This window comes from Thamnophis sirtalis, unplaced genomic scaffold (assembly GCF_051295495.1).
Source record: "Thamnophis sirtalis isolate CommonGarterSnake01/CBP01778 unplaced genomic scaffold, rThaSir2_p1.2 scaffold_9, whole genome shotgun sequence".
NCBI classification, from domain to species: domain Eukaryota; kingdom Metazoa; phylum Chordata; class Lepidosauria; order Squamata; family Natricidae; genus Thamnophis; species Thamnophis sirtalis.
The window spans coordinates 30,197,394-30,306,372 of NW_028261389.1; the positions used below are offsets into that span (position 1 = coordinate 30,197,394).

General features: G+C 39.2%; 1 protein-coding gene and 1 long non-coding RNA gene across 3 annotated transcripts; one reads left to right on the forward strand and one right to left on the reverse strand.

The window, feature by feature from the left end:
* Nucleotides 1-24,391: 24,391 nt before the first annotated feature.
* On the reverse strand, nt 24,392-63,271 carry PDGFB (platelet derived growth factor subunit B). The gene is made up of 7 exons (XM_014060905.2): nt 62,315-63,271; nt 42,120-42,216; nt 39,060-39,149; nt 38,322-38,527; nt 30,853-30,988; nt 30,538-30,705; nt 24,392-27,808 (listed from the first exon to the last, which is right to left on the reverse strand). The coding sequence occupies exons 1-6, from the start codon at nt 62,402-62,404 to the stop codon at nt 30,569-30,571; spliced, it is 756 nt and encodes a 251-aa protein (XP_013916380.1). The 5' UTR covers nt 62,405-63,271; the 3' UTR covers nt 24,392-27,808; nt 30,538-30,568.
* LOC106544590 (uncharacterized) lies at nt 59,879-71,434 on the forward strand. Of its 2 annotated transcripts, XR_001313243.2 has the most exons (4): nt 59,879-60,349; nt 66,291-66,443; nt 69,596-69,998; nt 70,891-71,434. It is a non-coding gene; the product is annotated as an uncharacterized LOC106544590 (long non-coding RNA). The 2 variants fall into 2 exon arrangements; XR_015697720.1 differs by lacking the exon at nt 66,291-66,443 and having other exon boundaries at nt 59,884-60,349.
* Nucleotides 71,435-108,979: the final 37,545 nt, after the last annotated feature.

Sequence of the window (108,979 nt, forward strand, 5' to 3'; positions counted from 1 at the left end):
AATGCTGATGCATTGTATCAGTATGTGTTTATCTGTGTGTGTATGTATGTATGTATTTATCTGTTGTTGTCTCCCTATTTAGCATGCCAAAAACACAGCAAAAATTCTACTATTTCTTTTCCAGTTTTGATCCAAAGTGACGTTTTATGCCTAGATTATAAGGTACCTAATACTCTTAGATAATGATTAAAGAAAGCTGCAATTTGGGGGGATAACATTTTTGTAAATACTGCATTGCGACATAAAATAAACGGGTGTCAAGGGACTTGGATGGTTTAAAGCTGCTGGTTGTTGCTAGGCAACAGCATTCTGTTCAGAGGCTGATGGATTGATCAATTTCCTTAGTGATAGTGTTGCAAAGCTAAGAATGTGTTTGATGGAATAGGTGATCATTTATTAGCAGTTAGAACCTTGTTTGTAAATAAACAATTTCAAATATCAGTACTTTGCTTTAGAGAGCATTTCTCTTAAACAGGCTGGTATTCCTCAACCTTGAGAAAGCTGCCTCAAGCCTGACTAAAGAATTCTGGGAATTGAAGTCTACGCATCTTCAAGTAGCTCAGGGTTGAGAAATAGAATAGGCAACATGGCGCCCTCCACCCCCACCCCACCAATACATGCAACCAAGAATGCTTCCTCCCGGTACTAACTACAGTTTGAACAGGTCAGGAAGGTTGACCACAGAGATTTATATTGGCTCATCACAATTCTGCTGGGCCATATTAATAAGAACGCTTCCAACTCTGTTAAAAGTGTGGATGTAAAGGTGTTAATGCAGCTATAGAAAATGAAGCTACTTTTCACCATAAACCAAAAGCAAACAATAATAACCCCTCCATTCCTTTTGGAATGGACAAATTACAATTTTAAAAACAGAAGTGATATTTTCTGTGGTTATATTCTGGATCTTCCTCTTTTAGATAAGTCTTGCTTCCTTGCTCCCCATCTGTGATTTTAGTAACTTTTGGAATGAAAGGCAGTTTCCTGAACACTTACTATTTTTAAAATATGTAGAGAACTAAAAAGTGAAGAAGAATTAAATTGTGTATTCACCAGTGGCAGGCCTCTGTATTTGTAGAGAGGAGGATATGTAACATAAAGAAAAAGAAGGATTTTAAACAGTCATGTAGGAACAGGATTTATAATGAACTGAAAATATGATTTTAGAAATTGCCACTCAGAAAATGTTCATGATGTTTTAAGAGCACTTCTTAATGGCATAGGGCTTTGATGCTGAATAATTGCTAGGTCTCTTATCATCAAAATGCAATCCAAGATGATGCTGAAAATATATTAAAAAATCAAAAGTCCTGAATTACAGTAGGGCCCATCAATTCTAAAAAGTGTGCAGATTATCCTAGATTTTATCTTAATTCCTCTCCTGTATTAGTTATTTTGGGAAGAAGAAATTTTATAGTATTGTTTTTTAACTTTGGCAATTTTAAGATATGTGAACTTCAACTCCCAGAATTCTCCAGCCAACTTGTTGTATATTGAATTCTGGAAATTGAAATTTATACATCTTGAAATTGCTATGGATGGGAAGCACTCTGGTCTGGATGGCATAGGTGAGGGTTCCAGACTGGCTTTCTCTCAGGAGAATGAAGCAGATCTAAAGATGATTCCAACATTTACCCAGGTGTGTGCGTGTGTGTATGTGTGTGTGTTTGTATGTATGTGTAGGTAGGTAGGTATGGAAATTGGAGTTGGGTCCTTGTCCAAGATGCCAAGAAGTGTGCCTTATCCCATTTTCATTTTTTGATTTTTTTTGCACTAAATTGTAAGTCTTCATTGTTTGCTCTACTTTAATAGGCTCTTTTTAACCTTCTATATCTGAGAAACACTTTTCAATCTCCAGATTGAACGAATAATGCTTAAGATCACTGCAGACATTGTGTGTCTCAATGTATATTTGCAATGCTTGCAAAACTTGTGTGGGTTCTATGAAACTTTTTCTGAATGTAGATCAGGGGTGGGTTTCATCTGGTACAGACCGGTATGGGCGTACTGGTTGGTGCAATTTAGTGTGCCTTAGCGTACCAGTTCTTCTGGAGGCCCCCGACAAGCCCACGTGGCGTGCGCTGCCCTCTTCTCTCTGATAGCTGCCTAGTTTCCAATGAAGTTGGTAGGAAATCCACGCAGAGGGAGGAAATCTCATGGATTCCCCATCCCCTTCATTGGAAATGAGACGGCTGTGAGAGGAGAGAGCAGCACACGCCCGTGGGCTTGTCCAATGAATCCTCCCCTCCTGTTCCTTCTTCTGCTGTTTGAACAAGCCATGCGGGGTGCACTCCCTTGTCTTTCACAGCCACCTCATTTCCAATTGGGGCGGGGATCCATGGAGAGGGAGGGAAAAGATGGATTTCTCCCCCCCAATTCGAAACGCAGAGGCTGTCAAAGACAAGGAAGTACGCCTCGCGTGGCTTGTTCAAACAGCAGAAGAAGGAACAGGAGGGGAGTTCCACGCAGGGCTTTTCAAACAGCCAAACTCCCATCCTGTTCCTCAGGCAGGCCAGATCAGGAGCACACAACAGTCTGTTGCTCCTCCTGGTGGCGCTGCTGTTGGTGCGACTCTCATGAGGGGAAGAGAAAATAATAATAAAATGCTCCGTGGCAGTGGGACCAGACCGCCATGGAGCAACCCACCCCTCTGCCCCGCCCGGCAGAGCTTTTTTCCTGCCTCAGCTCAGCTCTTCTTCATTCCTTCTTTCCCTCAGTACCCACCAAAGCGCTGCCCCCCTCGGCCCTCCTCACTGCCGCTGCGCCCCCTTTGCATGCCCAGCCACCATCGTGAGAGGGAGCGAATGATGGTGTAAAGCGGCTGGCGGCAGCTGCTTCTCCTGCTCCTGAGCTGGCTGTGGGTCGCACTGCTTGGTGGGCAGTGCCCCGACTCCGCAGCCGCACCGCCTCAGTAGCAGCACCTCCCACCTGCAGAATCGAGGCGGGGAAGAAGATCAAGAGATATGAAGCCACAGACTCCCCCCCTTTCTCCCACCTCACAGCTCGCCTCCTTGAGTAGAACCAGGGAACACACAGGGTGAGTGGAGTTTGCAACCAACTTTAAAGTGAATGGGGCTGTTTGTGACTAAATGAGACAGAGAACATAGAGGGATGCAAGGGAACATGGAGGTAATCTAGTCCAACCCCTTCCCAAGGCATGAGTCCTTCCTTCTCTTTGAGAGCTGTCAGTGGCAGACATGAGGGAAATGTGTGTGTATGAGAGAGAGAGAGAGAAAAAGAAAGAATGAGAAAGAGAAAGAAGGAAAGAGAAAGAAAGTTGGAGAGAGAGACAAGGAAGGAAGAGAAAGAAAGAAAACAAGTGGGGGAGAGAGAGATAGGAAGGAAGGAAGGGAGGGAGGGAGGGAGGGAACATGATCACAATTGAGCCCAAAATTTTGGTTGCTAAGCAAGAGCGTTGTTAAGTGAGTTTCACCACATTTTCCAACTTGGCCATGCCCACCCGGTCACACAACTGCCAAGCCACTCCCACCCAGTCACATGACCACCAAGCCACTCCCACAAAACAGGCCACATCTACAGAATAGGTTCTAAAAAATTTTGAAATTCGCCACTGATGTAGATAACTATCCTCCCTCTGTTTAATTTTTTTTTCAAGACTTTCCTTTTCTTCTATGAGATTTAAGAATGTGTTTTCCTCTGTTATCAGTTTGGTTTTGGGCTATGGGGCGAGAGGAATAATTCTGAAACACCCTATGTTTTTCCTTTGTGTAATTTTACACAATTTTTTTGATCACTTTATCCAACCACAATTCTGAAAGAAAATGTCAGAAGGTACTAAGTTGATTTTGTCATGCTACTAGAATAGTCCGTGGCATTTTGATGATTTGAGGAAGGAAAGAAAAAAGATTCCACATATAGAAATGGATGAGACTCATGACTGAACTTTAGTTTATCATCTTCAAACACATATAACAGAATAACGGAAGACGCCTTGGAGGTCTTCTAGCCCAACCCACTGCTCAAATGGGAAATCCTATATCATTTCAGGCAAATGGTTGTCCAATCTCTTCTTCAAAACCTCCTGTGTCGGAGCACCTACAACCTCTGAAGGCAAGTCATTCCGATGATTAATGGAGCCTAGCACTAGTTGAATTACCTACAAAGCCCGATTTTTAAACAGAAAGGGACATGGTAGAAGTCAAGAAAAACAACTGACAGTACTCCTTTTTCCTGTATACTATCTTCAAAGGCATCTGAAAAATTGAACCCAATCTGAGAAGTCAGAATAAATGGGACTTAGTTTTGGTTTCCCCAAAAACCTATTCAATGCAACCCCATTTATATCAAGGGCAAGGCAGAATTAAGAAACTTAAAACATGCCTTTATAATTCCATCAAGGCTCATTTCCTGGGTTTAATGTCTATATACATTCTGATTTGCTAGCCACTTCATTGATGGAACATTGTTTTTCTATGGATGGTCTCCCCAAACAGATTGATTTTCATTATGTCACCCATTCACATCCACATTTTAGAAAACTGGGAGTAAATGCCAAGGGAAGAGGCAAAAGAAAAGAAGGAACACCACCGATATTTTACTTATGAAAAAGTAACAGGAGGATGATCTTTCTCAATCAGTTTATCACTGCCCTGTTTATCACTGTGATAGCTGGGCTACAAAAACCTGAACATCCATTAGATTAGATACTGAAAACTCCAACTCTGCCAATTAGTGGTTCACCAAACATTTGCAACTCAGCTATGAAAATGTTCTGAAATGTATTCAAGGAAATTACAACAAACTTAGCTAAGATGCTTGTACTGACTTTACTTTGAATTCTGTGCTTTCCCTTGTTTTCCAGTGAACTCTCTGGTACCTGTCGGGGATATTTTAAATTATCTCCCCTCCTGATTTGTAATAAGGTGGTCCAGCAGTTATCATGTAAGGTAACTGCATCACTCTGCCTAATGGTATAACCAGCCTTTTATTAGGGAGATCCTCCTTTTTCCTCTTCTGTGTTTTTATGTAAACATTTCCTGAAAAAGGAACAACAACAACAACAATCCAACAACCTCAGATGCTTATTTGGAGTTTGGGGTTGATGGGTTGTTGTTTTTTTCCTTTTTCAGGAAATGTTTACATAAAAACACCAAAGAGGAAAAAGATAGATGAATTCACTAATAAAAAAACAATTTTGCAATCAAATGATTGAAGTTCTTCAAGTTTTAGCTACTTTTTTTTAATCTCAAAGGGGCAAGATTAATTTAGGTGATGCTGGAAAAGACAATTTCTGTAACTTATCTTAGTGAGGACATAAAGTGGAAGAAAAGCCTGATGTCATGATCAATAGATGGCAATGATGTTGTATGAAATCATAGACCAGTGTTTCCAAACTCTTCAATTCACGGACCCCTTCATAAATCTTCAAATTTCTCATCAATTGTCAAACATTTCTTTATTATATGAAAATAATTTAATAAATACTATTTAACCATTACTACTGCTATTACTACTAATAATAATAATAATGAAAACTCAAGGTCATTATTGACCCCATGAATAGTCCCATCAATACTTTGGGGTTGATGTTGACCACTTTGGGAAACCCTACTATAAACCAGATGGTACTGATATGGTACTAAAGATAAGAAAATAAATAAACATTATTATATATTTGTTATAGTTTTATGCTATGAACAAGGACATCCATGGGGATCGGAAAAAATCAAGATGGCAGCTGCAATTGCACAAAGATCTACCTCTTTTTGCATGTATTACCTGTCTAGAAAACAAGCAATCCTCACATTTTATCCTGTGGAATTCTGTGGGGTAAATTAGGTAGTGAGATAGTGACTAATCTAGAGTCATTCAAGGAGCTTTGATCATAATTCCTATAGACTCCCTAGACCGGATGTTTCCTTATATGGTATGTCTGATTTCTCTGGGTTTCCTCTTTCTCCTGAACTATTTTTTCCCTCTTTCTCTGTGTCACGAATGGTCTTCATGGTGCTAAAATTAAATATTAGCTAGTACACTTATGCAATGACAATGTTGCAATCTTCACTGATTTAATTATTTGCTTTTCTGCAATATATAAAGACAATAGCACACAGAAACTGCTTAGGTTGAAATTTCTTCTTTCAATTCTGCAATCGCTTTCTCGTATTGATTCAGTCCTAAACAAATAGAAACAATCCGGAGTGAGGAGGTGGTACTATGGTAGAGTTTCACAGGAAGAAGAATATTCTGAATGGAGAAGAGAAACAGCAAAGGAATCCCATCAGGTTCACAGTCAGGGAATTTTCTTTGTAGATCTTTTGCCCTTATGACAATGTCTGATAGCATTCATATTTATTCCCCCCCCCCCCCCGGACTTAAGATGTAAGACAATTACCGTATATACTCGAGTATAGGTCGACCCGAATATAAGCCGAGGCACCTAATTTTACCACAAAAAACTGGAAAAGTTATTGACTCGAGTATAAGCCTAGGGTGGGAAATGCAGCAGCTGCCGGTAAATTTCAAAAATAAAAATAGATACCAATAATGTTTTTGAATATTTATTTCAAAGAAAAACAGTAAACTAGTGGTGTATTCAATGAAATACTTCACTCACCTCATGATGCTGATGTCCCGCTGTGATGATGATGTCCCGTGCAGCCGCGGGAGCGATGTCCCGCCTCCTATGACACACGGCACAGTGATTCCTATCATTGGATCACTGTACCAGAGGAGGTGGGACATCGCTATGTGGCTGCTTGCCATAACAAGGAGGAGGTGGGACATCGTTGCAGAGCGGCAGGAGGGGGAGGAAGGGGAATCGTAAGACAGCCCTGCATTACATTAGAACGTGAGGAGGGGGGATGGTGCGGTGCGCGCTGCGCGGCAAACTGACACAGAGGGAGGGGAAACTCACAGGGGCACTGGGCCATTCACGAGTGTCACCCAGCGGCATGGCCCCGCCCCTTTTTCTTCTCCATTTCGGGCAAATTTTTCACTGACTCGAGTATAAGCCGAGGCGGCTTTTTTCAGCCCAAAAAGTGGGCTGAAAAACTAGGCTTATACTCGAGTATATACAGTAAGTTTGGGAATTTGTTAGGGGAAAAACTTCCACAATAAAGATTCACCACAACAAGAACAAGTATAAAGACAAAAGCAATCTTCCACAAATCAGAATTGATTTCTGATAACTACATGGAAACCTTTATGCTATTTTCTTTGCACTTTTCTTTACAGAGGTCATTTGCCATTAGTTTCTTCTGAAACATTATTTCAATGTCCTAGCCTACAGCAGTTGTTTATGTAACAAACCACAATAGTATCAAAAAGACACTATGGGTATTCTGATGTCATTGTGCAAATGCTGCAATTATGCATTGGGTCCGATGGTTTGATGCTAAGGCTTAAATCATAGCAGTTGTATGTTGATGTCACTAGACACATATCATTTGTCCCATACTTGCCTCCACCGTGGATGCCCATGTACAGTTTGGTTTTTTTTCCTCCTGGTTTCCCATGTAAATAGCAAACAAGTCTAACCCAATATGGCTTTGTTGAGAGTAGCCAAAGTTAGCTAAATGTTACTCTATAACTTGAGCAAAAGCTTCAGTGCTGTTGACACGGCACTCCCCATGCTGTTGCAGTGCTCTCTGAAAACCCATGACTCTTTCTTAATGACGCACAGGGTGGAGAAATTGGTAGAATATTGGATGATTTCATTTGATCTGATTCTTTATTTTTTTAGTAAGAGCAGTAATAAAAATCATATCAATTTAACTAAAGCAGCTGAACGGGGAAAAAAAACTGATATTCCAGAACAGATATACATGAATTACTAGGACTACTAAAAATGTCATAGTTTTCAGTGACTGCAGGAAGTTTAGCCAATTATCCTTTATACCAGGGGTGTCAAATTCAAGGCCTGGGGGCTGTATCCGGACAGCAGGGTACTGAGATCTGGCCCATGGGCCCCCCTGGAAACAGCAAAGGACCGGGCTGCAGTGCTTCTGACAGAGAAAATGAGCTCCATTTTTTGGCTGCCACAGGCTCCAGCAACCTTCTGCCAGTGAAAATGGAGCTTGGGAGGACCGCCTCTCGAGCTCCATGTTTACCAGTAGAGGGTTGCTGGAGGTTGTGGCAGCCAAAAAATGGAGCTCAGAAACCCATTTTTGCTGGCAGAGCGCTTGGGCCACCACAAATGCCCCCAACAGGAGTGATGTAGAGCTCACCACACCCATCCTGGCCACACCCACCCTGGCCACACCCAACCCGGCTCCTTGAGGTCAAACACAACCCTGATGCGATCCTCAATGAAATCGAGTTTGACACTCCTGCTTTATAATTTTGCATAGATAAAAGTCAGTATGGAGAAACTGTAGTAATGCAACATAGCAAGGAATTTCTACTCAGGCCTTACATTCAATGGAAAAGATGTGATACCGAGTGGCTGGCTTTCTCTCCAGCTCAACTTTGCATTACACTGTCAAGTCTTTCGAGTCTTGGTCCTGCTGTGGGATGCCTCTAGTACAATTGTGACTCTTTGCTTCTCAACCAACAGCCACTTTCTATCTCTTCCAGAGAAATAGCTAGGCAAAAGAATGCAGTGCCAGCTCCAATTGTGTGTGATAATTTCTAGCAATGGCTTCTAGCCATTATACGGATATTTTCAAATGATAAAATGAAATGAAGTACCTTAAAAGCACAATATAAATTTTATCACAATAAAAATGTAGCTGCAAGTATAAAATCAATCCAATTGCTTGTACTGTTATAATACAAAGTTGATCTGATAAAAAAGAGTGAATTAAGAGCTAAAAGCAGCTGAGAAATAAAATGATTCTTTGTTCTCCACCTGCAAAATATATTAAATTTAAAACCCCATCGAAGTCCCAGTCATTATTTAAATGTGTTTTCAACTTTAAATTGATGATTCCAACAATTTGGGACCACATGGAAAAGAAAAACTATAGTGAATAGAAAAGGGGGCTACACAGTATAGGATTAATGTTAATGTTACATTATCTGACAATAGAGCCACTTTTCCCAGCCTTGAATCTAGGCTGAGGTTGCACAATTAATATGTGGAAATAAAAGTTCCTGCCTTTCAGGTTTGAAAGGGGAAGACTCCATGGTGCCTATTTGTTCTTTTTGTGATGCATTCATCACTTTTTGGGTGAAAAATGAAGTTACACACAAAATGTACTGTAATCCCCCGTGGAATTAACAGCGGGAAGGGAGAAAAATAAGAGAGAAGCATTGTCAAGGAAAAAATAGCTAAATCCCTTTGGTTGCTCCTTTCTCTTTCTTGGAGTACAGTTAAAAAGTACATAATTGGACTATTGTACTATTCTTACCCTTCATAGCTGAGCCAAGGAAAGGTTTTCTGTGCCAGAATTGAAGATGGCCAATTTCAACCTCTGAAAAAGACTGGCTTTATTATTTATCTGTGACATCCCCGTCAGGATGTTTTGGTGAAATTTTTGTAACAAGATATTTCAAGGTGCAGTTCTTGAGTATCATGGCTCTGTCACATACAAAATTAATTATTGAAGTGTGTGCATTATTAATTTGAGCATCAATGTTTTTCAACCTTGGCAAGTTTAATAGGGTGGACTTCAACTCCCAGAATCCCCAACCAGTGCCAATATCATTACTGTGCTGCTTCTTCACTTCCATAGAGTACCATAAGAATATCATGGCATTTTTAGAGATACCAGATACAGTATGACATATGAACATCTTTTCAATGGCTGTTCTACCAACTGCTAGTCTGAAGAATATTTCTTTATTGGTTGTTCTTTTTTTGTTTATGGTTAATCTTAAAATGCAGATTCTGTCCATCAGTACCTTCATTGTCAGTCCTAAGGTTGGTTGTTCTATTCTTGCCATTAGTTTGGTCTTCTTTATATTTAATTTAAGTCCCATTCTTCTCACTGTGCTCCTTGACCTTAACTTCCAGATTCCTGCGTTTTGGCTAACAATATATTGTCACCAGCATAGAGCAGGGTATTGATGTTTCTTCCTTCAGTTTTATACTCACACCAGTGGTGGGTTCCAGATGGTACGGCCCAGTACTGCCGTACCAGTAGTAGCCGGGAGCAGCAGCCACCATACCCATACAGTGGCTCGTAGGCCCACCTCCCCGCTCGCGGTCCATACCTGTTTATAACTCAACCAGCCAATTGCGCATGCGCGAACAGCATGTGGTGCCTGTGTGACCTCCTCCGAGCAGCTGGGTGTCGCAGGGGCAGTGGCGTGCACATGCACGACTAGGATGCCTAATCTGCACGACTAGGACACCCGGATCCATGCGCAGCATACTGGTAGTCACGGGGAGTGGAACCCACCACTGACTCACACTCACCTTGTTCCAATCTAGCTCCTTCTAATATATATTGAGCATTTAGGTAGCATAAATAAGGAAAGAGTATGGAGCCTTGTTTCATTCCTTTGCTAACCTGAAGCTAGTCTGTTTCACTATGTTCACCCATACTGTGGTTTCCTGACCTGTATATAAGTTTCTCATAATGACAATATAACGTTCTGGGACTCCAAAATTGCAAATTAGGATATCTAAGTGCTAATTTTGACTAATTTGAATTATGGCAAGTCTTCTTTGATACATCCATTTTGTCTTTCATACATCCTGTACATTTAAAATCAATAAATCTTAACCTGGGAGTAGCAATGAGAACTATGCCAAAAGATTCATTAATCTGGAAGGCATGCTCATACGTTGTAATTCACCATTGTTACAAACATTGCTTTAGGCTTTGCAGTTCATAGTTTATTTAGGTTAAAATGTTTTGCCTGTGGCTATCAAGTTTATGGGACATCAGGGATCCCTTCTCTTCCGTTCCTCCTCCTCACCAGACAGAGGGTTTTTGTTGTTTTATTCTTTATTTTCTTGATTAATGGAAAAATCTGTACATGTAATGTGGAAGGGAGGTATTCTTTCTTTCTCTTCTCATTAATTGGTAAAACAAACACTTTCCATTATAACAAGGAAACACACTCTTTCCATGTAAATCGTACTCCATCTAGCTTTAAAGAAACAACTCATACTTTTCCACCACTCCGTTCTATTTTCTCTTAGAAATTATCTGACAGACTGTTGTAATGATGCAGTTCATGGGGCATCCTTTTTGTGTGGTTGATTGTTCGTGGCCTGAATCGAGCCACCCTTGTTGTCATTGAGCGTTCCATGTACATTCCCAGATAGTCTCAATCTAAACGTTGCATTTTACTTCTGAGATAAATACAGAGAGAAGTCCTCTAGCAATTTCAAAGGTGTTATGTTAAAGCAGCCAATAAAATACAATTTCCTTGATGCATTTTCCGTGTCTTTTCTTGCTTAGCATATTCTGGGTTGTTAGTCTTTTCTTTCCTTTATTTTATTCTCCATTGTTTGTGGCCAAGAAGCTATAGCAGCTTTCCCCAATCTGGTGACTTCTGGATATTTTGAACTAAAAGCACCATCAGTTCCAGTTAGCATGTGAATTAGAGTAGTAGCATTGTGATCCAAAACATCTGGAAGGGACCAGGATAGAGAAGTGTGGATTATGGAACATCTTGGTCCCTGGAGTGAGGTTGGCTCCAACTCTCCTGACTTTCCACAAGAGCTTAAAGACTTGTCTCTGCCAGTTGGGTTAGGGCTCCAATAGGATTGCTTCACGTTGTGAGTTATTGACAGATAAATAACAGACCCCCCTCTCTGCTCATCTTACTCCCTCCTTCTCTGTCTTTTAGTTAGGGTTGAGGGTTAGAGTTGAATATTTTAATAATATTTTGTTCATATTGTGTATAGGTTTTGTATCATCTTATCCTTTTAATATTGTAAGTCACCCAGAGTAATTGTGGGGTTAGATGGACAGCCAATAAATGAATGAATGAATGAATGAATGAATGAATGAATGAATGAATGAATGATACAATACTACTAAAATGGGCAGAAATTCATATCTCTGCTTTACTGCAGTTTATAAAGTACTGAACAACTGCTGTGGGGCTATGATGTTTCATCATCCAGGGCTCCAATATTGCTCTTTTGCATACATGATGGGTTTGCCAATGACATGCTTATCTTTTGCAAAGATTGAAGATATTACATGCTATTGAGATGGTAGATAGTGCTGGTAAGAAGCCAGAGGTTGTGTTATGCATTGGTACTAATGGCATGAAAGAAATTAATCAGCCAATCTTAAAAAGACAAACTTAGGTTGATGTATAGAAGATTAAGATCTATAGAATATTAATATTCAGACTGTCGAGGGGACGTTCTCATAAATGCTCCTTGTGCAGAGATAATTAGGCAGAGTGAGCAGCCTCATTGCATGAATCAGTTGATGATGGCAGGAGGATTACTTAGATTGGTGAAGCACTGGATACTTTTCTAGCCTAACAATAAAATGGATAGGCTGCACTTTAACCTGGAAAGTGCATTAGAGCAACCAACTTTTAATTGATTACAATGAAAAAAGCCAATAGACTGTAAAACACATCTCATTGGAAAAATCACTCCTGAAAGATGAAGGTGAAAGGGACAGTGTCAATCGAGGAAATGATATACACCAGGGGTGTCAAACTCAAATTCATTGAGGACTGTATTAGAATTGTGTTTTACTTGGGGGGAGGGGAGCGGCAGAGTGGGCGTGGCCAGGGTGGGCATGGCCAGTTCAACGTCACTCCTTTTGGGGGTGCCTATGGTGGCCTAAGCACTCTGCCAGCCAAAACAGGTTCCTGAGCTCCGTTTTCAGCTGCCACAACTGGCAGAGGGTTGCAGGAAGCCATGGCAGCTGAAAACGGAGCTCAGGAGGTCATTTTCACTGGCAGAAGCACTGCAGGCCAGTCCCTTGCTGGTTCCAAGGTGATCCCATGGGCCAGATCTAAGTACCCCATGGGCCCCCGAGCCTTTAGTTTGACACCCCTGATATACACAGTTGTGATAGACACACCCCAGATATATACTTATCCCTTTTTTGTGCATGTCTTTGTCTAAGCCACACACACACACAAAAAGGGGAAGTTTGCATAGGTACTTGTACGCAAACTGCTCTAAGCCAAGGTGGGAATGTAGAAACACTAGATGGTAGACAGAAATATAGATATAAGCATGAGAGAAACCTGGTGAAATGGATATTAACAATGGGATATAGTTTGCTCTGGATATAAAATCTCCTGAAGAGGCAAGAAAGGGCATGCTGGGGGCACACAGAGTCTCATAAACCAGGACTTAGAAGTGGATAAATTGTTTCACTGAATCACTGCAGACATCCACATTAATCCCTTAAAGCAAGTTAACATGGTATTACCAAGTTGCTAAAGTTAGATTACAAGTGGAAAATAAAATTATAACATGACCTAAAAACAATAATAACAGTAATGGGCCAATTCATTGCCCTCAAATAGGATGGGATAATGCATGTTCTGGACATGACTTCTTAAAAAACTTTAACATGAAATCACTGATAAAAAATATGCAATTTCTAACCTGCCCTTGGGCAAGGACCAGGAAAGTAGCCAGTTTAACCTATAATTTAAAAAAATGGACTTGGAAGGATAAACTTTATCTCATTAACTTTCTAGAATGTTTTGAGGGCATCAGCAGGCATATCAACAGAGGTGACCCTTTAGATAATTGTATATTTGGATTTTCAAAATTATTTTGAGAATATAGGTCCTCACCAAAGGTTTCTAACCAAATCCATCTGTCCTGTGATAAGAAACTAGGTATTCTTGGAGGAGGAGCCAACGTCGCAACGAGATGGACATGCAGTCTCGATGCTCTGAGACTGCAGCCAATACTTTTGCCTCTGGGTTGTCCAATCGGACCTAAACTGTCCCGAAGAGACGGTGAACAGGAAGAATATGTCTTGCTGACCTGAGAAGCAAGAGAAGTTCTTCAAGCCGCCGACAAAAAATCCAGCCAAAGCTGACAAAGTCAGGGCAGCTCCAAAATGGAAGGATATAGAAAGAAAAAGTGTTTCCAGTTGGTGAGGAACTTTTACTGTTTTAAAAAGAGACTTCCTATAAAAACTTAAAATTAATCTAAATTGGAGAATAGAAAAATCAAGCGGCGGAATTAAATTTGGAATGGTTTTGGACAGTGGTTATCTTACTTTTTAAATGCTATCTTCATGCAAGCCTTTTGAAACAGATGGATTAAGTTTTCTTCTACTACTTTTTCTTTTATTGTTCTCTGTAATCTATGGTCTAAAGTTTCCTCTTTCACTGCTGTGGGTATTTTTCTAATTCATTTAAAGATTGGACTCTTTTTTTCTAACTTGAAATACAAAAAAGATACAAAAAGAAATTAGATTTTTAACAGTATTACTGCTGCTCAGAGGCTGGGAGGATTTGTTGATTGGAGTATGTGTATTGAAAATGGAACAGTTCTTTTTTCTCCACGGATTCTTTTGACTTGGCACTACAAGGTTTTACTGCCTGGCTACAGAGAGTGATAAGAAGGGAAGCACACAGATGTCCCTTTGAAGTATATTTCTAATCAGAGAAAAGTGAAAACAACTTTCTTTGGGTATCTATGCTTTAATTTTATTAACCTTCCAAGCTAGAACAACTGTGTTTGTTAGAATGGCACAATTTCAAAAGAAAATAGAAGTCTCAAGTTTGCAAAAGATACTTTCAGAAATACAGAAATTATAAAATACATATGAAAGAATAGAGAAAAAACTGGAATACAGAGCACATAATAAAATATGATGAAAAAATTGGGGATGTCTATCAAATGCAAAACAGGGTGGTTGAAACTCAAATAATCAAAGTAGAAAATGAATATAAAGAGATTAAACCTGCTGATATTTATGGTGATTGTTTTGTCTCTGAAAATGGAAAGAATGGAACACTGGAAGAGGAATTAAATGGAGAGGAAATCTATTCCAGAGGGCAAGATACAGAAGAATAAAAAACTAAAGAATCTATGGATTTAAAGAGAGAAAATCTATTAGCAAAAGCATTGATAACACTGCTGACAATCAAAAATAAGCTGAATGAGGAAACAGAAAGAGGGCATCAAGATTATATGAGAGATCATATAATAAGCAAGGAGTTGCTCAGAGAAGTCTATACAAAGCTGACCAAAAAGATGATTAGAGGACTGGCACCACAAATGGCAGAAGATATGAGACTGTTTTGCTATTGGAAAGATACAGGTTGATAGATAGAAGAATATAATTTAAAAGTAGTTAAACTTAGTGAAATTTATTGATAATAGATATAGCTTAAATAAATAACTGTTACTAATGTATACAATGTGTAGTGTTATGATGAGTATAATTGGATATGAATATTGAATGGTACCCATGTAAGGAAGATTATCCCTTTGGATTATACATAAAGGATAATAATAATAATAATAATACAACTAATTTAGATACAATTAAAGTTTTGATTATTAGGGGGGAAATGTTATGATACAGGATATAGTCAAATAAAGGAGGGATAAGAATAACGTATATATAGATATGGATATAACATAAGGAAATTGGATGTAAACTTTAAACAGTGATTTGGAAAGGAGGATTAGAAAACTTTGTTATTAAATATTATGGATGTTTAGCTAGAATAGGACATAAGGATTTAGTGTTAGTGGAGGATTTTAGAAATAGTAATTGAAAGGCCAGTATGTGGTTATGTATTAAATTTTGGTATATTTTATGATGAAGGACGCTTAAGCAATTATAGTCAAATGAAAATGGAGATATGATGATGGTGACATGTATAAATATTTGATTTAAAATACTTAAGTTAATATGAATTATGTTTGTTGACTGTGGAAGAGATGCACGAAAGTCTTTTTGTAACCAACTGATACACTTTCTATAGCATGTAAAGAAGGATGTTTTATTTGTTTCAAATTAAAAATTAAAAAAATATTAAAAAAAGAAACTAGGTATTCTTGTAGATTGGAGACAGGTTTAAACAGGAGGTAGAAATAAATAGGCCATTCTATATTGATAAGATATGCATTGTAAGGTCCTACAGGGATCATACTAAGGTTGTATATAAATGACCTGGTATTAGGATTGAGCAGTGAAGATAATACTAAATAGTTCTAAGTGGTAAAGTCAGGAAGGATTATGAGGAGTTCCAAAAGAATATGATCAAACTATGTGAGTCCATTTCAAAATGGGAAATAGAATTCTGACTAAAGAATTATAGAGTTGAAATAAAAAATACATTCACATTTTATTCTATATATTAATGAAAACTGACAAGGAGCCAGTAGGAGTCATAGTGGACAGCTTGATAAAAATGTAAGACAAATGTAAATAAAAAAGAGGGGATGGAAAATTCATGCTTGGAGTCATTAGGAAAAGAAGGGGAGATAGAATGATCTATACAGGTAGTCCTTATTTAATGATAAGTCTTTATTTAGCAACAACAACTCAGTCATTAAGGAAATAGTTGCTTCAGCTTTCCTTTGCTTTACAAGTTGTGAAGGTCACCCTGGGCTACCAATTCCTACAGCCAGGAAATTCCTTGTGAATCCTGCTCTGAACCTACTTTCCTGTAGTTATTCCATGGATTTGGTTCTACATCCAATCTCTCTTCTATGTGCTAACCCTTCAGATATCTGAAGCTGCTATTTTATCTTTCCTCACCCATATCTTTTGTAGGACAGTATGGATGGTTTTAAAAGGAAGAGATTTGCAGATCAGGCCATCAGCAGCTAATAATATTGATGGCTGTTCGCTACTCTCCAAGTCATTAAAGCATCCTTTTAAGTACAGTTCATTGGGAAATAAAAATGGAAAAAGAATGCAGTCTAGGATTGAGAGCAGTCTGAATAAATTCAGTTGACTTCTCTGAGAGACAGAAAGCAGAGCTAAAAGGACCTGTACCCTGATCCAGGGAGCTCTTTTGATGTTTGTATATCAGACCGGTGTATTCTTGAATCAAACAGGGTTAAATGAACCATAGTTTAGCATAAAGGTGTCCAACAGAAGCCTTAAAGCCATGCAGCCTTCAAAAGCCTTGAATGGAATAGCTGCAGAGATCACCAACTTGAACTCTAAAAGGTGAGGGAAATGACCCAATGTATGATTGGAGAATAATCATATTAATAATCACATTATCTAAATTAAGTTTCAAGTAAACATAAATGTCAGTGAAAGCAAATCTTTTCATTTTTGCTTTGACTAAATTCTGTCTGAAAAGAGTTAAGCAGCCCTGGCTTGGCATGATACAATAGCTTTTTCTACATCTATCTGTTTAGCCATTTATATATTCCATAATCCTCTAGAGTGTTTTTTTTTCTTTTTTAGAAAACAAAAGGCCATGAACTTGAAAGAAAATGTTTTGATTCTTGTGGAAATGGGAAAAGTTCAATAATAAACAATGCATTATTTTTTTCTTTGGAATTGAGCATTATCTTTGGTATTTCCCCTACAAATCAGGAAATGTATCAGTACATACCCCACCCCACATGTACATATTGCAACATCACATTGGCATAGTAAAAACAGCTCTGAGATTCTCAGGAATTGAACTGCTTTTTCAAATAATAGTTTCCAGGTAGAGATTGAACAGGTAAACTAAGCTGGCAAAAGTTATTTCAATGCCTGGTGTTGAATAAATTGGACTGACTAATTTAGAATATTATACCCTGGAAAAAAATCATGGATTTGTAAATAATACATTATTTGCACATTATTACTAATGGGCTATAAACATTTTATGTTGTTTTAATTAGATGAGATGACTGCCCCTTTTCAAAGTAAACTATGTAAGAAATAAAATACCAGGGCTATCTACAAGTATGGTCAAAGATGTTAGAATGGCAGCTTTGATCTTATGATTGTGGCAGCCATCTTGATTTTGTTTACTCCACAGTCCCTATTAGATATCCTTAAAAGTTGCCCTATGTACTTCTATGTTCTGTTTCTTTATTAGTGATCTGCAGATATATGAAAACTCCACAAGCAGGATGCCCTGCCCATATTGAAATGATTCAACTACTTTGGCACCATTCAGATTTCAACAGTGAAGACATTGCTGCTCTTCGGGCTCAAAATGTAAATGCAGAATTAGTATTTCATCTTGAAATGGCCCATTTCTCTATGACTTTAGACAAACTTCCTCAAGACCAACAAACATTTGAAATTAAATAAGAATTTACTATCAGTGCTCTAGTAACCTTTGGGCTACGAGGTGTCTATGCTTAATCGATTCCAAATTCTTATTTGGAAGATAAATAAGGGGGCCACCATCATACAGCATACAATCCCAAGATCTGCTGAACTAAAGTTACTGCAGTGGTGGGTTTCAAAAAATTTTGGAACCTCTTCTGTAGGTGTGGCCTGCTTTCCAGGTCCACTGGTGGAACCTTTTCTAACCGGTTTGGTAGATTTGACGAACCGGTTCTATCGAACCAGTGTGAACCGGTAGGAACCCACCTCTGAGTTACTGCCACTCTTTATTTATTTCTGGAGATGTCAGAAGAAGTACAGCTTCTACTAGAGTGGCCTATCTTCTTATTGGTTCCTGAGATATACAGTGTTTAAAAATATAAACTATCACTTATTTCTTGGAATGGTTTTATATACCATACACTAAACTAAAAACAAACTGCACTATAGCTTAATATTATGTGTGAATCGTGGTCTTATGCTGAGAGTTTGGGCAGAGCAAAAAATGGGGTAGCAACAAAGCAATAAAGAAAGCTGACATAAGGCTGACCAGAAAAAAAATTACAATTCATCTCCATGTGTCAAGCCATTGATAGGTCTTTGGACAAAGACTTCAAAAGCCTTAACACTGGACTAAATTCAGGATGAATCTGGACAAACAAAAGAATAGAAGTATCGTGACTCAGAACTATCTGGCTGCTTATAATGTAACTGTTTGCCAACAGGCAGTCTGATCTAGACAAAAGAAGTCATTGTGACTCTGCTGTGAACTTTATGGCAAGGTTTCTCAATTCTGTTATTTTTCTCACTAGAGCTCTGGATTGGTCATTCAAAAACGTCTTGAGTGTGATGACTCTAGTAATCCACTGGGACTTTCCTGTCTATCCATCAGGTGGGTGGGGATGGGGGTAGAGAGAGGCGTATATCTTTCCTAATTCACTGAAGGGGAGCCATATTAATCTATGGCAGAAAAGTCAGAAGGATCCTGAAAGTACCATTTCCAATTAACATATTTGAGTAAAAAGAATATGCAGCTCTCTTCCTCAGATGCAGAAAGCCACTAGATTGATAATATTGCATTCAAATTTCAGCTAACTAGCAAGATAATGTTTAAGGTTGGCTCTTCCATTTTGCCAACTCTGCTAATATTCTGTTTTCCTAACGGATTTTATTAACAATCTCTGTAATGGAGAGATCACTGATACAATCTGCTAGTAAACTTTTGAATTAAAGGGATCATCAGGACACACAATCATTGTTATTTTAACTTCAGTTCCTCCTTTCAGAGGAATTTAATATCTGCACAGCTCATACATTTATCAGGTATTTGAGTGTGCATCATTTCAGATGCAAAGCAATCTACACATACAGTAGCTTTCCTCGCAAGGAGCAAGTGTCTTTTAATTTCAGGGCTGCAGTCATCAACTGCAGTGGTCTTCGAGCCCAAGAAAATAAAATATATCACTGCTTCCATTTCTTCCACTTCTATTTGCCAGGAAGTGATGGGACTAGATGTCATGATTTTAATTTTTCTAATGTTTAATATTTTTTTAATAATCAAGCCAACTTTTGCACTCTCATCATCAAGAGGCTCCTTAGTTCCTCTTCACTTTCTGCCATTAGAGTGGCATTGTCTGCCTATCTTAAGTTGTTGGCATTTCTCCTGGCAATCTTAATTCCAGTTTGTGATTCATTCATCCTGGCATTTCAGTGATGTTCTCTGAATATAAGTTAAATAAGCCCAGTGACAATATGCAGCCTTTTTGTACATTGCCACTTTTCACAGAAGATTAGGCATTAGAGATTGTGAGTGAAATCTCTGAGAACTTACATTGACAGATTTCTCCTCCCATTTCACACAAGGTGAGCACCTTTTTGCCTCGGAGAAATTAGTGGAAGCTGGGCCATGTAGATCTTTAAAGATAATCACCAGCATTTTGAACAGGATCTGGAACAAACCGAAAACCAATGCAGGCAGTCTAGTCTTAGTGTGTAGGTATTAAATATGCTATCCTTGATTAGCAAGTCCATTTTGGACCAGTTAAAGTTTTCAAGCCTCAAGTGCCTGGGAATATCCAATGTCATTGTCTGGTATGGACTGTAATTAATAATAATTATTAATAATGTTTTATAAATAATAATTAATGCTGTAGTGGTTAAGGCATCAGACTAGAAACTGGGAGACCTTGACTTCTAATTCCGCCTTAGGCACAAAGCCAGTTGGATGACTTTGGGTCTATTAGTGTCACTCAATCTTAGGAATGAAACAATGGCAAAACACTTCTGAAAAAACTTGCCAAAAAATTTCAGGTCATTTTGAACAAGTGTATCTCATAAAGTTAATTTCTAGAATGACTTTCTGGACAAATTCCAGAAAAATAGCCATATTAGCGAGTTCGCATACGGTATATATTCATCATTTAGTACATGATGAGTCAATGTTAGCTGTTTCCACTTAAAAGTTTTAGGCTGGATCCAGACCAGGTTAGTTGCTCTTTATTTCATTGAAATCTGTAAAACAAATTAGCCATGGCTAAGTCATACTGAGTTTATAAGAATATAATTCAATGATAACTTAATCATGACTCAATTAATTATGTTTTAGGTTTATGAAAACATTTAATATGTGATGCCATTCCTCATAAATCATGCATCACTTGATATTGGGATCACATTAAAGGAATGGACTTACTCTGTATCACAGCAGGTATTTTGCAGAGCTGAGTTTCCATCCTTAGTTCTGGAGTGTTGTCTAACCAGTTCATTGAAACTGGATCTATTTTTTTCTGCTTATTCTGGGATTCTTTCTGAAGCTTGTCACAGGGTATCCTGGGGACTGGGACTGGGCAGTCACTGTGCATTCACTCTGAGCAGGCTGTTGGTTGTGCCTCCTGTATTTTTTTTCTTGCAGGTGGGGTGGGAGCTTGTGATGGGAGGCCAGGGCAAGGTGCAGCTTAGAATAACATTTTTATAAAATTGCAAAAGTGTATCCACTTCCCCTATATTGAAGTGTGAATGACAAAAAGTAATTGCTTGCAAATAAGGAGAAGAGAAAATGGGTCTGGATTGACTTTGTTTAATGAGATGTATGTGCACTCTTCAACAAAATGTTGCATTTCATTTCCAAACAAGGGTGGGTTTTTTTTTTTTTTTTTAAGAAGAAGACCTGCAGCCAGTTGCTGGAACTGGTTGTTGCCTAGTTCAGAAACACCCCTGCTTGGTGCTTCATGGAACTTCTGACCAAGCCAGTATTGACACTATGAGGTGTTTTCAGGTGTTTAAGATCTTATCGTTGATCAAAGGAAAAATGTGTATGGGAATTATGTTGTCTCAAACATCTAGACAGAATCTGATGAGCCAGGTAAACTAATGACTGGCTTAAGTAATAAAGCAGCTTCATATCATGACATATAACTTGAGTTCTTTTTTTACAACAAAAGAAGAAAGGACACAGCTGGTAGTTCTACTGTAGCAAATCACTGCAAACTTCCCCATTTCATTTAATATGAGTCATTTTAGGCAATACATGTATTTGGAGGTCAGATTGCTTGAAGTACAACAGACCAAAAAACAAACACCCCCCCCCCCACTACAAACGAACAGGTTTTGTAAAAAGAAAATTATTTCCACCTTCATGTGCAAAACCAAATGTCCATTTCAAAAGATCTTATTAAAACTTCAGATTTATTTTTCAATCTCAGCCCAATACTGAAAACCCAATGTTGGGTAACGGAAGAGGAAATAGGATCCAGTAGTGAAGCTTTTTAGAAAAAGACTCCAGTTGCACTCACAGAGCAGGGTCTTAACCAGCACAATCAATACCTATTGATACGCTAATTGCATTGTGGCATTGGATGGCATACAGATGCCAATACATGGAACTACATCCTTTACCTAGCAGAAAGAGACACAACATGGGCTTCTGAACTCAGGTGAGCTGATTGTCTAGACCAGGGGTGGGTTGCTGCTGGGATTACTGCCAGTTCGGTGCATGCAAAAATAAGACAGAGCATTTTTTGGTTGAAATTTGAAGTTGCCAAGTGCGTCACCATTCTGACACATAGTTAAGGTCTTTTTGAAGGGTAGCAGCATTGTTGGTTTAACATTTAAGAATAGTGTACTAAAACTGATTTGGCTTCATCATATTTAAACTTAATTAAAATGTGTAATATATAATTATTCTCTAGCTATGTATTTCAGAATTTTATCTTACGAACTCAGTGGATTTGTCCATGGCTAATTTGTTTTACAGATTTCTACACAAACAAAGAGCAACTACAAAGGATCCTTGGTGCTCTCTGAGGTTGGTTGTTTTCTTGCAGTTATTACATTGTCCAAACTAGGTAACATCATCAGTGCTAGACTAAGCTAGCTCTGATGATGTTACCTGGTTTGGATAATGAACCGTCTGCAAGAAAACAACAAAGCTCAGAGAACGTCAACCAGTGGTGGGTTCCTACCTGTTTGAACTGGTAGTAGCTTGGCGGCCTGGGTTGCTGGAACCAGCAGCAACCCAGACCTGCCACACCACCAAACCGGTTCTCCCAGAGGTGCCATAGGCAGCGCCATCTTGTTTTTTGGTTCTGCGCATATGCAGAGCAATTTTAGTTGTACTATGTGTGCGCATGGTACCCTCCTGAGTAAACTGGAAGTAGTCTCTGCTGGAACCTACCACTGTCGTCAACCCTGATGTACAAATATTCTCCTTTAAAGAGCAACTTGGTTTGGATCCAGCCTAATATGAATACATATATGTGAATACCCCCAACATGCGTACCTTTCTGGAATTTTTCCAGCAAGGCATTTTGGAAATCAAAGTTATGCCATAGAATTGTTCAAAATGATCTAACCTTCTGCATGGATAGATCCATCAGTCATACAATGGTTAATTAAACCAATGGCTTGTGCATATTGAAGCATTTTTATAAGAAGTCACTATTACCATAGGTTAAATAGATACACTGTGAGCTCTGCAACATTATAATTCATGCTTTGACTAAATCATCCCTACCTCACTTAGTACAGCACTCTTTTCCTATGTTGGCTTCACCAACAGCAATTTCCAAATGCCACTGGTGTGATGGTGACATAACAGTCGTGTGCTCAGTCTTTCTGGAGAAGACAGAGGAGTATTTCTTATAGATTTTTTCGTGACCCGTCAAAAGCGCGGACGGCAAAAGCGCGATCGACAAAATCGCGCCTTTGACGTCATCACAGCGCGACGAAAAAGATCGAAAAATTCAAATAAAAATTAATAACAATTAAATTAAAGCAAGCCGATTCACATAAAGGTAAGGGTTAGGGTTAGGGTTAGGGTTAGGGTAAGGGTAAGGGTTCGGGTTAGCTTTAGAGCGTTAGCGTTAGCGTTAGGGTTAGGATAAGGGTTAGCGTTACGTTTTTCGTTACTTTAACGGTTAGGTTTAGGGTTACGTTTAGGGTTAGGTTAAGAGTTAGGGTTAGGGTTAGGTTTAGGGTTAGGTTTGGGGGGGTTAGGGGAAGGTTTTAGCTTTATTTTTACATTTTTTCGATCTTTTTCGTCGCGCTGTGATGACGTCACAGCGCGCTTTTGTCGAGCGCGATTTTGTCCTACGCGCTTTTGTGGTGGAACCGATTTTTTTTCCCATTCAGTAAATTCAATTTGGGAATGAAGCAAATATGAAATACTGCACTTTCTGTGATATGTAAGCATTTGGAAATCAGAAACCTATGATACTAAGACCTGCATTTCCATGCTCCTTTTGGCATTTGTCAATGATGCAGAAAGAATTCTATCAGTTACAGAATTCCAACAGTTTTGCTGTTGGTGGTAAACATTCATTTCTGGAGATGATGGAGTGATCCTAGTGATTTGGATGATAAAGTGTTTTCACCAGAATGACAAAAGTTGGACGGTGGAATTCTCTTTATTTCAGCTATCAGATTGCTGTTTAGCAGTACCTTGTGAGAATATCTTCAGGGCATGATTTAAAAAAAAACACCTCAAAATGGTGGCCACAATGGTACAATTCAAGCTCAATCTATTTCAAGACAATAGCTGTGACATGAATAAAAAGTGGATAGAACTTCAGTTGTACCATTACAACTACTATTTTGATCCCCCCCCCCCGCACTCCTTATGGACACCCCTGCATTTTGAATGCAGAACACTTATGAAAGACTAGCAATAAACAATAATGTTCAATAACTTCTAAATGTAAAATATATTTTGGCTTCTAAGACTTTTCACTTTTTCTTCAACCTGCATAGTGGAATAGAATACCAATGAAACATAAAACCATTAAGACTTTGGGTTTTAAGATTTTTTAAAAACAATTTTAAATACAGTACAGAGTATAAATTAATTGTACATAAAATGAGGGATGATGAAAGATCTCTCCCACCTTACAAATAAAAGTATGCAAAAAAACCCACCAAAAACAAATGGCCTTTGAAAACAAAGTGAAATAGGACTGAATAGCAAGTATTTTAATGTCAGAAATAAACCATTGAGTATAAAGTGAGTAGACAGGAAATGCGTATTTCCAAACTGTTTTGAGCAGATTTTTCATACATCTTGGTGCCATGGAATTACATCAAGAGACCACAGCTAAGTATTAATGCTTTTTTTTTTCTTAGCCAGTATAATCTGGCTAAAAACAAGTAGTTTATTTATTAATGAGCACAAATCTCAGTCTTATCAGGTGTTAGAGAACCATGGATGTTCTCATATGAGAAAAACTGGGCTGAAGCAAGATGTGTCATAAAAATTTATCTAGGGCACCCAAGTATCAATAGCATCACTCAAATGAAAGTCAAGGAGATTATTAAGCCCCATTCTCTTTGGACAACAAAATCTGAAATTGGAGGTAAAGTATGTATTCCAACTAATTTACTATTCTGCTTCCATAGGGAGATGGATTGAAAGAGCCGAGGTGGTGCAGTGGTTAGGGTGCAGGCCACTTCAGTTGACTGTTATCTACAGTTCAGCGGTTCTAATCTCACCGGCTCAAGGTTGACTCAGCCTTCCATCCTTCCGAGGTGGGTGAAATGAGGACCCAGACTGTGGGGGCAATATGCTGACTCTGTAAACCGCTTAGAGAGGGCTGAAAGCCCTATGAAGCGGTATATAAGTCTAACTGCTATTGCTATTGCTATAAGTGGAACAAGAAAGGAAAAGGTGCATTTTAAGAATCCTTCATTAAACATGGGAACATGACAGAAAACAGTTTTCTCTCATTAGAGCTCTAGTTACTCCATGTGTCTGTAGTAACTATTACTTAGTTTGTCCAATTTTAGCATCTTTCCTTTTGTCTCAACTGGAATAAAATAGATTGTTTTTCAATTTACACATCATACAACATTATCAGGTGGGTGGTTGCATTTGGCTTTAACGTGTTGCACTGTAATCTATAAACCATGGCTAATAGCTCAGAGCTAGGAACAACCCCAAATGTGGCTTACCCAAAAAATGTAGAATTACCACCTGAGCTGCAAAAATCTGCGTTGGATAGCAGTAAAGACAAATGACAGAACTCTGTTCTACCATTTAATGATCATCTGGAATTTTGCAGTACCAGGACTGTTAACTCTAACCAACCATGGTTTGCATAGCTCATTTAACATGTTTTAAAGATTACAAAAGGCCTTATTTCTTGTCTTGATGCCTCCTTACCAAGAGATTTTCACGGTTTTAGCTATTGAGACAAGATTCTCTTAACAAAGATATTTGTATTACTGCTGGATTCTGTCACGTATTCAGTCACTGAGGATAAAACTAGAATGTTTTCAGTTAAAACTTAAGCACATTTTTCCCTCATGAGGCAGCCAATAATATAGAAATTATAGAGTTAGACCTTAAATGCCCAAACCTTGTTCAAACTCTACCCATCTATGACCTCAGCAATTTTCTTTTTGTCTTTCCTCTTTTATAACAACACAGTAAATGACCAGGGCTAAAATGTAATTGGAAAGGGGATGTTCCACATTCACATATCTCTTTCTTTTTTGTTCGGTATTCTATCAGCAAAGGTCCATAGGCAATTAAACGTCTTTCTTTCTTTCTTTCTTTCTTTCTTTCTTTCTTTCTTTCTTTCTTTCTTTCTTTTTCTTTCTTTCTTTCTCTTTCTTTTCTTTTCTTTCTTTTTGATAAAGTGAATAACTTTTATTGTTTTTACTCACTGATTCCTGGAAGGAAGGCTACTGTCTTGACAGAAGACACAGTGAATTTTGCATTTAGTGACAGGGAACAACTTATTTATCACCTTTTCAAATAGAGTAAATCCCAAGCTGGAGACCCAAAGAGAGATAAGTCTGCCATGTCCATCAGATATTACTAATTGGACTGGGATGGGGCCAGCAGCACTTTGTGTAATGATATTCAGCACCACTTAACTTTTATATATTCAATACATTGTGCAGCATTGTATGGCTTTTCTAAGATTTTACACAGCTTGGTTTTTATAATTTGGAAGATATTAACCTGAGATTAGTGCTGTAAGACTTGGGGTGTCCAGGATTGGGGTAGGGTCAAGATGGCAAGGGCAACTGCCATCTTTATTTTTTTAAAACTTCTGACTCTTTACCCAACTCCACCTACGCCCCTGTATAAGACTGCATGTGGGCCAAAATGACTGCTAGAGGAAAAAATGACCTACAAATGAAGGCTGATGCTATATACCTGTATTTTAACAATTATTGGTTGAAATAGCTGCTATTTACCTGGAGTAGCAAGAGTTTTTATGGTCCTAAGCAGAGACCTCTTTACCTCCACTGGCACTTGAGATCATTTATTGAGATGCTGATGCTGATTGCCTGTGTATACTGCTTAATCTTAAAACAACATGCTGGAAACATTGCTGTGGCCCTGTTTACTAAAAAGCAATGCTTTATTCTAGCAACTACGGAGGCAGTGGTTGCAAAAATAGCCCAACAGTGGTGCTAGAAGCCCCAATTTGTCCATGAGTCGCAACTCTTACTTTCCCCGATGTAAATTTATTAGCAGAAACATCTCTAAACTCAATTGACAGGAGGAGCCAAGTCTTTCTTAACATCACTTTCAGAAATTACTTCTTTGACCCATGAGGAAGCTTTGAATGGGGATGGGTAAGATGGACTCCCAACATAATTGCTCCCAGCCTGTTTCCAAAAAGGGTCAGGAATGGGTATTTAGTATTGATTGCTTCAGTTCCCCAAGGCATGGTATGAAAAATGAAATATACACGAAGACATTAAACGTATCAGTGGAAACATGACAGTAAAAGTCCTTAGTGCATCTGCTGTCACGGTTTGCCATACTGACTCTCTTGACATGCCCACTGCCACAGTAAACAACCTGAGTCCAGTTAAGTCCAAGATGGGGCAAAGAAAAAAAAAAGGAAAAAATAACCTTGTTATATTCCTGTTTTCCTCAAACCCACCACTTGCAAAATGCATTTGAGCCACAAGTCTTGCAACATTTCGATAGCATTTGTTGCAGCAAAAAGCACATTGTCCATGCCCATTGCTGTCGTTTTGCTCTTTATTTCCTCTCTCCTTTTTTTTCTTCTTCAAGAGGTGGACATAATGCCACTATGAACTTAAATGGCAAACTTTGGTGAGAAAACATTCAGCGAATGAGGAATTGGGAAGCACCGTTGGCCGTCCAAAAGGGCATTGAGGCAGATGGACGGAGAGAAACTTTTGATAACCCCATGGGGGCTATACAGCAAATATATTAAATAAACCTGGAAGAAAAGGAAAGAAAAAAAAGGAGGATTAGCATTCCATTCCAAAAAAGTAAGTCATCTGCTTATGGTGCCTAAATGTGGTTGGTTGTGGTTTTCTTATACCACTTCACATTTTCATATCCAGAAGATTTCTTCCCTTGACAGCTAAATTTGAGGATTGCTTCCATAAAAAACAGTCACTAAGTGGGCGGCATGTAAATTTAATAAATCCATAAAAAGTTCCCATAAAATTCAGTGTAACTGTGCTGGATCAGACCACAACATTTTGTGCCCAACATTCTGCCATAATAATAGAAGGTGTGGTAGCTTAGTGGTAAAGACGCTTGCCTCCCACTTGGAAGGTTGAGAGCTCAATCCTAGGTAGCGACAGAAGTTTCCCTCGCAGGGCACAAAGAGAAAATACCTGCTGCATATTCTGTGTAGGTATCAGGAAGGGCACCTGACCAGTAAATGCTCAACTCCATCTAGTCACCCTAACTCTACCCTGAATTAAGGGATTACTTAAGGGTCACAAAAAATAAAAAGAATTATATCATAATACCATCAGATGTCTACCAGGACATGATTGTGGGGACACTCTATAGAAATTCATTCTGAATTTCACAAAATCTAATAATCCTTCAAGAACATCCTAACAATGTTGATGCCTATTTGTAGCATTCTGATTTTCCTAAATTGTCTTGTCATTTTTTCAGTTATGATTTATGACAGGATAATTTTGAGTTTTTTAAAAATAGCACTTTTTAAAGTTAACGGTTTTGTTTTGTTTGATCTTTGCAACTTTCTCATGAATTATATATGAATTTCTTGATTGGGCAGGATGGGCTTTAATAACTGGCTTCATTTCATATCGCTGTCCACAAATAAAGCTTGACACAGTAATGGAAGGTTCTTTACCATTCTGAAAATATTACAAATCACATTGCACAGCATGTTTGTTGAATGGCAGTAATTGAATATTGAAGAAATTTGATCATGTCAGGGGCACTGCTGGGCAATTGATTGGCTGTTTTGAGTCTCCTGAACTTAAAACACATATGGAACAAAAGTTGGCATTTTAACAGTACATCATTTTGAGTGTCTTGGGTGATTTGATTTACTGTTGTTTCTCAGGTTGTGATTAGCTTATTTTATCCATTTCTTTTTCCTAGTAAAAGCATAGGAAGCATTCATGTTTCTACTGCAATAGGCGGATGCTTGACAGGGTGAGACGAAAGCAACAATTGAAAATGTGGACAGGCAGAACATAGTTTGCAGTTGCAAGCTGCCAGCCAGACAGGTAAGTTACAACATAAAAATGTTACTGTCAGGCCTGTACGGGGAATTTAGAGTATCTGTGGATGGTTGAATTAAATTGTGTTCACCTTTATTTTGCAGAGAGGCTAGCTATGCAAAGGTGTCTTTGCAAGCACATGCTACTGTGCTTCATATACAAGTGTTGATAATATATTTAAAGTTTTGTACCTGCAAAGAGCACTAATATAAACTTGGCTTGGTTGGGCTGTTAAGCTTTCATGTGCACACATGCTTTATATGCATGCTGTATATTTTTGTGTTGGATTCTTGAGCTTTAGTGTTTTTATTGTTGCTGTAATTTTAATATAATTTTTGCAGTAAATATTTTTGCAGCAGCTTCCATCCTCATTTGCAAACAAACAAATCAAGGAGTTCATTTTGCTGAGGTTATATCTGGCAATGAGGCACAAAAGAAAAAATACATGCCAAATCTACTGATCGGTTTTACAAAATAGCTGGTATAAAGATTATAATCTCAATTAAATTTGCAGTAGCTAATTGCAAAGTTAAATTCACATTATTTGCTTTAATAATTTCAAAAACATTTCAAAACTCATCTTTTTGGTTAATTTTCCTGCAACTTAGCTAGACAGAAGGCGACACAATAGATTGTCCTCCTAGTCTTGTGGATCTGGGATAAGAAACACTATTAATGGGGCTTTTTCTAAATTCACAGTGTTTCTTATATTCCTATAAACAGAATATTTTATTTGTTTTAATTTTAGTTCAGCTGGAACACAGCCAACTGTTTCAACAGACTGTTTGAAATTGGACTGTTTTGTCTCAAACTCATAATAAACATACATATTTTTGCACTCCCCAAATAAAATAAGGAATTTGGTCATCTGAATTCCTTCTCCAGCCAACTGTGAAAAAACAATGCTTCAGTAATTCAAATGGATTTACTGTGAAAATAACCTTGTCTAAAGAGGCTCCCAAAATACAGCAACCAAATAGGACAGGTTCAAACTCCAATGTACAGTTAAGACTGCAGAAATAATAATTGCAAACACCCTGCCTTCCATAGAAGACTTGTATATTGTGTGGGTTAGAAGGAGGGCTGAGTGTAAACTGTTTTAACTCCTCCCTTCAGGATGCCATTATAGGCCATTGTATGCCAAACAGCTAGGCAGAGGGACAGTTTCCCCCCTCATGCCATCACTCTGCTGAACACTCTGCTAATTCTTACAGTGCCATCTAATGTCCCTGTATACTTACCTATGTAGTATGGCTGTATTTATGCTTCTCATTATCTACTCCCCCTCTTATTGGTATTATTATTATTATGGTGATTATTACTATTCTATTCCTTTGCATAGGCATTGAGTGTTTCTATACTGGAGATAAATTCCTTGCGTGTCTAATCACATTTGGCCAAATAAAGCTCAGTTCAGTTCAATTCAATGAGTTATTATCTTTGGTGCATTTACCTGACATTTGTACTTCTGCCTGCCAGCATTTTTATGCTGGGAAAATTTCTTTCAGTGCTTTTTTATCATGTACGTGTTTGAACTTTCGATGCTTCCTCTTTTGTGGCAGCAACCTGTGTGCTCTTGCCCTTGCTGGAGGAGAAGTTACAGCACTTACTGGGGGCTCACCTGCCAAAAAAAGAGGGTGCATAATAAACATCAGTATAAAAGAGCTCATTGTCACTGACAAACATATTTCTAAGGAATTCTTTCTACTTATTATTTCAGACTTCATATTGTACCCAATTCTCATAAAGCATAAATTCCACTACTCACCTCTGTGCTCATGTGAATTTTCCCGACTGGGAAGCCTGGGTGATACTGGCTCACATCGGCATGCCAGGTGGTCTTCTAAGGCTACAATTGCTTTATTAAAGACTGGCTTCTTTTCAGCAACTTCAATCTTATTTACCTATCAAAAAGAGAGTAAGAACAAACTCTGTGATACATAGCACTGTGAATTCATCTCAATTCAGCCAGTATTATTAAAGATTTTGCTTGTACATTTTAAAACGTTTTCATCGCCTTGCGATAAAGCCCAGATGCAGCATGATTTATCCCAGTCAAAATAGCATCTTAGATTATTCCGTTCGCATATGCTAACGAAGGACTGAAGGTAAAGTCCAAACTGGGAAAATTGGAACATTTCACTCAAACGATCAAATTCCCCTGCTTAGAATATCAAATTATTTCACTAAAACAAATTGTAAAAATGCATCATGAAAGGCAGTGCTGGCTCCTATACATTGCTGAAGGTAATTCCTCTTAACTGATCCTGTAATAATCTATATGGATCTGAAAAAGACCAAGAAGTTACTGGACTTCTTCTTGCAAGAAATTGTCATCCATTTACTTGCCTGTCACCTCCTGCCACCTTGGCCAAACTGCAAGTCGCTGTCACAAGTGTAACAGCAAATTTCTTATCAGAAGATAAAGAAAGGAAAACTCCACAGCAAACTACTCTAGCTAATGGCTGCTGTTTTTCTTAGCATTTGTTCCATAGCATTGCAGGGTCTAGCTGCATTTACACTACACTTGTGTAGCTCTTACAGAAAAGCATTCAGTGCGTGATACAATAAGGTTTCTTCTTTATCAGAAAGCCTGTCATATTGATTAGGGCCAATAAGGAGTAATTGGCCCAAGTGTCATCCAGTTGGCTTCTATACTTAGGGCCTGGATCTTCTCATTCCTAGTCTAGTACTTCAACTACCATACAACAAGGGATCTCCGAATTGCCTCACATAAGAGTAAGAGGGCTATATCTGCAGTGTGACTGTGGGCTAAAGAAATACTTTCAGAAGAGGAAAGATGCAATTCTACTAAAGTCTGTTTTAAATGTGGCATGTGGCTATTGTTTGCACAGCACTCTTAACGAAGGCATATTTAGTCCTATGTGCCCTGGAAACCAAGTACCTAATCAATTCAAGAAGAAGGATCACTTTAAGCCCCAAACTTGGAGTCAGTCACTATTCAAAGCATGTTTTTGGATAAGATAGTGTCACACGAATTCAGAAGGCCAAAAACATCTATACCATAACATCTATACCAATTCTCCAATGAAATGAGACCAAAGCACACAATTCTGAAAAAGCAACATGCTGCATTATAACATTCACTGGCAAGATCTGAAAGTCACAAAACATACTTTTAAAACAGTGAATGTCTGCAGCATCCAAACTGCTTGTGTGGCTAATAGGGAAGCAGCCATGAATGTAATGAAGTTTGGCCAACATTCTCCTGGCATAATGGGATGAAAGAAGTGGATGGGATTCCTGTTCCTCCAGATGGCAATCCTTGAATGATGTTGTGTGACTGACTGGTGCCCATCTAAGAATAAGGAACCACAATTGCGTCTATATGGTTAACATTTTATGCAAATGCAGCCATAAAATGTGAGTATGATCTTCCCAGGAACCTAACAGTGACCGAATATCCCCTCGGTTTAACTTTCTTAAAAAGCCAAATTCTACAATAGCACACAAATTGCTTAGTAGACACTGTTTCTGAATAAAAAAAAATACAGGCCTTTCTATTTTCAAAGAAAGCATTTCAGAATCACATTCACAGAATATCCTAGGGACTCTTTGTTTTTTTCCACAACACTACCACATCCCTATCATTCCACCCAACTTCATTCTCTTCTGCTTCATAAAATTTTATGGAGAAAGGAATTTCCCATTTAGAAATGGTGTAACATTTTCCTTCCTTTGTGCATTGTTGTATGAAAAAATCCAAAGAATTTGTTCTCATACAGATGTCAAGCAAGGCATTTGTATTTTAAAAGGCTTCATCCAGGAAGAAGCATAAAAATCCATATTGACTGGAAACTGAACAGCACCAGAAGAGGTAATTTGCAAGATCCCTATTTACAATACATCCAGAGAAGATAACTTAGAAGAGCAACTGGGAATATGATATTTGTTAAGTGCACTAGCACAATAAAAAATCAAGCTGTTTGTTTGTGTGCATGCTGGTATGTTCATTTCTGCCGGTTCTATCACTGGACTACTGGATTTTATTATTGTATTACATATTAAAAGATAATATGTTGGACTGAGTACTCTTCCTTCTTCAGAAAATTTAAAATAAAGCCATTGATTGCTGTCTTTGCAATCTTTATAAACAAAGGAGATCTTAACATGGCTTTTTTAAAACAGGCATTTATAGGACAGATTATATATGAAATATATGATCCAAAATGATGGCAATATTTGATACAAGCACCATGCAGGAAACAAACTCTTGAATAGTATGATAAATAACTAAATCCTTATTAACCTTAAACTCTGAAAATATTTATTGAATCAATTCCTGGTATGTACATGACTTCCATTTCAACTTGCCTAAAGTCCCAAAAGTTCAAAGTTCAACTTTGAACCAAAAGTTTCCAGGGACATTAAAACAGTATCCCTGAACCCATTCATCATCACAGGTGTCACACCATTCTTCTTTTTCCCTCAAACTTGACAATCATATTAATTTTTATGCTCCACTTTTATTATTTGTCCATAATATGCAACTTTCTGCTTGCTAATCATTATCAGTAGCAAATAGTTTTTCTTTTCATAACCTTTCTGTCACCTATGGTACTCTTAATGACTGCTTGCAGACTCATAATTCAAATACAACTACCTTCTTTCCACGTCATTTTCTCAGTGTTCACCTTTCACAGTGGTACAATATTTGACTTTCATAGCACTGGGGGGGAAAAACCTGTTCCTATATCTGTTGACATAAAAAAAAATCCCCTAAACCTTTATGAACTTGCCTGAGTTTGTCTTTGCTTTCCTTCTTAAGATTAATTTATTTTTCTCTTGTATACTATCCATCTTTACCTATTCTTCACTCAAAAAATCCAGACCTATTTACCATATCCGTATTCTACCATACCTAAGCTTCCTTAGGTTTAACTTTAGTCCAAATCACTATTTTCACTTTCCTAATGAGTTCTTCTGCTGTTGTTTAAAGAGCTCAAATTCTTCATTCAGTTTCCAATTTTTACAATGTTTACTGTCATTTCTCCCAATCCCTCTAATAATATACTTGTTGTGCAAGTTTAATAAATAAGGAATTAATATACACCCATTTCCTCCACCTTTCTGAACTACTCTATTTTTCCAAATTCAGTTTTTATAATAGCTTCATTGTGAAATTTATTCAAAAGAATGGCATTCTGACATGTCCAGTAGTTTTAAAATGTCCCATTGATATGATCTACAAAACAAAACAAAAAAATCTTGCTGTAGTCAAGGAATAAATCTTTCTTAAACTTTGGACATTGGCTTTCTTTAATATAGATATGTACATTTACGTTTCCAAACTCTACATCTCACAAACATGCCCATTATTTATTGACTATAAATGCAACTCTTTTTCCCCTGAGCCTTTAAGCAGTTCAACGGGCATTTCATTTACATCTAATGCTTTTCTGTTCGACAGTGTTCTGGTGCTTTGCATCTTACATTTTCATGGAGTTGTTTCCTAAATATATTATCTCCCTACAAATATCTTTTTCATCTCATAATCACATTGGTAAAGAGTTTAATTAATTTCTCAAGCAATTTTAGTCTCATTTATTTCAATTCGATCCCTTGCATAATTACTCTTGGATATTCCTATAACCTTGATTTTTTTCTGAGTTCTCTTATTTTCTTAAAAGTACCACTCATCTATTTTTTCTTGTTATTTTCCTCTTTGGGTTGACATTTTTGATTGATATATATTTCCTTGTCCTCACTTGCTTGATGTTGGAAGTTTGTGATTAGTTGTTGTACTTCCTTCTTGTTGCCCAAGGTTTCATAATGTCTGCCTGTTAAGATAACTTGTTCTGGAAGCCATTCGGATTCTTGACATTTTGAAAATCTTTTTTCTATATAAATGTTTGTGACTCTTATTTCTTCTCAGTTCTTTTTGCTATAAGTTAATCATTACACTGATCTTAAGTTCTAATTGTACCAGGTCATATCCTGTTGGCATAAATGCTCTCTTTAATTTCCAAGGGTTAACTCATATATTTGACACAATAATTCATTATTGGTTCTTCAACGTGCACCTGGAATTTCTGGCTGACTGGATTGTACTTTCCCATCTTCTGTTTCCTATACGTAGCCAATCTGATTGCAGTTTTCTGATGCTGCCCAGGTGTACTGTTTCAGTTCTATTGTTTTAAACAGGTGTTGGCAAATGAACACAGAATTGTATTTGCAAAAACAATATTAACCTATCTTCTGCATAATTTTGACCATACATTGCATTATGCTATCTTTTTGTTCTTTGAATTTTATCTTATTCTTTTGAAGGTCTCATCAAGTCCACCCAAACAAGATTCTTTTGGCAAGGAGAAGCAGCTTGCAATTCTGATTCTGCACAGAATCAGAATCATTGTGGACAGAGAAGACCGATGGTTTGAAAGAGGGGTCAAAGAGCCCATTTACAATAAGATCGAACAGTCTTTCTCAACAGAAGGGGAGGGATATGACAATACCTACTCCCTGTTTACAATACAGTCCTTTTAGCAACTCCAAGAAAGTCCCACACCTATTTGCACTATTCAGGTGATCCTGAGGGCACAGATAAACCTCCAAGTGGCCTCAACAACCTCAGAAAGAGTGCTAACAACGAGATGACTGCAAGGAATATAAATCTTTCCATCTTCCTCCATTCAGTCAGAACGAAGAAGCTTCTTGGATGAGAAGTGAAATATCTTCAAGGTAAAACAAAATCCAGTTGCTTTTTGAAAAAGCTTGTTTGGGACAATCATGACCTGGATAGCTGAGAATCTCCATAGACATTTCACTTGCAACCATCCCTGCCTGCTTCCCCATTGATTTTCTGGGGAAGCCAGCAGAGAAAATTGCAAATAGTGATGACATGATTGCAGGATGCTAGGCAATCAGACGTAAGTGTGAACAGGTTGCTAAACACTCAGATCATGATCACGTAACTGTAGGGGTGGGATGTGATGTTTTGAAATGGGCAAAAGTGCTATATGGGGCATAAACACCATTCCAATACTATTGCAATTCTGGACCATCTATAAATGAATGGCCATAAATTGAGGATTAGCTGTACTATCTGTTACTTGTCTATCAGCAGCTGCAAATCTTACAAATTTTCCATTCATTTCTCCATGTTTGGAACATAAATATGATTTGTCTATTTTTTTTAATGCTACGTGATTTGCCATTGTGTCCTACGGTTGCTTTTAAAGATCCTTTTGCTGGATGAATTGATTTCCTACATACCTGCAGATGATCTAAACCGTCTATGGATTATATTTAAGTTTCCCTTCCACATTTGACCATAAAACAAGAGAGAAACTCTACCAGAATTCATGTTCCTGCCAGCACTGTTCTTGGAATTATTAGAGCTACTTAGCCATCTCAAAGCAGTAATTCCTGAAATAGTAATGCATCTACTACAAAGAAAAGAAAATAATCTACTCTAAAATCAGGTACGATCAAAGCAGAACAACATGTAGATTCCCCATTTGATAAGGCAAACACATCAAGTCTTGAAATAATGTAGATGCAAATTAAGCAATTCAAGACACTATTTATAAAGATAACTGTACAATAAAGATATGTAGGTCTAGTGGTTTGTTTCTTTTTGACTCAGCATGTTATAGAAACCCAACCAACAATATTATTTCATAAATTATGGAAAAAGAAGCTATTCCTTACCAGAGTGTGAACCCAACTGCAAACAATTCTATGCATATATACTGAGAAATTCTATTGTGTCAAGGTAGAACAGTTATACTATACTGTAAATAGGTATATGCATATATATATATATATATCTTTGAGACAACTGTTTATGACAGGATTAAATTTTGCACTAATGGTGATCTTTTGATTAAATATGAGGAAGCAAAGGCTGTCAAAGAACATTATTACAAAAATAAATATTTTGCTATAATTTGTGTACCTTATTTTATTTTATGTTATTTTATGTTACTTTACTATTTAAATTCATTGTCCATTCAACTCCAGTAGGCATAAATTATGACGGATATACCTGTTGTGACAAAATGCAAACTAAAACATTTTTGCTATATTCATATAACCAAATCCCTAATTCATAATGAGATTCTTTAAGTACTATTAGAGCACTTTCAGGTACAAAGCTGTTTCTATGGAGGAAGGATTGATCTGCATGATCAGCTTGACCCTACTGTCCATTTCTTGAAGGCAGCAACACACAGTGTCATCCTCTACCTGTACATAGGCCATCAGGAGGACAACTTCTACCTACCCAGATACTAACATGGAGACTGGTGTGAAGTGGCTTAGAGACCTGTTGTCAACAGTGGGAGAAAATGACTGAAAATGAGTGACGTAAAACAGATCCCTTGGAGTTCAGGATGGTGGGGGTAATTGGGGCTTGACAGAATGATGTTGCCATGGCTGGCTGAGCTGTAGTGCTTGAGGCTTGAGGATTTCTCAGTGGAGATGGGAGCTAGACCAAAACTCGAGACCTGGGAGAAGTGGCAGTTGGCTAAGATTGCTGAGGGCCCCAGGCCTTTACTGCAGCCCCTGTGCAGTGCTGCTGACAGTGAGTGCCACTATGCAGGGTGACCAAAAGGGCATAGATCATGGGGTAGACAGGTGGATTGAGGAAACTGCAACACCCCTGCAGTCATAAGTGCTGAGGACCGGGTAGACAGCGAAGGCTTCCCAGGTCGTGGCAACTCTGTGCCATGTTGGTGAGTTGGGTGGATGGCTAAGATATTCTGGGTTGCGGAAACTTTGCACTGGGTTGGTAGTCTAGGTGGGCTGCTGAGGTTTTCTGGGCAGCTGCAGCTTTGTGCTGCAGTGCAGTACCCTTCAATTTGCATGAAGCCTATACTGGGCCTCCCCCAACTGTCTGAGGAACCCCTGCACTCCTTACTTAGGACTTTGATTGTTTCATGACTGGCAATTCTTGCTTAACAACCACAACTAAAAATATCAAGATAGTGGATGTTGAGTGAAGCGATTCCATGACATCTCGCTTAACAACCATTTTGCAACAACTGAGATTCCAACACCCGTTCTGGTTGTAAGTTTAGCACTGCCTCTATCTTATTCAAGAAACATTCATAACCATTAAAGCCAAAGTTGTTCCAACACGAGAAGATAATTTAGGCATGGTGCAAAAAATGTCAGATAGGTTTATTGTACTTAATAAACTTTAAAATAAGATAAAGTAAGATTCAAAGAAGATTGAAAAACTGGGAGAGAAGAACAGAGATATCTGTATACCTGGATATGTCGCACCCGAACCTGTGTGGGACGACATTGCATCGCTCGGGTATTGCAACAGCCTGTGCACCGTTGCACTTCTACACAGGGTGGCCACACAAGAAAATTGGCATTTGTTGAATCCACCATGCTCCGGGAGATTTCAAAGACTTCAGAGCGTGTCTTGCACTCAGCAATTACTGCTGGCTCAATAGGTTCTGCTCCACCTAAAAAAATTGAGAACAAAAATTCCTGATGAAATCAACTTTAAAACTCATCACTGTTTTCCTTACTGTGTGCTTTACTGTGTCTCATTTTATTCAGTTTGGGGGCATTTCTGCTATATATTTTGAAGTTGTTAGAGGAGTCTTTGTAAGTTTTCTATTGGGCAGAAGGTGAAAATATTTCACCAAATATATATCTTAGTTATTTACCAATTATCTTACATATCCCTCCATTATAACCAAATTTATTATTCTGTTCCCTTAAAAAAAAACTATTTTAATTAGTTGATTGGTTAAAGGGTTATGATCTTCTATTTGCAGAATCTAAGATTCTTTTAAATGCATGTAATTAACCAATATTCTGATGTCTGAAATGGCAGAAAAACAGGTTTTAAAAAATTGAAACTGTAAAGAAGACTTTATTTGGTTTGGTAGAAGATAGGGTTGTTTTATATGTGCTAAAACATAAGTATTTCTGGACTAAATCTAATCCCATACTTGTTGAAATATAGTAGCCAGCATGTCTACAGCTTACCTAAACTTCGTCTTCCACGGGACAAAGGAACAAGATTTTCACCAGCATGCATCTGGGTAAAATTCATGTATGAACTAGAGGTATCTTCATCTGCAAAAAGAGAAAAAAAACCCAATGTCATTAAATAAATTAATATATAGGTTGCATCACTACAGCAAATACTGCACAAAATAATAAAGAATGAAATGACTGATTGCAATTTAGCAAAATACTATAATTATCCCTATTAAGAAGGCCAAGAAGTATTACAGGCAATATGGTGCTAGAATAATAAACTCAATAAAATTCTATAATCTCTAACTCTACCTACCTTCTTAATTCTTCTCAAGATATATTATATAAAATAAAATATATAATGATTATTCAGCATAGGTATTTTGAAATAAGAAGGTGAAAATGTACAGGTATTTTCCCCTGTAAGAAGGAATGATAAGTGATAAGCAATGATATACCTGGAGACTGCAGAGAAAATGCAGTAATGCATTCCAATATGACCCAAAATGTATTTCTAAGCAAGGAGAAAAATAAGAATGTATGTTTTGGATTTTTGTTTTTCAGCTACAAAATGAGACTATAATTCTGTAGTAGAAGCCAAATTCTGGCAATCTGAAATTGTGGCAGTGAACCTCAAAATCTGCAGTTCTTATCATATCCCTTAATAGCCACAGTGGAAACTATTTGACAGTTTATTTCAAGTTCAGATAATGTGGTGCTTAATACCACAAGACCATTTCAATTGAAGTTGGTAATAAATAGCACAGCAAATTAATTTGATATAAATTTTACAATATATTTCTCTACATTCTGTGTTTATTTCCTGATATCCTCAGGTTACATCATATTTCCTATTACATTATATTTATTTTATACCCAATAAATCATTTTAATAATAACATTTTTCTTTAGATTATCAACATCTGCCTGTAATAAAGTGTTGCTTGCATTGGGCATGTTTTAGTTATTTTTTATTTTTAAAAAAACACACAGAAAATTGTAAATATTAATAAAACCAAATAGTAAAATAAGCTATTTGACTGATTTCAGTTGCCTTTGAACAAATCCAGCTATTTATTCATCTGTTCAGGTCTGTACTTTGACAAATTAGTAGAGACACTTCAAGATCTCAGGCTTTTGTAATTTTATCCTTCCAAAGTGAAGATGTAGGTAAGTATAATGGTTCTGTCCCTCCTACGGAGGATGTATTCAGTTTTAGCCAATTGGGTCTTCTGGGGGGGATGGGTAAAAGATAAAGTTGCCAGCTTTCTTTATAAACATTCTCTAACATTTTCCCATAGGAAATGCTGAACAAAGCAATTCCCATCACATCAGCCAGAGCTTCCTTGGAGTCAACAAACCCCTCCAGATTCCAAAGTCAATGGCAGTATTTGAAGATAGTTCTTACACAGTTGCAGGCTTTTCATTTATGAACTACTTAGAGTAAAGCAGGACAGATTTTATTTCTGGGAAATAATTCTGAATGTAAGAAATAAGTAATAGAAAGCCTATAAGAAAAAAGAACGAAGGCAAAGTTCCTACAAGCAGCTGACTGAGTTCTGTGTTTAAGGCTAAAAGAAATAAAGCCTCAGGTTTTCTAGATAAGATTCTGCAGAAATCAAGACTCGATATATTGGAGATTGAGTGCCCGGCTATATAAAATTTGATTCTATAATATTCTAAAAGGCTTTTACTCCCAGATTCATTGTTCCTAAACCCCCCCCCCCCAAAAAAAAAACCAACTCCCAAAAGAAAGAGCAAGATGAATCATGACATCAAAGCTTTATCACTAATCCATGCCACTGAATTTAATTGGATCTTCCCATCTTCTTCCAACCATCCCCCATTTTCTGGAATTTTATCAGGGCAGGGTGGGGGCTGTATTTTTGCAAAGGTTAAACAGACAAGGGAAAAAATAGCCATGCTGTTGACTTGAAACAAATCATCTATTGAAAAACAGAGATCTCCCGTTAACCTCACCCTTCCCCCAAGGGTGTCTTTCCAGATAGGGCAGTAAAGCTACTGCTGACCAGGGCAACAGGCCCAGCTGTGGAAAAGCCAGTGCTGCTAATTTTGGAAGGCACCCTATTGTATGGCTTGTGTAGCCGGGACAGGCGGGTGGAGAAGCCAAGCAACTTTAAGGGAAACAATAGCAGAGCACAGCTGGTGCCCTCCCTCTTTTTTCCCTCCTCCCCTTACAGGCATTTTGAAAGGGAGCGGGAATGCTTTTGAGAACGTGCCAGTGGTCCAACTGGCATCGGAAACAAAGACAGGAAATTCTGTTCCCCCGTAGATAGTGTCTCGGCAAAGATTACAAAGCTACCAATAGACAAACATAAGAGAGAAGGCAGGGGGTGGGGAGGGGACAGGCGGGAGCAGAGGTTGGATCAGAATGGAATCTGTGAAGAAAATGTTTATAAATACATTCCAGGGCCAACCCAATGGCCATGACGCGTGCTCACATTCCTGCACATGCCAAAGCCTATTCAATCTGGTCTGTGTGACCTCAATTCTGAGACAGGGATCCCCAACTCTCTCTCCAGCCTTGTCCAGTCACCACTGTAAAACAAAACATGAACTCTCCTCTCATTACCTGATGTCATTCCTTTTTTCTTTTATATAGATTGAAAATCAAAAGCCAGGGAAATGAATAATGGATGACTGATGTCTGATTTCAAGCACAGAAGATTATAACACCACAGTCTCATTTTTCCCCCCAAACACCAGGAATCATTACAGACTGATTAGAAAATAATAAACATTATTAAAACCTATTTGCAAGTAATGTGCCCCTGTTACATTATGAACTGCATGTTAAACTCTGTTCAAGCCAAACACTAAAATATGCTATAGAATTATTCTATGGGTGAACTGCCATGTATCATTTGGAGGCGGGGGGGAGGAGCTTCTTAACCCAGATGCAACCTATGGTTTTATTTTGTGTAACCTGAATCTAGAAAACACATAGCTCACAATGGCAGTTCTCAGGTGGTATACAAATGCATTTGCTTTACTGTTATATCTGTTGAGATTTATTAAAGAGGAACATTTGGTGTGGAAATTTACCTACGGATTCTATCTGCAGGACCTGCTGGAGGTCTCTGATGGAGCGCACCGAGCTGTCACGCAGTAATTCATATATTTCTTCAGGAATGGGGTCTCCCTGCCAAGCCAAAAAGAAAAAAAAAGTTATGTTAAATAGCTCTCTTGTGACAGTTTTATACCGATTTCATACATTTCTCACGGAGTAAATTTTTATGCATACACACTTTTCCAACCTGGTATCTTCCAGGTATGTTAGAATTGTAGTTACAAGATTCCAAAACTTTATAGTCTCATTGCACCTGGAAAGAAATATTTGATTAAGAAAGGCTGAATTAGCTGAAAAAGAGAAAATGACAAGGAGAAATGTGCATATACAGTATTTTAAAGTGCAAACATTAGGAATAGTGTGTTCACCATCCATGTAATAATCATTCACATTTTCTCCTTAAGAAAAAGAAGTGTATCTTTGGAGACCTTTACTGTCATACATCCAAGGATTCTGAATATTCCATTAATCAGCTAATCTTGAGATTGTTCCAAACAGCCGCTATCTGTAAATGGTTATTATAGTATAATCTTATGCATGTTTATATAGGTCTACCTATATTTATTGGAGTTTATTCCCCTGTTTAATACTGCAGCCTTATGACGTCTCTGATATTAAAACCAATAAATAGTTTTTAATCTGCAGTGCAACTTGATGTTTGCATTAAACTGTTGAGATTATGCACTGTTAAAATTAAAACAAGCTTTTTTTTGCATTTGGAAGGAAAAGCCCAAACAAAAGCAATACCTATTACATTAAACTATGTTGCTTCTATCTAAAATGCTATCATATACATTTTATCAAACACTGGACTGTAATGTCAACAAAGCTGGATACTCCTTTAATTAAGGAGCAAATTATGTATGGGAAACTCAGCGTAATTTGTTTAAAAGAAAAGCAATTTTAAGACAGAGCAATGGAGAGTACAGGATTTTACTGCTGGAGCATTGCATTTTCTCCCAAAAAATTTCTTCATTAATGTTTTTGCCAAAATCCTATTAAATTTCAAGTGCAAAATAAAAAAGCAAAGAAATAAGAAATAAAAAGAAAGTGGGAGGAAAAGTGAAAAAGCAAAATTGAGGAATGTGGACAAAAAGGTGAAAAAAGATATGGCAAAAATTAACTTTTGGTTTTCTTTGATACAGATAAAAACCTAAAAATCAATTGACACTTTAAACTGCAATAAACCATGAAAAATAATACTATCGATATAAACAAGTCTAATAATCAAAACTCAAAGGTAAATTTTCATTTCAGTTTCAAGCAAAAAAATAAATAAATCCAAACGTGATTTCCAAGTAGAAACTAATCTAGATAAAGCTTTAATACAAGCAGTCAATTTTGTCATTTCCACCAACTCCATTAATTTCACCATCCAATCTTGCATGAAATTAGTCCTTCCATCTTTGGACATAGATAAGGCTTGCTGCTGTTGTCATATATAAGAGCAAAGTTCCGAGTTTTGTTTATTGTTTGGGGGGGTTTCTTTTTTAGAATTTCTTCATTCTAAACAATAGTTGGTAGTACTGCTCTCCTCAAGAAGTTCTTCCAAATTAAATGCACATTCCTGTGGGTAACACTGGGATAAATTTTTTGAAGTTAAAATATAAAAAATGGGGAAAGGGTTAAATATACCAATGTTCTTCTTTATATACTACAGTTAGCAGCTACACAACCTGTTCTGCATTTGTCAAGACTATTGTCAAATGCATACCCTCCCTCCCATTGCTTCTAATGTATTAGCTGTAACAATATTCCATTAATACAGCTTTGTACCTCCAAAGTTTTCACTAGTTAGCTCCATTCTCAGCATTGCAGACAGTGCATACTTCACAATTCTTGAACAAGTGCAAGCACAGCATCTCTCTCTGATTCAGAATTGATAATACATGTCTTCTTTTAGCTTCTGTATGAGGCTAAGAAAAGATGCGGCTGCTTTAAAAAGCAGTTTAACAAAAGTTACTTTAATGAATTGATTTTTGGGGGGGGGGAGACCATGTTCCCTTAATAAGCACAACTCATGCCCCAAAATTAAACTGTAATGCAAAAACAACCTGAGAGTGTTGCAGATTCACATGATAGGACAACTGATTCTTTCAGAGTTAATAAAATGTTCTAAAAATTGGCACAGCTTAATTTTTTTCTTCAATTGTTAACATCTAATACTTTATATAGCACAAACCATTCTAGATGGTGTTTTGGGTGCACCAAATTAATCATCACCTTGATAAAGAAGGGAGCTGAAATCTCTAGTTTGTGATATCAAATACAATTTTGTTTTTAAAAAGAACCTAATCTTCTTTCAAAAATCATCACAATCTTTTTCTAGTAGTGATTTGAAAAAGAAACATTGCTAGTGAGGCTAGGATCAAATGGAAGCAGTTTAGATGCCTACTTTAAAGACTTTCATGTCTAAACATATTGGGCTTGAATCACTAAGAAGTTTTGCTCATCTCAAAATTGAAATCGACGGAAGCCACTTAAAAGAAGATAATGCTTCTGATCAGTACTATGAAGCTCTATCAGGATATAGGTGGAAGGAGAAGTCAATTTGTGATCGCCATGCTAACCACACTCTGATTTTTGCAGTCTCCAGAGCTCCATAATCACACTGACAAATGGTGATTTTTTAATGGCATTATTTTTTTCTCTAAAAAACAGTTGGTAAGCTGTAACATAAATCTGTTGCATTTCCAGGAGACTTCATGTATCTGCTTTTCTGTTAAAATGTTAATTCTGTGCTCTTTAGTGATACCTTCACATCACTAACAAAGCTCCTTGCAGTCCTCAAGACTAAAAATAACTTTGGAAATAGAAATGCATCCTCTGGAACAGCTGACTAGCCCTGCATTAGAGCTTGCATTGGAGAGCCTCCTGTTATTTTGCAATCATGGTCAATAGCATAAAACCCAGTATCCATAGGAACGTCTCTTGTGCTGAATCAGATCATTAATAACCCAACAGTAACTATTTAAATTTTCAGACAAGAATCTTTCCAGGAACTGAGCCTCGGACTTTTTGCATGCAAAGCATGTGCTCTACTACTAAACTATGGCATCTTTCCTAATGAATAAGTCACCAATGCTTTTTTTTCCTTTTAAGAATTCATTGCATTAGTTTTAACCTTTGCTTTAATAATAAATTGAGATCTATTTTTATGATACAATCCTCACAATTAGAGGCCCAACCCTGATGTATTAACCACAGTTAAAGACTAACTGCAGAAAACAATAAGGAAACATTTCTGCATAAATGTTTATTTATGATCACAGTACTCCCTATTGTTTTCCTTAACTGAAAAAAAACAATGTTTTAAGTGCTGTACTGGGATGTGAATGCTAGGGATTCTGTTGCTGCAATTCAGGATGCAGCATGTGGATTAAACAAAAGTACTTTGTAGGACAAAATGGGTTCCATTCAAAAAGGACATTGCCTATATCTGAGTATTATCTTTATGAATCTTTCCCATATCCTCAACATTTGGCTAGATTATAATCAGAAGTACAACATTAGGTGTGGAAATGTACAGAATACCATTGTTCATCATGTTTCCTTCACAAATCACTCTCAACTCCAAATACCCAAACTTAAGGTATTAATCCAAAAATAACAATCTGTTCAGGGTGTAATTCTCACTATTAATATATTTCTTTACTTTTAAATCTTATTTTAGCTGAACAAATGTTCAGATAACTATCTTCTATATAATATAGGACAATTGAGGTTATTCAGTAAATAAAACGAAAGGAGATCCTCGTAGAAGCTGCTTTAAACTATTATAGAAGATATATATCTAAATTACTCCTAATTTGACTGACCAGTTAATTATACTTTGTGTTTCATCCATTAAGCTTAAGATGGCATTTGTCAGTGGTACGTGAATCTGTGGTTCTGTAGATAATAATAAACCATGACTCTGAAAACCTTTTTCGCCCATGGGTTCTCCAGCGATTGGAAAGCAACTCTCGACTATTCTTATCTCACAATAATGGCATATTTGAGAATTGAGCCAGTTTATTTCTGGCTCAGCTGTGTTGCATTTGAAACTACAGTAAAACTATTCCTTTGAAATCCTGCAGCTCTGTGAAACTCATAGTATCTATTTGTAATGCTGAATGTAGTTCAATAATATATGGAGAATCACTCCAGTCATTGCATACATGCCTTTATCCCCCACATTTCATCCCATTTTATCCTCCTCATAAATAATAGGCTGGTACCTTAGTAACTGGCTCAAGGTTACTCAGGAAACATATCCAAGTAAAGATTTGAACTAGATATGCTAGATAGTCCTATTTTATATTTAAAATAAAAAGTTCCTGTCTCTGAATAATCTAGTGACAATCTTGCTATAAAGACCAAAAGATGCCTGATCTTGTTGAAGAGAAGGAAATGTCTCCTGAATAATTTAGCAGTCTCAAACACACTTTTGCTTCATCTCCAAATCAAGGTCAAAACAATGCAATATATAATTCAGGCATATAAAGTATGTCCAGAAATGAATATTTTACATGCATATGCTCAAATGTTTGTGTGTTGGAAGGCTGTAAACAACTTATACATGCAAAATAAGAATTGATGATCCCTACCCACTTGTAGTTAGCATCTAGACAATAAACTGATTAGCTGAGCATTCTAATCTTATTTACTATAGTTAAAAAATGTGTGTGTGTGTGTGTGTGTGTGTGTGTGTATCCATGCAACTGAGAGGTCTAGTAGTTAAAGTACCAGACTGGAAACCAGAAGATTGTTTTAGTTCTGCTTTAGACTCCTTCCTTCCTTCCTTCCTTCCTTCCTTCCTTCCTTCCTTCCTTCCTTCCTTCCTTCCTTCCTTCCTTCCATCCATCCATCCATCCATCCATCCATCCATCCATCCATCCATCCATCCATCCTTATTTTCAGCCCAAAACTTTAGCCTACATTACCTTAATAAACAGGAGTGCTTACAGGGTATTTATCTAGAAAGAAGAAAGCAGTCTTCTATCCCAATCAGCCAAAAATATTATGGTTTCTCAAAGTATTGTGATTTTTCCTGTGAAATTTGTTTTGGGGACATTCAATATTTATTGAATTTTTATCCTGCTTCTTTTTCCTCTGGGGGTTCACTATGGCATAGGTAGGTATCTCTATTTTATTCCCACAATAACCCCCTAGAGCAGTGTTTCTCAACCTTGGCAACTTGAAGATGTCCGGACTTCAACTCCCAGAATTCCCCAGCCAGCATTCGCTGGCTGAGGAATTCTGGGAGTTGAAGTCCGGACATCTTCAAGTTGCCAAGGTTGAGAAACACTGCCCTAGAGTAAGCTGGAAACAGTGTGACTGGCCCAAAGCCCCCCAGTAAATATCATGTTTGCTTAGGGGCTTTAGAAACAAATAGACACATCTGGAATTTTAAGAACATACGTTATGCATTAGGACTATGCAATTCTTTGGATTTGAAGGAGAAAAACTGTTTCAGAGTGTGCATGGGTTCACACATTGCACCTGTTGACTTCTTAAACTAAATGTCTTTTCCCCAGGATTATGCTAGACATGTGCTCCCAGGAAAAGACCCAGCTGTTTTATGGAATTGTCCCCACCCCCAATCTGAAATACCATTTCCCCTTCAGATCCAAAGCCCTGCACTATCCTTATGCAAGCCCTCACAAAATGGCTGCCACAGATGACTTGCCTATTTAACTAACTTCCCAATCGACCATAAAACATAATTTTATTAGAAAATAAGCTATTGTCCTCTGTCCATTCTATGTCAGCTTAATTTAGATTGTGACAGCTTCATTTTGTGTTAAAAGCAGTTTTCAGACAGGCAGGTATTTACTTTTCTTCAAAGCACATGGTGGCAGTCACCAATGGGCAGCTATGGGAGGAGGAGCCTGACCTGTTAGGGCCAAAGGTTGCTGAATGCCATGCAGAAGCTTGAAGAATATAACTATCAGACCAGCCAGATAGTGAAGCATGATATTGGGTTGTTGGAAGGGCTTCTGCCAGGGAGAGGAAGATGTTAGTCCATGGGAAGGGAGGCAGGATTAATCAGGCAACATGTTGGTTGTGTTGGGCAAAGGAGATATGGCAAGTAATAGGAGTGGATGAAGGTGCTTGGCAGGGTCCATGAATGTGGCCCTGCCAAGCCATGTACATTAGTGTCCATAGATAACCTCCCCCTCCCCCCCCCCCGGCCTGGCAACATTATTTTTCTCTATTGTAAAATTCCTTGGGACATAAGAATGATAATTAAGACAGTGAGATAATAAGAATGGTGGCCTTAGGGCCAACTAACTCAAGCATCAATAGAAACAAATTGAAAAATAGTTTGCAGAGATCTGAAATGTACAGCACTAATTTGAAAAGAAAAGGAGAGTGTTATCAATTAAGGCTTGGGATTATGCTGTTTCTAGTGAATGTTACTATGGTATAGCAATTTTTGCCGCTTGAAATAAACAGAATAGTTTTGAAACATTAAGTAAATTGTGCGACCACATAATAGACACTAGACCATCTTGATACTTAATAGACAAGGCAGGACATTAATTTAAAGTCAAGATACTCACAAATGCTGGGTTAAGTGTTGAGTGCAAAATGATAAAAGTCAGGTGATAAAATGCATTGTGATAATCAGAGAAAGGGAACTTGACAAGCATTTATAGACCAATGCTGAACTGCAAACAAACAGAACATTAGAAGGCAAGCTTCTAAAGAATAGATTATAAGAATAAGCTCCACTCCCTGTTCAGAGAGGTATGTTTAGGTGCCAACTTTTTCTTGTCAGAGATGTTATCAGTTGGACCAAAGCATGACAACACACCCAGCTTGTAAAGTTCTTTATCCTCTGCCTCAGAGAAGGGTGTGCAGCCCTGGGGTACAATGTCTCTTTATTTTATTTTTTGGAGCAGATCTTATGGTTGAAGTTCTTTGCACTTATGTTCAGGTGTATGTACCACTGAATACAGATATCTTTTTCAGTTAACCATACATTAGAGATTAACTTGTATACATTTGTAAATTTCTCTATACTTAACAGGAAACTGGTCCACTTTAAAATGCTTCTGGGAAGGACATAGTCCATTTCAGAAAAGGGGCTGTATGTAGGAGATGATACGCATAAGCTCCAGGCAAGGAGGTTCTCAAACCTAATATGGAAACATATGGTCTGCAAATTACCATTGGAAGAAAGGTAGAATGGGAATGAGGAGGTCTATCCATGAACCAATCGGAGTAGTAAGAGGTATTTTCTGCTCAAATGCTATGAGGGTAAGGTTGCATATAGAGTAGGTTAATAATCTCTTTTTAACTGTTAAGGAGTTCAAAGAGGGGTCTTGCCTGGTTAGTTATCGGTGCCTTGGAACTGGCTTTGCATCCCTGCAGGGCTAAGGATTCCTAACCCACAGGGCTTTGTAACTTCTTTTATCTCTTTGCCTTCCCTTTAAAACTTTCTTGTGGTTTTCCTGTGAAGAGGGTCTACTGGCAATGCCCACAAGCTAGTAATCACACCCATCCAAGGCCATGTGTGCACACTAGAAATGGTTGATAGCCTTTACTATTGTAGAAGTCAATACCTGGACTGCAGCATGCCTCTCCAGTAAATTGCTTAGTTTTTTTAGTTTGAATCAAGGTAAAAAATTCATTCCATTTCAGCAGACAGATTCTTCAAACAAGGACAAGCAGTCAGTTACAAATCAATTTTGGTATCATGTCTTCCAACAGGTCAGCATTTTTTTCATTCTTAAGGGGGAGGGGGTTGAGCTAGGTTGTTTTTTGCTTTCTCTACTTATATATATTTTGGTTTAAAAAATAAATCCAAGATATGTCTTATTTCTTTTTGCTTAGTGCATTGTAGAAAACCAGTCAATGAAATTCAGTCTGGAAATGCCACCTTATCACTTAGCACAAGTGAAAGTGTCAATACAGGCATTCTAGTTATTCATCAACTCATCTTTAAAGCATACCTTTTAGTATATTGTGCGTATCCCACAGGCTGATTTACCCCACTCATTCACACACATTTAGCTCAACAATGTAATTCATCCCACTCTTTCATAAAGATCTGCATAAGTATCTACTTTTCCATAACTATTACAAACTTGTTTATGCTAAAAGCATGATTGTGTGATATGGAGATATTTTACTGGAATTGCAAAGGAATTAAAAGGATAAATTCTCATTTATTGACAAGAGTCTTACTGTATTCCAGCTTGAGTGAATCCTACCAAAGGCTTAAGGGTCACATAAAGGCCTGGTTTATACATCACAATAAACTATAATATGATTTGTACTGTGCAAAATCATGATGATACAAATGCTGCACAAAAATTAAGTCCCTAAAGATATAAATGACAGAAATGGGAAATAAGGTAGATCTGTTGAAAATCAACTCAACAAAACCTCAAATGTGGCTTCCCTTCCCTCCTTAGTTGCAAATAGTCTGTACAATTTGATTCCATTTATATTATAAACATTCTTTTTGATGTCAGATTTCTAGGAATGACATGCAACTCTTTCAACTTCTCTCCTACCACAGCTATTGCAATTTTAGCTCTAGGGTATTTTTTCCTCATAGCGAAACTTTTGCCTAGCTACATGAAAGCTTGCTTCCTGGTTTATTTAAATCAACTCTAAGATCCAATAACTTTTAGCCTAGACAGGCTGCATGTGCAATCTCTACCTAATAGTCCAGGTGAAAATAGAAAACCCTACAACCATGTTTTCCCTCCTCTCACTAGTAACAAATATAACAACAATAACTTGCCATTGTTTCATGACCACTCTAATTCAGCTGCCTAAAGTAACTACTTCCTTCTTTCTTGTGATAGGGCCAACCCTGTATTTTCATTCTCCATCACTCTTTGTAAATTAGGTATCCCAAATAATCCAGAATATATGATGTGCAAACAGGAGAAAAAGCTCTCTGCAGGTGTGAAATAAAGACAACAGTATAGAAAAAGCTAGGAATTCCTCTGCACAGGATTTATATGAAAGGTGGAACATTAAAAAGTACTGGGTACTCCCACTATTCAAAAGCATGAGCAATAGTACTACAAGATTCCTCTAGATTACTAAAAGTTCAGTGGTTCCTTATATTTATTCTGAACTACCCAGTGGAAATATATTTCATTCCTACATGACTTCAAGGAAGCATACAAAACTCAAATAGGTTGGAGATATTTTTAAAGATGCTTTCCCAAAGGTTATTTTTGGAAATTGTTAGGACTGGTTTTGAATTCTTAAAGCTATAGTCCTAACACATTCCCACAAGGTACCTTGTTGGGGAAGGCTGTAAAAATGAATGATACACAACTGTATTTTAAACTCTTACATTTGGATGCTGAATCTGAATATCCAGCATGTCAAATCAGGGCATGGAAGAGAACAAAGAAAAAATAACTTTAAATTTGTAAAGTCTTCCACTCCAGCTCCTTTTCTGCCCCCAAAACTAGAATTATTTTATTATCTCATTACTGAAGTGATGTATTAACAGAAGCAGAGCAAAATCTGGTTGTAAATTAAAGCAGATGAATTTCCATATACTTTGATAGTACCAAGGTATTAAAGGCTACTTATAATGATAACTTTTTTCCCAACAAAACAGATCATCCGTAATGTTGAATAGTCCAAACCCAACCTTGAAATCCAATTTGACATTCACTCATTCTCTTGTGCTATTCAAACACTTTGCAATATTTTGAAAAGGGGTGGATTCTTGTTAAGCCAACACATTTCCATTCTTCAAAGGAAAATAAAAAAGATAGACTGAAGAAAGATGGGGGCTGCAAAAAGAGGACAGAACACAAAGAATCAAGCATGAAATATTATCCAGGCTTCAATATATGCAGTCTGCCAGGTCTCCACCAAACATATATGGACCAGAGTTCCTTACAATAATTAAAAGTTATGGCTGTGTGCTAGACCAGGCTGCAATGGGTATTATACACCTGCATAAAGATAAAAAGGAAGCAATAATATATCATATATATACTGTATATAAGCATGCATATGTTTGCATAGACACAGATGTAAGCATGCATATGTTTGCATAGAAACAGATGTTCTTCACTCTGAAAATTGTGCTTGAGGTGTTAGTGGGAAAATACCATGACATTCCTCAGCATGGAGTAACATCAACGAGTCCCAGCAGAACCTGACAAGAGATACTTAAACTGTCTTAACCCCAAGGGCCCCAGTTTCCATGCCTCAAAGTATGTCTTTAACTCCTCTGTTGCCATAACCAAGAAATGGTACCCCCTGAAATTTTAATGTATTTCCATTCTCACATGTTGGTGGACAAGTCTTTGTTTTTTGAAGTTTTCTTCCATGAGTATGGAATGAAACACCATTTGAAATACTATTTTTAAAACAAGAATATTTAAATTGAATTCTTCTATGGCTTTATGTCATTATATAATGTCATTATATGACATTATATTCACCCAATATACTGAACCACAAAGTAGCCAATTATCATTAGTATATTGTATGAATCTAGCTCATGTGATTATATTTCACATATCACGTGAATGCAGAAGTATGTAGATAAGCTAAGTTATGGAAATTCAGCCTTCTAACTTTTACTCCCCTTCTGAGATTATCAAGAACATATTCCACCCTGCATCTTTCAAGGAATGGCACAGTCCAACTAAAAGCAAAATGGAGGGTCTTTCCCAAAGCTGGATGCATGCATATGAAATCTGGTAAAAATGTCATTCTCAAGGGCACATCACATGCAAAATTTGTTTTGCAACCTGCTACCTGTTTTAGGATGCTGCAGGCCCATTTCTTTTCCAATCTCTGGGCACTCCATGACCATTTTACTTAGGTTGCTGGTCTCCCGGCAGATTTATCTACCTCCTAATACCTGAATGGGATTACAATGGGCTCCTTATATATGCCAATTTTTTACTTCTCTAGAAAAGTGCTAGACTTGTTTTTGAATATAGTTATTCACCTTTTGAAATAACATTAGCTCTTTCTTTAAAAAGATGTAGCAGCCTAGCCCGTTTAAACCACAAAAGAATCCAGGTTCTGTCAACTGTGGTGATGGTTCTATCAGCAATAAATGGATTACAGCCCCTCTCCCTCTCTCTCTCTCTCTCTCTCTCTCTCTCTCTCTCTCTCTCTCTCACACACACACACACACACACACACACACACACACACGGCTTGTACAGCCATACTTACTGCTAATTTGATGGGGGACACCATTCTGTACACCTCAGTACCTTAAAGGCTACTTCCAGGTGCAACTAGCTGTAACCCTTCACTTCCAGCACTTCCATTCTCATATGCACTTACCAATTAATACTTAGGAGCTGGGGTGGAATTGAGGAAGTTCTACCCCTTTCTGAGCCCAAGTGACAGGTCAGAGGTATAGCAGAGTGGCATAGGATGGAGCAGAAAGGAGATCAATGCAGCCCTCCAAATAACCACTGACAGGGTAATACATCAGAGTTGGGCAAAGGATGAAACAGGAGAGCTTCACTTATCCCTCCTTCTCTACTCCACTATTAAAAGTCCACCACTAAGATCATATACTTATGTTCAAAAATCATCCAAATGAAAAAAGTTGTTTCTTCAAAAGGCAACAGGACCATGTTTCTTCCTTGAGGAAGAAGACATTTTGCTTCTCGTCGTCTTCTTCAGACAAAAAAACATTGTACAGTTGCCTTTTGAAAAAGCACCTTTGAGACAACCATGACCTGGATAACTAAGAATCTCCATAGCTATCCAAGTGACAAATCATCAACACACCACCACCAATGACCTATTAGTTTGGACAATTTGAAAGGTGTTTAAAGTTTCTGTCTCAGACACCAATTCCCAGTTACTCAAGCATGGCCAATCAACAATTTCAGGGCAGTGACTGGAAGTTGTTTTTTCTTGCAAACAATTGATGTTGTATGGAAGGAGAAACACAGGCAGAAGAATCTATCAATTGCTGGCCTTCTCTTATTCTACATTCTACAGAGCCGAGGTGGCGCAGTGGTTAAATGCAGCACTGCAGGCTACTTCAGCTGACTGCAGTTCTGCAGTTCGGCTGTTCAAATCTCACCGGCTCAAGGTTGACTCAGCCTTCCATCCTTCCGAGGTGGGTAAAATGAGGACCCGGATTGTTGTTGGAGGCAATATGCTGACTCTGTAAACCGCTTAGAGAGGGCTGAAAGCCCTATGAAGCGGTATATAAGTCTAACTGCTATTGCTATTACATTAAAACAATAAGAGCAGCATCAAAGGACAGTTGTGCGACAAAGGCATTAATCTGACTGTCAGAGCCATGCAAATTATGTTGAAATAGTTTTGGGCTGGCTCAAGGATGGGAGGGGTCACATTAATATGATGGAGGAGGAACATTCAACACAGGCACCCAGACAGACATATGAATTGAATTGTCTGCTAGCTTACTTTAAGCATTTTTCTCACACTTTGATTGACAGAATTCTCTGCTATTCACATATAAGACTGGAATCCAAAATGTTTAATAAATATACATATAAGCAAATTTTGCTCTCTGAATATTATTTTGCCCTTCATCCTAATTAAAAGTACTCAAAATCCTTCCTTTAGCTCTCTCTCTCTCTCTCTCTCTACACACACACACACACACACACACACACACACACTATACTCCCAGAAGAATGCTATCGAATTCATAGTCTGAAATTTCATTCAAAATGCAAAACCTGTAAAACTTAGGCATGATTGGAGCAGCCATCAAGTCTTCTTCAATAAAAACATTCAGACCCTAGCAAAGTAAATTTAGACCCTAGAAAAATAAAAATAGTCAGACACAAATATTTTTTATTCTCATCTATGCATTGTAACATAGGACAGTTTTACCACAGACATATTCCTGTGAGAACTATGTGCAATTAAAATAGCGAATGGTAATGGAAAGGCCTTCACTGCAGCGAACACAGAACTCTAGATGGCCTTCCCTGGCATACTGAATGAAAGTAGGGAATTCCTAGTGGGCAGATGACATTTGCAGCAAAGGGGTAGCATACACTGGGATAACATACACTGCCAAGGACTAGAACTCCTGCAACTCTATACTGCAAACAAATACAAAGCAGCACATGAGCAAGCATGAAGGTACAAGCTTAAGGCTGATCTGTATGATTAGCCAAATGCTATGGAGAATCCTGGTTTCAAGACTTAGACTACAAGAACAAAATGGAAACAGGAGAAAATATAGTTGGCCTATATGTACAAACCAGTAAGCCCAACTCTTTAACCGCATGCCTTTTATGGATTGAGTAACAATGAAATGACTCTGGAAAGTTTCACAACCACTTTCTTGCGGCCATAATGGATTTGTCTGAAAGGAAGAACTGACGTAATTCTATAGAATTTTTAAGGAAGGAAAATCCTATAGCTAGCATTCACTTGTTCCCACACTCTGCTTTACTATAGCTTCATATCTCTTTAGACAAGTGTTGGCAAACCTTTTCTGCACCAAGTGCCGAAATGGGAGCACACGTGCAGGGGAGCACCAGAAAGTGGAAGAGCAGTTCCCTGGTACGCATGTCTACGCTGGGAAGCTGAGCTTCTGGTTTCCGATGTGCATGTGAAGACCAGCTGGCAAACAGAAGCTCAGCTTCCTGATGCACATGCGCACCAGGAATCTGCTCTCCAAGTTTCCAGCACTTCCATATGTGTGAACACCAGCTGGCCTGTGCACACGTACAAGCCAGTACCCAGAAGAGCAATGGACAATGGCTGGGATGCCAGGAGAGATGGCTCTGCATGCCACTTCTGGCATGCGTGCCATAGGTTCACCATCACAGCTTTAGACTGTTAATTGTAGTACAAATATAAACAGCTGAAGTGCACTTGGGATTTTCAAGGCCCAGGACAAAAACACCCAGGAAGATTTTTAAAAGAAGAAGGCTATGCAACTTGCAGCCATATATTCCACAAATCTTTTATTATTATTATTTTTCCAGGTCCTAAGATTACTGTATGTATATACTGTAAGATTCTTGAATGCTCTTATATATAAGTATCATACATACTGTATATAGCGCTAGCACTGTAGCATTTAGACTTATATACCACTTCATAGTGCTTTACAGCCCTCTCTCTGTTTTCAATCTAGGTCCTCATTTTACTGATCTTGGAAGGGTGGAAGGCTGAGTCAACTTGAACCAGTCAGGATCAAACTCCTGGCTGTGGGCAGAGTCAGCTTGCAGTACCACATTCTAACCACAGTGCCATCATGGCTCTTATATACAAAAGCGTAACAGTGGAAACTCTTGGAAAATGCCATAATTGTTGGCAAGTTCTATCTGGAAGCCAAGCAAATGATACATCAATCAACATGTCAAGCATTTGGATAGGCTTAGCCTGTTTTTAATTAGAAGAATCCAGAAATCCTAAAAAATAAAGGGGGAGGAGACCCAGCCTACCCACTTGCTGCCCCATCTAATCCAAGAAACTTCAAGCAAAATCCATCTCCTCCTTAGGAAGCCATCGGTTTAAGGAGTTGGTAGATCTATCCCAAAGATTTAAAAAGGAAGTCAAGAAAAGCCGGCTCAAAAGGAGTCAGTGTTTCAATCAATACCAAACAGGGAATAACCAAATCAATCTCATGTCTATATCGACTTCAGAACAAATGTAAATAGCATGAACTCTATCCTTATTCTGAAAAGCGTTGCAATAGACATGTAGACTTTGCATCACTGATTCATATGTGTAAACATGCTATGTTCCCCCTAAAGATGTATTCCTGCTTGAACTGATTGGAAAGCTGTTCCTCCCTTCAGTTTAGGTTAAGGGTGGGCAATTAATTCTCCCAAGAGACTACATGAGAAACTGGGACTGTTGTAGAAGGCTGAACCAATAGGGCCGTGAATGTCTATAGGCATGCACATATATATAAATTGGAAAAAAATAGCAATTGCCTTCAAAATAAAAGCTATGCAGTTGTATTGAATGCTTGGCGTACACTTATTTACATTTGATTTCTAATTTCAGATTGATTTCACACAGGCTGGACAGGGACTGCCAAAGGGCCAGATGTGGCCCAGGGGCCATAAAATGCCCAGGTCTGATTTAGGTGAGCAGCTGTCCCATGTATGGTTTTCCCCCCCTCTTTCTTTCCTCCACTGCTCAGATCCCCCCCACCTTTTTATTTCTTGAAATAGGCAAAGCTTTTTTTCCTGAAACTTCTTTTAATGACAATTGTATGTTCCCAAGGGCAGAAACTCTGCCTTTACTTGTCTCTTGCATATTCTGGGATACTTAAAAGCAGGATGCACATGGTACCCGAATGCAGGTGTTTGATGGAATATCCTTTACCTAACTATAAAGAAACTAGATGGCTGATTTAGCCTTAAGCAACTCACATGTATCTGTTAAGAGTGACATCTAGCTCTGTCTTCAAGAGATCAAGGTGGCTTATAAGGAGATTTGATTTTATCCAAACAACTACTGTATGAGGCAGAGTGGGAGATAATTAATCCAAAATTTCCATACTTTTTTCCATGGCTGAGGACTATCTTGAACCTGGGTCTCGTGGGTTCCATTCTTAACTATCACTTTGGCTCTGTTGGTTATATTTTAGCAATATTAAAAACAACTTTATCTGGAAATTTTATTTCCAGATAAAAACAGCTTTATTAAAAACAGCTTTATTAAAAACAGCTTTATCTGGAAATTTTATTCTTCCTATTGCAATAGTAGTAGCAGCAGCAGAATACTTACCTGTTCCATGAGCTAAGCTAATTTATCTGTCAGCAAACAAAGGGAGGTCCTTTTATACTGTTCAAATACCAAATGTAGTTTTTATTCTTCAGAGCACATACAATCAAATCATAGTTTACTGTATATACTCGAGTATAAGCCTAGTTTTTCAGCCCACTTTTTGGCCGAAATGGAGGAGAAAAAGGGGCGGGGCCATGCCGCTGGGTGACACTCGTGAATGGCCCAGTGCCCCTGTGAGTTTCCCCTCCCTCTGTGTCAGTTTGCCGCGCAGCGCGCACCGCACCATCCCCCCTCCTCACGTTCTAATGTAATGCAGGGCTGTCTTACGATTCCCCTTCCTCCCCCTCCTGCCGCTCTGCAACAACGTCCCACCTCCTCCTTGTTATGGCAAGCAGCCACATAGCGATGTCCCACCTCCTCTGGTACAGTGATCCAATGATAGGAATCACTGTGCCGTGTGTCATAGGAGGCGGGACATCGCTCCCGCGGCTGCACGGGACATCATCATCACAGCGGGACATCAGCATCATGAGGTGAGTGAAGTATTTCATTGAATACACCGCTAGTTTACTGTTTTTCTTTGAAATAAATATTCAAAAACATTATTGGTATCTATTTTTATTTTTGAAATTTACCGGTAGCTGCTGCATTTCCCACCCTAGGCTTATACTCGAGTCAATAACTTTTCCAGTTTTTTGTGGTAAAATTAGGTGCCTCGGCTTATATTCGGGTCGGCCTATACTCGAGTATATCTTTAAGAGAAAAGGTTCAATTTATACGAATATACCCTTTATAAATTTATGCTGTTTTGCATCTTATTCATGCCTTTAAACAAAGTGTTAACTACTCTTAACTATTGCAACTATGTTTGAAAAAGAGAAAACAAGGTAAATTACAACACTTTTAACCCTTGGGAATAGGGCCGCATACAAGTTTAATAAAAGTTAACAGTATTCATAAATCTACCTTCTCTCTATAGCAAGGTTCCAAATGGAATATTAAAAAGGTCACAGCCTACTGTACTTTTTTTTTAAAAAAGGCACAACATGTAATAAAACATATGATGGCTACATAGGCAGCAGCTGTATCATTGCATTACAACCTAGAATGCATGTATTTAGAAGTATTTAGAAGTGATGCAACACTAAAGTTACATATGAATAGTTCTGAAGCATATTGTAAGTCCTTGAAGAGAATTTATCAATAAGCTAGCCTTTTTCTTACCAATCCTGCTCACAAACCAATTTTTTTTTTTGCTAATTACTGGAACTGATGGAAGGAAAAGCATGATCGGCAATAAAGTGGGCCTACTCAACCACAGCGGCAATGGATACGACCTTGGAAAACTTGGAAAGCCAAGATAGAGAGATGTCATGGGGAAAGCCTATCTATCTGGTGAGATTCCACATCAAAATAATTTTAGGGTGTCAAAGTGATGCCCTGCTGGCCAGATGCATCACACACAGGCCACACCCACCTCAGGGGAAAACGTCATGAAACGTCATGTGACAGCAACGTGACACGGTGAATTTGACACCCATGAACTAGATGATACAGAATACACCACAGTCAAGACAGGGCGAGAAGGTCCTTGTCTGAAGGCCAGACAAGGGATAATGGATGGAAACTAAACAAGGAGAGATTCAACCTGGAAATAAGGAGAAATTTTCTAACAGTGAGAGCAATCAACCAATAGAACAGCTAAGCTTGCCTTCAGAAGTTGTGGGAGCTTCATCACTGGAAGCTTTCAAGAAGAGACCGGACTGCCATCTGTCAGAAATGGTGTAGGTTCTCCTGCTTGGGCAGGCGGTTGGACTAGATGACCGACAAGGTCCCTTCCAACTCAAGGTCATTTACCGCACAGCAAGGCTCTGGGAATTTTTACTGGGGCCTCAAAAGCCCGCTCCACTACTGGCCTTTACATATTGTTAGTAACGCACTACTGTAATTTACATTTTTTTAATAGGTCACCATTCAACTTGCCACTCCCTGCAAAGAGAGGCGCAGCCGCTACGCTACTGTATTGCTGGATACTTAAAACCTCAGGTTTTATCACCGCAGCAGACATTTGTGCCAGTACCAACGGGGAACCTCTAAGGCGACCAAGAGAACTGCAGCAAGGACAACGGCATTGGGGAGGTGCCACCCACACAGGTTTACTGCCACTGGAGGCCGAGAGGGCTGCCCACTCCGAGAAAATATCTCCCCTTCCCACCGCCCCCAAGGCTGTTTCGGTTTAGCTCGTGAGAAGAAGCGAAGAGGGGCCCGGCACCGCCCGCGAGCAGCGAGAGGAGGGCCCAAGGTGCGCCCGTCCCCCCGTCCCTCCCCTCCGGCTGGGTAAAGCCCGGGCGGGTCCGGTGGTTTTCGTTGCTACGACCACCTCCAGCGGGATTCAGCGGAGGCCGTCGAGGAGCGCGTGACGCACCTCCTTCCCCCCTCTCTCTCTCTCCTTCCTTCCCTCCCTCCCTCCGCTCTCTTCTCCCGGAGAACAAAAGAAGAATTCTTTGCACAGGTTTGTGGGCACACAAGTAACCTGAGGTTTGGCAGCCTCCCAGATATTCTCTTGCTCAGGAAACTGCATACCGATTTTTTTAAAGTCTCTAAAACAAATCATCTGGTAGGGAAGCCTCTGTCGCTCTAGGAAAGGTGGGGGGGGGGGGAAGGTGAGCCGCAGCGATCCACGGAGGAGAATCCCCCGCGGCCTGGGTTCTCTTATACAGCATTTCATTAATTTCTGGGCCAGTCTTAGTAATAGGTACAAATTAAAGGCAAACGCGAAGTTTTTTGTTGGCTTCCTTCCACCTGCTTTATTTGGCAAAAAAGGGGTGTGACCTTATACAGCTTTATTTGAGCCTCTTGTTATTCTGATATTGCAAGAGTGCTCTTTCTCCGAAAATGGAGGCAGTTTCCATTCTTTAAATAATCCTATTGTGCAGTCTCTCCCTTAAACTAGACATTTCCACTTCTGTGTGTTCACAACCCCCTTTCGATTATTACTCTGCCCATACCTGTGTGCGTACATTCTAGGCACACAGGCATGGCTTTTTGGCAGGATAATGGTAATCTCCTTGCCATTTTTGGATTTGTGAAGGCAGCACACCTACTCGGCATTAAGGAACTGGAGCCTGCCTCTTAAATTGATATTTCGTTCAAAGCAGTTGGCTATACCTTTTTTTTTCAAGAAGAGAGCCAAAGAGTACCAAAAAATCCCCAATGCCCACATATAAAAGAATGTTATATAGGACCGAAAGTAATGCATATAGAAATTCCAGGGACTTTTCCCTTGAAATCAAAGGGAAATCCTGCAACTCTGGCCCTTTAAGAACTCCTCCCTACCCAATCTTCACATTCTCTGTCTTTCCTCTTGGGCATTTGTTTGGAACCGTGGCAGCTCCAACTTGGAACAGCTGGAAGACTACATCCCCAGCTAAGTATCCCCCAGTTGGAATTCAGCTGCCAGCCAATACTCTGGCTTCTCCAACTCCTTTTAGTTTGACCCTCCCACTGTAGGAGTGTGAGAGAGAAACCTTTGCTTGTTTCATTCAGACCAGTTCCCTTGGGCATCATAAGAAATATGCCAGGCTCCCTCCATTAACTAACAGAGACTCTCCCTCTACCACCCTCTGTATGGCAGCTACCTGGGCTGAATTCCCAAGTAGAGTTCTCCAATTTCATCAGTGCCTTATGTTAGGGATCTTCCAAGATAATCTGGTATTGTACACAATGCTCTTTACCTTTCAAAAGCATAACAAACCATAAGCATTAGATATCAGTGTAGCCGGAATATACTGAAAATGAGAATGCAAGTACAACTTTTTTCCTTCAGTATTTGAGAAATAAAAATCACTGGTTACAAGTGTATCACAGATGGACAAACGAGTGTCATAGCATCAACATTATGTTCTCATGTAATATGATATTGATAGCATAACTTGAAATCTTGCACACAAAAAAAGGTTTTCTAGTTGCGACAAACAGGCTGTAAGTGCATTTTTTCCATGTTAGGAGAAAATGAAAAGGCCACATGGACTGTATTTACCCAGACTGGACAACCATAAACAAGGCACTTCCAGGAGCAGCTGTTTGACAATTATTATGATTAAAGTCCAATTGTATTAGCACTTTCTGGGGAGTAAATCACATTTAATTTCCTGGGAATTCCAAGTAAACATGCATAAGATTGTATTGTTTTTCTAAATATTGGAATCAGTAACCCCACCCCCCCACCCCAGAGAATATTTTTTTCAGGATTTTTTTTTCCAAAAAAGGAGACCAAGATGTCAGTTTAATTTATTAGGTCAACATTAATTTCTGCACTCTATAAGGGAAAAAGTGGGGATATCCTGTGCAAACTCTTTCACTCTGACCTCTTGCTGGTAATAACTTACTTGTGTTTCCTACCCTTTGCATATACTTTTATCAGTTTGATGTTTACCAGGAAGTTTTTGTTACAATTTTTTTAAAGACAAGTACTTACCTCACTGCTGATGAGTGGCAGGTAACAGAGAGACACGAAAAGCAGTCCAAAATTCATGCCGACTCCAATCCCCAAAAGTTCCAGACACATTGAAGGAGAGTCTTTTTTTAAAAAAAATAATAAAGAATTAAGATTTCCCCAGTTCAGGCAGTCTTGAGAATGAGGATCTGCCCTTACTGTAATTGACTGTTTATCAAGTGTAGAGTTCTTCACTGCCTCATTTCAGTCCCAGTAAACTTTCTCCAAATATATATATATATATACTCTTGGGGGGAAATTAACAGTTCCAGAGCAGAGGGACTTGATTGCTAGTCTGCCTTCTCTGTAGAGAAGAAAAAGGTATTTGTAAAAAAAAAAAATTTAGTCATGTCCCCATCAAAATCTTAGCCATCCAAAATCAGTCTCTTCCATCTACATACCCCTAGTAGTGCAGTGCAAGGTCGGTTTCCCTAGATTTGGCAGTTCACATGAAATCAGGTCCTCTTAAAAGATATTAAAAAAAGTCTGCTGGCAAAAGCAAAATGATTTAGACTGTTTCTTCAAAGCATTAAACTTCAACCATTGAAAACCATACAGGGAGAATGAAGATCTTCAAGTCTCTCATTTTTTCTGATTTGACTTACACTAGCCCTTTGCTTGGAATCATTTGGCTGAGCTTCCCCCGCCAGCCGTCTTTCCAAAGAGCAGTGGTAGCCTTGGTTGAGGAAGAGTTTTGAGGCTTCAGTTGTTATGTTTGCAGACAGGTGAGCAAATGGTTCTTGCTGCAGCAAATGTGTGTGTAAAGTCTTGCAAAACCTCCTAGAATTGCTGCAGTTGCTCTCGCTGATCCTTGCACTCTGTTGCAGCAAGGAAGCAAAAGGTCCGCTCTCTGGTGGAAGCAGACACAGCACCAAGGAGAGAGCAAGTTTGGGTCTCAATTTTAGTCTGCAAGAAAATAAGGTGCTAGTATTACAGTTCCTTCTTTTAAAGGAGACGAGGGGGAGGGAGAGGAGAGGGGGAGGAGACAGGGCTGCCAGGAACTCCTCTCTTGGCTATGAATCAAAGAGGGGAAAAAGAGAATTTAGTCTCAGTAGAATTTTTCAAAATCTTTAGCTAACAAGCACCGTGCGAATGGAGAAACACCTCTGCTTTCTGAAGACAGAACCTGGGAGATTCTGTTCCTTCAGGGCAAAGTGAAAAGGGGGAGGATAGTTCTCAGGCTAGCATTGCTGTGTTGTATTTTTGGCTCCTAATATTCTCTGTTGAAGCCTAGGTACTTGGCGACAAGATTAATACATGTTCTTCTAGCTCTGCTACTTCAGTGAATCTAAAAAGAACGAGCTTGAATATCTTTGATGTGCCTGCAGAAGCAGCTAAAAGAAAGCCAAAAAGATATACATGATATTAACAAAAGAATCCACCAAAGTTGGCACATGTCATTGCCTTCAGTGCTGGAAGGCAATTTGTTGTTATAGTAATAATTTCCAGAATGTAATAAACATCCAAGCTTCGGAAAATTGGAGACATTTACTGAGGGAAGTTGGGGTAATTAGTTGTTAAATGAAAACAAAACAAGAGTCAACATTTTCTATTAAAATAAAAAAATAGTCCATCGTGGTTATGGAAACTACATTTGATGTTATTTCTTTTCTACTCACTTTCCAAATCCCTGCTCAAGAGGATTAATTCAGTTTACACACGTTAAGCCCTAATAGGGGTTTATTTTGGCTTACGATACTATATATTATGAGAATCCAGACAGTAGCTATCCATTTGCAAACCAAAGTGATTCATTATGTTATGGGAAAGGAGCCAATGGTGGTTTACTTAAACCACAGATTAAACCACTATATGTGAACTTGGTCATAAAAAGCCATTGTAGACGCTGTTCTTATAACGTAATGCTGGTCATGATCTGTGCATCTAAATTTCCTCTGGTAAATTGCTAAGATCCTTTTCTGCTGTGTCTAGTTATGTGATATTCCCCAAGAATAATTTGTTACACTGCAAGTAAATACATTGAATAAATAAATCCAATGCCTTTTTGCAAAATTGAGGCTTTCCTTGATCTATGATCTAACTTAGTATTGTTTGCTGCAACAGCTGCTGCTCATGCAGAACTCTCTAAGTGCATCTGTTCAGACTCTTTAAACTCAGAGTTTCCAGGGTGGGGGATTCCACATACAACATATCTCTATCTATCTATCTATCTATCTATCTATCTATCTCTCTCTCTCTCTCTCTCTCTCTCTCTCTCTCTCTCTCTCTCTCTCTCTCTCTCTCTCTCTCTCTCTCTCTCTCTCTCCCCCTCCCTCCCTCCCTCCCTCCCTCCCTCTCCCTCCCTCATCTATCTATCTATCTATCTATCTATCTATCTATCTATCTATCTATCTATCTATCTATCTATCTATCTATCTATCTATCTAATCTGCTGTACTGTTGGTCTCTGGCCATTCTGCCTGTGAGATCCAAGGTGCTGCTACTCATTATTTTATTATTTTTCTGGCAGTTTCATGATGTTTCAGGGCAAGTGATTTCAGAGCAGCCTACTCCCCAACCCCAACCCCCTGCATGGTATTTGTAAGACCAGACATATGCACATAAATTTTATATTATAAAGCTTCTCAGCATTGGAATGAGGCATGAAGTCTCTGCTGTAAAAGATTGATTAGATGCAGAAACCAGGCAGCATTTCTGCCAACCACTTTGTTGCTCTTTAAATGGAACCATTTTTACCCTGTCATTCCTTTTTTCAGCAGATGTCATCCTAAATGTTTTCTCATCAATATGTCTGGATCTGAGTGCAAGCGAGCACATTCCAGTAGTGCTGCCTTCTCCCTCCTGTGAAAAGATGTAGCTACCTACATCTCCTTCCACTGGATGGTAAAAGGGCCAGGCCACCCATTAGCAGTGAGACATCCTGAGGACAATCAGCTTAGAGATGTAGTTCTACGGCATCCAGCAGGCTCACTGAGAGGGTTTTATCTATGATAAAGACAAACTGCATAAGAGCAACACAGAGAAAGTAGAATGATTTTGATGGTAGTCTGAAGAATCCATCTATTAATCAATGGCTCTCAGGATTATGATCCTACACTATGGATGCTCCTAAAGATTTACAGGAAAGGGTCAAGGATGAAACAGCTGGAAGCAAATGGATTATTTAGTGCTTATTTGATGTGGGGCAATATTTAGTCTAGATGTTCCTCTTCAGTTGTGCCTTAAATAGAACTATAGGGATTGTGTAGATTCATAACAGCTCAATAAACCAATTCCTATTTATCCAATTGATACAGTTCAGACATTATATATATATATATAAAAGCCAAAAGCATTCACTCATCTCAAAATCTCCACAACTGTAAAGCCTACAAATTTGAAATTTGGCACGTATGTTCCTCTTGGCTTCTGGGTGCTTGCTAAGAAAGGATTTTTCGAAGTGACCATCAGGCCATTAGTATTTCTTATACAGTATTAACATACTCTGATGTTAAGTAGTTGGACATTCTATTCCCCCTCCCCACCTGAAAAGAACTTTGTTCCAACTGCCAGTTGCCTTATTCTATTCCCCCTCCCCACCTAAAAAGAATTCTGTTCCAACTGCCAGTTACCTTACATTAACACGCTTTGATGCTATAAGCCCGATCACATTGTTTCGTAGCAAAGCACGGATAGCCAGCTAGTATATAATAAGTGGCACAAGCCAAACCACATTCTGCTTCTCCATCAGCTCTTGTAAGATCATAGAATATGCTCTAATGTCAATTTATATCTTGGGATTTAGACATTCTTTACAAGGCAGAAACTAACGTGGCAGAGAACAAAGCCAAGTGAATGGAGAACCTACAGCTGTGGCAGGAGTTCAGTTGTCAACATCAGTTGCCCATTTTGTTAAGGCTTTGGGATTGTCCTGTTATCTGTGTAAAACACCAGGATATTTTGTTTGTGCATTAAAGTTTTTCTTAAATGCTATTTATCTGAACCATTCATTCTTTAGCAGGCTGTATTGTGACTTCACATAACAACTAGAGTTGCCCAGGATTCAGGGATTTGCATGATTGTACTTGTCATAACCGGGTGTATAGCTGCTTCATAGAACCTCTGATTGTGGAATGGAGCTCAGAAGGAAAACTCTGCAGTAACATAAGAGGTTGGTTTTGCACTGTAAATGAACACATTCATGGCTTGCTTAATTATAGTTTGATGAATAAATCAAAATGTGCTGAGCTCAGTCTGCCCTCCACACCCCAACTCTTCAGCTGCAAAGTAGCTTGACTCCCAGAATTTCCCATTAGCAATGTTTGTTGGGAATACTAAAAGTTGTAATCTGACTAGGTTTGGGAAACATTTCTAGTATTTTGACCTTGAGAAAATTATGTTGCCTTCAATTTGCATTTTAGTACAGTGAGAAAGCTCCAGCTGGTCCTCACAATGATTGCTATTTAAAGTATGTAAGCGATACAATTGGCACGTTTAGTTCCATGCAGTTTTGCAGTGAGTTGTAGAAGAGGACCTTGGGTCATTTAATTTCTCACTACTTTGCCCCAGCTGCAGTGGTTAAATTTTATGTACTTTTAATAGGCATTTAGGATGAAGAGATGACTAGCTTTCCAAGCATTGGAATATCCCCTAGAGGTTACAGTGGAAGGGATTCCCTCCCACCCACCCCCTCCAGAAGGAAAGAGCAGCTGGTTTATTGCCCACAAATATTGGATATTTCACAGTACCAGAGAGAACATAGCCCTTCACAGAAAAAAAAGTTTCCTTGACCTTGCTTGAATATATGTTTAGCTTGAATTATTGATGTATTCCCATGTTTATTTCCTAAGCTGTGGGCATCTTCTGATCAGCAATGCTAGCATCGCAACTTCCAGAAGTCCCTAAAACCTAATTCTAAACAACAACAAAAAACAAAACTTTTTAAAAATGTTTCCTTACATTGCATTCCCACTGAACATAGTAGGAGTAAATTACTTTTAAATTCAACTTTATAGGACCACACTGTTAAGCATCTAGACATATTTCTCTAATCTTCATAAGTCTATGCCACCAAGATCAGATGAAAAACTATTTTTTCATGGTGTGAACTTCATAATCCCTTTTAAGTACATCAAAGTGAGAATGTGCAGAGTCTAGGGTCAATATAGTAGGAAGAGTGATATTTGTGGCATGAAAATCCCAAGTTTTGTTCTTTGGCGCACTGTCTTCTCCATATCCGGCTAAATTACATGACATCTAATATAGGGGAAAAGGTTATTTATTTACACTTGGATGATGTGTGACAGAATTTTTAGAATCATAGCTTTAAAGACAAGCTAAATCTTAGCAATTCAGACAGTGAGGAAGAGGATGTTTAGAAAAAGACCTAACAGTTCTGGATGGGTCTTGAGGTAAATACAATTCAAAGAGCTAAAGCTTTCTGTGGCTATTTATTTATGTATTATTTATTTAATGTGTGCAGAATATAAAAGTGGATATTTATTGAACATGAGAATAAAATACATCATCTTTACCTGTAGGAAGATAGATGCTAAAAATCAGTTGTTCATGAAGAGTATATTATAGCTTCTCCAAAGCAAACTTCTCAAATCTGGCAGGTTTTAGATTTGGGGTGGGGGTGGGGTGAAATTTTACAGCAAATGTGTCAACGTCTTTTGGCCTAAAGTCCTCACATGGCCAGGAGGTTAGCCAAAGACAAAGATATGGACAGAGTTAGGGTAAAAATAAATTTAAAAATAAAAATAAGTTTAAAAAAATAAAAAATATATAATTTGATTGTCAATCAAGTTTATAATTTTGATTACTCCTATATACTTTTTTCTTCTTGCCTCACATGAAAATAGAATTTTATGGGGAGCTCTAGAAACTGCATGTACCCACTATATGTAGAAGTTATAGTAAGACATAGAGTTTCTCAGGATCAATATGTTGGTTATGTGGTGGAGCTGTGGTGGTGCAGTGGTTCGAATACAGTGTTGCAGGCTAACTCTGACCACTAACTGGCTCAAGATTGACTCAGCTTTCCATCCTTCTGAGGTCGGTAAAATGAGAACCTAGATTGCTGGGGGCAATATGCTGACATTTGTAAACTACTCAGAGAGTGCTGTAAAGCACTATGGAGTGATATTTAAGTCAAAGTGCTATTGCTATTGCTATGTCAACAGCCATTGGTCGCTAACCTCTAAGACTGAGAAACTCAAGACAGAATGTCTATTAATCTGTGGAACAGGCAGGGTAATGAAGTGCAAAAATGAAACAACTCCAGGTATAAGAAAGTCTCAACTTTATGTTGACAGAGTGTGTTATAACTTAACGATTAAGCTTTATAAACAATATAAATTCTTACGTCGTCTGACATGACAACTATTTGGATAGCTTCTGCCAAGTTTAAGCCAGAGTCTGACATCACATGTGTTTCTGAGACCCAGACGTTTGTCGTTAGCTACAGTGATGACAAAATGTGTGTCAGGACATCACAATATAAGCTCTGCTCTTTCATACTTGTGAGTTTGCATGCACCTCTGTAGAAGGCACAATTTCTGACACAACATAAGTGTTGTCAGTTGGCACCTACTTGTACCCCCACTACAGCCGTCCGTGCTGACACATTATGTTGTGAAACCTCTTCTAGAGTATCATAGTTATAGCCATTGTGAAAGAAGATGATAGAATCTCTTGCAATTGAAGTCCAGGTACATGAAAATGCATTTTTTTCAATCCAATATTGTGGTGGTTCTGGTTGCTACAACTAATAACCAACCCACCCACCTCCAGTGCTTCTAGATAAGGTAGGTGATGGTGATTAAGATAGTGGTCACATTAATACTCTTGAGCAATCTATTCCAACCTGGTATCTTCCAAATGCCTTAGATTATCTCTTTCATAATCTTCATTTAGCACAACCTATAGCTGGTGATGAAGAGATATATAGATCAGAAGCGCTGGAGGACAATGGGCTGGGGGGAAATGAGCTCCTGCTTAGAAAACAGCATTTTAAAGAAGTGTGGAATATTGGCATATTGGATTAGGAGATTAAAATACCTTGGCACTGAGTAATCTGTTCTTGTGCTGAAATCTAAAACTTGGAAAAATGAAGGAAGGCTTTGGGATCCAAAATCTTTCCAGATGTTAGAGGAGATTGTGGCATTTGGAGCAATGTGCCATAGCACGGCAGCATGGCAGAATCTGTCGTTCAGAGTTTCTGCTTCTATGTCATTCATCTGACATGAAGAAATAGATTTAGCAGAGAAATAAATTGACTTGCACAAACCTAAAACTTGTACCTTTAATTCTACTTTACAGGTTCAACAGGATATCTAGATTGGTGTTAAAAAATTCTTCCTTAATATAATGACAGTCATTTTTGCCTGTCCAGCAACAGAAAACATCACAAGGATCAGACACCAAAAGTATCTCAAACCCACTTTGAGTAATTTGAGAACCAGTGACCCATATGAACTAAAGCAATTGGAAAACCAATTCCAATTTCTCAGAATGGATTTGGAATTGCAGAAGGGGAAAAATATTTTAAAGTGGAAGTGGAGAGAGAGGAGGACAGAATTGGAGTATGAGGAACAATTTCAAAGTTTGGAATTGGAGAGAATGATGGAATGATGCTTATCAGTTAAGTAAACAGAGGAACACCAATCCAACATTTCCCACTGCTGCTCCTACGGAAAACTGGCAAGTTTCCAAGGTGAAATTAGTTAAGTGAACCTTACTACTGTGAACCTTACCAGAATTTGAGGATGAAGTTTTATCCACGAGAAAGAGGGATGTCCCTTATGTAACTACTGTATGTGGGCATCATATCTTTTCCCTAGTACATTTTGGAGGTGGTGTGAGGGCCAATGGAATATATTTATAAATAAATTATAAATAAATAAATTATAAATCCATTATAAATAAACTACAAACAAACAAACAAACAATTTAGTTTTCTCCTCTTGAGAATGTAGAGGATACAGTCAGTGGCAGTTCCATCACCACCTCCCCTTTCCAGAGTTACTGAAGGATGAGTTTTCACATAATAGTTTTGTGGATGTAGAAGGAAAACACAATGCCTATCAAAAGTGAGGAGAGAAGAAAGCAAGACAGTTTTCCTCAAATGTGTCTTCTGCTCTCATGTCTCCCTGTTTTCATCAACAAAGAATTAACAGCTTTCCCCTTAGAAAGTTACACATGGTTCTACTTTCATTTTTCTCTTTTGAGCTTCAGGACAGAATTGAACTCTTCAACCATGAAGAGCATTTGCTCAAACAATTTTCTATCACTGCTAGTTATTTCCTGTTTTGATGGAATGAAAAAAATACCCTATTTTCCTTTTTTTATTTTTCCGAAGAGCCAAATAACACTGGAAAAGAATATCTCCCACCTGTTCTCCTTTCCATATTAATCCGAATATAACAATAATTTGTTATTTGTGTGTGTGTGTGTTAATTTCTGAGGTACATCACATGCTGTTTCTTTGGGATCCTAGCATATTAATCATCTTGATTTGGTTGGTGGGGGGGAGTATTTAACTTCCCTTGTTCCAGTCTGCATCCCTCTCCAGTCCTACTCATTCTACCCCCATTCTTTGTATTTGTATTCTGTAGAAGCAGCTGAAGAAAGGAAGCCTGCTGTACAAGAGTAAAAATAGATCCGGCAGTTACTCAGCTCCTGAGAACATCATGGTATGACTCATGAGGTAGAATAAAGAGATGTGAAAATCAAAAGCTGTTGCATTCCCCCCCAAGCATTACACACATATCCCCCCTCGCTTTTCCTCCTACCTGGAGAGGTTTGTGGCACCTAAAGTCTAAAAAAAACCCAAAGGAAAATAAATTGTTGAAGTTCCAGGTAAAAGCAACTGGGTTGGAAACCCCTAAAATCTATCCATCGCCAGGCCTGGAAGCCATCTTTTGCGTTGGGCCTTTAGGCCTGCCACATTTATTGCTGTGGGAAACTGGGAGGGGGGATTATATGGAGTGGGGTAGATGTAGTCAAAATAACATTCCTTTCTCAACGAGTCAAGGACATCTTGCCCTGCACCTGGAGTGATGTGACTGGGAGGCATCTGCAGTTGGGACGGTGCTTGATTAGATCATGTGATGGACATATGGGTGCTGGGCAGGGACTTGAACTTTCGTTAGGGTGGGGAAAAACCTGGAAACTTTCAGATTTGGGTTTTCCCAGATGTGCCAATATGACATAGCTAATAAAATGGAACTTTGAGGAATCTCTAGCCTCAGAGTCTTCTTTCATTGGGGGTGTTCCTTGGAACCCTGACATCTATATTTCTATACTCCGCTTTCCTGCAAATTCCATTGTGTCTTGGAAGAGACCATGCATGAGAGGATCCATTTATTTTTGTTACAGGGTCCTTTGAAATTAAACCAGTGGTTGTTAGGATGGGGACTTACTGGGTCCACTTACTTGTCCCTGCATACTTTGTCTTGGAAATGTAGACGACGTTAGGCCTTACTTCCAATCCATGGAGGTTTTATGCCTTTGTTTGTCAAACTCAGCAACTTTAAGATGGGTAGATTCCCAGAATTCTCCTGCCAGCATGCCAAATTTGAAAAACACTGCCTTACACTGTTTCGTTGTATATTTCAGAGGACTGAAGCAGTACTTCAAGTAGAAACGTCCTTTTATATTCACACAAAACTGCTGCACTCTGGACCACAATTATAGTACCTCTTAAAAATAAGTAACTATTTTTTTATAACTAACATGAAAATAAGTTTGCAAACTTGCAGGACATATTTTACCATCTCAAAGTCATATGTACCTGGAGAGCTTCATACTATTATGAATGTAGCCTTCCTAATGTGGTGCCCTCTCTGTGAACTGAATACAGTTCCTATAACAGGCAAATTGGTGCATGGGTCTCCTCCTTTTCCCCCTCCCTGAATTGTTTTCTTTTGGTATGGGTACTGATTAAAGGTCTGAACCTTTAGATTATTCTATAAGCCATAACTTGTCTAATGATAATGTATTGAATGAAACTAGGATTTGTAGTCACAATTCCTGTTTTACAAACTTCATCATCATCATATACCTATTTTGTATAGTCATATAGTATTTTCTATATGGCAGATGCCTCTGTGAGCCTAACTATTATTATATGGTGGTTACATTTTTTAATCTTCTTCCAGAGGTCTTGTAGTTTGCAACCCATACATATAAGGATTACACAGTTGTCATGTTTCTAGTTTTTGCATTTTCTTTTCTTTCTTGACTTCAGAAATCCACCTTATTTTTTTGAAACACTTTTAGAAACTTGAAGATTTGAAACCTCTTTCATAAACTTATCTCAACTTCCCTTAATAATGACATTTGTATTAATTAGGAATTTGGATTTTTTCCCTGTATGGCTAATAGAGGTAAATTCTGCTTTTTCTACAATGTGGTTGTCAGAAATCTTGTCTCCCATACATTCAGCCCTTAATCTTCCTTGTGAGAAGTGAAGTAGCCTTTTGGAGATATAGTCACCTTTCAATAAAGTTCATCATTCCAGAGTCACTTTCACACCATCCTCAATTACACAAATGAAATACCTCTGCGGACAGTAACAATACTGAACTTTGTAAATCCAGTGAGGATTCCATCTATCCCTCCCTATACATTCTGTGTACATTCTGTTGATCCTTTCTATTTTCCAAGTGATCTAATTATCACTTAACATCTTTTTCTTTGGTGAGTCTGGCACTATTTTTTGTAGCTGAAGAAACGGGATCCAATTTATTCCTCTGATATTACAGCTAAAATGTAAACTGGTAAAGAAACAACTTTTCTACCTTCCGCTCCACCCCAATCCCTTTTTAGCCATTTCGAGAAGAAGAACAATAGCTCAACGCATTCAGCACTTCCAAGTGGATCATCTGCTCAAACAAACTGTCCCAAATGCACATCCATCCCATTGGAGTGGGCTAGCATGTCTTACCTCTCCCTCCCTGGCTCCCTGAGCCCAGACAAAGTGGCATCTCTGCAAACAAAGACTTTCAATAGCTCTCCTGCCCTCTGCCCTCTCCCAAACAATGCAAGTTACAGAATATTGTCCACCGCTGAGTAAAAAGTCCTAAATATAGAACCTCTGATGTATTCTTGGTTTCCTGCCTGTCGGGCGTCCATCTCCCCACCCCACCCCTTGCAATTGGCTATACTGTCCCTAATCTCACACACTCACAACTAACACAAAGGGAGTGAGATCACCAAGACCACCACCTCTCCACCTTAGAGACATTGGGGATTTCCAAAGTTTTGCACTTGCTTTTAAGCCAGAACTGGAGTGGGAATAAATGTCACCAGGCACAAGTGCTGCATGCAAGGCAAGCTCTCTCTCTTTCAAACAGGGAGCCTTTCACTCCTCTTCCTCTGCACCCGTGTTTAATTCTGGACCACCCACATAGTCCTGCCACTGCACGTGGCCTTGAAAGTCCATGCTGGATCTGTCCCCATTCTGTCAAGCTTCCCCCCCCCCTTTCCTGTTATTGTACTCAAGTTAACATTGACAAATCTGTCATACCAATTTGAACTTTCCCCTGTACCACAGTGGGGCATGCAGGTAATAATGTCAAGGAATAATCATTTCGCCCATAGCTCTAATCCCTAAAGCCACTACATACAGGCAAAAGTAAGCCCCTATATCTGGATCACACACCACACTAAGCCAGAAAGTGTTTTGTTTAGTTTTTAGAGAGTATACATGAGTCCAACCATTGACTTGATGCTCAGGCATGTGCCAACTGTCATTCGTTCAACAAATTGTTGTTATGAAAAAAAATGACATTGTTAAAAGTGAAAACTCAATTTATGAGTATAATTTCTTATTTACTTGGCAGTAGGCTGAGTTCCTCAAGATGTCTCTGTAGAGAGATTAGAAGATAACCAGCTAATGGATATTAATCTTTAGTTTGGAATAGCAGAAAATATTCCCTAAAGAGTCTGAAAAATTCATCATACGTTGAAAAACCCAAATAGAAGGGATTCCACTTTTGTCGTTTCTCTGTCCCTACTCCCAAAGTTTTTGTTAGGTAACTTTATTTAAACAAAAGAACAAGTGAAAAATTATACCACACCTTTATAATTAATTCCATCAAGGGTTGTTGTAGAGATGGATTTAGCCCTACACAATTTATTATTTGCTGGATTGATTCAGGACTTCACAGATAAGCATTCTACTTCATTGGGAAGTTGGTTTCCCAAAGAAGCTGACTTTCATTTAAATCAAGCACGGCCCTTTTGTAAAACTGAGGATAGTTACTTAAAGGAGTGGTGGGCCTGCCTACAAATACCCAACAGCAGGCTCAAATGGCATCTTTCTAATTATCCTTCCTTTAATGAAGCTGTGTCTGTTCCCTATCATCACCTTTTCTCCAATACTGGTTTCAGAAGAAAATTCTCATTACAATGTTTCCCACATGCAAGGCTGCATGTTTACAGAATTAGCATAGGATTGATCCAAGATGGTTAGATTCTGCATTCCAGGCCTGAAGGGAGTTCTGCTAAGGTTTAAGGGTGATTATTGAACCTACAGTAGTTGCTGCTGTTTCAGAATAAAGAAAACAGCATTATGACATTAGAAGACAAGCTCCTCCCCTTTGAGATGTGCATGAAACATTGCAGTGCAGGTAAAAAAAAGGGCAGGGTCTGCATGTGATGCTGCTGCAATGCTCCCGATATCAGACTGGCTTCCTTGTCTCTTCTCTTGCCACAGCCGCTGCTGTGTCTGTGTAAATTTAATTGAGACGGTTGAGAGAAATGCAGCTTTAAGGGAAGAGAGGGACTGTAGGGATATGTCTATATCTCTCTGTGTATATCTGCATACTAATGAACTTCTGGAATATGAACATTCACACACACACAGTATGTATGTGGGTGTATGCATATATATACATGCATACATACACTGAGTGTGTGTGAAGGTTCCCCTCGCACATATGTGCTAGTCGTTTACAACTCTAGGGGGCGGTGCTCATCTTTGTTTCAAAGCCGAAGAGCCAGTTCTGTCTGAAGACGTCTCCGTGGTCATGTGGCCAGCATGACTAAACACCAAAGGTGCACGGAGCACTGTTACCTTCCCCACCAAAGGTGGTTCCTATTTTTCTACTTGCATTTTTACATGCTTTTGAACTGCTAGTTGGCAGAAACTGGGGCAAGTAACGGGAGCTCACTCCGTTACGCGGCGCTAGGGATTTGAACTGCTGACCTTTCTGATTGATAAGCTCAGTGTCTTAGCCACTGAGCTACCGTGTCCCTGTGTGTGTGTGTGTGTGTTTGTATTATCTATGTAGTATGCATAAGTCTGCATCCCATTTCATACATAGAACTTATGAATTCGTATGTATGTATGTATGGTATGTATGTATGTATGTATGTATGTATGTATGTATGTATGTATGTATGTATGTATGTATGTATGTATGTATTTGTGTATTTGTAACAAAGGCAACAATAAAAATATTGGGTTTCTGTCTGGATGGTCTCTTGTGACGAGCCAAAGGAAAGAGAATGGAAGTAGTAATCTTCCTCCCATATTTGGGCATAGTTATAGTTATATAGTTTTATTTATTTATATATATATATATATATATATATATATATATATATATATATATATATATATATATATATATATATATATATATATATATATTTATATATATATATATATATATATATATATATATATATATATATATATATATATATATATATATATATATATATATATATATATATATATATATATATATATATATATATATATATATATATATATATACATATATACATATATACATATATACATACATATATATATATATATATATTATATAACTATATATATATATATATATATTATATAACTATATATATATATATTATATAACTATATATATATATATAAAACTATATAACTATAACTATAACTATAACTATAACTATAACTATAACTATATAACTATATAACTATATAACTATATAACTATATAACTATATATAAAGTCACAACCCCTGGTATGCCCAAGTATGGGAGGAAGTTCACTGCTTCCATTCTCTGTCCATCGGCTTGTCATAAGAGACCATCCAGACAAAACCCAATATTTTTACTGTTGCCTTTGTTACATTTGTGTTGTATTTGTGCTGATAAATAAATAAAGGGAGACTAGTATAGATCTATTTCAAGATGAGAGCTAAATAGCTTGAAATAGATCTATACTAGTCTCCCTTTATTTATTTATCAGCACAAATACAACACACACACACACACACACACACACACACACAAGATTTTTACAACCCCTGGTAAGCCCCAATTATGGGAGGAAGCTAACTGCTTTCATCATCTGTCAATCGGCTCGTCACAAGAGTCCATCACGACAGAAACCCAATATTTTTACTGTTGCCTTTGTTATTTATTTATCAGCACAAATAAAAACACACACACACACACACACACACACACACATATATATGGTTCGATTCCCAAACTTGGGTATGGCTAGCTGATGAGAGCTAAATAGCTTGAAATAGATCTATACTAGTCTCCCTTTATTTATTTATCAGCATAAATATAACAAATGTAACAAAAAAGGCAACAGTAAAAAATATTGGGTTTCTGTCTGGATGGTCTCTTGTGACAAGCCTAATGACAGAGAGTGGAAGTGTGACCTTCCTCCCATACTTGGGCATACCAGGGGTTGTGACTTTAAGTATATACCTCCCACCCTGGCTGGCTGATAAAAGGAGTCGTTCTCTGTAGCTCAAAAGGTTAACTCCCTGCCTGGGAGGCAATGGAGCACAGGTTCGATTCCCAAAAACTTGGGTATGGCTAGCTGATGAGAGCTAAATAGCTTGAAATAGATCTATACTAGTCTCCCTTTATTTATTTATCAGCATAAATATAACATATATATATATATATATATATATATATATATATATTCATTCTGAATTCATAAGTTATGTATGCAATGGGATGCAGACTTATGCATATTATATAGGTAATTGCAAAGGTAATTCTGTGTTCCTGATGGCTGAACATGACCCCCACTGATAATTATATTTCCAACTCAGTGAATTATTCAGAGCGTTGTATGTACCATTGAGCGTGCATGCATATGTGATTCAAATCCCTTTCTATGAATCAAAGGTAAAAATGCATGAGAATGCTGGAATTGATGCATCAGTATGTGAACCAAGTGCTAGAACACAGTAGAGCTATTTGCAATTTTGTTCATATTGTTTATGGGATTTATTTACAGATCATTGAAAGACGACTCTTTACACATCTAAAATAATCACCCAAGCCATTGCTACAAAGTAAATGTGTTTCAAAGCACCATTGCTCATGAGAATGTTAAATCAATACTTTGTTGACAAATGTACCACCAATATTTTTGCAGTAACAGAGGAAAAGACTTTCATGGAAAAGACTTAGTCTGTGGGCTTCCCCATCTTCTTTATCATCACAGTTTTTCTGCTGAGCAAAAGTGGATAGAGAATTTGTATGGCTGGAAGATATTACTTTAAAAGGGGCTCTTTGGAAAGCATGTGAGTGAAACATACCTCCTTGAAAGATACATACATGCATGCATAGACAGTAATCCTGGAACCAGTAATGAAACAAAGTGCTTATATGTGTAATAAATAGGGGAAACCTTTGAAATAGTAGCTCCGGGTTTTCCAGAAGATAAGGCTGCTTTAATGTTTGAAAGGGGGGGATTCTTTGCTCATGCTACCATTGCAGCATCCCCGTGGTCACGTGATCAAACTTCCAGCGCTTGACAACTGATATGTATTTACAATAGTTACAGCATCCAAAGGTCATGTGATCATCATTTTCAACCTTCCCAGCCATTTTCTAATCAGCAAAACCAAAGGGGGGAAGCCAAATTTGCTTAACAGCTGATATTGGCAAAAAGAAATCAGGCATAACTCACTTAACAAAGTTTGCTTTGTTGGAAATTCTGGTCCCTTTGTGGTCATAAATCAAAGATGAACTGTAAGGCAAACCATTTATTAAAATAACTGAGTAACTCATAGTCCCAGGACTGCATTAGGCTTCTGGGTCACCCAAATTGCAGTTCCATTTTTTGCCATAAGTGGGAACAGATAAAAACTGTGATGTATGGCCCTAACAAAAATAAGAAACAAAACACCCTTTCCATATGCATTCCTACGTAATTGTTTTTCCAGATACACTCTCATCCATATGTATGATATACAGTAGCTCCCTACTCTTCATTAATGTAAAATGTGGTCCTTGACTCCTCAATTGTTGTCCATTCTTTTCTTGACAGTCTACTTCTCACTGGTGAAAACAAGTTTCTAATTATACCGACTCTTTAATTGAAAAAGAAAGAAGACAAAACCACAGGTTAAAGAAAGTAAAGAAGTTGCCATATTTTACATATGCATCATCCACTCAGCTCCAAATGCTAATAGGTAATGTGCTTTTCTTTAACAGATTCTAACATTTGGAATTTTTCAGAACTATTCATCAAGGACTTTATAAAGAGGAGTGTGTGTGTTCTGTTAAATAAATACAAAAGACTGATTACCACTTCTTTTTTTTTTAAACCTCGTGTTTTGGCAACTGTAGCCAGGACCAGCCAATTCTTCTTCTTCTCTCTCCCCACTCCCCATCCTGTGCAAGGAACAGGTGGAACATGCTATGCATTCGCAGAGTCCTGTTTTGTTTTTGAACTGTAAAAGTTTAACATTTTCCTTTCTTTTTTTTGCCAAGAATGGAAAAGGGAGGGGGCATTTCTTTGGAATGTGGCTTCTATCTCCCATGATAGTTGATTATCCATTCAGCAGAAGCATGGAGGTGGGGGAAGCACCAGATCTGTACTATCCAAGAAGCGGGGGAAGAAGAAACAGCAGCTACAATCTGAATCACAGATGGAAAAGAAATAACAAAACTGAGGAGCAGAAAAGGGGAAAAATGATTTCCTCTTAAGTTATGGGGAAGCTTTTCAAACAGGTAAGAGATGAAAGACAATCCACCCGTGGGCTATGCAACCAATGATCCATGAATCACGGTCTCTATCCCAGACAGAAAAGGAGGATCAGGCAAGCAGTGATGGAGAATGATGATATGCTGTAATGAGGGATCAGTGGTGGAGAATGAAAATCACCGCTTAGAGAGAAATTCTTTCAAACTTGGATGGAGTCCTGGAGGAGATTTGATGCACCTGGAGGATGCCCTTCGAGCTGCAGTACACAGGCTTGCTTCCCTCCCTAGATAAGATCCAAGTCAATTAGGTGACTGCTGAGTTGAAATTCTCTCAAATCCACATTGAATTTGTGGACAATGACCGAACCTTTATGCCAATGTAATTTAGAAAGAAAGGAGTTCATGTGATGCATGTTTTCCAGGGTGGGGGGTTGGGTAAACAACAAGTGTTGCTTCACCTTCCAGACTCTTAACTGTAAAAGACATGCGAAGGGTGCCACAACCACAGAGCTGCAAATCTAAGCATTGCTTTTGTTCAAAGATATGAATTTTTCTGCAAATATGCCAAAGAAGAAAATCTGCAAACTCACTGCAACTGCACACTTAAACATTCCCAGTTTGTAAATAAGTAAAACGAAGACATTTTCACCATTTATACTGATTGTAGAATTTGCATTCTCCTTGTGTGTCTACAAAACAGGAACAACTTTTCTCTGCCTCTGTTTCCATGTTGTTTGTTGCTTGTCAATCAAATGTTTCATGTAAAGGCCATGTTCACTTGTTCAGCAGCCAGAACAAAGAAGAAACACAGCTAGTAAGATGCATTTGAATGAATTATTTTTGAGTTATATTTCCCTGCCTTTTGCAAGCTGGGTTCCCCCTACTAAAATCCATGGTAAGAGGCCTTTGTTTTTAAAATTACAAATAATAAATGAGTGGCTGTTAAGATCCTGGAGGAAAATTATATATACATTTTAATCAGCTCCTTTGAGTCAGTTTCCCTTCCCATCGTTCATTAGCTGGCACAGGTGCCAAAATGACCCTCTAATGCCTTATCTATCAGTGGAATAACTTCTTTATATCCTGGAACACCTGGCATTTATTTATGGTATGATGGATGCTTAAATCTATTATGACAAAAACCTCCAGCATAATATGTCAACTTTCTGAACTCACATCTTTATATTTACCTGATTGGATGATTGATTGATTTCAGCACTAGCTGACTCCCAATTGACTTGGGCAGTATATTAACCACCCATATTGTTTACCTGAAGGTACAGAAAAATGCAAAAATGCAAAAAATAAGATAGAAATCTAGTTAACCAACATCAAAATACAGTAAATGCCAAATGTGTCCGAGAAAAGCTTCCATCCACTACTACCTCAATGGCTGGGAAAACAGCCAGGACTTCAAGACTTTCCAGAACGCCATCAGAGTGGGAGTCATCCAGATCTCAGAGGGGGAGGATTGTCATTCCAGAGAGCAAATTAAATTAAATTAAATTTGGAGGTAGAATGTGTAGTAGGCTACCACTGCTATAATTGGATGGTGTCACCTTCTCCTTGTGCTGATCTTCCAGCCTCATTTATATTATGAATATATGCATCATACCAAACTGCATTAGTGCTACACTGCATGATGACGTCCACTAACTTTTCTCCCAAGCAAGACTGGCAAACAAATTTTGACCATTTTCTCTGTAGCTTCTGAAGCACGAATAGCTAAACTGTTTTTTTGAATCAATAGTCAGTATCAATATCAATTTTGTGGCTAAAGACCCACAAAATATATCTAAGCAAGATGAGAGGTATCAATAAAGGGGAATATTCATAGCTCAAGGTTGAAATGAGGGGGTCCTTGGTGCTCTCTGAGTTTGCTTGCTTTCTTGCAGATGTTTCATTACCCTAACAGCACTAATAATGTTACCTAGTTAGGGTAATGAACCGTCTGAAAGAAAACAAGCAACCTCAGAGAGCACCAAGGACCCCTCCGTGGGAAGTATAGAAAACATCAGGTGTATGGATTAATCGGTATTATTGAAACCCTGTTCCAGATTCTTGTGGAAGTACCCACCCCCTTACCAGAAAAACAAACTTAAAACAAAATTTTGTATTGCCTCACAACCTATATGATGTTTTTCAGTCAGAATGGAGCAGGGCTGAAATCCAGCAGGTTCTGACAGGTTCCGGTAGCCAGTTCTCTAGAACCTGTCAGAACCTGCTGGATTTCACCCCTGCTCCATTCTGACTGAAAAACATAGTTCAGAGAACTGGCAAATGCCACCTCTGGCTGGCCCTAGAGTGGGGTGGGAATGGAGATTTTGCAATATCCTTACCCTGCCACCAAGCCACACTACGCCCACCAAGCCACACCCACAGAACCGGTAAAAAAAAAATGAATTTCACCACTGAAATGGAGGCACATTTGATCTCAAGTGATCCCTTTTAAGTGCAGTAGCTCCATGTGAAATCTGACCCATGATCATGTTAAGACAATGGCAGTGTTATACTGAAATCTAGGACACTGGTAAAAGTTTATGGCTTTCTCTATTTGCTGATGATTTTGTTCTTTCCTAAACTTGGCCAGGCATCCACACCTTTGCCAGGCCTTGCTGTTCCACTTACACCTGTTCATTGCATCTTTCCTGTCTTCTGGGTATGCAAGTAGAACAAGGAACTGAAATAGCATCTTCCATTCACCTGGCCTTCTCCCCAGAGAGACAGACTCTGAGTCACAGATGTGCTATTTTTCTCAGCTGGGGACCACACTTGACATTGAGTGCCATGGTGGGCAATGTGCTAAACAAAGTAGATGGGGCCAGGAAAACACTGTGGGCGAGGTAAGATCAACAATTAAATCTAACATTTAATTTACAATTCAGAAAAAATAAAGTTGAGACAATTAGTCCCAATGTGTTCCACAATTTTCTACTTCTGCCATATTAAAAACATAATTTATTTTTCATCAGCCGATGTCTCCAAGTCACAATTGAAGGTCAGTTCAGACGCAAAGTATCGGCTCCTGCCACAACTATGGAAGGAGTCTGAATAGGTCACTCTTATCTCAAGAAAACATAGCGGTAGCCAAACACAACAACTAAGTCAACTAAGTCCCTGTGCTTGTCACCTTCTCCAGCCTTCCTTACAAACATACTTGTGCCCTTTCCCCTCTCTTGTTGCATGGACTTCATCATAACAAATCCTTTGCCACACCACCTCGCTGGTGAGCAATGCCAGTGAAACAAGTGAGAAAAAAGACTCCTTGGGTGGGACCAGGCCCAATACCCCTCTTGGAGTCTGGCACCTGCTCCTCAGTTATCCTGATTGAAAAAAAGCCTCTGAGCAAAATTCCTCAGCCAACCCAAGAATGCTTTTTGGAACAAGGGAGGGAAGGCTGGAGAAGAAAGTCTTGCAAATAAATGAAAGTTTGCACTCTCAAAACAAACACGTCCTATTCCTGTTCTAAGGGAAGAATGTTTTCTGATCTTCTTTTAGGATTTAATTGAAGCCTGAGAGGCTGCAGATTCATGGAGACACGACTCTAGAATAAGATAGGACATTCACATTTATACTTCCCTTGGCCTCCTCATTAGTGAATTAGTTTAAAAACACAATACTGCCCATATGAGGATTTCAGTGAAATTCACTGTTTTGCTGTAAAATATTTATACAATACATGTTGTATTATCAAATTGAACCAAACTCATGGGAAAAATACACACTAATTCTACTACATGGTATTAAACAATGTAATAGGCCAGATAACTTCCTGAATCAGTTTTACTTAGTGTTTATAGTTCCAAATTGGTGGCTCCTACCTTCCTCCTCCTCCTCCCTCCCCCTCCCCCATTTTACCATCTATTAGAATTCACGGGAGACAGTTAGCTTTTTTTATTATTATTTCAAAGACTGTCCTGCTTAGCTGCTGTTCAGATCAAGTTTCATTGCCATATAACACGAACCATAGTGTTCTGTTCAATAAAAACCCATCAACCAATACCCATGACCTGGACATTTCATGAGAAAGCAATCTCCATGCAGAGGACAATTGATAGCCATTAGACTTCTTGAATCCCATTACTTAGGAACTATATAGCCTACAGTGGTAGGATGACAATAGCAAAAAGAGCTTGAGCTCTCCTAGGCCTATGCAACCTTCTTGCAATCCCTCCTGGATAAAAAGGGAAGAGGAAACTATGCATCCCCTTGGAGGCAGTGTGTGTACAGTATGTGGGTGAGGGCAATAAAGTCCAGTCATCCCCTTGCTTTTGTTAATATGCAATAGGAATCACATTATTTTATGTAAAAGGCATTCTCTGCATTCCAGGACTTGCAGCTCATAGTTAAGCTTTATGGTTCATTGGTATGCTGTATGGTGGCCAGTCTGCTTCTGAAGTAACATTTCCATCCTAAGAGGAGAAATCTCTCTTGACTGCAATAAGAACCTTTGGGACTAAGACTAAAACTTCTGGCTTCTAGCCTGCTGTCATTAACCAAGCACCAAGCAACTCTCATTCCTCAGTATTACTTTTCTGCTTCAATAATGTCAGTGCCATGTTATCTCATTCTCATTTGTAGACCTCTGCACACCTGTTTGATCCTACTTTTCTCAAGTTGGAGAAGCAACACCTACTACATTTCTGTTCAATATACAGAGGAATATGTCAGGAAACAAGAGGAAGGGTTAGGGTAATCTCATGTAACATGTTTTCTATTGTCAATGACGTTTCCTCATCTGCCTTCCTTTTAATTTCCAAGCCCCCCCCCCGTTATTCCTCTTCCCCTTGCCACTTCAAAAAAATAAAATCCATAACAAAAGGCAGGAAATGTGTTTTCTACTACTCTGTTCTAGCTAAAATACAGTAATTAAATTGCTGTTCAAGGCAGCCAGAACACCTAATCGGTTTTGTGAGATAAAATATAAAATTGTGTAGGTTGAAGAAAAGTGGTTAGGGTTCTAACTTCTAACCATTGTAAAAATGTTAAATTAATTCATTAATATGAATATATTTGCATATAGCTAAAACTTAAAATATTTGTTTAAGAATAAAGAAAAAACAAGATACATCATAAGAGGTGCCACCTTAGAAAAAGCATATACTTCCCATAAGAATGTCTCTTCTAAAAGGATAGCTATCATACAAGAACATATTTCCGGACTTTACGAAGGATTAATTTAAGAAGGCAGCTCCAGAATTTCCACAAAAGTATACTGTTTTGCCATTTTGGGGAAGTTCTTAGCAAAGTGAGAAATTGTGCTTTCACTGAAATTTCAACTTTTAAATGTATCTGTCCACACAGGCTTTTGCTTACCCCAGTACTGCTTGATGGTGTTGCCCTCTGTTGACATAGTTAATTTCCATTAATTGTGTGTTTTTACATTTTAAAAATAGTTTTGCCACTTTGACAGTGTTAAAAAATGTAGGCTTTAATTTTATTAAATAAATAGATGTACTATAGAAGTGTTGCTTTGTTATAACATCACTTTGCAATAAAACCTTCAATCAAGATTATGTGATACAACCAACCAGTATCAGTGCTAATTCAATGCCAGAGAATATATTCCAACCTTCACATTTCTCTTATTGGGTTCATAACCACTTATTTTTGCTGCCTCTTAGGTTCTCATTGAGAAAGAAAGAAAGAAAGAAAGAAGGAAGGAAGGAAGGAAGGAAGGAAGGAAAGGAAAGGAAGACTTAGAATAACTTTATTGTCACTTTGAATGTACACTAATTGGAATACATTAAAATGAAATTTCTTTGCATACAGGTCTCAAAGGATCTCTACCTCCGTTATACACTACATAAACATGACAAAATAAATAAATAAACACGTACATAAATACATACTTACATATATACATACATACAAAATTATGCATATATCCACATTATATGGCAAAGAAAGAGAAAAAAGTAGGAAGGAAACAGAAAGAAAGAAAGAAAGAAAGAAAGAAAGAAAGAAAGAAAGAAAGAAAGAAAGAAAGAAAGAAAGAAAGATATAATCGAGTTCTAAGTGGAGAATTGAGGTTGGTCGCACTGTAGTGGAACAATTCTAGTCTTAGGACAGAAGCCCACCCACCCCCAGCCTGCCAATTATAGCTTATGATGTAGATAAATAAGTAGCTAGACTGAATTTCATTTCTTCCATTGGATCCAAATTTGCTAGAGGAGAAGAGAAACAAGCATAACGAAGATGGGTGACATCAGTTTGACCCCAAAGTCATTGGCATAAGGAAGCAAGAAGCTTGAGATATTGGGTTCAAATGAAAGGAAAAACTTTGTTTCCTTTTTTTCTCCACAGCATCTCCCACCCTTCCCCCACCCACCCCCATTTCCCAACTATATTGAAGCAAAGCAGAACCTCATGGTCTTGTCATGTCCAAGGCGAAGATCAATGCCTTTGTCTTGACAGTCACATTTGGCATTCCCAATCAATTTCAAAGGCAGCTATTGTCCTTGGGAAAGGTCATCAGTTTTTGCCAGACATTTTGGCAGGGCCCAGAGCTGCAGAAGAAGCTTGTCTGGGAAAGATATTTGACTGGAAAAATAGAACTGGAACTAAATATGTCATTAATCCAGATACTCCATATAATAGCCATTCAAATTCCAATCTGCAATTTTCAAGATTCACTGCATCTACATTTTTCTTCTTTATTAGTTGTAATATTTCCCCTCTGCAAAACAAAAGCTTAGTCCTTTGAGCCACACTGCATAGTTGCATATCTATCTATCTATCTATCTATCTATCTATCTATCTATCTATCTATCTATCTATCTATCTATCTATCTATCCATCCATCCATCCATCCATCCATCCATCCATCCATCCATCCATCCATCCATCCATCAATACAATTTATTGCTTGCCCATTTTACCACCAAGGTAACTCTAAGCAGCTTATAATGTTACCTCTACTGTGATCCTCCCCCATTGGAGCCTCAAGCTAACTGGAAGAGCCAGATCTTGAGGCACTGACAAAAGGTCAGGAGGGTTGAGGCCTACCTCAAATCCAGAGGCAAGATGCTCCAGAGGGCAGATGTAACCAGCAGAGAAGATCTTTCTCCTGGATCCTGCCACTCAGAGTAATTGGGTCCACAGCATGCCTCCTCTGCCGGCATGGGTAGGACAGGCGAACCCAGTGGAATGAGATGGTCCTTCAAATAGCCTGGACCTATGATTGCTTCCAAATGTTCTGATCAATAGTGGGATTCAAAAATTTTGACTGCTGGTTCTGTGGGCGTGGTGTGATATGGCTTGGTGGGTGTAGCTTGGTGGGCGTGGCAGGGGAAGGATACTGTAAAATCTCTATTCCCTCCCCACTCCAGGGGAAGGTTACTGCAAAATCCCCATTTCCTCTTGATCAGCTGGGACTCGGGAGGCAGAGAATAGATGGAGGCGGGGCCAGGCAGAGATGGTATTTACCATTTTTCCAAACTACTCAAATTTCCACTACCGCTTCTCCAGAACTGGTCAGAACCTGCTGAATACCACCTCTGGTTCTGATGTAATATTCATTTGAAGCAATGTTTGACAATGTAAGTGATGCTTAGCCCCTCAGTGGTACACCATGGCAGCTGAAATCTACTAAAATTGGAGGATATCTCTATAGCTCAAGATCAGGCCATCATGGTATTGGCAGAATCAAAGGGAACTTGATTTCTACCTACCCTTCTCCCCCACAAAAACACTTACGTCATGCTGAAAAAATAATATTTAGAAAAATTGCCAAGAATCACATTTTCTCTGCCCCAAAGGGCTTAAAAGACAAAAAAGACATAGAGACAGAGATTAATCATTAATACATATATATGCACATATACATCCATGCCTGTGCCTACTAACACTGACATTTAAAGATACATATCAGTGGTGAGATTCAAAAATGTTTACTACCAGTTCTCTGGGGCGTGGCTTGGTGTGGCATTGTGGGTATGACTTTGTGGGCATAGCTTTCTGGGCATGGCAGGGAATGATACTGCAAAATCCCCATTCCCTCCCACTCCTGGGGGAAGATTACTGCAAAATCCCCATCCCACTAACCTGCTTTCCAGCTCCGTTCTCCTGTTCAGGGCAACAAAAGAAGATCACCTGGGCGGCAGTAGGGACCGGGGCGGCCTATCTGCCAGTTCTCCAAACTACTCAAAATTTCCACTACCAGTTCTCCAGAAGCTGTCAGAACTGGCTGAATACTATCTCTGATACATATACATGCAAACTGAAATCTATAATTTTTAAAAGATTTTGAACACAAAAGTAGACATCTGTTTAGAGAACCCATAATTATTAATGGCAATCTTTCAGGCAATTTAAACATGAAGCATACACAGCAATGGTTTTCTTTTAGAGGAGGAAGGATGCATAGAATGAATCCCACCCCTGCATCCTGTGCTGCAGCCAGATATATTTGATGCTTGCTCAGAAGTCAGCAGGGTTTTCAAATCCTGGAGCTGTGCAAAAAGACTCTAAAACATTTAAAAGGCATTATTAAAAATTTCTGCTTCCCAGTACCAAGGAACAATAAGACTCTTCCAGAGATTTGCAGTTCCCAGGAATTAAATGCATACATCTAATTATTCACATGCCTTTTGCCTATGATGCAAGATCAGGGCTACAAAAATCCTAACAGTTCTAGTAGCAACAAAGCAGGGCTGTCTAGATTTTTGCGACCCAGATCTGGTACACCTGAACTATATAAATATTGCTGAAAATGTTGGATTCCTGTGAAATGTATTTTTACGTGTCTTAACTGTTCTGCTTGGGAGAGGAGAGAAAACGAAATGAAATAACAAGAGCAATACCGCCAAGTATTTGGGAGGTGTCAAATGCCTTTGATCCAAGCGTGTTTGTTTTGTATTCTTTTGGCTGATATATTTTTCTTTCTCATTCATTCTTTATCTGAAACCCAATTAAGATTCTGGCAAGTCCGTCAGCCTGATGGGAAGTCATTGCATCTCAACCACTTGTACCAAGGATAATAACCCATAGCCTTTTGCTTAGTTTCAGCCCCCTCAGTTTTCAAATATTGGATTAAGCTGTAGGTCCCATGCATGTGGTCTACTGCCTAGGAGAGAATGAAGAAAAGATGAGAATAAAGAAAAACAAAATAAAGTATCATGTGCCAGAGAGAAAATGAACATCTCCATTTATTTTTTCATTTATTTCATCCCAGTTTGCCAAGTGGCTCTCAAGGGATTGTCCTAGAGGTAATACAGCTCTCAACAACCTTTCTGGCATATGTTCTCTAAATGTAGGCTTTGAAAGGGATAGAAAAATGGATACATAACACTACCCTGAAAAGGATTGCACCGCAGAGCTAATTAGTAGAAAGCTCACTGACAAACAAAAGCTGTACATTTAGTTTATTGAGACTCATTTTTCAATGTTGAAGAGCAATTCATATAGTTCAGTTTAAGAGTTATGCCTGGTTTTTTTAAAAAAATTATACAGTACATTCAGAAAGTGCATCCTTAACATCTGGTTCTTGGCAGGGGTGGGCTTCAAAATTTTTTGCAAGGGGTTCTTGTGCCCGGTTACTGGATGGGTGTGGCCATGGTAGGCGTGGCAGAGTATGCCTCCTGCACCATGGTGGTGGTGGGCTTTTTGTCCTCCCTGGGCTCTGGAGGCTGTCCTTGAGCCTCCGGAAGGGCAAAAACGTCCTCCCCAGGCTCCAAAGGCCCTCTGGAGGCCAGAAATGGGCCCTTTTCTGGCCTTCCCAAACTTCCAGTAGGCCAATTTTTCGCCCTCCCCGAGCACGCCCTGCACTTACCTGCATCCAAAACAGGCCGCGTGGGGTCTCCTGGGGGGGGGGCATGGCCAGCCAGAAGTGGGATTTGGGGGTTCTCTGAACTGCACAGTAGCTAGAGGTTCTCCCGAACTCCTGTGAACCTCAGCAGCCCACCCCTGATTCTTGGTATCTTGCTTAGGGTACTACAAGTCTAAATGTTTGCTTCTGGGGTTCAGAATAGCCTGTTAATGGCCCTGTGAGATTAGCTAGCAAGGTTTTTATATGTTTCATATTAAAAAGAAACAGGAACAACAGCAGGGCTGTCTGTTGCTGAATACAGAGAAAATTAGGAATAGTATGGCTGATGCACATTGCTGTGAAGAACTGTCAAAATGCTGGGAACTTGTTAATTTAGGAAAACAAAAAGCGAGTTTGATAAAACATGATGATTTATTTACGCAATGCGTATTATGCCTTTCAGTCCCTGGAGCTCAGAGGATTATGTTTTAGATTAAACGGAACTGTTTAAACAACTCATCACAGTTGCTTTTGTAACTGTGCTGTTGCCAGCTATCCACAGTGTGCAATTCTTGATGCACCTTATCCAGCCAAAGAGTACATAACTATCAGCCAAATAGTTAGGGAAACATCCATTTTCCAGATGACTTATAGCTCATTGTTGGTATCTTTGAGAAATTTTAGTTGAGAATTATAAATGACAATTTGTTTCTTTTTCCATCTGTATCAGTTATAGGTATATGCATGGATCTATTTGGGTGATTAACGTATTTTGAAATTTAAATCGTTAAGACATAAATCTGGGTTCAATGAGTCTGCACCAATGTAGCTATATTATAAGGTCTGGATCAGAGATGGGTTGCTACCGGTTCAGCCCGGTTTGGCGCAGTAGGTAGTGACTTGGCCGGCCACACCCCCAAACCGGTTCTATTGGCGCCATAGGTGCCGCCATCTTGTTTTTTGCTTTTGTGCATGTGCGTGTAGCGCGCATCAAGCGCATGCACTGCCGAAGCATGTCACTGAGTGAACCGGCAGTATAAACGTCCCCAGGGAAATGCAAAATATTCAGTTATATAAAGCTGTTTGTATATTTACTGGATATTATTTGTAGCCTGGTTGGCTCTGAATCAGGGGTGAGTTCCTGCCAGTTCTAACCTCTTCTATAGAAGAGATTCCACAAATCTACAGTGCCGTTTAGAACCGGTTCCAGCTCCCTCCCCCCGCCCATCCGCCCATCATCAAGATGTAGAGCGAGAGGAGGAATTCTGGGAGTTGAAGTCCACAAGTCTTAAAGCTGTCAAGTTTGAACACCCCTATTTTTTTAAATAAAAGGTATGGGGTGCAAGGGTCTTATAACTTGACAGCTTTAGGACTTGCGTGCTTCAAATGCCAGAGTTTCTGAGCCAACATTTTAGTTGCTAAACAAGAGCGTTGTTAAATGAGTTTCACCACATTTTACAAGTTGGCCACGTCCATCCAGTCACATGACTGCCAAGCCACTCCCACCCGGTCACATGGCTGGCATGCCACTCCCATAAAGCAGGCCACACCTACAGAAGAGGTTTAAAAAATTTTTGAAACCCACCACTGCTGAATGTGCAAACTCTTTTGGACTGGGGACCATACTTAGTCTTTGGCTGAGAGAAGGGTACATTCCCAAAAGAAATAGCTGAATGAAATTTGATTTGAGTTATACTTAATTAATAGCACAGTAATTAAATAAAGCTAATGTGATTGCTTCCTGTAAAGGTAATCATTTCCCCCTCTGGCTACTTAAAAAAAGATTGTTTGAAGCCCAATACAGCTAGAGCCCAGACTGTGGGGGAGTATCATTGAGGGTAAAGAAGGAAAGTTTCATTTGAAAGTCAAAGTCACCTGGGCAAAACAGTTCCAGAGCTGAGTTGGTCCATTACTTTGTGACCTTTCAGCAAAGAGTAAGTGTACATTGTCAAAACTGAACCAAATTATTTCCAGATACTAGATGCCTAAGGTAAAGATAAAGGTTCTCCTTGCACATATGTGCTAGTCATTCCCAACTCTAGGGGTCGGTGCTCATCTCCGTTTCAAAGCCGAAGAGCCAGCGCTGTCCGAAGACGTCTCCGTGGTCATGTGGCTGGCATGACTAAACCAAAGGCACACAGAACACTGTTACCTTCCCACCAAAGGTGGTTCCTATTTTTCTACTTGCATTTTTACAGGCTTTCGAACTGCTAGGTTAGCAGAAGCTGGGACAAGTAATGGGGGCTCACTCATTTACGTGGTGCTAGGGATTCGAACCACTGAACTGTTGATCTTTCTGATCGACAAGCTCAGCATCTTAGCCACTGAGCCACTGTGCCACTGTGCCACTGTGTCCCTTACTAGATGCCTCTGTGCCTCCAAATTTACTGAAAGTGTTTAGCACAGCAGTTAGCCTAGTAGTAATCAAGTAGGATTTGGGAGAGCGAGGGAAAGTGCTGTGGGTCAAGAATGTGTGTTGAGCGACACCTGAGTTGCTCAGGTGAAAAGAGAGGGAGGAGGAAGACCTCTTCAAGGAACAACAGCCCACTGAGACTACAATATCTCTCTGGGGCAAAGGAAACGGAAAATAGATAAGGAACTGTTTTGGATCAAGAATTCCTTCTCACTTTCCACTTTCTGTTTGTCTTTCACCACAGATAAAAAACCTGTACAATTTACCTGTATTCAAAGCTGCCAAGTGTTGTGTATTTGGATACATGAGAAAGGGCCAGCAACCACTTTGCTGGGCCCTGTTTGGTCAGGAGTCATTGGAGGCTGTTGCTAGCCTCCATGACATACCTAATCTGTCCTGATTGGCCGAGGTACTGCACCAGCAGTTGCTGTGCAGTACCCGGCCCCTGATTGGTTTTTGTATTGTTACATTTCCTATAAATACCTTTGGCGTTCGTTCTGTTCTTTGAATCGCTAACATCTTTAATAAACGCCTATTTCTGAATCCATGGCTCTTGCGTGATCCCTCGAACAAATACACAAAAACTGGCGACGAGGGTGGGATCTGGCGATTCCGCAGAGCCTGGAAAACAGCGCGAAAAGCAAGGGAAGTACAACAGAGAACAGAAGGCCAGCCGGCACTCAGCGACAGCAGAAGCCACCGGAAAACCTTCCATGCCTACTTGGGGGACGAGCCACGCCAACTCAAGGACGAGCCAGTGCGCCAACTTGGAGGACGAGCCATGCCTACCCCAAGGACGAGCAATCCTGCGAAGGCTAACTCGGCTGGTAAAACCTGCTGGTCTGAACACCGCTGCTGCCTTGCCTTCCATCCACGCCAACTTGGGGGACGAGCCACGCCAACTCAAGGACGAGCCAGTGCGCCAACTTGGAGGACGAGCCATGCCTACCCCAAGGACGAGTTGGAGACGGCGAAGGCCAACCTCTGACCAGCCTGTCCGAAACCGCTGCTGCCTTCCGTTCTCTCCAGATTTCCTATCTGCCTCTTACAAACTGCGCCGAGCTGAAGTCGCCTCGACCGGCTCCAAATTCAAGATGCCTGCCAGTCGTCCCAAGGCCTCCTGGACTCTCAATTCCTTCCAAAGAAGCCTGCCTGGTGAGTCAATGCCGGGCCACGCCTGCCTGCCTTCTGCCTCCCCCTACAGCCGGCCTCCCCGCGATGCCTGCCTTCCTACGAGCTCACCCGGCGCTCACTGCCTCACCGCTCGTCCCAGAAGGGCCCGATGTCTCCGCGGCCTCCTCGCCAGCCTCGTCGGCCGTCCGTCGCCTCTACGGCCTCCCGTCGCCTCTACGGCCTCCTACGGCCTCTCCGCCCTCCCAGAAGGGCCCCGATGTCTCCGCGGCCTCCGCGCCAGCCTCGTCGGCCTCCCGATGCACTACGGCCTCCTACGGCCTCTCCGCCCTCCCAGAAGGGCCCCGATGTCTCCGCGGCCTCCGCGCCAGCCTCGTCGGCCTCCCGATGCACTACGGCCTCCCACGGCCTCTCCGCCCTCCCAGAAGGGCCCCAAATGCCTCCGCGCCTGCCTCCACGGCCTCCCCGAGCCTTGCCGCTGTGCCACTCCTCCGGCCAAAGCCTCCCGATGCTGGGAGGGAAGCTGTCATTCCCTGCTAGCTCCGTTCTCTGAGTTGAGGGAAAGCCGCCCCTCCCTGCCTCCCCGCGAGCCTGCTTCCCAGCGGGAAGCCATGGAGCCTCTCTCAGCGCTCCTCCTAGACCTCCGCGCTGTCTTGCCTCAGCTGTCTTAGCTGCCTTCAGGGGCCTGAAATCCCTCCTGCCTGCCTCACCGATCTCCATGCTGCCTGGCCAATCCACACCTCCGTGAAAGCCCTCAGCAAGCCGGGAGCCGCCGCCAGGGCCGTTTTGCAAGCCAGGACTGTTAAAAAACTCTGTTGGGCATGCGCAGTAAAATTGGGGGAAATTTAAATAAATAAAATGTGTGTAAAGCAACTTGGGGGAAACGAAGAAATGAGGAACTTAAAATGGAGCTAACAAAGGGTGTACTTAGCTGGAGGGAAAGGGGAGGAATGAAATCTGAATTGAGAAAAGGGAAATGTAAATTGAGCTAATAAAGACTTAAGTGTACTTAACTGGAGGGAAGGAGAAACGTAATGCAAATAAATTAGCTGGAGGAAGAATAAAATAAGATGTGAGAAAAGCAACTGGAGGGTAAGGGAGAAATGTGAATTTGAGAAACTTGAAAAAATTGAGCTGAAAAAAGAAGTGTACTTAGCTGGAGGAAGAATAAATAAGAAGTTACTAAATTAAATGGAGGGAAGGAGAAATAGAAATGTGAATAGAAATGTGAATAATTGCGGTTTCTTCTAATGTCAGAGCAGAATTGCTTCTTAAGTGAATCACACACACACATGTATTAAGTGAACCACACACACACACATGTAGTTGTACATTCAAGGAACTGATGTGTGATATTAATTAATAAAAATGGGGAAACTGCTTGAATGAATTAATAAAAAATGGGCACTTAACCTGGGGAAAATGTAATGGAAATTTTACAATGTTCTTGAAATTTCAAAGTTGCTAGTTATGATTTGTGGGTCCACCCCCCCCCCCCATCAACAGATCTGGGGGGAAGGGGTGTTGTGTATTTGGATACATGAGAAAGGGCCAGCAACCACTTTGCTGGGCCCTGTTTGGTCAGGAGTCATTGGAGGCTGTTGCTAGCCTCCATGACATACCTAATCTGTCCTGATTGGCCGAGGTACTGCACCAGCAGTTGCTGTGCAGTACCCGGCCCCTGATTGGTTTTTGTATTGTTACATTTCCTATAAATACCTTTGGCGTTCGTTCTGTTCTTTGAATCGCTAACATCTTTAATAAACGCCTATTTCTGAATCCATGGCTCTTGCGTGATCCCTCGAACAAATACACAAAACCAAGTCTAATGTACTTTCTGTTATACTTTCTTTAAGCTGAGGGATTGTTGTTTTAATCAAAAGAGTAGGCACTCCTAGGCTTAGGAAATGGCTGAGGGTGATGGGAGGCTGAGGGTGATGGGAGTCCACAATGGTTAGAGGTCACCAGGTTGGGAGAAGAAAACTGCTGTGTGCCCTGCACTTGCATTTCCTCTCTCGGTGTCCTCTTGAACCCTACATCATGCCCAACTAATTTATCTTGAGCTGCAGTAATCGGAGGAGTGATTCGGAAAATAAACAGAAGCAAAGCATGATAGTAGGCAAGGAAATAGGGAGAATTGGAAAGCCAAAAGCCTGATCTAGAGGGGAGAATATTTGGGTAGAGTTTTATTTGTCACCTGTGTTTGCTGTTGCAAGGGGTATACAGGAAAGGATACTGTGGAGCTCTATGGAGAGGGAAAGGGGAGCTGGAATATTCAGGAGGCCAGGCCAAAAACTCTCTCTTGGTTTTGAAATGGGTGGTTCACTGGTTTAGACTCATAATGGGCCATATGTATTGCTTCTATTTCCACTTTGACTACCACTCTGAATTTCACAACTTTATTTTTTGCCATCTTGAGGTGGAAATAATTACTTTCAAGTTGAAATAACAATGGATTAAAGAACAGATATAAGACCAACAACAGAACAAGGTTGTGTTCTGGCACCCACTCTGTTCAATCTTTATATCTCAGATATGCCAGCTACAAGGGGTAAATTTGGATATGCAAATGATCTGGCCCTAGCAGCACAAGATAAAAAGTTTTGGACTGCCTCTTCTCTGAGGACCTGAAATCCCTGGGTAAATTCTTTGCTGCGTCATACCCAGTGTCAACAAAATGGTGTCCACCTGTTTCCATCTCAACAACAAACTCGCTAATGCCACCCCAAAGGCCTACCTGAATAATATCCTACTCCCTTATGATTCCCACCCCAAATACATTGGAGTAACTTTGGATCAGACTCTCTCCTATAAGAAACACCTCGAGAACATGTCTGCTAAAATCAATACCCGGGACAACTTACTTCAGAAACCAAAAGGATCAAGATGGGGAGCCTCAGCCTCTACACTCAGAATATCAGTACTAGGGCTGATCTACTCCACTGTCTACACAGTGAAAAGACAAATGGGCTGCTGAATGCCCAGATACAGGCAGTTACATAGATGACCCTACACAAAAGGTGCCAGGTTCCACAAAAGAGGAAAGTTTTGACCTTTCTCACCAGCATTGGCCAACTCTGAACAGGATCCTTACCCAAAATGGTGTCTGCCATGACTCATTGTTTAAGTGGGGTCTTGTCTGTACCCCTCAGTGGTGGTCCTTGACAAAATATCCACCACATTGTTCTCCAAATGTCCATCAAGCACTTACATTGGCCCAATGTCTGGTTTTTTCAACATAGACCACCCTGTCCTTGAATGGCTGGATGGACTGGACATTAACATTTGAAGTATTATAAGTCCATGTATTTGCCATACGCTAAATAAAATAAAAGAACAGGTAGAAAATTCCTTCTATCCTAAAATGGAATCTTCCATTTTTCCTTCCTAGTTCTCAAACTCTACTAGTCTATAAATTTTTTTCTTCTGTTCCTATTATTATAAACACATAACTATAGTTTTAATTTTGGACAAGTTTCTTTTATTGTTTGTGGGACAGCTTCTATTCCACCAATTCAGGTATCCTTTCACTGATGCCATTAACAAAATCTTTTCCAAGCTTCTGATTCAGTTACAGCAGTTATTTAATGGCAAAAAAAATCATATGCAGTTTGTAACTTCCATAAAACTTTACCCTCGGCATCAATTATGTTTGTTCGTGCAGCAAACAAACCTGCGCTCAGCCCTCTTGAAATGATTTAGGGTAGATAATGTATAATTTTTCTAAAAATCAAATGAAGGCTTGCTTCACATTATTGTTTCCTCACCCCATAGATAGATGAAAGGATTTAAGTTTGGCAGGGCTTTGATGGAAAAATTCGGTATTTGGTACCTCCTAGAAGCATAACTGCAACTCATAAGAGATTTTTTTTTCATTCAATTTATTTATTACAATATGTTAATGGTTTTCTTTGATCACATCCTCCATTAGGAAATTGATGGACTGCTGCATTTTCTGACTTCCACTTAAACTAGAGAAAATGACAAATTTCTCAATTTTATTTTTGGCTTGTTTGCCACTGTTCTAGTTGACGTAGACAGTCTAGAAATTAAGGGAACACAGGAAGGCAGATGAGTCAGCTCCAGTGGCCAGATGGTGGTTCTAGCTAAAGTACACCTGAAGAACTCCAGAGTGACAGGAAAGAAATCGGAAGGGGGAATACTCCTAAGGGATGGATTTGGGAACTCCAAAATAATAAGGATTTCCCTACTGTATTGTTTTCCTTTGCATCTGGAAAACCCATCAAGCCAATGCATTGAGCTGAGCTCATAGAAAAGCAGGCAACGGAGGCCTTGTATTGTACAAGGAGGTATAAGGATGAGAATACCCTGATGGAAATGCAGACATGGGTTACACGTTCGCATTCTCATTGTTTACTGATCTGCATGAGCTAAACAAAAATCCGTTCTTTGGCGTCACAATGCTTTTTCTTTCTTTCTGGAATGTTCTTATGAGATCTGATACACAGAAACATACAGGGGTGGGCTTCAAAAATCTTAGCAAGAGGTTCTCTGCCCAGTTGCTGGGTGGGCATGGCCTAGTCAGCCTCCTGCACCATGGCGGGGTGGTGGTGGTGGTGTTTCCCTCCCCGAACTCCAGAGGCTTTCCTCAAGCCTCTGGGAGGGTGAAAACGGCCTCCCCGGGCTCCGGAGGCCCTCTGGAGAGTCTTTCTGAACTTCCAGTGGGCCCAGTTTTTGCCCCCCCAAGCATCTGTACGCGCCCTTTACTTACCTGCATCCGAAATGGGCTGTGTGGAGGCTCTTGGGAGGGGAGGGATGGGCGGGGCCAGCCAGGAGTGGGATTTCGGGGTTAGGGTCCGAACTGCACAAAATTTTAGCTAGAGGTTCTCCCGAACCTCTGCGAACCCTCAACAGCCCACCCCTGGAAATGTAGTAAATTGAAATCTCCCTAATTTAACTATGCACCTAATTTCCATGAATTTGTCAGCTTTCCCAGGTAGACCAGAGAGAAAACAAAACCAGGTGAGCTAATTCTACTTCTATATTAACAGAATCTTGCAAGATAGAAAGTACACATCTCCCACCATCTCCTTTATGCACGTAAGAGCTAGAAAGGATTCCTTCTGAGTATTTCTCCCCACCCCCAATATGCAACAGTGAATTATGGTCTCTCTTATCTGACCTTACCTTGGGCAACATTTCTTAGCCTGACACTCAAGGTCTATCTCGCATGCCATTGCAGAATTAGACAAGACAAAGAAAAGTAGGAAACTGACCTAGTTACCTTGTCTTTATTGTGCTACAGAATAATAAAAGTTAGCAAATGGTATTTGGACTCAGCATTCTACCATATATCTATAGTTCACCCTTCATAAACTCATGCTTTATCTCCAGTTATCATCCAATCCAGTTTCCCATATGGCTTTGATAACCCATCTTCCCATGCTTCAAGCAGCTCCTTGTCATATAATGTCAAACCCCCGGGGTGGAGCAATGATTTTCGGATTATCTTCAGGCATCCTAAGTTCTTTGGAAAGTTATCAAAGGTTTTGCCATGAGAAAAGCTTCCCTGAAAAACAAAATTGTCCCACTTTATCAATCTTTCCTATAATGAAAAGCCTTGGAGGAATGCTGGGAACATTTTAGCAGGTAGGTGGGGATTTTATGTTTCAGCAAACAGCTCATTCAACCTGGGTGATCTCTTCTGTCTTAAAAATGCAAGGCAATTTCAACAGACTTTGAATGTCTCATCATTCAGGCAATCAAGAACTGATTAAATGAAAACCAATTCTCTCTTGAAAAAATGCACCAGCAGTTCCACATAGCCATCTATAAGTACTATTAAAGTTCTGCAAATCAGTTCTAGTGGTATATTTCAAAACTGTCCTTCGGCATCTGATTCTCCGACCTGGCATTTCCCAGTTCTATGGGATAACAGCTATTATCCTAACCCAAATTGAGGGAGGCTAATATAAATGTGATGAACTTTCCTTCCAGTTATCCGCATTAGTTTGCTATACATTCTATATTTTTTAATAAATGCTTTCAAAATAACTATACTTTAGCAAGGGATAGGAAGGGGAGAAATGCTAGAAGCTAGTGAAAAGAGCATGCCATTTGACTGGAGGATTCTCTTGATGCCCTACATACTATAAAAGCATCAATTTTTCATTTCTTGGCTCAAGGAGATGGGATATCCTTCGCATCTTGTCTAGTATCCGGCCTCCTCTTGCCCTTGCTGAGTTCCTGTGCCCTGGAATGTGGGTGATGATCTAATCTTTCATAATACCACAATGATACCGGAGCTTCCACTGCTGTCCTCGGCAAATCAGTGCCATCCTGAGCCGGAAATAAATCTGCTACTTCAGAGGAGCTCTCTTTTTCTCTGGCTTAGTTTCTTCTAGACTAGCAGCTTCCTGTGATTAAATTATAACTGAACTCTATTTATGCACTGAATTTGACTTTCTTATTTCAAGCAGCAATCTGGCCCTAATCCCAAAGGATATTCACTATGAAAATTGTGATTACTCCAGAATGCCTTGCTAAATGTAATTCAGCTGCTCCCACTTGCAAAACTTGTGACTTATGGTTTTGTGGCCTATGGTCTTGGAGAGCCTAGATTCTTATGTATTTTCTTATATTTCTATAAGTTCTATTGCTAATGTATTTCACCTTGCAGTTCTTTTTCTCTGTAATTTTCATGCTACCTGAACAAAAATATATTATCATAGAACATTGGGTTGCATATGTTTTCTTCTATGATCTGTTTCCTTGTCTATATATTGCCACTAAAAGGAGGATTTTTTTTTAGTTCTACCTGCAGATTTGGGCACTGAACCTCAAATTTTCTGAACGTAAAGAAAATGCTCCATCATGAGTTAACGTTTTTCCCCCTACAAAAATAAGAGTATAGAATATTGCCTACTTTTAAGTTGAACTACTGACACTCTAGGGCCATTATTAGTGATACTGATTTACAGTGATTCTGCTGGATTTCTGAACAAATTTACTCCCACCGTTCAGATTTCATGTTGGTGTATTTCAAGTTCAAAGAAAATGCTCCACCACTGAGTTGAGGCTCATTTCTGCAAAAACAGGAATTCAGAGTATCTATTTTTAAGTTAAATTGCAGGCATGCTAGGCCCAATATTGATACTGATTGATTTTTCCAGATTTCTAAACAAAATTACTTGGATGATTCAGATTTCATGCTGGTGTAATTCAGGTTCATTGCACTTTCTAATTTCCTATTCTTTGTTATGTAGCACCCCACACCTACCAGTAAGCAGGCTGTTACATTTTGCATGAACTACAGTTTCTGGGCAGCCTTCAAATACAGTCCCAGATGAAGAACATAGATATATCGGTCTACGGACAGGTCATGATTGTCCCAAAGGTGTTTGTTCAAGTGGCAACTGGACCTTCTTGTTTTTCTTTGAAGATGTTTTGCTTCTCATCCAAGAAGCTTCTTCAGCTCTGACTGGATGGTGGGGAATGGAAGGATTTATATTCCTTGCAGACAACTGGTCATTTGTATTGTTTTAAAGAGTCCTTGAGGCCACTTGGAGGTTTGTCTGGGTCCTCATGGTCAGCTGAGGAGTACAAATGGGTGTGGAGCCTTCTTGGAACTCCTGGAAGGTGTTGTGGAGCTGTGTTTTTTTGCAGGATATTTTCTGCCCTGTGTGCCTTCACTGTTGAACACAGGGGCAGGCTGCTGGGGATGAGTCTGTGTTATCTGCATCTCAAACTGAAGTACAAATGGTTCCATTCCTTATCATCCATTCAGAGCTGAAGAAGCTTCTTGGAGGAGAAGTGAAACGTCTTCAAAGCAAAATAAGTCCAGTTGCCTCCTGAAAAGGCACCTTTGAGACACATAGATGCATCTTACTAAATGTCTTCAAATACTAGTTCCTACTGTTCAGCTCTTTGCCATTACAAATTTCAGTCCCCTTAATATTTTATCACATTTCATTCTCCTTTGTCATGTTTGTAACTCAAGCACTGAAGAAATTGTGGGTATTAGTACCATATAAAGATTGTTATTCTCACTAATTGCTCCTCTAGTAAAAGCAAAAACAGTTTTACATGCTTTATATCAAGGTTAGTAAAGAAGGAGGTAGATTTGTGGCTGTTTGTAATTTCTGATTTGTGATGTCACTAGTAGCTCATTTTGTTTAGCTTTGTTCTTCAGTGACCAGATCATGGAAATCCATGGAACTACCAATTGGATGGTTACAGTTTGTCACACATGCATTTGCTCTTTTGGATTCCAGTATGAATATGCTATTCATGAATATTCATGAATATAATATAGCACTAAATGCTATGAATGCTTTATAGAGATATACCTTGCTTGCAACAGTTTGAATGGGGGTCAAAGAGGGTCGAGGAAGAGGATTGTTAAGTAATTTTGATATTTTTCCTTGTGTTATATATTTCCATATTACATTTCCTGCTCCATATGTGATTATATATGTAACTGTTTTGTGTTTAATTTAGCCATCATATTTGCATTATAATTATTATCCTGGCAGTGTAGATTTCATCCTTGGTTAGCATTTCAAATACAGTCACTCATGCTTGTTTTGACTTTAATAACCAGACACCCACAATGAAATGGCATCTTCTTCTCCTCAATTATGTTTGCTGAAATGAAGAAGCATATCTAACCTGGCAAGGCCAACCCTATTATTAGGCAGGGTGAGGTGGCTGCCTCAGGGTGCAGATGCTGGGTGTCTATGTGTAAAACAGTGGAAGCTCTTATGGCTGTTCCTTTCCCTTTCCCACTACAGTTCTTTCCCTCTCTTGAAGTCAGGAGGGATGTACTGTGCGGTAAGTGGACTCCCTGGTGCTAACAAAGCTACTTCATTTATTGCTCAATGGACTTGTCTAGTATTACGCTGTCAATCAGAAAGAGCAGGACCTTTTAATTTGCCCAAATTTGTGAGATTTTTATGTATGTAAATGGCTCCCTAACTAAAGCCTTCTGGGTGGGCCTGACTATAAATTTCAACACAAGCAAATCCATAAATCTTTCTTTGTCATCAAGAGGAGAATACATGAAATGAGCTATTACCAAGTGCCACGATTCTTCGTGCTGCGTTAGAACAGTTCATTTCTGTTTTCTTCACCTTCCTGTCAATTTTTCATTATAAGTAAAAACATCCTAATAGCACATTTATTTTCTTTAATGAGGATCCTTATGAACCATCAGTTTCATGAGGGAGATATTAAGCAGCTTCAATGCAGAAAAAGAAATGTATCATACAGGTGGTGCTCATGTTTTGGCCAGAGAGGACTCTTTGGAAAAGACCCTGATGTTGGGAAAGATTGAAGGCAAAAGGAGAAGGAGACGACAGAGGATGAGATGGTTAGATATTGTCATTGGGGGGAGGGAGGCTGGTATGCTATGGTCCAAAGAGTCAGGCACAATTTAGGGACTGAACAACACCAAAAAGTGCTCATTTAACAACAGGTCTATTTAGCAACCATTCAATAGTCAAACTATTCTCCAAGGCACCTGAGGGTAAAACAAGAAGTAATGGGTGGAAACTAATCAAGGAGAGAAGCAATTTAGAACTGAGGAGAATTTTCCTGCTAGTTAGAACAATTAATCAGTGGAACAACTTGCCTCCAGAAGTTGTGAATGCCCCAACACTGGAAGTCTTTAAGAAGATGTTGGATAGCCATTTGTTTGAAACCGTATATTGTTTCCTGCCTAGGCAAGGGATTGGACTAGACGACCTCCAAGGACCCTTCCAACTCTGCTATTGTTTATTGTAAAGTTGCAAGGACACTAAAAATAATAATAACTTTACAGCCAGACCACAGACTTAAAGCCATTGAAGCATCTCTGCAGTCCAGTGGTGGGTTTCAAATTTTTTTAGAACCTCTTCTGTAAGTGTGACCTGATTTATGGGAGTGGCTTGTCAGCAATGTGACTGGGTGGGTATGGCCAACTTGTAAAATGTGGTGAAACTCACTTAACAATGCTCTTGCTTAGCAACCAAAATGTTGGCTCAGGAACTCTGGCATTGAAGTGTGCAAGTCTTAAAGCTGTCAAGTTACAAGACCCTTGCACTCCTAACCCTTTAGAAAAAAAACCCCAGGGGTGTTCAAACTTGACAGCTTTAAAACTTGTGGACTTCAACTCCCAGAATTCCTCCTCTCGCTCTTCATCTTGATGATGTGCAGACAGCTGGGGGGGAGGGAGCTGGAACTGGTTCTAAATGGCACTGTAGATTTGTGGAACTTCTTCTATAGAAGAGGTTAGAACTGGCAGGAACCCACCCCTGCTGCAGTCACAAGATCACCATTTTTATCTTTTGTTGCTGACTTCTAACAATGGACAAAATCAATGGAAAAGATGGCAGTCATAAATCATAAATTGCAGTGACATCATGACTTGCTTAACAAATGTTTTCCAATGAAAATGCTAGTCCCAGTTGTAGGGATTATGTGAGGTCTACCTACATAGAAGTTACTTTGTGTTTAGTGATTTTCTAGTCATCTTAGTGGTTATCCCAATATTTTTTACTGCAGTTATGGTCTACCTCTGGTTGGGTCACTGTGGGTCTAGTTACATTCAGTCAAACTCACATAGCAACTTTGCCAATCATTCAGCTATAAGCATGAAGATAAAAAAAAAAACTGGACAATATAGGACATTGGAACAGGACTTAACTTTTTCACCCAGATTTTTTTCTTCTAGTTTAGGCCTACTTATGACTTTTTTAATGAGCTATTAAAATAGTTTGTTTAGAAATGTTTGCATGTGTGCAGGGGGGAAAAAACAGAAAAGATCACACTTTGGTGAAACATGTAATCTGCACTCAGAACAAATTCTTGGCAAGCTTAAATTCTCAGAGTGGCAAGAAAGTGGGAAGAGCCAGAAACGGTTCTTTAGACCCCAGGAAACCAGCTGCAGCTGTTATTTATCCCAAGCAGGAGGTAAAAAGGACTCTCTTGAAGGAAGTGATGCAACCCAACAGCTAACGGAAGTCCGTCTAATTGAGTTGCAGCCAAGATGAGGTCAAGGGAGACAACCGGAACAATTCTTGAAGCTGCCAAATTCCCCATATGGTAATTTCTGGCTTCCTCAAAATTGCACAAGAAAGGGCAAAATCTTTCCTATGTTGTCCACCTTTTCTGAAACATTGAGATTTCAGTTGCAGGCCACCACCAAAGAACAAGCGGGAAATCAATAGGCCCAGACATAGGATGAATTGTTCAGTTGTTTCATTGGTAGCCAATGTAACTGAAGTTGTTACAAAAGCTGCTAAAGATAAGAACTTTGTGAAGCTCAATGTCAAGTCTACACTACATGATACTCTAGCTAATCCCTCAGTTCAACTTTTGGAGAAGCTTTAGAGACTAGTGATACAGCACATGCTTTCCCTTTCTCAAGCATTGCTTGATTGCAATCAGTCAGTGTAAATGGATAAGTGAAGAAGATGCTTTACTATCAATTTTCTATACATAGAATTGTTTCTGGGAGATGTAAGATGCTACTAACTGAATGTTGGGAGAAAGAAAGAAAGAAAGAAAGAAAGAAAGAAAGAAAGAAAGAAAGAAAGAAAGAAAGAAAGAAAGAAAGAGGCCTGCAGTTAGCAGAGCCACTGGTTCCTTCCATAAGCAAAGGCTGCACTGAAAATTGAAGCTGATTTTACTCCTGGCTCAGTTTCTGCACCAGAATAAACTCTGAAAATATTGCTTTGCAACAGTTCCTCTCCAGCTATGGGGCAAGCAATTAGTGGAAATGCATTGATTGTCCGGTCACCTTGGATTCTTCTTCCCACAAACCTAAGCTCCCCATGAAAATTTGCTACCACCTCCTCTGCATTTTCTCTGGCCAGTCTAACGACTGGCATAGCCATTCCAATGAGCAGTGATCAATTATTGTGTTAAAAATTGTTATTTCCATCTGAAAAAGTAAGCATGAAAGAAATATTAGAAGAAGGATGTGGTGTCATTTTATGCCCACTCAGTGACCAGCAGAAGAGGACACTCATTAACAACTCGGAGGAATTGAACAGAATGATGGGGGGGGGGGACCCTGGTAGAGCAGCAGAAAGTTACTAACATGAAAATGTTTTGTATTGTGAAATAAGAAGATTGTGTGTGTGTGTGTGTGTGTGTGTATGTAACTATGCATGTATGTATATATACATACACACACACATACACACACACACACACACACACACACACATATATCAAAGAGACACAGACAAGTGAGACTGTTTTCCTAAATGTTTTGTGAGAAAAATTAGACTTTTTTTTGCAGCGTTTCTGCCTCAAAGTTTTCCTTTGTGCACACTGGACAGAGAACTTGTTGTATGCCTCCGGCTTATGAACAAGATAGCTGTTTTGGCACAGTGAAGTGGAAAGCAGAGCCCTTTGAAATGGCAGAGAGACCTTCGCCCACACCCTGAAGAAGTGCTACGAGTTATTATTCCCATCTCCATTCCAGCTGTGACCAGCCAGTCTGTGGTTTTGTGTGTGGGGGGGGGGGTTGTCTGTGGTATCAGCTGCATACAAGCTAGAAACTCTTGGGGTCTCCTGTTGCCAGTCCAATTTTGCAACTGGGCCTCCAGTAAAATTAGGGAAGTCCAACACTGGAAAATGAATGCTGATCTAGTAATTGTGTCTATTTGATTAGATACAAGGAGATATATAGGGATTGATTCCCATGTTGTTTGCAGAACTTCTGAATATATAGAACATCTACAATAAGGTATTGATTTGTGAGACTTCTGCTGTTAATTGTTTACTGAAAGCGGGTTCAATTTATGATGCGTTGAAATGCCTGGCATGAGGTCTGAAGAGGCTGGAAGAGGCTGCCCAAATGGAGCCTGTGATGTTTTTTATCCTGGACAGCTGCTTCTAGACCTCTATTCTTCCTTCTGTCTCACCCACCCTCCTGTCAAATCAGGCAAACATAGAACAGTGTCCTAGGCAGGAATAGTCTGTGATCAATCCATATCACTCTTCAGTATTAACTTGGCCTAAAAAAAATGGACCTGCTACAAAAATGTCATGGTAGGCACAGAAATAATGCGTTCAAATATTTACAGATGCATTTTTGGATACAACCCAAAAGATACAGATATTTGATTTGCAGATTCTTGCAAATATCAGCAGTTATACCACATGGTCTTGGCGCCTTAAACTAGGTTGGTCAACTGAAATACTACCTTCTTGCCTTCCATTTCTTCCTTTTTTATTTTTAAAGCAGAAATGCGTATGTATGTATGTATGTATGTATGTATGTATGTATGTATGTATGTATGTATGTATAATTTTAAGCATATAATTTAACCTTCATTTAAGAAAAGAAAATTTCTACTGTCAGTATCCAACTAGAAAGAATTTGTAGGGGTGGGGGAATCCCCATATTATTATGCCCTAAAAAGGAAAGAGAGCCCTGAACATTTTGTCAAAATGGTGAACATGATTCAAACCTGCCTAGTTTAGATCTTTCTGAATCACACTGTTTCTTGTTGGCATCTTTGAGCAACAATTCAACTTCTGTCCTGTAACTTCCTGTATTTCCGATTCTCCCCATCTCCTTCAGTACACAGGCAAAACAGTAGCATAAAAACAGGATCTGAGCTTTTTGAGACGTCTCCTGCTGCTAAACTACTGCCTCAAGGTCATGAATATCAATGATATCACAGCCATCTCAGTGGATGCCAGATGTGTGCAGATCCACACGGGCGCACTCAGTAATTTTTCGAAGGAGGAAAAGATGACTGGATTCTAAAGAGTAAACATCCAAATACTCTTTCACTTAGCAATACAATAAATGGACAGAGCTTTGCCTGGAGAGGATTTTCCTCTCAAGAGTACTGGAAGCAGTAGAGCAGCAACTATAAAGTGCATAATGTTTGACTCTTCTTCATAGCTCAACCTTATGGGAATACTAAAACTGCAGGAAAATCCATTGTCCAGGCATGACAATACATTAGGCAACTCTCTTCTCTGAATAATAGAAGTTAATGTGAAGCACAATTCTGTTCCCATAAAAATACGGAAAAAAATAATCTTAGAGACAAATAATATTTGGCATTGGTGTTTTAGGATTGGAATTTTACATAGAGAGGGAGGTTTGCCCTAAAAATAGAGCCTGAAGGGAACAAACGTGGAAATTTTGTTTCCCTGATATGATGAATATTAAGAATAATGCCTAGTGTTTATTTTTCACTAAAATATTAAACATGAACTTGTTTTTAACATGTCTAAATTGTTCTTAGCATCCTCCACTCATCTTACCTTATTCTGAGCTTCAGCTTTGCTGACATAAACTTGATAGATCCACACAGAGGTGGGCTGCTAAGGGTTATGTTATGGCCGGTTCGGAAAACCTCCAAATCTCACTCCTGGCTGGCCCTGCCCACCACGCCCCGCTGCTACCACCACACCACACCCATCACAGAAGTTCCCATGCGGCCCATTTTGGATGCTAGGTAAGTGCAGAGCCCACACGGAGGCTCGGGTTGGGGGAAAAGGGGGCCTCCTATAAGCCTCTGGAGCCCGGGGAGGCAGTTTTCACCCTCCCAGAGGCTCAAGGAGAGCCTCCGGAGCCTGGGGGGAGGTGAAAACACCCTCCCCATGGTGCAGGAGCTGACTAAGCCAGGCTCACCATGGCCACGCCCACAGAGCAACTGAGCAGAGAACCCGTTGCTGAAATTTTTGAATCCCACATCTCTATGTAGCTCTTCTTTAGTGACTAATCCGGCTTTCTGTCTCCTATTTATGTCATTTTTTGTTTGGGAATCTTCATTAAGGTTTTACTATAGCCATATTGGTATCTGCTCTCCTCAGTGGTGGGTCCCGGATCCCGTTCCAACTGGTATGGTTGGAATGGACCCGGTGTCGCTCACGTGGACGCACATGGTGTGTGCACACATACGCGTGGGGTGCGCATGTGTTGTAGCTGGTAGCAACACTTCTGAAAGCCTCTGCGACGCTCCAGCTGCTTGGCAGAGCGTCACACAAATGCTGTATGCGCCATGCACATACTTGGAAACACCGAAGGCTTTAAAGGACAGGTAAGGAGCTCGGGCAGGTGGGTGGGCCCTCTGGAGCACCGTACCGGAACGGTACCCAGTGCTCCGGGCAGGCTCCGGTATACCTGTACCGGGGCGTACCACCTGCAACCCACCACTGGCTCTCCTCTTTTTCTCCTTGTTTGCTATTGTCATTTTAATATTTTTAGTATAGTCCTTATTGTCATTGTACAAAATAAATACAACGAAATTGGTGTATTACCTTCTGTCCCAGTGTTGAGCTCCTGCTCCCAATAATTTCTTTTCCATACAGTGCAACTTATGACTGTTTTGAACCTATAAAAACTTGTTTTTTTTCTTTAAAGTTCAAGATACAGACATGATAACATGGCTTGATTTTCCTTTAAAAATCAAGAACTTCAGCAATCATCTTCTCCAATGTTTCTGCCACCTCTACTTCCTCAACAATGTAAACCTTCCCCCATTAATTAATGTGAAGTCAAGGATGGCTGAGCCTTTTATGTTTTTCCCCATCTCTGAAAGCTGTCAGTTAGACAAGTCAGAAATTTCTTGAAAATGTTGCCTCCCAACATATTTTGATTATTAAAGACCCCTAGCCTCTTTTAAACAAACTCCATTTGTTTTTGGAAAGCATTATTTACAAGTTGACTAGATGGTCAATAATTAATGGAACATAATATATTTTTTTTGTTTGTTCATTTATTTATTAAGGAGCCCTAGTGGCATAGCAGGTAGAGTCCAATATTGCGGTCAAACTCTGCCCACAGCTCAGAATTCTGATGGGGCTCAAGGCTGACTCAGTCTTCCATTCTCCGAGGTCAGTAAAGTGAGGACCCAGATTGTTGGGGACAATATGCTGACATTGTAAACTACAGTATGAACTGCAAAGAAAGGATAATTGTCAGTTGACTTAAGTCCTAAAAGTTGTCCCAAAGGTGCTTTTTAAAGAGGCAACTGGGCTTTCTGGGTTTTCTTTGAAGATATTTCACTTCTCATCCAAGAAGCTTCTTTAGCTCTCAAAAAGCTTCTTGGATGAGAAGCGAAATGTCTTCAAAGAAAAACCAGAAAGTCCAGTTGCCTCTTGAAAAGTACTTTTGGGTCAACCATGACTGAGAATCTCCATAGACATCCTAAAAGTTGTTGTGTTACATTCCCAATCCTTGCTTTTGGAAGATAACACACTTCATGAGCCAATGGTTTCTGACTCAGGTTCAGTTGCAACATTTCTTTTATTTGATTTGACAAGATGAACTGAATACAAACTTCTGATTAGAGAGAGAATGTATTAAGGACTCTCTAAGTAAAATCTCCCTAATAGGACTCAGTATGTTCACTCTTTTGGATCTGGCTACCTTATATTCTAATAAGCACCTATTTAAAAGATTACATTGTCACTCTTTATAGCTGATAAACTGTTCTTAATATTCCCTGTCCAGTTCCTCAATGAGCT

What these genes read in the sequence shown, in the direction of transcription:
- PDGFB (XM_014060905.2), bottom strand. Translation starts at nt 62,404, where the DNA reads ATGTGTCTGGAACTTTTGGGGATTGGAGTCGGCATGAATTTTGGACTG. An exon ending in CCTGCAGATAGAATCCGTAG is followed by an intron (nt 39,150 to 42,119) that starts GTAAATTTCCAC and finishes CTCTTTTTGCAG; the next exon opens with ATGAAGATACCTCTAGTTCA. An exon ending in CCGTGGAAGACGAAGTTTAG is followed by an intron (nt 38,528 to 39,059) that starts GTAAGCTGTAGA and finishes CAATTTTTTTAG; the next exon opens with GTGGAGCAGAACCTATTGAG.